Source organism: Mycena indigotica (genome assembly GCF_014461135.1).
Source record: "Mycena indigotica strain 171206Taipei chromosome Unknown Mind.scaff0007, whole genome shotgun sequence".
Taxonomy (NCBI): Eukaryota; Fungi; Basidiomycota; class Agaricomycetes; order Agaricales; family Mycenaceae; genus Mycena; species Mycena indigotica.
The window spans coordinates 3,188,194-3,323,159 of record NW_023503006.1 but is presented as its reverse complement, the minus strand read 5'-3'; the positions used below and the strand labels follow the sequence as shown (position 1 = coordinate 3,323,159).

The following is a 134,966-nucleotide window of genomic DNA, read 5'->3' as shown; positions in this document are numbered from 1 at the left end:
ACGACGACGACGATGACGACGACGACGACGAGAATTTGAACAAGAAAACATCGAAGAAAAAGAAGGCGAAGAAGCCTAAACCAGAATTGAGATTGCATGTATGTGATTTATTTCAAACCTTGTCAGTGAACTCAACATTTCCTCTTCAGGTGCTCCTGCGAATCCTGATTGCAGAGCTTTTCGGTGTCAAGTCAATCAAGGCCTACACTTTTTACACATCAGCGACAGACTCGGACTACGAAGAGTGCGAGGCGGAACTTTCCGAACCTCCTCCCCAGCAATACCAGTGGTACTTTGGAAAGGGCTGGGCGTCCTCTCAATGGAATGATATCATGGTGGATAGAGTGGTGGCTAAGGCGCTCACCAATCAAGAAATCCACGGTATCGTCCGTCAACTTGGTCGCTCGCGCGAGGACATGAAAACTATCGTGTGGGACAAATTGAAGTCATACCATAACGCGTGGGTCAAAGGGCAACCAAAATATACCGCACATGGCAAGGAAACGAAAGAGGAAGCCATCAATCGTGCGATAGCTATGGATAAGAAGACAATGGCGCGAAGTCAGAGTAACAGCTCGAAGTCAAGGGTGAGTCTTCGTTGTTGGCTAGCTCTGTCCTTGTCCTTACAATCCGACAGAAATTCTACACTCGCCTGTATACAATCGACATAGTTGTTGAGACTCTCGACCAGGAAGGGAAGCGCGTCATCGCGAAGCTATGGAGGAAGCTAGCGTGTTTCATCAAGCTACTTGGCGTGGAGGGAATGTCATCTGAGGAAGAAGAACCTGCGACGAGCACGACAGTGGCCAGATACAAGGTCAGAATCTGCTTTTGGCGAGCGCCGATATTTGTGGAGTATTTCAAGCGGGTGGACAAACAAACGGAAGGTTTGAAAGAGGAGGTAAAAGTAACCGGCGAACGGCGCGGGGCGGATGCTCTACCGCGAGTACGGGGCTTGGCTACTCATCCTGCAATTGCGCCCGGCACGGAAGGGCCTTCCTCGCGCCTTCTACAACCAAACTTGGCTTGCGGGACAAGGTCCTGCTGTAGTTCGCCAGCTCAAGATTTCCAAGGAGGCTTTCGAGTTGTTTGCCCTGGCTGGTCTTGATTGAATGGAACGAAAACATCATGATCACTGTATTACTGTACTTTTACTATTGTCCAATCCATGTTGTCTTCATTTTCTGAGGCGCAGGGCTATTGCTCGTCGGACCACTTGTTCGGGTGAGCATATAATGAAATTAGTTCTGCAAGATTGCGAGATTTTGAGTTTCCACATGCGATTGGTTGCGCAACGTAGGGTGCATTTGGCGGCCTTGTTGGCAGACGGGCAGAACGGGTGAATTGCCTAGACCCGAATATGCAAGTAGATTTCGAAAGTGTTGCGAATTGAGGTTCAAGACGCGTCGCCAATGGGTCCGATATTTACTCGTCCTGTGATCGGCGACCATCGGCGACCATCGCCGAGCACGTGTGATCCCATCAATTTCTTCTTCTTCTTCCCCCACCATCTCCGTCAAGCGTCCCTACGCTGCGGAGGCCCTCCGGCCTTGCCACCGCTGTGAAGTGTAGTACACTGCTCAGCTCTCACCATCACCCTCCTCAAGCACCATCTCCTGTATGTCCTCGGCAGCCTTGTCGTTGGCGTCGTCGACACCGTCGTTTAGGGCTTCAAGCGCCCCAGGACCCAGAAACTCCCCACTCTCCTCCCTCATGAGTCCATAACTCAAGCTTGCCACCCCAGTGTGAGTGTTTTTTGGACCAAATCCCAATAGCTGACAGCATTTGAAGCCTATCAATTTGTCGTCGTCGACCCCGTCAGACCCAGAAATTCACCCAGTCCTCCTCATAAGTCTACAACTCAAGCTTGTCTCCCACTGTAAGTCATGTCCATGTTTTTTTTGGAGCAAATCCCAATAGCTGACAGCATTTCAAGCCTATTTATTTGTCGTCGCCGACCCCCGTCAGACCCGGAAATCGACCCAGTCCTCCTCATAAGTCTATAACTCAAGCTTACCAACCTACTGTAAGTCATGTCCATGTTTTTTTGGAGAAAATCTCAATAGCTGACAGCATTTCAAGCCTGCCAATTTGTCGTCATCGACCCAGTCGGACCCAAAAATCCCCCCATCTCCTGCCTCATAAGTCCATAACTCAAGCGTAGCCCACTGTGTAAGTCATGCCCTGTTTTCTTGTAGCAAAGTCCAATAGCTGACAGCAATTACAGACAGCACTTCAAGCCTATCAATTTGCTGCTAGCGCATGCACACAAGAGCAGCGCGAGCCAGGCAGACGAAGGGGATCTCAAGTGGGTCTAACATTCTGGCCAGGTCTGTTTTTTGCTTCATTAATTCCAATCGAAGACTCAAAATCTACAGATTACAATAAAATGAATAATTTACACCTCTCTGGTGGCGAAAGTAAAGCTATCCGGGGGTATTGCCAGCCACGGGCTGCCCAGGTTCGTGTTTTGCTTCGTTACTTTCCACAAAATGCTTAAAATCTGCAGATATCACAAAAAAAAATTGCGATATGAGGGTTTCTGGGGGCAAATTGCGGCTTGACCAGCCATTACCGATGCCAGGGCGCCGGCATTTGCGGCAACGGGCGTCCGTTTCACGCTCGTCGCGCGCCGGTCATGTGCCGTCACGTCACGGCCGATCGGGCGCCGACGGCCGATCACCGTCGTCAGGGTGACGGCTTTCCTTGCCGCCAGCACCCACCTCCACCACCCTCTGCCCCTCCTCTGCTTGCCAAGCCGCTGCCCGACCGCTGCCCACCCTTTCCCGACGTCCGACGCCCGTCCGACGCTCGGCCGACGCCCGTCCGACGCCCGTCCGACGCCCGACCGACGCCCGACGCCCGCCCACCCCTTTCTCGCCACCCCTTGCCCCTCCCGCCCTCTCCCACTGCCCAGACCCGGCCCGGGCCCCGCGGTACGCGGTACACCCAGGACCCGCCGCGCTCGCCGCTGCCCGCCGTTTGCGGCCGACGTCGCCCATCTCCCCCACTTTCCCGCCCATTTCTCCTCCCCGCTCCTCCTGCCGCCTTCTCCCGCTGCCCAACCCCGGCCGACCCTGTCCCGCCCCCTCCTGCTGCCATCTCCCGCCCCTAGCCGGCCCCCGCCTTGCACTCGCGCTCGCTGACGCGCCCGACGCCCGACCCGACCCGTTCCGGCCCGTTCCGCCCGGCCCGTCTCGTTCCGCCCGGTCCCGTCTCCCGCCCGGCCCATCTCGTTCCGCCCGGTCCCGTCTCCCGCCCGTCCGGTCCCGTCTGCCACCCGTCCGGTCCCGTCTGCCGCCCGTCCGGTCCCGCCTCCCGCCCCGCCCATGCCCCTATCCACCCGTCGCCATGACGCGTGCGTCGTACACACGCCATGGACACCCGCACCCGCGCTTTGGCCCTTCAGCTCCCCACCCCCGCGCAATTTCGTGCCGGTCTCCACACTCTCGCCCTCTTGATCTCCGACCATCGCCGTTCTCCACCCAAAGATGGCCCTGGCGTAATTTACGCGTTGGACCTCGAACTTCGAAATGGGCAGCGTGCCTTCAAAATTGGGCATACCTCGCTGCCCAGGAGCCGTCTCCGGCAGATCAAAAAGTGCACCACTCGCCATTGGGCAGCGATGTGGTTTGTGGTGGATCGGAAGCGAATGGGTACGAGTCTGGCTCGCGCGTTGTCGTACTAACGCGGGGCGCAGAGAAGGTGTGCCACGACTGGTTCCGGCCCGCGTGGCTCGGCCCAGTGCCCTGTTCCGTCTGCGCTCACAACCACATTGAACTCCACGATCGCCAATTGTGTGGCGGGCGGCGCGGCATTGTTCGTGGTATCGAACAACTCATTGCCTCGAGCAAGTCGGAGTCTGAGGTGCTCCGCGTAACATTAATCTGACTTTCTTGTTTGTACTTAGCTTTCAATGCCACCCTCGTTCTTGGCCAAATTGGGTTTCTTTCTAGGCGAAAACTAATGGTTTTCTTTCTCCAAAAACTCATCCGAAAACCAGTCGTTTTTGGTTTGAGAAAACCCATTCAGAAACCAATAGTTTTTGAATAGCCTTTTGCATAGGTTTTCTCCGACCAAAAACCTATTCAAAAACTACTGGTTTCCTAATTGGTTTTCTGCTTTCGGAAACTAGTACTTTTGTCGAAGATTTTCTTATTTTGGAAACCTAAAGTATCCTTTATCGAGAAACTTGAGCGAAAACTTTTGGTTTCCCCTCTGCGAAAACCCTTTCCGAAAGTAGTAGTTTCCTCTTTCGGAAAGTTCTTGCGGAAACCTGTTGTTTTGTAGGTAACTTTCCCTTTGCGGAAACCATTTGTTTTCGGTAGAAAAAATTTTATACAAAAACTAGTACTTTTTTTATCAACTTTCGGGAGCCGAATTCACGGTAAACTCCGGAGTGTTTGGCTCTCAGATGGTTCCTCCATCATCGGAGCCTGGCCGTCTGTTCGTGCGTTTCACCTCTATGTCTCTCGTCGAGTTTCCTGCCTTCTGGCCCATCGCGCAAGGGCGAGACCCGTCGTACCGGGAGTCGTTCGAGCCCCTCCGCCCATTGGATGATTTGCCTCTGTCCCAAGCCGCCGAGCACTCTACTAGACTGCTCCCTCGTTTGGCCCCCCTAGTCTGCTCGCATCGAGCTCCCGCTCCCCCAGTCCCCCCTGCAGCGCCTCTGCTGCCGTCGTCCCTCCCGCCGGATGCTGTGGCAAGGCGAGTTCGACCGCCTGATGAAAGCCGGTCTGTGGCAGCCGCTTGTCTTCGGGCCCCACCACCTCTACTTCGGGCGTGTTATTTGATGCGTTCCCCTCCTCTTTCGTCTGGCGTCGCAAGGACGGCTCCCTCCAGGATGTTCGCCCCTTGTTTGGGCAACTGGGCCGTGGCCTTCTCGCGCACCTCCTCGCTGCCGACGCTTCTTCTCCCAGTGATTCGTTTTTCCCCCGCCTGTGACGTTGGGTGGTATGTTTTCTTCTCTGCTTGCTTCCGGCCGTGTGCTTACGGTCTCCGTTCAGCGCCTTATCCTTCACGCCTTGTCCTGCGCCGCCTCTGTCGGCCTCCCTTCTTTCGTCTCAGACCGGTTCCTCGTCTTAGCCCATGTGGCCGCCTTTCGTGTGTTCCCCCGAGAGAACGTAGCTCGTCCCGATACGCTGGCCCGACTGCTGGGCCCTCTCCCCCCTTCCCTTGTCCCGCCGTTCCTTCACGCCGACCGGTGGTCGTCATTCGTCCGGGTAGTTTCCTTGCCGGATCCCCAGGAGGAGTTCGCGTTCTCGGGTGGCCCTTCGTTGGATGAGGCGGAAGCGGGTGTTTCATTCAGTTTCCTCCCGTTGGCGGCCTGGTTGGATGATCAATTCCCGAGCCCCGAGAGTGATCCGGAGGGTTCCGAGTCGGCGGCCTCGATTGTGAAGCGCGTTTCTCCTACTCCAGTGGTTCGGCCGCGGTCTTCGCCGTCGATGGAGGTCGACGTGGAGCATGATGGTGCCCGCCTGTTTCGACTCTGTTTTTCCTACCCTCCGACTCGGGTTCAGATTCGGACGTGGAGGTGATCGCCGGCCCTCGTCCAGTACATATAGCTGTATCTATGCAAAAGATATGGGCACTGTCCCAAGGCTCTAATGCAAAAGATGTTAAGACAGATGTATTTCATGAATTTCTCAGTGGAATCAAGAGATATGACTAATACAAAAATATATATAGTAAGAGAAATCACCTTTTCTTCAGGCCGATGAGTCGCAATATAATATTTGGGACTTATAAGCCCAGGGACCAAACAATTAATAATTGATTAAGTAAGGTTGATGTAGCAAGATATAGTCATCAAAAGCTCTGATGGCAATCAAAAATCGTTCCACATTGATCAATATACTAATATGCCATTGATCCCATCACTGATACCTTGATACAGCAGGCAAAAACAGTTAAAGAATATTATTTCATTTTATTCTTGGGCAGTTGCCCTCATCTTTTGCATTACCCTCCTGGGACACTGCCCATATCTTTTGCATAGATACAGCTATATGAGCTGCCTCGTCGTTTGTCGGCTACGGATGACCTTGACCCCCCTTTCTCTCTAGTCGCGTCGCCTGCCCCGTTGCAACGGGATTTTGGCACTCCCCTGGCCCCCCGTCTTGAGTCCACCGGTCAATTGGCGCCTCTCCGTGGAGAGCCTCCCCGTCGGCCCGGGACGGTCATCCGGTCTCTCTCCCCTCGTTGCGACTATTGCATCGCTCATGATCGTCTATGCACCGTGTGGGACATTCCGGAGGGTTCCCCTCAGAAGCTCCCCGGCCCTGTACGTCGGGCCTGCGACGCCTGTAGCCCCCTCCATCGTGCCTGCTTGCGCTGGCGGTCGTTTGCGGATGCATATAAAGCCCACTCCACGGACTTGCGCGATTTCTCCTTTGAGTTTTGGGAGCGTCAAGTCGAGGATGGCGAGTTTGCGTTGTTGCGCCCGGACCCACGCTTCGCTGACTTGGTCGGGTTATCTTCATCGATCCCTTACCGATCATTCTTGTTCTCCTACTGGCCTCGTTCTAACGAGGATTTGTTCAGGCGAAGCACTACCCCGGTGGTTGGCCCTTCTTCGGGCCGTCGTCGCTGCCCCATCGTTCCATCGTCAGGTTCTTCCCGGGACTCTTCCCCGTCTCCCGTGCGAAAACGAGTTCGCACTCGCTCGCCGTCTCCCCTGCCATCGTCAAGTCGGCCCCTGCCGAGACCTCGCCCCAACTTCCGCCGACCGATCTCTCCTGTAACCGATCACTCGTTAGGAGAGTCGACGTCCCGGCCGTACGTTTCGGCGGGTAAGACCCGTCCCCCTTCCCATCTCACTATGGGTTTCCAGGTGCCGTCGTTCCCCCGAGTCTCCCTGTGGTTCGGGAGGGAGTGGGATTTGGATCGGGCTATTGCCGAGTCTCGCCGGTTGCATGGAGATCTGTCCGTGCCCGCCGATCAACGCCTGTCACTGTTGGGCGTGTTATTGTTGCAACAGTCGGCCGTTCCTTCGGCCGACGGGGGGTTTCCCAGATGCTCGGACCCGCGCGCTTGCGGAGTTGTCGTCGATGCGCTCCCTGGACGCAGACCTCCGGCTGGTGAATTCGCTGGAGTCTTTGGTCACATCGCGGGAGGTGGCCGACGTGTGCCGCTACTTGGGCGCCATCCTCTTGGCCATTCATCGGTCTGAAGGCGAGAGATCTGGGTTCTGGGAGACGCCGGAGGGTTTAGAACGTCGGGCCGCCGAGCGAAAGCTGTATGCGGATGTGTGCCGTCGGGACGGCCTGAGCTTCGAGATGATGGACTTGGACTAAGCTCGGCGGGTCGTCGACCGCCTCCCGGACGAGGAAGCCAGCCGGAGTTACCCCGTGTACTCAGGTGTCGGCGTCTTCCTTGCCTTTGTCGTTCGTGGCGTCTTGTCGTGTCGGCCCCTCTTCCTCGGTTCCATAGGACTCCCTCGTTACGATTCGGACTCCCCCCCTCGTGTCTTTTCTCGTTTGTTTTCTTTTCTCTTGTTGTATTATTTTTTGCAATCAATCGGCAGTTCTGCGTTCGTTCGGCGTGTGCTCGGTGAGAAGAGATTTATTATTAGGGGAACCGAGGCCCCGCCAAAGGTTAAATAGAGCAGATTATGAGAGGAATAAGGATAGCCCCCAGGGCTTTCGTGCTGAACGAGGTGTACCCCATTTCTTCACGCGGAGTGTGCCGGTGGCGTGGGGCGATCCGAAACTATTCGAATCGGGGTCCGGCCGTACGCGGGGAGGGGCGGTGAGTTGTTGAGGCGTCGGCGCTTCGCAGCGGGCCCGGCACCATGGGCCGGGCAGGCGTGTTCCATATGCCGATGGTGTTCGTCCCATGGGAATCCGCCTAGGGGTGCCCCACTTCAGGGCGGGCTCCTTTCTTCTGTAGAGGACGCGGTCGAAGACCACGGGTTGGGCTTCGAGGGTACGTCCGTATAGGTAAGCGAGTGAGGCGATGATGATAGCCACTATCGTGGCCCACGCCGGGAGCGCAATGACGGTGGTAGTGTCCATTCTGTTCACCCTCTATAGCTCATTCTACACAAAAGATGTGGGCAAGTACCCAAGGGGCCAATGCAAAAGAGGTTGAGTGTAATGCAAAAGATGTTGAACTTGGTATAATTGTTGAATTTCTCATTGGATTTGAAGTATATGACTAAGCTAATTACATAATCAGTGATAGGAGTCACCTTTTCTTCAGGGCGAATATGCGGTATGTAATATTATGGTCCTAATAAGCCAAAAACAAGGAAATCAATAATCACTTACATAACATTGATCTAGCTATACACAGTGATCAAACTTACTGATGGCCATTAGAAATCGTTCCACATTAGTCAACTTAGCTAGATGTCATCAATCCCATCACTGATACCACTCTACAGGGCTTAAAATTAAAGAGATATCCTTACAGAAAATACTTATTGGGCCATTGCCCTCATCTTTTGCATTACCCCTCTGGGCACCACATCTTTTGCATAGATACAGCTATATGAGCTGTTCTGTTGCGGGCGTAAGGGGATCGCTTAGATTCTGTCAGACTGCGGGTCGGGCCGTGCAAGGACCTCTCCTAAGAACGCGCGCCTGGAACAGAACAGACGGATAGTCGGGCCCGCAGGTACGGCGGGCGGGGTAGATCGAAAACCGAAAGGGCCCATGAACTCGGTCCCTTGCCGTGGTCGGTGGTTGAAGGTTCGAATCGGGTCGTGTCGGGCCCGATGAGTCGATAACGTCTCCTTGCATGGAGTAAGGTAGTTCTTCAGACGATCTAAGCGATAGAGTACAGGGTACGCTATCGCGCCTTATATACGCAGGCCCGCAAAGGGGTGATCGGACACCCTGGCCTCTCCTCCTCCTCCTCGCTCCTGTTCCTGGCTGCAGAGGGGACGATCGTACATCCCTTGCGGGCCAGGCGCTACTCCTAACCTCCTAGCACTTCTCCCCAGTCCCCTTGTGTTGAGTTGGGCTCGGCGACGGCTCGACGCGTCGTTCTCGGTCACGTGCTTCCCACGTGTGCGTTCCTCCTACTGGGGCGCATGTTCCCCGTCGTCACGTGCTGCGTGCTACGGGCCCGCGATGGCCCGACACCAGCGCCGGAGCGGACGGGCCGGGTCTTATCCGTGACAGGGCGCGTGATTCGCTTTCATCAGATCAAATGTCATCATTCGTGAGATTGATGGGAGCCTTTAGCCGAACATCAGTTTTCGTGAGATCACGAAACGTCACGGTGGCCCGATCAACGTGACGGCATCCACTGCTTCTCTTTCCGAAACCACCACCATCTCCCTCTCGCTGTTTTCCTCAACACACAACCACGCTGAACGACAGCGACAACAGGGTGGGGTCAAGCGCCTGAGCAGGGCAGCCTGAGTGGGAAGCTCAGCAAAGCATGTGCGGCTTCTTTGCTTTATGATTGTTAATTGCTCATGGCATGGATCCAGCGCGCGCTCAGAGCTGAAGGCGACCGCGCTGAATGACGGCGACAACAGGGCAGGGCAAGGGCTTGCGCCGAGTGATGGAGGGGCGGCCCGGGAGCCTGGGAACCTCAACGGGCCGCATGTGGGGGGCTTGTCAGTGGTGAGGATATAGCAGGACTTTGGCATTCAGTGAGTCCATCTGCGTCAGCCTACGCCGAGCGCAATGCTTTACAAAGGCTGTAGACTCATGTGCCGTCGGAGACGGGATTATGGCGTCAAGCTGGGCCGGGCGGCCTGTCGCCACGTCGTGCGCAGAATCTCGGGCATCGTGAGTGGTGGCGCAGAGACAGCGAGGCGAGGAGGAGAGTCGAGACAGGCTGGGCATGGTCCAGGCCACCCGGCTTGCTATTGACAGGGGCGAACAGTTCGCCCAGGTGTTGGCCTGGTGCTCAGGCCCAGAACTTGCGTGGTGAATTACTGTTTTGTCATGTATCGGTCACTAACCGCGCTGCTCAACCTTCTAGCCACGCCACTGCTATCATGGCACACACAGGCGGGGGGGCCGCGGCGTCCGTTGTCTTGAAATTGCACTGCGACTTTGATGTGGTCGTGGGAACCCAGGCGGAGAGGCCAGGCAAGGTGGGCGAAGTGCTGAGAGCTTGTTGGTTTATTTACTTGTAAAATCATGTGTAGAATGTAAAACCTCAATATACACTCAGTTTCTACCCCTTATGCATTGAAAATTAGAATTTTGAGACTCAGCTGATGGGATCAAAGTCAGCAATAAATGTGCTGAAATCCCCTCCCCCACAAACCTGCTCCCAGTCGCTCTGGGCATCCAAAAGGTAACACGTGGCGCAATGATCACCAGTTGACAGCTCATGAAAGCCGACCGTGCGCCCGCTCACAAACATTACCAGGGCCCTTATATACACTACTAACTAGGAGCTAGGAACAGGAACTAAGTGAACTAAAGGAGTCCGGAAGGATGGCCTATCTGGATCAATGCTGACTAATCGATGCTGATGAGCCTCTAGGGCTCATCAACTACTGGTGGTCTCTGGAGCACAAAGAAGAGGGTGTTTAACCCAGAGAATAGACAATATTAGCCTATTGAATGCAGTCTGTAGGTATAGCTTTTATGTTAGGCTTTGGGTCTGTCTGGCCATGCAAGGTTTCTCCTAAGAAATATGTACCTGGAATAGAACTCCTGCTATAGGATATATGTTAACTGTTGAATAAGTAGCTGGTTGATCGACCCTCATCACCTATTGTCAATATCTCCTCTTTTCTCCAGGGAGTGCTTGCTTGACTGTGTCATGCCAAGTCAGATAAATCTATTTAACTTCAATATTTACTAGACCATTTCTACAATTTTTAAAACCCTGTGAAAAGTTAGATAAAAATTTGAAATTCTTGAATGAACTTTTTTCTAAGTGAAAGTTCTAACTTCTTTCACCAACTGTAAAGGCAACCCCGGAGGCCTGAGATCAAGGTCCTAGCAGGGGAGGATCCAAAGTGTGAACATTGGTAAGCAAATACAAATGAAGCTGACCTAGCAGGGGAGGATCCAAAGAGAAGAAACTCTAAGGGTCTGCCTGCTAGGGAGCTGACTATATACTGCTCATCCGTAGCTGCCGCTGTCAGGCACAGAAGGCCTGGGTGGCATTGCAGGCAAGGTCCCAGGGCGACCATTGGAAGGGCGTTGACGGATCGGTGATTGTGCATGTGAGATGGAGGGCCGGACCGGAGTCAAAACCGGAGTCGGACCGGAATTGGAATCGTCTCTGAGACTCCGAGGGGCCGAAAGGGAGGTTCCCCTGACACCAACCTTTACCTGAAAAATAATAGAGAAAAAAAAATTACTAATTTTTTCTTAGCAAAAACTACTTGCAAAAACTTGAAATTATTGTCCTAGTTATTTCTCTATATATGATCTGACATTTTTCTTGGTAATCACCAGGTAAAAAATCTCAAGTTCCTTTTCTGATATTTTTAGGCAAAAGTTGCCAAGTTTTTTCTCTTAGAAAAAAAAAAATTATTTAAAAATTTCAAATTTTTAGCTGACTTTTCATAGGGAAAAATTGTGGAAACAGCCCAGTGAATCTGAATGCGGCTACTATTTGGGCACTACTGAGCCATTATTCCCACGTGACAGACTCCTGTGACTGTTGACGTGACAAGTGTCGCCATGTTGCTCTTTGACCACAATGACCACTGATTCAAGTTGCGAGGACTCGGAGGTGCTCAGAGTGCGTCCCCGTTCGAATTTCGTGGATTTGTGTGCTCTAACCGAGGCTTTCAGGCATCTTCTGAGTTGTCGTTGCCTCTTGAAACCACCACCGCTCAAGAAGAGGCTTCGCAGGCATTCTTGGCCTCTTGGGACCCGGTGCTGGCTCATGCCGTGTCAACCCTTGCGGGACAACTAAGTATTGCTCGAGTTCGCGAAAAGATTGACACGCATCTAGGCCTTCTTGACCTCGAAGAGCTCAAGGCCAGAGCCTTCCACGTAAAATCTGTTCCTGTCACTGCCCTTCATCTCCTTGCCGTCGGCGGGAGCAACTTGGTGTGCTATTGGAGCTCGCGTGTACGCTTACTGACTGCCAAACTGTAGATTTTTCTGCTTGTGCTCTTGGACAACACTGACTTTCTCGCCCGCATTCGGAGACCTTCGTCGTGGATCCTTCCCGAACAAGTTACCGCAGAATTTCTGTCCGAAATTGCAACGATGCGATTTATCGCGGCCCATACAACTATCCCTGTGCCTGCGCTGCTGGGCTGGAACGAGTCTGCTGAACCAGTAGGCGCGCCGTACATGTTCATGGAGCGTGTTGCTGGAGTCCCCCTCGCGGTTGTCTCGCATCTTTTTTCACGTGAAGCGTGGCTCCAGGTGGCAGCACAGACAGCAGAGTTCGAAGAACAACTTGTCAACCATCCTCTCAAGGCTATCGGCTCGATCGTCGATGTCGACGGAACTGTCGGGCCGCCCCTTCCTCATCAACTCCGTGTTCCACCGTGCGAGGCAGCCTTGTCATCGTCGAGAGACTATCTCATGGCACGGTTGCGTGAAGCCCAATCACACATTCCTGATGACGTCGCCTGGCGCGAAGGGCGGGAGTACTACCCCGACCGCGAGGCGGATACACTCACAAGGGACGACCTGCATCGAGCCCTTTCTCGAATCCACGACCACTGCGCGACCCTGACCGCCACACCTGATGTCTTCCGGCTCACGCACGCTGATTGGCACTCTCTCAATGTCCTTGTCCGCTCTGCCGAAGACCCGACGATCGTTGCGGTCGTTGATTGGCAGGGCGCGCAGGTGCGGCCATATTGGGACGAGCGGTACCACCTTTTTGTCACGACCTTGTTCCAAGGCTTCAGCGAGGATGGCGTTGCGGTACCTGAAGATGAAGTTATCGAGCATTATATGGCGCGGATGGAGAACGAGCCCTGGCCCGAGTCGGACTTCTGGCTCGATGCGCGGGTTATCGTTGACAGCGACCCCACGGGAGTTACACGAGAGGAGGTGGAGCGCGTGCTAGAGTATTGTGTGGCGTCGTCGTGAACTTGCCTAATGAAGGTACTTAGGTAATTAAGCTCTTCAGAGTAACTGCTCTCAAGTAATAAGTACTTAGTAGACGTGTACTAACAGTTCCTTGTTTTTGAGGCCCAAGTATTCAATACGAAAGCAACTCCGAGAACATGCAAGCACGCGTATGGCTGCCAGAATGCACCCCTGCCTAAAAGGAATGTTAGCGCTGTCACACGTGACAACGCTTTTCATTCAGAACCATCATGCGCGAAACCCTGATGCTGCCCCAATCCCGGTTAGGAGCAACCACATCAAGCTGCTCGTGGGTAGGAACGGGACCAGGCCACCGTTTAAATCGCATCATATTCCCTCGACACGTATACCTCAATTGGGCTGGAAGCTGATGTCCCCGGCCCGGGAAGCTGTGTTGGCCAGTTGTCTTCACCTCTTGCTCGGGGAACTCGCAACGGAGATCGGGCGGCAATAGTGTGACGCGCCACACCACCTCTGTTTGTCGACTGCATGTCCCTTTTACGGGAGCAGAAGGGCCGCAGTCGCCAGGTCAGCTCCGGGTTCCCGTGTCGACTTCCCACCTCCCGATGCCCGGTCCGTTTCCCGCGGGCCAGGGCCCAGGACCGTTCATGCTGTCGTCGCCGTCTGGCGCTGTGCTTCTGTGCAGTCTGTTTCTCCGGCAGGCTGGGCACTGCTTGCTAAACTCCCCGAAGGAACACCGAGTCCCGCCCACAACTCACCTTCCTATCCAATCCAGTTATTAGGATGCCCCGGTCACCGCCCATCGCCGCAACCACCATCCGATATCGATTCGCTGCATTCCCATCACCACAGCACGAAGTTCACTTCTCAGGCTTGATCCGCATCGAGGTTGACCTCCGCGAGCCTTTCGCTGTCGCTGTCGGCTGTCTCCGCTGCGTCAGTCAGTGCGCAGACGACAGGACACAAGACAGCTGGCAGATCGTGTCGTGGGCGATCTTCAAGGAGGTGCAGACACGACAAGACATCGGCGTCTGTTGACGCACTTTTCGTCCAACTCTGCTCCCATGGCCACCCATTTACATCTTTCATCTTACGAGACGCCCGAACTTGAACACAACGGCGAAACCCCTCGGCCCATTCTTCCCTTCTTCCACACACACATATTGCGGGCGTATGACTCTGCGGCGCCACGCGTGTGATAATCTGGTTTCTGTTCCCATTCCGTCTGCTTCTCCCATTCCGCGCTTCTTCGAGGCTCGTGCGCCGGCTCAGCTGCGTCATGGGCCGGCTCGACTGCCAAATATATCTGGTTCATGGACTCGGAGAAGCAACAGAAGCGGGCTCGAATCTTGCTCGAATCACAGACTTAAATGAAGAGAATCAGCTGCAGTGCCAGAGACGTGGGCTCGCTTCAATTGCTCGAATTCTCGGCGTCTACTTGTGATATTGTAGGAGTGCATCCTCGCCGTTCTATGAATAGAGGGTGTCCGGATACAAGAGTAAGGGCCCAGTGCCCATTCTACCTCCGCGGCTCTGCGGAACGAGCGCCAAGGAGCGGCGGAATTCGCTGCCAACTTCTCGACGGCGATGCAATATTTCAACATGGACAAAATCAGCACGACGCACGCAGTACAGTATCAATTTCACGATCGCGCACCCTTTTCTATGCGGTGGCCAGATTCAACTTCCTTCTGCCAGTGGGCCTCCCATACTTAATACGATTACTTCGCGACAAGCATACTCCCGGTTCTACCTCTCACGGCCCACCGGCCCGCGTGTCCAAGCGGTGAGAACCAATTGAGAACACTATGCCAGTCGCAGCCAGTGACACGATACAAAAAAATATACAACTATAGTTATTTGATTTTGTGTGCCCTCTATAGCGTTAAATTCATCTTAGCCCGCTATATCGCTTTTCTTCGTTGCCATCCAGTTGAATCTTGAGACTTCATCCAAGCTTTTGCCGGAACGGCCCGAGTGCCGGGGTCACCTGTGACCTCTGTGACTGTACAACACAGCCACGAATCCAAACGAGCCCGCCACTATCCATTAGCTTCTTCGAATTCTCTTGGGCGGCAAGTGGGGAATTCAACGGACACCCCTGTCATACATTGGGGTTGCAGCAGCTTCACAGACGAGACTAATACTAGTATCTTGCCTTGCCTTCAAGTTTCTTTCGTGACTGCTCCGCCTGCATGACTCGAGAACGCCAGTCGCAATGGGCTTGGACGACACTGTATTACTCAAAGTCTCCATTGAAAGCTTCAACCAAGCAGCAAGTTCAAGACAACCCCCTGCGTCTCGTCGCTGCCTGCGGTGTCATGATACAGAATGCGACAGGCAGAAACTGGTCCACCGCCTCACCGTTGGTCTTTGCCTCCGAGGAGTCTTTCGGCCGTGCCACCCTCGGCTACCGCGTTATTGTCGAAGAAGACCTCATGGGGCTGCTCCGAAGGTCTACAGATGTCTGGCGGGACAGCAAAAGCCTCCGCCCGCCCTCACCAAGCACTATCGATGTCGACATGGATGAGGCCGGAATGACGTGTTGCTACTGGAATATTGACCTTTCCAACAGGGACGCCTTTTCTTCTTCTCTCATGGACGATTCACGAGTCAGAAGAAAAGATTGCGAGCGCTGCTTAATAGTTTGCGGACTCGGAAGGCAACATTACATTCGACAAGCTTCAAGTTCACATATTCTTCACATTTCCGGATCGAATAATTCACGTCCACGAACGAAGCCGTTGAAGCACTCTTGGACTCGGATGCCTGCTTCCTTCGCCTCTTGTTTTCTTCAACTCTGCCCCTTCCTTAGATTCATTGGCTGTAGAGTCTTGCTCATAGTTGAAGATAAGCTTATAACTGTCTATTCAGAGTCCATCTTCCGCAAGGTCTCCCAATTGGGCAACCCGAAATACGACGGAAGCTTCTCCCAACATTCGGTGCGGGCTCTATTGAATACTTCTTTCCCCTTTGCAAGACATGTTTCAGTCACACAATTCCGTGTCCTGGTCCTATTCCACTTGGCCAGAATCGGCACCATGTTATGCACACGGGTCAAGTGCCAGTCCCACAGAGCACTGTGCTCTCGCCGGCATGTCTGACCCTGCAGACAAGAACCAGGAGTACCGTATCGGGGTGAAATCCAACGCAACGGCGTGTCAAGGTAGGACTGCATGATCTTTGTGTATACTTCGTCCCTTGGTCCTGAATGTCATGCAGACCCGCAAGCTGGTCGTGCAGAATCTGGGGGATAGGTTAGCCGCATTTTTGTGTGGCTAAGCTTGAATGCTTACCCCTTCCTGGACTTCAGTGCAGATAAGATGGTAAAAGGCGACTGGAAGCATGGAATGAAGACCGACTCCTTCAGTCACTTCACGCGTGAAATTGATGATGTTGACACACAGCTGAGCGGTATAAGCATTATTGGAGAGCTCGACCTCTATGTCCAAGTCCGGCATGATCCATTGCCATGCTCCGTGGTTGAACTGCTCCAACCTTGTGGGAAATGCCGCCTTCAGTCAGTGCACACAACGCCTGCGGAATGGCTCAATGGCGTACTTCTTGCTCAGCCGCAGAACCGCAGAGAGTTCGCGGAATGACGGAGCATCGTCGACAAAACACCTGTTATTCGGATTCCTTTAGGTTGGTTACTTTTGTCTGAGTCTTCACGCACTCTTTGGGGAACATGGCATCCAGCAGATGCTTCCAGCCTTCGCTCGTGTCACCCGGGAGCACCACAACAGGGCAGTTTTCGACTAGCGGCTCGTCGGGCGGGAGGGGGGAGGGTGAACGTGTCTCGGAAGAGAGGAGAGTGCATTGCAAGCAGGCCTCTGTTGAGCCGGAATTGGGTGGACTGGACTTGTAGGATAATGTTTCCATCATCGAACCAATAGTCGTCAGAGCGTGCAGGTACCGGTGCTATGTCGGGGTCCTCCGCTGACTCAGAGTCAGTTTTTCTCCGCTTTGCTCGACGCCCTTCATGATCGTCCAAGACAAGTGAAGAGTGGCGGTGCCAAGCTAGGACAGCCTATTTTGTTCATCATACGTATCCCCGCCGCTTAGATTTTCTTGTGGGACAGGCGTTTTCAAAATTCAGCTTCGAGTCATGGGGAGGTCACTGGGCCGTCGTGATTGACCTGAGAAGACAACGACAGCGCATCACGGAATTAAGGTGGATCCGCGCCGCCATCTGTAGATTGTGATCAACCGTGAAGATCCTTCAAAAGCGGCTGCGGTTGTGAGCGGCATCCTTTCCTTTACTCCCTATTGGCATGCTCCCTCGTAGTGCCTCACATGCATCCCTGCCGTCCTCTGTCTCCTCTTCGCAGATGTATTCCATATCATCCTCAAGCACACAATGGGGGTTGGGAACACTCAGTGGAAAAGCCATTCTTATGCTGGGGAAAGCAACCCTCCGTGGGGTTGAGCAAATCCATATGTTCCGAAGAATCAAGATCATAAAAGAGCATCTACTTCAAGAAGATATTGATGATTACAGTGAAGTCCTCATAGATGAGCTTTTGGAGTTGACAAGGTAAGTAAAGGTTTATACTCATTTGACTAAGTTAACAAAGCAATAGGCCAGGGCTGTATCCAGGAAAAATACAGTGCTTAGCTTTAAAACTTGTTCTTACAGAAATTGCATATTCAAACATATCACATCTAGTAAAAGCCTTAGCAAAATGGCCAGCAGAAGATCTTCAGTTGCTTCTCAGAGAAATAATGTGTCTGGTATTATTTTGCAAGTCAGGGTTAGTTATCCAGATATCTAACTTCTTTATATCTAACTTGATATCTAGCTTTATGGAAAATCAACTCTGCCATGCATATCTCTCAGCCCTCTCTAATAGGAATGATTATGTTGGAAAACATATTCCTGTGATTATCTTTATACATCAGCTTATAAATACAGATCAAACAATCTGGGAAAGTGCTCTTGTTGCTGGCTTTCTGGACTTTATTGTGCTGGCATGCTCCACTTACAGGGGTGACATACCATATAAAGACTCTCAGGTCATTTCTGCTGCTTATACTTGTCTTTCCTATTTACAACAGGATCCAAAGCATACTTGGGAAGGTATTAACACAGGTTTATATAACAACAAACTCTTACCAGGGCTATCCCCTTTTGCATTACTTGAAAAAATTCAAAAAGAAGATCCAGAACAGTTATTCCAGATGCAGGCTTATTTTTTTCACCAGCAGCTATCATCAATTACAAAGCTTGCAATTTGGCCTCATACACAGGTTGAATATCCTTTAAATAGATCCAATGAAGTTTTTCTAAGCTATCTTCTGTGAGTTATTTACCATACTTATTATTGTAACCTAAATACATTTTAACACAAATTAACAGTAATATCCAGAAAAATGAAAGTGATGCCATAGCTCAATTCCATGGAATTGTTCCTCTTGCTATATGCATCTCAGCAGGATACAGTGTATTTGATTATATAACTGAGAAACTGAAGAACTCTCCCTTCCGAACTAAAGTATACTTCTTTAACAGGTTGATGTATCTCCTTCTGCCAAGCAAGTATGATATGTCAATAAATATTTTTCTCTATCTAACAAATCTTTAGGCACAATATCTATGGTCATCCTGTACTTCACCGAATTGATGATATGGGAGGACGTCCAAAAAAATATGCAAGAGAATTTGATTACATTTCTAACTTGGATAGGACAACATTCTCATGTGGGGCAGAGTGTACTTTTAGATGCTGCTCTGGTCTTATTATTGCCTGGCTTAGTTCCCACAGTGAATCCTGCTGCCATCCATGGAAACTTGTATCGGCGCAGGAACTTGATAGTTTCACGGAAAGCAGCTGCCCCTTATTCCAAGGAAAGCCTTGCCTTATTGAATGGGATCAAGAAACATCAATTAGGGAAATTAATTGCTACCAGCAACCTACAAGAGCAGATTGAGATTACCAAGATCTTCCAACCCTTGATTGATTTATGGAGTTCGGAATTACTCTAGTGTTTATGGAAGTTCCAACTACTTGAATACATATACTTACAAATTCTCCCTTCCACTTATTCTGTTGTGTTTTCAGTAGATTGTCTTTCTCGTTATACTGTCGATCAAAGAAATACGTAGATAATCGTTTTCAGGTCGCTCAGGCTCCAAGTATTCCAGTAGAACAGCGTGAAGGACAGTACATAACCCGGTAGTTGTGCTACTGCAAAGGACATAACGTAACCATCTTCCCGATTCTGACGCCAACCTCCGCGATATCGCACATGCTGCTGGTCGCGCTCAACCGAGCGGAGTATCGCTCGTTGAGCATTGGTAGGAGCGTCTCTGGAAAGGCACTGATTTTGCTTCCGGTTGGCGTTGTTTCTAGCGCCCATCCGATGGACGCATGGAAGCGCGGGGAAGCATAGTACTCTTTTTGGCGGATCGTTTGCAAGAGGGGCGTCAGTGCATTCGTGAAGGCGGATAGCTGTAGCCTATTTAGCCGTTGTGGAAAGGAAGAGATAGACCGAAGACTACCTCGGGATGTCCAGCTCCGATTTCGAGGACAAGGAATATCCTCGTGTTGTCGTCGTTGGTGAGAGACGAAATGCGTGCGAAGGAAGCGGCGAAACTGGGAAAGCTAGGCTTTAGAGGTGATGGCATGATAAAAGGCAACGCACCGAGATGTGCCCGCGGCGATCTTCCTGACCTCATTCCTGAACTCCTCCCTCTGCTCTGCGCGCAAGAATATGGGCCGAGAGAGTGAGACGTGCAGCTCTGGCTCTTGTTCACTGGGGCCGTCCTCACCCTGTCCAGGAGAGACCAGCGAGTGCAAACTAGGAACCACCGTTCTAGCCGCGTCGATAATATGCTGAACTAGCTTCACGAATGTTGAGTCAGGTAGGACATGGGCATAGATGTGTGTCGCCCATTGTCCATCCACGTGTGGCGTGGAGCGAGTTCGTCCTTGATGTTGACTCGGATCGTCTATATGCTTCGGACCAGACAGCGTATTCGAGAGGGTTGGGAGCTTCCTAAGTATTTAATGTCATGGAAAAAACAGCTATGAAGGAAGAAACATACCGCTTCTTAGCAGGTGGCGGAGGAGGCTCTGGCGATGGCTTTTCCACGTCCGACTCCGAATCAGAGTAAGCAACTAAGGACGCAGCCACTGCATCCCTTTTCATGCGTCGAGGTTGAGAGGAAACAAGTGTCACTCCCTCACGTGGCCGTGACTCATCTCCCTCCCACGCCGATCGACAGGATGACGGTCCAGTTCATCAACAACCTCTCGTCCTCTGGCCCTGCTGCGCATACGCACTCGCACGATGGCGATGCTCACCACTCTCACTCCCACTCACATGGCCCAGGCGACCACGGTCATACCCACGAACACCTGGAACATGCGGGCAAATTTGCAGAACGCGACCTGCCGGACTATTCGACTAGGAACTTTGAGGAGCGGGGATTCACCGTTGGGATTGGCGGGTGCGTCACTTTTGTGGGCCGTAAAAGGCACGCCTCAAGGCGGATAGCATAGACCGGTTGGGTCTGGCAAGACTGCTCTGACGCTGGCCCTATGTCAGGCTTTGCGGAAGGAATACAATATCGGTGCGTCGCTTTCCCTCTCATCCTATCGGAGGCTCATTGTTCGGAACGCTTTAGCGGTCGTAACGAACGATATCTTTACTCGTGAAGACCAAGAATTCCTTATCAAGAACCGCGCTCTGCCAGCATCACGCATCCAGGCAATCGAAACCGGCGGCTGCCCACACGCCGCTATCCGTGAAGATATCAGCGCTAATATGGGCGCACTGGAGACGCTTCAGGCCCAGTTTGGCTGTCAGCTGCTCGTCGTGGAGAGCGGTGGAGACAATTTGGCGGCAAATTACTCTAGAGAGTTGGCGGATTATATCATCTATGTTATTGACGTCTCGGTGGGTGCTCCTCTGCGTTTTTTTTTCTGCCCCAAGTCATTTTTTTTCTAGGGCGGCGATAAGATCCCGCGCAAAGGCGGGCCAGGAATCTCGCAATCCGATCTGCTTGTCATCAACAAGGTTTTTCTCGTTTTTTTCCTTGTCCATTTTGGCGCTCATCCGTCTTTAGATTGACATCGCGCCTCTCGTCGGTGCCTCCCTGGAGGTGATGGACCGCGACTCGAAACTAATGCGTGGAGACGGTCCCACAGTGTTCACCAGCGTCAAGCAGGGCACCGGCGTCGACGATGTTCTTGGTCTCATACTTGCGGCATGGAAGAGTGCTGGAAGTCCGGGGACTGTTGGCGCAGTGGGGGATGCATAAGCTCGAATCGAATGAGTTCAATTCATTGTAATGTATAAGATGTACAGCTTGTACTACCAACGGCCTCGGATTCTGTAACGGTGTTTGCATGCCGTTTCAAACCACCATTTGGCCTCATCATTCATCGCCATCGCTAAACTCGGGCTGTGCCCATTGTTCGCACTACCGCGATCTCAAACCGAGTTAGAGCCCACTCAGAGCTGTGGAAGGTCCCTATGCAAATCCTCATTAAATCTTTGGTGAAATTGAACTTTAAACACACGAACTCATTCATGTTGACTCAGATGCAGCTCAATTACAGATTGTTGTCAGTGCGCCTCTCATTCGTCCAGGCGAACCAGCAGCTCGAAACCCGAAAAAGAGGCTTGGACATAATAAATATCCATCGTCAAATACAGTCATGCTTATATTGAATGTCGATGCACTATGCAGCCGTGGACTTGCATGTAGCCAATGTAAGCCGTTGGCTCCTAATAATCTTATCAACATCTTGCAATCGATTATCTCGGGCATATCTTATCGCATCAGAGGTCGGCCATTACCCGACATTTTCACACACCCGCAGGTTGCGCAGCGGCGTCGGACGGGCACCGGGGGTCCGAACAGAAGACACCCGCTTGGAGGGAGGATTTCTCCGCGCAGACCGTCACGGTTGCACATGTGTGCCAACAAGTGGCAGCAAAAATCCGGAGTCGAGGGCGTCCCGAGCGGCGTCGTGATTGCTTTGTTGCCAAGTCCTACTATTCAGGTTTGCGCACGCGAGAATTGCGATTAGTTATGGGTAGTAAGTATATTGGGTATGCTTAATGCTAGGTGTCGGTACTTAGGCTGAGTCCGAGTCTTAGTAAGTACTAGTAGAGCAGCGTTAGTAATAGGTGTGCTGAGCTAGCCTGAGCCATGAATTCAAAGACAATCGAGAATGCCAGCGCCCGGCCGTGGACGGTGTCAACTTGAGGCTGCATCACATTAGCAGGTATCAGGATCCAAGTGGGTCAATACAGTCGTATTGCCAAGCACGGGCGACGGGCACTGGGATCGGCGAGTAATAATGGGGTTGATTTTGTTGCAGTATCCGTGACATGGGCAACGCGGGCATTGTCATATTGGGCAGCTGCAGGGCAATCTGGCCAAATGCATCGTGGTCAGGGTGGTGCGCTGGGGAGCTTGAGCTCCGTGTCGAAGCGTTGGAAGCCGGGGAGCTGCCGGGCCGACGAGGAGGAATAGCATATCCAGTGTGATTCAAAACGGCAAGCGAAATGGGGGTATAGCTCGACTGGTCGTGGGCGAAGTAGCTTTCGGTCATCGAAGTTGACGGTCGTATGCGGGAGGCGTTGTCCATGAGAACAGCGTGGGCGTCCACCTCATTACTATCGCCATACGCGCAGGTTTCGCCCCGGCGAGTACATCGTTCGCATTGCGTCTCCGCCAGCTTTAGTGGCATGCTTGTGCTAGGACTACCGGTTCTTCCGTGGCCAAGGCCGAAATGTCCAGTAATTCGTACACACTGGTGAAGACTATTATTGAGATGATCAAGTGTAGGCAAGATCTAGAGAACTCACCCGGACTTTTGACTTCCTGCATCCTAGACATGCACGATTCGTCCGCCGCGGTTTACTTCGCTTGCCCTTCGGCTTCAAGCCCGTCCTTGTACTCGAAAGGTCTTCAGAGGCAGAGCTCCACGGGGTAAGGTATCCAGAGTTCGTTATCGTTGCAGGAGGCGCTGAGTAGCGATGGGAGCGGGGAAAGTGTAGGTCCATAGTGGTCAAGAGTTGAGTGGGAAAACTAGAAGTGGTGCGTTTGTAAGTCCCTTATACGTATATCTATACCTCGTTATAAATAAACAAAGACAAAAGTGACACGGGCACACGAGAAAAGTTCCCGAGAAACCCGCATCACATTTGCCTTGGCATGTCGTCGTTTTTTCGCCTGTTTTCTGTATCTTAGGCGCTTGTCGCAGATGTCAACTCTACTGCAAGCGCTGCCCGCGGGCTTGTGGCCTGCGCAGTGCCAGCGAACACCATCGCGTATTTGGCGCTACTCCGTGTCGACCAGAATCAAGTAATTGCTGTGCCATGTAGAACTGGGTCCCCGCGCGCTGCGTCGTTGCCCTGCTCATACTTCCTGCAACCCGTGTCAGGATTCTTGGCATCGTTTTGCGCCGCCTCCGCTTTCGCCGACTGGAGAATTGATCATAGTTTCTGGATTTTTGGTCATGGTGGCGTTTGAGTCGGTATCCCGCTCGCTCACTCCACGCGAAGCCCAGGAGTTACACGGTGGCAGCAGGATTGCATTGTCATCTGAGTCGATTCCAATCTTGACAAATACGCGCGCGACTTGGAATCGGACTCGAAGCACAGAGTGTTGCGCGGGAAATTCGAAGGGCATAAGTGTTGGATTGTCACCCCGACCTTGAACTTATTGAGTAGCTGGAAATTGCCTGCGCCCCAGTAATCAAGTGTTGCAGTCAAGTATATGCGCAGGTCGTCTCATGTTGAGCAACAGAAGAAGCACGGACGAAAAGTCAGATTGTTGTCACACATATCGTCACATTGATCCAAGAAAACCATTTTCATCATGTCCACTGAAGAACGCCCTCCGAAACGGCCTCGAAACGACTATGGGAGCTCCGATGCAAGCGGTCCCCCTGCCCTACAGCGCTCAACCGACTACTGGTTTGACGACGGGAATATCATCCTACAGGTCGAGTCGACGCAATTCCGGCTTGCGAAGAGCGTATTAGCGATGCATTCATCCGTCTTCCGCGATATGTTCTCCCTACCGCTTCCCCAAGACGAACCACTAGTTGATGGGTGTCCTGTTGTGATCTTATGTGGCGACCGAAGCGAGGACTGGACACATCTTCTCGCTGCTGTGTTTCCGTTGCAGTAGGGCAACTTGAAGTATACGCTCGCCACGTTAAGACTCATGAATAACCTTCACAGACTCTTTCGGACGAGAAACCCCACATTGGACCAACTGTCCGCCATCCTGCGCCTCAGCAAGAAATATGACATACCTCTGCCTCGCAGCGACTGTGTCCGACGGCTTAAATGTGAATTCCCTACCACGTTGGCAGAGCACGACCAGCTGGATACGGGGTGGATGCATATCGAAATACCTGGTGACCTCTCGATCACGCAGGCCCTTGTCCACCTCGTTAATCTCGCCCGAGAAGTCGGATTATTTTCCATACTTCCACTTCTCCTCTATGACATCATCATTGCCGCGGAACCCGGCGAAAACGATCACGATAATCCTAATGTACGCTTTAATTCTCCTGCTTCATAACCCGAAAAACTATTCATCAGGTTCTCCACCATGCTCTACGGAAGCTGTCCACAGCCGACGAAATCGCATGTCTACGGTTTCATGTCAGGCTCATGCAACCGTACCATCAAACACCGTTGAAGTGGATTGAAAGTGTCCCTTGTGTCGAATGTACGGCAGCCCCCAAGTGCTCTGTGAAAATCGACCTCTTGCTCGGCCTAGCTCTGAACGCCCCCAACGCTTTGATTCACGAGTTCTTGACCCAGTGGGATAGTCATGACGACTGGAGTAGCAAAGTTTGTGAAAAATGTCTCATCGTGGCCAAGGCTGTCCACGAGACTGCTCGGCAGAAATTCTGGGATAGATTACCGTCGTTCTTCGAGCTTCCGGAGTGGGAGGAACTACGAAAGATGGATTTCGAGTGACAGGTGGCTGACGAGTGTGGAAAGTATGAATTTCTCGCTCTAACAGGTTCCACTCATTCCACTCGTCTAATAAATTTATGTAAACACTCCGTCAAGTCAGTTACTACTGCATGAGTGCAAGTCAGACCAACAGCTATGCATCCATTTCCCGCAGCTCCTTCCACTCTGGAAGGCCGAATACCCCTGGCAATCTGTCCCAGCAGGCTTGGCGCACATCCTTATGCCTATGCCTGGCCTCCCTCCAGAACCCTTCCACAGTGAATAAAGAGGTCTTTTACCTATTCTTCTTCTTCCCAGTCCCAGTCCAGACAGGCAGTCAAAATTAAAGCAACCCAATGGAGTGTCAGAATAGTTGCAAGTGATAGTAATGTAGCCTTTTGGCATGCTGTCTGCGCTCCAGTTGAGAGGTTTGAAAATGTCCATAATCAAGTTGGCCTGGAAGCAATGATTTTCAGCTTGTCAGCTTTTGAGCATCTGAATGAGCCTTTGGATATCATTGCTTCCAGGGCCAACTTGATTATGAACACTTTTCAAACCTCTTAACTGTAGAACAGATGGCATGTCAAAAAGGCTACATTACGACTATTCCGACACTCTGTTGGGTTGCTTTAATCTTGACTGCCTGTCTGGACTGTCATCGTGCACCGATCCAGGCGTTTTGCAGGGTGTTCCTCAGACAACGACGAAGACATGGTGACACAATGAAGAAAGAGCGAAAGAGCGACGATATGACGTGTTACGAGAACGTAACATGTAACACGCTTCTTTAGGCCGACTTTGCGGCAAATCTAGAATATTTGGGTGTTTTGTCACACACGTGACCGTGATTATTCTTGACAATGGACATCGACGTCGTTGCACCATCCTATACGATCCTCCGCATAAAACGGAAGCGGAATGAGGAGCCGCTTGATGCACTAGGTGAATCCTCCTCATGTCATGTTCATTCTAATGTTGACTGAACAGTGGTCGAGTCAAGACGAAAGAAGAAGTCTCGTGGAGGTGCTGCAGGGCTTGGGGTCGGCGCGGGAGTCTTCCAGTTTGCCCAGACGGTGGAAAATGACGCCTGGGATGATGAACGCAAGAAGCGCGATATCGAGGTGCGAGCTGGTGCCGTGTTTGTTTATTGGGTTGATGATTTCGGGCAGGACCAAGTCTCGCGTCTGGCGGCGGCCGAAGCCACAACACCTGCTGTAGCCGCCCAATCGAAAGCTCTACCCCGGGGTCCTCCATCGCCAACGGTGGCAAAAGAGGACACACAACGACGATATAAGGTCATCATGCAGGAACAACCAGAGAGACCGCTGAAACGACGGTTTCCTTCAAGCCCGTGCGTCTTGCTCTTCAACTCATATATTCTCGTGAACTGACACTCCATAAAGTCCTAAAGTTCTTTCTGCCAAAGACCTCGAAGCCGCCAAACCAAAAGACACCGGTTTTACGCTGTACGATGCAGTCCTTTCCGGAGACAAGTCTGCTTCGATGGGGAATGACGACGAGTTGGACAAATTCCTGCCGATGTTGAGCGATTATCTGAACAGTTGAGTGCTTTTCGAACCAGGGTTCCTCGTATTCACGACCGTTAGTCAATGACATCACCGTCCCCAGCGACCTCTCTTCCTCCACGTCATCCGACGACTATGTCTGGGATGTCTTTTACCATAGAGCGGCCACCTTGAGTGAATGGAATGCCGCTGCGAATGTCGGGACACTGTGAGTAATTGGAGATGGACAAGTTTTGTTTTCTTGACTTTGGTGCAGCACTGGTCTGCCTCCGTCGGTAACCGATCCTTATGATTCCGCCTCAGACTCGGAAGAAGAGGATGAAGCGGACGAGGATTCAAATGGTGGGTTTATTTGCCAGATTTGAAATGGAACTATTCTAATGTGCTGTAGCGGAGGAATATTACAAAAACGACTATCCCGACGAGGAGGATAGCTCAGAAGAAGAGCGATCTAGTGGTGAGTCATTTCGATGTTCACGCCCGCAATCTTCATAGCGTTCTAGACGACTTTTACGATGATTCAGATGATGGGATTTATGAAGCCAACGACTCTGATCATGAATGGAGGTAATACACGGTAACTTAGATCGAATATTTAGACGTTCTGTGGCCTATGCCTTTTCGTCGTGATCAGACTATATGAAGCACGTTAGCTTAATGCCGGCGTCGAATTCAAACTCGCCTTCGAGCTTGGGGTTCCTGCTCTTCTTGCTTTCCCTTTTCCTCGTCCGATCGTCAAGCATCCCAAGAATGTCAACACAGCAAACATGGCCAGCATGACCGCGACCGTCAACCCAGCGCCAAGGAAGCCAGCACCAACCGGGCTGATGGGTTGGTGGCGGTGGGCTGCAGGGGCCGATGCGAGGGCCGCGGCAGCAGCTTGCGCGAGCGCGCCACATCCACGGTCTTGCGTATTGTTGCAGGCCGTGCACCATTGAGTCGTGCTGTTGACCAACGCAGGCTGTTTTGAAACTCGTTAAACGTGCTATGGGGCACCAAAAAAAAAGGACCGACGTTAACGTGGTTTGCCAAAGCAGAGATGGTCACGTCGCCAGAGCCACCGAGCAAGGGGTAAGTGACGAAACTTGCGTCGGTGCCGTTTTTGAAGTTTAAGCGGATAACGGGCTCGCTGCCGTCGTTTGGCTGGCGGACCTCTATCGCCACAGACGCAGCGTAATTTACTATTCTTGAATCAATAATCATGGCTCAGCAAGAACAAAAATACTGACCCAGTCCAGCGAGTTCTGGATGGGCCTGTGCAACTCCCGTCATGTTGAACAACGAAAGGAAGGGTTTGTATGCAAGTGATTGGTACGCAAACTTGAGAGGGTCCGTGGCGTTGGCGATGCTGCGTAGGTTGGCGATAATACCAGGCAATATTGCGCGACCCGCAACTGAGAAATCAATCAGCCAACTCACAAGTCAAGGAGCGGAAAAGTGACGGACTGTTCCCGGCCCCGTCAAGGTTTGCGGAAGTAAAGACACCATATTCATGCCAGTTCGCAAGCGCGCGGACCTGGGGGAGGAAGGTGGGTGGGAGAGCTTTGGCGAAGTCGGCATTGTGGATTGATTGGACGTTCATGAAGTCGAAGATCTGCGAGACTGAATATTCTTCAACTCCATAGAGGAAGCAACCCATACATTATACATGTTTTCCAGTGTGACTGGTCGACCGTCGAGGTAGGGCGGCAGCATCGCCAAAAACGCGGAAGTTTCGTTCTTCTTCTGCGCAAATTCTGCGGACGCGTAAAAGGCGGTCGTGGCATCGTTAAAAGTCTAAAACAAGGTCAGACTGAGTACTTGGAAGCTGTGGTGACTTGCATTGCATAACGTGTATCCCTCAAGAGAGACGTCGTTCGTGGGCTCAACGGATTCAACTGTTATCAAGAGTTTAAAAGAAAATACTTGGGGGGTAATGCACTTACTGGGAACATACTAAGAACAAAGTTGAGGTAAAGCGCAATCTCTAATAGCTTAACTCACTTGATATCCTGCAAGCGCCCCTTGCACATCAGTCCCATTCGCCAAATCCTGAGTGTAATTCGCGTTGGCGGGGAATAAACCCTGGAGGAGGGCCACCGCTGAGTCGTAGATCACGCCAAGTTCCCCACCAGCGTCTGCACGGACATGCTATTTACGGCAGTGAGTTCGGTGTCAAGTCAAGGGTCAAAAGTCGAAGGGGAAGATGGACAGATTGCGAGTAAGGTGGGGGGAGAGCGTGGAAACACACAATTTGGTTCTGGTTGACGAGCGTGTCGTTCATTCCCTGGATGTTGAGAGGTGACGAGGCATTGAGATACATCGAACGAAGGAGCTGCCCCAATTGAAACTCTTGTTTCTGCGAGATTCTCAAACGACCTCAAAGAAATGCGCGTTGATACGTACAGTGCCAAGAGGTGTTATTGCGGTGCCCGAGGCGGTATACGTTTTGGGGTCCTGGTAGAACCCTACCCAAGCGTTAGATTCTTTCCTTCCTCTGAGGCCGACCGCGTACCTGCACGGTCACCATGTCTGCCGTTGGCATCGATAAGATTGCTGTGAAGTAGCACAATCGACGACGCACCGAGTGAGGATAAGTACACCGAGGAGCTTGTCGGCCATTCTTGATTCCGGGTTGTGGTGGGAGGAAGACGCTCAAGAGCCCACATGGCATCTTCGCGGTTTAAAACAGAACTGGACCGCCGCGCCGCGGCTTGCTTGACATGATTTTTCTCAGTAACATGTGATCATAACCACAAGGCTGGTTCCGTCCGATTCATCATCTAGACTGAGTATGAAGGTTTTAAGGACTCAGTGGTCTAAGTATCTAACATTATTTGTATACTAATGAGTGATGTTGCGTTGGCAGTCCTGCACACTTGAGTCGTTGCGCATGTTACTCACCTCGCTTTCCAAACGCATGTTTTGATTATAAAGGGACTATCGGAGGCTGCGGGGTGAATACGCAGAATCGAAAAACCCACAGACAGAAGTTTTTGCCTTCGAATAACTTTGTCGGCTTCATCCCCTGCTAAAAAACCGCCCAGCAGTTCCGCCCAAGGTTATTTGACGAAAGTCGCCCACTTCCAATCATCGAATGCCTTGCCTGGATTTCAACCACTCATTTCAGCTCCGCCGTGATCTTCTCGTCGTCATACTCGAATACCACGCGACGGAGACACTTGCTATCTTGCCGCAGAACCAGTGCTTGCGCAATCGCTACCCGAGTTTCCTTATGCTTTGGGTGGTCCGCGCAGTTCAGGTTGGGGAGCATTAGGTGAAGCTCTATCAGTTTCGACGGCGTAACGAGCCCAGAAATTATTTGCGGTAGATCTTCCAGACCGCCCGTCCATCCGTATCTAATGGTGAGCTCCCATTGTTGAATGTCCGGAAATGCCATATGACCAGCTTCCCAGATATCTGAAAACGCATCCAGAGGAATCAACGGTAGGAGCCGTAGTTTAAGAATTTGTCCAGTCGCCGCCGTCAGAGCAGAAACAATCTCGGGGTCATAGAGGTCAAAGGCGTTTGGAAGCAGCACAAGGCTCTCAATCGGGCGACCAGGAACGATGTCTTCTGCGAGGCTGTAAGGGCAAGAGAGGTGATGGAGCATTGGCAGGGTGTGACGGGGGAGAGATATGGAGCTATTGTAGCGAGGAGTGACTTGGCTAGGCTTTGGCATTGAGCCATAAGACCGAGAGGGGTCCAGTGCATATGATTTTATGCAGCGGAGAACAAGAGTATGGACATGGGGTGTGTGCGCCATAAACTCCGAAGCCAATCCTCCGGGAAGCTCATTGGACAAATCGAGTTCAAGGTGGGTTAGATGAGGGAATAGACCACCATGTAACCCTCGTATGATAGTGCTGGTGAAATGCTCTCCCCGAAGACACAATCTCTGGAGATGGACAGGGTCGGCAATGTCGAATAAATTTTGCGTATTAGCGACCAGAGACAAGTTATCGGTCGTTAGAACGTGTAAGGGAAGCCGTCGTCCCGAAGTAACTGTGCTGTTGCTGAGCTTCAAGTGACGCAGGCGTGGGAGTGTATCGATCGCGCCTCGAAGTTCGGGAGCAGAACCATGGAACCAGTAAATGGTGAGGGAAGTGACATTCTGGAAGAGCGCAAGGCTCTGGACAAAGGTTTTCGATACCTCAGAAGTCAATTTTATCCGCTTGCCCCAATGCTGGTTGTCCATCCCGAATTGGAGTGATTTTGCGAACCCCGGTCGACGTGAACTGGCCAAGAGAGCGTTGAAGTCGTCCATGAACTTTGGGAGCGCGTCATCATCATAATCAGCCACAACTGGGGGGACAACCCGGACGTCACGGTATAGGAGAGGCTGGCAAATGTCGTTGAACTGTTTGCAGGTAAGGCAGAGCGCCAGAAGCTCCAGTGTGGTGCAGAGGATCCATGTACGATGCCAAAGCTCACGCGGCATTTGCTGTCGGGATGACATGATGCACTACTCCAGTAGTAAACAGGTTGTTGTGTGGCGAGTCCTAGGGAAGTCCGAAGAGTTTTGGAAGAGTTGCTGAAGAGGATCAGAGCGCCCCATAAATGTCACGGTCATTGCCGTGTCAGTTGGAGGCCGATCAATTCTCACGGTCACGGTACCATAACAAGTGAAGGCTGCGTGGATTTGCACATGGAATGCATTACTTATAACCGATCATACTATATGGCTACAGCCGGAGCGGCAAGAATCGACTCTGAGTATACACACTAAGTCTGAGATTGAGGTTGTTTTTGTGCTGGATCGACCCCGATCGCGGTTCTGCAAATGCCTTCTTTCATCGCCACACAATATCCCAATCAGGAAAGGACTGGTCCCAGTCGGGACACACACTCTCAACCATACAGCCAAGAAAGAGAGAGCGCCTAAGCGGTGACCGTCTCACTGTTGGCGGCTGGACTTGGCCAAAAAGAAATCTGGCAGTCTTCTCCTCAGAGAGCAGTCTGTCATATGAAACAGAAGGCATGGCTCAGCTTTCTTGGGTCCTCCGACCTCCCCCTCTCCCGCCTTTTCCCCCAGCATCACTGTGCCTCGCTGTATGGAAGTGTATACAAAATCAGTGGGACTGGGACTGGCCCAATCCCACTGTTTGTGCCCAGTCTCACTGATTCACGTCCCATCAGTGGGATTCATGCCGTCAAACGTGACACATTCATGAGTCCCACTGATTAGCAGACCTGTCACAGACAAGCAGGTTGCAGTGCCGGCCACAGTTTTTCCACCCCAGACCCTGACCAGGGCCAGACACAGCAGGCACACTGTAAAACTGTATCTTTGAGTATAACTGAAAATGATACTTTTTGTTGTACTTTCAGGCAGCACTGGAATTGGCACTGAAAACAATACTATTAGTTTATCTGACATCTGTACCAAAAATAGTGGTTTCAGTAACAGTTTTAGCAGCTGCTGAAAACAGTCTTCAGTATATGCTTGAAGTGATGCTAAAAGCACTTCTTTCAGCTCAGTTTATATCTTATCTGAAATTTGTCCTATTGAGAACACTGATTTTCATGTCAAAATGAATGATTTCAACACAAATTTTAGTTTCAGCTGAAAACAAGGATTTTAGGATGTAACTGAAAATCGTATCAATAATTCCAATATCAGAACCCTGTGGGGGGACTTGATGTTCTGATGCATGGACTTTAACACAATGTTCAGTTATGTACCTGAAACCTTGTTTTCAGCTTGAACTGAAAATTATGCTGAAATCAGTGATTTCAGCATAAGAATTAGCATCACCAAAAGGACTAATTTCAGAAGACACAAAAAATGAACTGAAAATAGTGCATTCAGCATAACTTTCACTGTATACTGAAAGCTGTGTTTTAAGTAGCCAGTAAAACTGTTGCTGAAATCACTGCTTTTCATGCAAATTTTAGACAAACTGTCAATATTGTTTTTAGTTCCAATTTCAGAACTATCTGAAACCACAATAAAAAGCATCATTTTCAGTTACACTGAAAGATACCATTTTACAGTGTGAGGCGTCCGCGGCAACCGGCAGGGCTTGGCTTGATCTCCATTGTCACACGATGTCAAGTGCAAGGGCATCAATCCCACTGATCAGACTCACTTAGTGCCTGATCAGTGGGAGTGATGCAGACTGGACAAGTCCACTTCTACTGATTTCGTTATCCCTCGCTGCATGGTAAACCCCCTGTCAGCAGCATTACCTACTCCATCCTCACCGCTGTTCCCACTATGCCCCGCGCTGCCTGCCAGCCAACTTCCATCCGACAAGTCCGTCTTGATGCTTAGACAACACCCCTATCCAGCCCCTACGATACCCCACCCTCCCTCCATCCAACACCACTATTGACCTTGACAACACTGTCTTCCTCAACAGGCTTGCAAGCGAGCAGAGCTGGAGGTTCCATCCCCGAGCCCAGATGAGTGACGACAAGCACACCACCTTCCTTGAGAGAGCCAAGAATGCACCATCTGTCGCCCGTTCTTGGGCGCGAGGTACTATGCAGAACATCTTTGGTATAGATAAGAAATGGACAGTGTGTATCTTATATTTTCTCACTTAGCCGCCTATGCAGCGTAGTGTAAGGGCAACCCCGGAGGCCTAAGATCAAGGTCCTAGCAGGGGAGGATCCAAAGCATGAACATTGGTAAGCGAATACAAATGAAGCTGACCTAGCAGGGGAGGATCCAAAGAGAAGAAACTCTGAGGGTCCGCCTGCTAGGTAGCTGACTATATACTGCTTGTCCGTAGCTGCCGCTGTCGGGCACAGAAGGCTTGGGCGGCATCGCAGGCGAGGTCCCAGGGCGACCGTCGGGAGGGCGTTGACGGATCGGTGATTGTGCGGGCGAGATGGAGGGCCAGGCCGGAGTCGGAACCGGAATCGGACCGGAATCGGGCGCGTCTCCGGGCCGAAAGGGAGGTTCCCCTGACACGTAGATGGAAAAGGCTGAATGTGCTGTTTTCCAAACAGTCAGATATTGCGCCCAGTATGGCCTTGGCATATGATATCCAAGGGATCTAGTAGAGTACATAACCCATACCTACTGATTAATATAGACTGGGCATCCACTAACTTCTGTACCTAGGAAGTTAGTAGACACCTTCAGTGAAAATAATGATATGCCACATCTCATGCACTACTACTACATATAGTGCATGCATGATAGAGTTAGTTATGTACTCAAGAAAGCATACTTATAGTAGTAGCAGTAGCTATTTCTATGGTATTCCCTCTAGTTAGAGGGGGAAAGGCATTATAGAATCTGTAACCTCATTATACCTCTTTAAGTTTAGTATCTACTATCTAGATCATTTAGTAGGGCTACTACTATATGACATCTGTCTACCAACCTGTAGCCCGTGCCTAGGAAGGTTAGTAGATAACTGCTTAATGAAATCATTATAAAAGGGCTTCAATATGGCATATAGACAATCATGATAACCTATAGTATAGATATATGTCCAGAAACTTCCTATATACCTATCTATATACACATGTTGTCCACTAACTTCTATAGAGAGGAAGTTAGTGGACATATTACATACATCATGAGCCTATATTTCAGTAAAGAGAATAAATTTCAACTTGATTTCTTTACATTACTAGCTAGAATTGCTTTCTCTACAATTTTGATTCTATGATTGCAGATCATTAGATCAAAAGTCTTATATCTTCCTTAATATTTTAGATATTCAATTTTATTGATATATCTAGGGTTGTCTGAATGAAGTGCACAACTTTGATCTTTTAATACGCCATCAGATCGGGACAGTGGGCAGGGGGTCGGGTAGTGTCGGGATCACAGCTGGGAAGAGGTTTGATGGCTGAGAAAGATAGCCACAAGTGTGGTATCACCAACACTCATGATGAGTCCACTAACCTCTGAGGACTTGGGCCTCTGCTGAGTAGGATGTCTACTAACACTCACAAGGAAGTTTAAGAAAGCATAGGCAATAGTGTTAAACCCCTTTAGTTAAAGGGAGAACCCCCCCCCCTTTGCCCCTCTAACTAGAGGGGATAAGTGTTAGAAGTATCGACGTAGTATTGTACAGATGTAGTGGGACGACCACGTGAGGCAACCCGTCTTGCCTCACTCGTCGTCCCAGCTTTGAGAGCTTGAGCCTCCGCGCACATACCTATTTCAACAGGTTATGAGCCCCGTGTTTTGACTTGCCTCAGCAACGACATTCTTTTTCTTTTTCTCGTACTGCACCAGCAACCTCTGTGCCTTCCCCCCCCTCCACTCCACACTTGCACTTGCCCTCACTTCCCCAACTTCATATGCCATGGCCGACGCTCTCAGCTCTGGCCAGCGCCCGTTCTACAAAGTGTGAATGCCCTTCGACAAATTCCATGAAGACCTCAACACCTATCTGGCCACAAAAGGCCTTCTCCGCATCACCAATGGCGAGGAGCGCTACCCAACGCCCGTAGACCCAGACCAACTTACTCGGGACGAGCGGCTTGACCTCAAAAAGTACAACAACCATAAGTCGCAGGTGAGCGGCGAGATCTTGTTGGCAGTCGAGGAACCTATTCGGGAGACCCTTCGTGCAGCAAAAAAAGTCAAGGGTGACCCCGCCAAAATGCTGAAGCTGCTGGAGGAAAAATACAACCAAAAGGTGCTGGGTGCCCACTTCAAATCCTATAACGGGTTCTTTTCAATCACACTACCCACCGATGTCCCACCCGAACTTGTGCTTACCACACTCACTGACAACGTCAAGCTTGCGTTGACGCAAATCCGGTGTCAACGGCCGGGTGAATTCACGATTGAGGACCTTGAAGACGAGCTTGCAAGCATGGTCACGCTGCAGGCACTTCACTCATCAAGCCAAGAAAAGCATTGCACCCTTGCTCAAAGCTTCGAAATACGTGACTCATTGGCTTTCAGCGATATTGAAAAAGCAGCACGCCAAACACTACACACAAGCACAACTGTGGGGGTGAAACAAGAGGAAAATCCAATTGTCCTCTCGATGGCAGCCGCTGCTCTCGTGTGCTATCTTTGCGATGGGCCGCATTTTGTTCGGGACTGTCCAAGCCTCAACGCAGCAAAAGAGAACTTGAAGAATGGGAAAGCTCGTGGTGGGCGTATCCGAGAATGAGGACGTGGAACTGGAAATGCCAATGCAGCAGAAATGCCAATGACACCCCAACCTACAGCGACTGCTAGTCGAGCCACAGCTATTGAGACTGCAGGCGAGGCAAGTGCTATGACATCCCTTACCCCGCATTCAACATTCTCCTGATCCACATCTAACTGGCTCATTGATACAGGTGCTTCTTCACCTATGACACCACACCGCAAATGGTTCCGATCATACTCTCAGCATCGGATACCCATCCGTTTGGCGAACAACGCAATCGTATACTCAGCGGGAATTGGGTCGGTGGAGTTTAAACCTCGTGGGGCATTTGCGCCAGTGGTCTTCCATAGTGTACTGCATGTACCAGATCTGGGCTCAAATCTACTTTCTGTCTTTCAACTCACACGTTTGGGACTTGAAGTGAGAATTTCTGGAGACCATATCTTTTTCACACTGGGTCAGCAAACTCGATTCACCGCAACAGTTGATGAGACGAACTCGGCATACCTGGACGGGGAAGTGGTTATCCCTACAGATATGGAAAACGCACATGGGGCTACGACCATAAAGCCAACCATTGATGACTGGCATGAGTGTTGCGGTCACCAGAACCGAGCCTCCGTGGAGAGGGCGTACAAAGACAAGTTGGCTGTCAGAATGAGGATTGTGTAAACCTGCTCAGCATAGTTTACATCACCTAGTCACAGTAGTTACTCTCTCTCCCCCTGTACTTGATCCTTGCAGAATATAGCACAGTTCCATTGACTTGGCTGTTTGATTCCCTCAGTGTTTCCTGGGTGGCCTCCAGGTTTCCAGATTGTTCCCGCAACATCTCGACAAATATGCGAATACTGTGTTGCTGAAAAACTACATTGTCACAACATCCCTCAAGGGCCTGCGAAACGCTATTCACGACCGCTGCAACTTGTCCACACTGACCTCAAAGGCCCAATGAGCGTGGCAACCCCCTGAGGGATACCGATACTAGATGACCTTCATCGAGGATGCCACGAGGTGGCGGTCGGTGGCCTTTCTCAAGCAGAAGAGTGACACATTCATGGCCCTCAAGACCTTCAAGGCAGCAGCAGAAAACCAGCACAACCACAAATTTCAACTAGCAATGCTCAACTGCGATGGTGGTGGAGAGTATGTGTCAAATGAAATGAAGGCTTGGGCTGCTGAAGTGGGACTCCAACTCAAATCTAGTACTTAGGTAACTATGATATATGACACTATTATATGACATCTTACTATATTTGTTATATTATGTCATACTATTTATATTAATGGTACTCGTTTCAGCTCTATATGTGCTGTTACACAGTGTTATATCATATGTGCTGTGACAGGTGTGACATATCTCTTAAAAAGGAAATTTTCGCCATTTGACAGTACAATCATCAGATAATGTCACAAAGTGTCACAAAATTAAAGTTTGACTATATGAACAACTTTCATTAAGTGACCGATAGTGGCAGCTCAGTAATTATATTAGCATTGGCCAATTATTAGCTGATCTATGCCTTATACAGTGATACTTTACTATGTAGACAACCCACATAGGTTATTGAAGCACCACTAAGGGTACCTGAATATTAAGACCAGTACCCTTTAAAATATAATGTTATTAGTATACCTATACCATCTCATGATGATTCATCATATCTATTGATGCTGAAATTTGTCCACCAAATCTGTATGAATTCAAATGACTATTGTACTGGTAGGTAGCTATTTACTTAAGCTTTAGATGTTCTGATGTGATCATAGTCCTATATCTTAATACTCCAATATTATGCCACTTTTCCCCTGGTTTCCATGTTTTAAATTGGATCAGGCACAATGATCACTTGATATCTTGCTGAGAAATGCATGGATAATCATGATCCAAGTTGCATTCAGGTCTAATAGATGTCCATAGTAGCTGTGTGTACCCCCCATAATTTTATATATCACATGCACCTGTATACATGGCATAAATTCTATCACTCTAATCTCTTAATAACCTACTTGAAGGTGAGGGGTCCCCTGATGGGATTAAGGTGGGAAACATGTAGAGGGATCCCCCTATGAAATGGTATGCCTTACATCACATACTATGTCCAGAAAATCCTGTTATGCTCTATTAGACTGATGAATACTACTATATATTACTATGATTTGATTATCAAATATGTAGAACTCGGGCAAATATGGTGTATACACATACCCACATACTCTGATTGATCTCTCTATATTTCCAGAGGATGAATTGGGGTCAATATTCTGAGATGAGTTGAGTGCAGAACCGGTTTACATGAATGGTGGGGTCTATAGACTGAGCACCAGACATTAGGATGCATAGATGAGGATATTTGGATGTCTAGTAGGACTCCATACTATAATGCATTGTGGTTGTGGCATGTGTTGCTACAGTTAGCTGAACAGAGGGTAGGTATGCATAGAGCAAAAGAGAGTGCCTTTGCTATTACAACAGGTCAGAAATTAATTTCAAGTATGATGCAGGCATTGAGCCTAGAATTGTATAGGGCTCCAAATGAACCTGTCCAGCACTTGAATCAACCTTATATATGTTCTGGATCCCTCACAGTACTATTATCAGTGTTATCTACCACAACGATGATGGGTTCACCATGGCATCACCCATGAGGTTCGAGGAAATCTAAGGATATATACTGGTAGGGGTATGCTTTACCTCCCAGAAACTGGTGGCCCTGACCCTCTAGCATATCTCTATCCTGTGCTATATAGCACCTAAGGTCTTTGGGAATTGAATCACCCTAACACCTGCTGTGTGGTCATAAATGGGTGGAGGCATGGTGGACCATCCTATAGTCTCAGATCAACTTAGATCATGAGATTCCATGCATGTCGCCCTAAGATATCAGCAAAATACTGTTCAACTTGGTATTTTAACATGCTTGGCAGTGAATAGCTCAGGGTAATGATAAGAGACAAGAGCTGAAGGATAGATGGATGGTACACCTTTCAAATGAACTCTCTCCCAGCTTTATCCACCAAGGCTAGCTGGAGATCTGTGCTTATCTTGCAAGGGTGATAGGGATCAATACCACTGATGAGTGGATGTATTGCATTATCAGTGCCACATTCACTGGGAATTAAGAAGGGACACATCAGACCCTTAGGTCAGAGTAGGCAAACTAACAAGTCAGCTACCTTATATTTTAAAAGTACCAGATATTCTCTTTTTCAGGACCGAAGGGTCAATGTAGTAATTATACAATATGATAATCATCAACATATCTGATCAATCAATGGTACTTTTGAGACCCTTCCTGCTAGTACTTGATTCATGCTTTTAGCTCAAGTAGCTATAAAGATAGAGGCCCATCAGTTATACATAAGCTAGTGATGGGTTAGTGCTCACACATTTATTGAGCTGCCACCATGGGTTACTTAAAGAAAAGGTGGTTATATAGTCAAAATATACGACTTTGATTTTGTGACAATGTGTGACATTCTCTGATGATTTTCCTGTCAAATGGCGAAAATTTCCTTTTTAAGAGATATGTGACACTTGTGACCTCATATGACACTGTGTAACAAAACCAGTACCATCAATACATATAGTATCACATAATATCACAAATATAGTAAGATGTTATATAACAGTGTCATATCTTATAGTTACTTAGGCACTAGATCCTGCCGTATAGTAATACCAACTCTTTCCTTTTTTGGCAACTTTCAATGATGTAATCATAATATGTTACTGGAGATAGCAGATATTACAGTCTACACACATTATAGTGCCTTTGAACTAAAAATGCCTTTTTTGGCAAGCCTCAATGATCTGTTAGTTTAATATTTATAGTAGATATTGCAGCATAGGTTGCCGACTTAGCATTCAAGTCTTGTGCCCCAGAATTATTACATTTATTGCAACTTTAAACTCTATTTATTGCAGCATTGGACCATTTACAGAAACATTTGTAGTTAGAATGCACACCGCGCTGTAGCATACATTCTAACTACAAGGGATATGTGGGATTAACAGGTGGTCCAAGGTCAAGCTAGAGGCCCCTGCTCCTCATGTTCTGATGAGTGGGCCGTCTCCGGTGGTCTTCTCCATTTCCAAGGGAAGATCATCGTACCAAAGGACAAGGACCTTCGGAGACGCATCATCGAGCTCTGCCATGACACTCGAGTCGCCGGACATGCAGGTCGCTTCAAGACCTTGGAGTTGGTCTCCCAGAATTACTGGTGGCCCCAAATGTCTCGCCATATCGGCCGGTATGTTGCAACCTGTGACTTGTGCTGTCGCACCAAGGCACTCTGGAGACTGCCCCACGGAGAGCTGCACCCTACGGAAACGCCCCCGGAACGCTGGCATACCGTTTCCGTTGACTTCATCGTAGAGCTCCCCGAAGCCCATGGGTACGACGCGATCATGGTTGTCGTTGACACCCTTGGAAAGTGCACCCACTTCTCGGAGTGTCATACGACGGGTCGATGCCGTAGGGGCAGCCCGCCTCTACTACCAGAACGTCTGGCGGCACCATGGGACCCCGGAGAAGTACATCTCCGACCGCAGCTCACAGTTCATGGCGGACTTCACCCGAGAACTTTGGCGTCTAATCGGCATCAAGCCCACCACATCCACCGCGTACCACCCACAGACGGACGGGCAGACAGAACGTGTCAACCAGGAGCTGGAGCAATACCTGCGGATCTTCACCAACTATCAGCAGGACGACTGGGACCAGCTGATTCCGGCCAAGTCCCGTTCATGACAGACTCGGGCCGGCTCCCACGCATGGGCTTCGAACCCGGAGTCCGCTCCGCTATGGAGTCTGTGAACGAGTTCCGTGACCGGATCACCACCGGTGTTGCTAAAGCCAAGGCTGCGCTCACAAAGGCCAAAGAGGAGTACAAACGCTACTACGACCGGAGACGCACTCTGTCTCCGGAGTTTAAGGTCGGCGACCGTGTTTGGCTGGATGCCTCTGACATCAGGACGACTCGCCCCTCGGAAAAGTTCTCCCATCGCCGCCTCGGACCGTTCAAGATAGTCGCGGAGATCAGCAAAGGTGCCTACAAGCTCAACCTCCCTCCGCGCTACTCGAAGCTCCACCCGGTCTTCCCCGTCGTCAAGCTCGAGCTCACCCAGGACGACCCCTTCGATGGACGCCCCGGCTATGACCAGCCCCCTCCAGACCTCGAGGACGGAGTCCCGGAGTGGGAAGTAGAGGAAATCTTGGATGCAAGGGTGAGGTATAAACGGCTGAACTACTTCGTCAGATGGAAAGCCTACGACACGTCGCATGACCAGTGGGTTCGACCGCGTCTTCGCCCCGGAGAAAATTGCGGAGTTCTATCGTAAGTACCCTGGCAAGCCACGGCATATCGCCTCCGCGACCTTCGACTCGATTCCGTTCCAGTCTATGCTTCGGGACGCCACATTCAAAGGGGGGTGATGTCAGGGGAACCCCCCTTTCGGCCCCTCGGAGACGCGTCCGACTCCGGTCCGATTCCGGTTCTGACTCCAGTCCGGCCCTCCATCTCGCCCGCACAATCACCAATCCGTCAACACCCTCCCGACGGTCGCCCTGGGACACTGCCTGCGACACCGCCCAAGCCTTCTGTGCCTGACAGTGGCAGCTATGGACAAGCAGTATATAGTCAGCTACCTAGCAGGCGGACCCTTAGAGTTTCTTCTCTTTGGATCCTCCCCTGCTAGGTCAGCTTCATTTGTATTTGCTTACCAATGTTCACTTTGGATCCTCCCCTGCTAGGACCTTGTCTCAGGCCTCCGGGGTTGCCCTTACAACAGCATCAACTCTCTACATCGACAACCAGTCGGCGATCTCAGTCGCCAAAGACCCCGAACACCACGGCCGCATGAAGCATTTGGACCTCCGATTCTACTGGTTGCGTGACGAAGTCGCCAAAAAAACGGATAGCAGTTGTGCATGTGCAGACCAATGAGATGCCGGCGGACATACTAACGAAGGCTATAGGGAGTGTGAAGGTCAAAACTATGATCACCTTACTCGGACTCAAATCTTAGGCATGCTTCATCATGGGGGTGTGTTAGAAGTACCGACATAGCATTGTACAGATGTAGTAGTGGGACGACCACGTGAGGCAACCCGTCTTGCCTCACCCGTCGTCCCAGGTATGTCATAGTGAATAGGCAACCCGTCTTACCTCACCCGTCATCCCAGCTTTGAGAGCTTGAGCCTCCGCGCACATACCTATTTCAACAATAAGCGGGCACCATAGGTGAAATTCAGGCAAGAAGGAAGTCAAAATTGGCAGGGAGAAGGTGGGCCTTGTTGAACTTGGCCTCGATCTGCTTCTTGAGTCGGTAGTAGGGGGTGATGTAGGTCTTGTCAGTGGCGTTGGTTGGACCTCTGCCGCCCGTGAGGAGCCCAATAAGGCGACCACGCCTGTCGACAACTACGGATCTCTCCTCCGTCCGAGAAATGATCGTTCTTGCCCGTCTTGATGTCGTAGCCGAGGATGATCATCTCGGTCGCGTCAAACGTGAGGTCGTGACCCTCGTAATAACGGTTGATGGACTCGAGACCGTTGACGCGGCCAAAGGTGGTGCCGGTGGTACGTCCGTTCTTGACGGCGAGGAGGGTATCTCCGTCGTTGACGTCGCGGTTCCTGGGGCTGCGGAAGTCGTCCTCACAAACGTAATCCTCGATCTGGAGAAGAAGGTCCTCGGGGACGTGGAAGTCCTGACGGTCGTGAGGTTGAGGGAACATGTAGTTCTCCCAGTCGACCGCCGTCATGTTGCCACCTGTTGGGTACAAAGGGGTGTCAGTGATGGATCAAGAGACTGTGACGCACCAACGTAGAGCTTGTTACCTTGGAACAAGCCGGCCTCCAGCCTGTCCTTATGGACCTCGATCAGGGCCCAATCGTACATGTAACCGTCGTCTCCGACCTCGATCTTGGCGCAATGATAGAGATGTCCAAACTTGAAGATGCGGGAGTCGAGGAAGGTGTAATTCTTGGTGATAGCGTCGTGGAGCTTGTTGGCGGCCGTGATCCTCGTCTTGGCGGCATCGATGCGGCCGGCGAGCTCGGCGCGTCGGTTGGTCCGAGAAGCCGGCTCACCCTGAGCATACGCCGGGAGCCTGTCGAGGGACGACTGCCAGGCGGCAATCCCCTTGGTCTCGTCGCCGATGAGCTTCATGATGTTGCCGATCGCGTCGCTGCAGGACTCGGTGCCGTGGAGAACGAATTTTTCGAGAGGCTGGCTCGTGTTCTTGAGCGTATACGCCACGTTCTCAAACTGGACCGGAGGCCTAGCAATGTGGGCGCAAGTAAGAAGATAGACGCGCTTGTCATTATCATCGGTGCCAGTGCTGAGACGCAGGAAGACGCCGCCCGTGCCCTCGTAGTAAGGCGTAGCATGAGGGGCGATGGAGAGGCCGGGCGTAAAGGTAAAGGGCTTCCGGAGGATGGCAGTGCTCTCCAACTCGTTATTCGGGTCGAAGGGCATGAACTTGGCCTGGCGGTGATGGTCGGCCTCGACAACGGCTACCTGAGCGTTGGAGAACCCACGTTGCTAGAATGCGAACAACAATGATTATCCAACACCCACATGCACGGAATAGTACAAAACTCACCATGAGAACGGAAAGGACGGTGGGAGTAACGATCCCAGCAGCATCTCCCTGGGCAAGCGAGTTTGGTTTGACGCTGATGACGACCACGAAGTTGCAGATTAATTTCTCATCGCCGGTGTTTGCGTAGGCGAGGGGGTCAACGGCGGTCAACTGCATCTTTAGTTCGAGCGCGTCGAGACGCATAACGATGAGCTTCGCGGTTTCGAGCCAAGTCTCCGCCTTCTCCATATCATAGATGGGACGGGCGGCGCGGACAAGGTTCGACGCCTGACCCTGAGCAACGGGCCATGGTGGGCCACTTTTGAAAAGACACAGCGTCCCAGAACCGAAGAAGTCGGTGATGGCGGCTGGGTACGCGGCGAGGATCTGCTTGAGGCGCTCGTTGCTGGCCATGACAGGGTTGGGAACAGGGGTCTGAATAGACGGGGCTGCGGGCATTTGGCAGTGCCTTTCCATCAATCACGCTGCCTCGGCAAGGGAACCCGAACCTCCCTCACTCCAGAATACAGTGAGTAAGCACTGACTTATGTCCATTTGAAGACTGTTTTGGAGTCGAAGTCTTCTACCAGAGTGTGAACATTAAACTTCCGTGGTGTCGTGCTGAAGCTTCAAGCTTCAGGGTCATTCTGAGGCGGGCGGCGAATTGAACAGAGTCGCACTAGCAGTGTACCGATGATCTCAAATCTGAATGGAGTGCACAGAATAAGATTGACATGTCAGTGGTTACAGATTACAGAACGCCATCATCTTTGAATCGTTCAAGTTGAATTGAACGTGATATTACGGCTTGGACACATTCTGTTTAACTGGGTAAGAACAATGAACATGTCTTGATATTCAGGCAAGTAAGCACCTTATCAGTCCGATTTGAAGTTGGACTGCCAGGAGCCGGACCCGTCGACGGTGGCTGCGGTCGCAATGCCAGGCAAGTTGAGCGTCCCTTTGATGATGGGCCCGTTCGCAAGCGTAAGCTCGAACCGGACGTTGTCCTTGCCGATGTACCCCTTGAAAGAGTGCGTGGAGGTCAAGTGATCGGCATTGTCGTAGCTGAGCGTCGCCTCGCTGGACGTGAACGGCAGCAGCGCGGGCGAGACGGACGCGGTGTAGGTACGCAGAATGCCGTCGACGACAAAAGACGCCTGGATACGGTTGGCCGAGAGCAAGGTGAGCGTTCCTTTGGCGGTAGACATTTTAGCGAGGCTACGGAGGACGGTGAGTACGACGTTGATGAGGGAGGGGGCGAGTACCTGGTTGGTGTTCTTCGATTTGCGAGTGTTGGCACGCGGTAGTAGAAAACAGCAGTGATGGGGAGTTTGATCTGGGGTCGAGACAAAATTGTGTCTCCCTTTATATGCTCTGTGCTGAAGTCAGAAGGGGCGCTGACCTCAAACGAAGCAGGTGAATGGCGTCAGACAATACGCAGACCTCGAGACCGGCGAAACGACAGTCCGGAGAGCGGAAGAAGAAACGCTGTTGGCCCCACTTCGTAGAAAATAGTGGTTCCTGTTTTCGTGATGGCGTTCGGGGGTATCGGGGTTCTGGTATACGTACACCTCAGTTGTTTGTGTGGCGCCGTGTCTGGGCACTCGCTGCGTCAAGCATGTTCTCTCGAAAAAAAAATTAACGAACAACAAATTTGAAGGTGAGAGGGTGAAGTCCACATTCCCTATATAACTCAAGCAATTCCACATGAGCTCCACGTCTATGCCTGTTGAGGGTGACCAGTAGTTCCCTAGTTTCCCATTCCAGATTGTAGAGGCACAAGATGGTTCGAAAAAATGTCGTTCGCCGTCAAAGCCGGTTGATGATCGCGATTTGACATCATCGCAAGTTTAATGGGCAACTCTTCTTGGACCTCGGCCGTATTGGGGCCTCTGTTATGCTCCGCCCGCTCGGTCGGTCGTTAACACCGGAGAAGATCCAGCTTCGAAATATCTTCGAGTCCAATGTTGCGGTGGAGTAAAATCGTTGGATGCACGCCACATGCAAGTCAAGTGGGGCTAAACTTGGTACTACCGGTCGTAAGACAAGCTCAAATCGAATAGAATCACCCCACGAAGTTCGTGTTCATGCCTGCTACATCTAGAGAGCTTGTGCTATCCGCTCAGCGTGCCTCCAACGGATTCCATTGTCTGATCGGAAAAGAAGATGGTCAGCCCGGTCGTCATTACGGATACACACTCACAAATGGGGAGGCCGTCGGGCCATCGAGAATGGCCAATTCCTCAGGGGTGAATGATAACCGGGGCACGAGCAAGACGCGTAAAGGAACGAGGAGCATGATGATGACCGGGAAGCCAATTGCAGCTAACCAAACTCAATGATTTCAAAAAATGCATTGTTACTCAGCACACCTTTGGTCTGAGTGATCGCAAAGGTTGCACCGAACCCCACGAGCTGCACGCCAACGAAGACTAAGATGTGCGATTTACGGACCCTTCGAAGGGGCTCCGTCGCTGGTGTAAGTCTTTTGTCGCGCAAAAAGTAGAGTAGCTTGAGGGTGATCCCATTCCCGCGGAGGGCATCCGCACCCATGTACCAACTAAACCGATCAGATTTCACGACAAAGAGAACAGAAAGCGCCGCTTACAATAAGCCAGCAAGGACACCCCTGGGAATCAGGTGCAGAACATGGAGGAACGGGCCAGTTAGGAGTACGAGACATAATGCGCCTTGAGCGAGATTTGACAGACGCTGCTCCACTACCGCAATGGGACGCTCGGTATAATCGTACACGCCGTGGTCTTGCTTTTCTTTGTCGGCGTCCTCCGAAGGGAGATTCTTCATTATAAGTAAGGAATTCGTATGTATGGGCGCTTGAGGAATCAGTCCATTTGGTGCGGGAACACCGATGAGGCCCGCGATGAACTGTTAATTGACTGAGAAAGGACATGCCAACGCAGCCAATGCATACAGTGGTAATTCCAAGTAGGAAGAAATCGTAGTGGAACCCGGGGGGCTTTCGCAGTGGGAACTCGGCCCCTTGTGCCATTAACGACTAGAAAAATTGTCAGCCCACGAAAAATGGAGGATATTAGCACTTGCTGAAACGTTATGGTCAAAGAAGAACAACACCCATAAGATCAATCCAAATGGGAAAGCGATCCCAACCCATTTCCCATCGAGCTCCCAGAACTTGACAAGCCAGTCGCGTCCTCCCGCAGCCCCAAATGCTCTTCCCACGGGTAGCGTTGCCACGTTGGCGGCATTAAACCTCCCCCAATATGCCATCGCGGAGGACGCAATAAGCGATAGTGGCATTCCATAGTCGGCGAGAAAACGCCTTGTGTGTCGATTAAAATACGGCTTATTCGAGAGGTGTTGGAAGAGGAAAGACACAACCAGCATTGAAAGTGCGAGAATGATCGAGACAAGTGGGCCTGGTGCGTTTTGCACGTTGTCGTCCAGCTGGCGGGTGAGAACTTGGACCCCGTATTGAAGATACACCCAAGCAACATAGAAGCCGAAGGTATCGCAGGGGAAAAGCGTCACATATTTAAGCAGGTTGCAGACTGTTATAGGTTGTTAGCAGGAAGAGGGTCAGGGCAAATCGTGTGGCGTACAGTTTAGAAGAGCCGTTATCCAGTGTAATATGGCTGCCCAGAGATACACCCAACCCACGAAATGCAAGTAGACTGGCGCATCAGCTCGGTTTTGGGTGATATTATATATTGTCTTGTTGAAAACAGTGATGGGCCCTTTGCACTATGAGACTTGCCGAAGCATGAAAAGATGGTGAAAACGCACCGGTCACACCAGCAATGGTCAGCGGTTGTGCTCCAAAGCACGAAAAGACGAAGGCCGCCATGAAAGATGATATCAGGACCTCCGCAACCCCATATTGGTTGGTAGTTTCAATGAGGTCGAGAGAAAACGCAATACCGGGGAGTACACTGCAAAAGTTAGAGTGCAAACAACGAACAAGTATTTCAACCCACTTGGCAAAAAAGATGAGTGCTGTCGCAGGGACGACGCGGTAGTTCCAAGCATCTCTCCAGTCAGAGAGATAGAAGGGAGCCCGGGCTTTGATGTCCGAGACCACTCCAGTCCCAGCGGAGGAAAGCCATTTTGTAGAACCTCCCGATTTGCGCTGGGGATGGATAGTTGACGGTGGAGAAGAAGAGTCGTTATTTGGGGGTGCTTTGGTTCTATGGGAGGACATTGAGTGTCGTCTATCGTAGCAGCTCTGTCATGGGGGGTTCAGGTCGGTGTGACCTTGAGGGTGGAGCGGAAGAGAAACACATTTTGCCGAAAATGATCGGTTCCGGCTTGTCGGGACGCTCACCGCTCTTTGATTTTGACCTCCACTATGGGTTTCTTCCAAGCCGCGCGCAAGGTGTTTGCTGGTCTTGGAATCCTTTATGGCATTGCAATCGTCGCACTCACCGTCCCTTATCTCCAAACCCAGTTAAGCAAAACCCCCATCGTCAATGACACGTTACTGACTTCGTGTAAAGCACTTTAGTGAGCTCAACGCACGCGTTTTCTGGGGCATATATTGACAAACAACACTTTACCAGTTCATGCATGCAGTGAGGATACCATGGGGTAGTCGTTATGATGCTCCTGAGCTATATGGACTGGCGCCGAACAAGACGGCCAACGTGAAAATTGGCACAGCGGACAACGAGACTATTGGCGCGTGGTTTGTTCTCTCTGAACCATTCTACCAATCACTCCCCCAAATTCCCACTTCTCATCCAATCGATCTCATCCCCGCTGCTCTCAAAGCCCATCCGACCATCCTTTTCTTACATGGCAACGCGGGTACCCGTGCCTACAGAGCTCGCATTCACCATTACACCGCATTTTCCTCGAGACTTCGTGCAAATGTTCTGGCTATCGACTACCGCGGATACGGAGACAGCACTGGGTCCCCGACGGAGGCTGGAGTACTTCGTGACGCTCGAGCTGCATGGGATTGGCTTATCGAACGTGGCGCAACCGCGAGTCAAATCGTCATCGTTGGACACAGCCTCGGGACCGGCATATCCGCGTTATTGAGTGCGGAGCTTTCAGACGAAGGCATATCTCCTAGGGGTGTTGCTCTTTTGTCACCATTCTCGAGCATCAGCAAGGTGTTGGAAACATACCGCATCGCTGGCCTCTTTCCCCCTCATCAAGCCTTTGGCAATGATCCCCTTCGCAACTGGTTAGTCTCTTCTTTAGGCATGATTGTCGTCTGATACTTGTCAGACTTGGTCCAGAAGACCTTGGTCCATAGATTTGATACCGATAGATTGGTCCCTGTAGGCTGATTTTCAGTCTCTTACTCGGAACTTACGCGTCTGCAGAGAATGAAAGGCCCGATTCTGATCGCTCATGCCGGTTTGTCTCCTCTAAACTCTCCAACTAAATTGCTGAAAATGCGATAGAAAATGACTGGGACATCCCATACACTCATTCCGTTGCCCTCTTCGATACGTTCCTCGACCCTTTCCTCCCCATATCGCCGTCTCTTCCTCAGAACGCTGCCGCCCTCTCACATGAAGACTGGTCCGCGTTCAACACCCAGTTGAGTCTTCGCAACTCCGTCCGGGCGGAGCTCATAAGCACTTCTGTGCTGCATAATTTTGGCACCCTGCAACAGTTCAACGACACTGCACACGGGCGGAAGATTCTCTATGTCCAGTCGCTAGCTGGTGGCCATGACTATCTTGGCGTACAAGAGGGCGTACAGGACGCAATCGGAGAGATGTTCCACTTGACAGATCAGGCTTAGATGTAATACCTGCATGGACTTGCTGTTGTAAGCTTAAATTGGGCCATTATTTATTTCCCAGGGGATTTGTGCTTCTAGTAAGGTCTGCAGGCATGCGCGACGACCAGCGTGGGACCTCACGTGTTCTCACGTGGCCGTGCCATACCCACGTCTTCTCAAACGCTCATGTCGACGCGACCACGTCGGCCAGCAAAGCGCCAGAAACTCGAGCAAAACTCCAGCCCGAGCAAGGTCTGCAGGCATGCGCGACGACCAGCGTGGGACCTCACGTGTTCTCACGTGGCCGTGCCATACCCACGTCTTCTCAAACGCTCATGTCGACGCGACCACGTCGGCCAGCAAAGCGCCAGAAACTCGAGCAAAACTCCAGCCCGAGCGACCTTCTAGAGCAGTCGGACGCCGACCGCGACTTCTGGTTCCTGGATGGCAATGTAATTCTCGAAATCGCCAGCCACAAACAGTTTCAAGTCTACAAGGGCGTCCTTCAAAACCTCTCTGCTTTCTTCCGCCGCAAATTCGTCGACAACATGCACTCAAGACTTCACTACGGAGTTGTTCGCCTCCAAGGAGACACCGTGGCCGACTGGACGCACCTTCTGAGTGCGATTTTTCCTGCGGAGTATGTGAAATGATACCACTCATGGCGCCGTACATATGACGCCCGCCAGAGGCCTCAAAGACGAAAATCCGCCGCTGGAGCAGATCCTCGCCGTCATACGTCTCGGGAGAAAATACGAGTTTACGCAGGCCTTCCTGGGCCCCAGTTACCGCCGTCTAAAAGGTGACTTTCCCTCCACCCTACAGGACTACGACGACGTAAGAACGACGTGGAACTATATTCTCGTTCCGGAAACGGAGCCTGCGGATTGGAATGTCCGCAATGTTGATGGCCACGCTATCTTCCACGTCGTTAGCCAAGTGCTCAATCACGCCGAAGATATCGGCCTGCATTCGATTCTGCCAATGGCATACTATTCCCTCCTCGATTGTGATCCAGACCTCGTAATGGTTAGTTCAGTAACCGCTTTTGACATGCTGCTCACTCCAGCTCAGAACGATGACAATTTGAAGCAGGCAAAACGGCGAACATTCTTCCGCGGATACGACAATATACAAAAGGACCCAGACGTTCCACTCAAATGCCTCGAACACGGAAACTTCATCCCTTTAACACGAAAGTGCTCCCAGAGAACGACTGCCAAGTGCGAAAGTACCGCACTCGCTCTATGGCTCAAGCTCTTGCCGTTCAACAAATCGGACTCATCTCACACTCAAACGGTCTCTGTTCTGGATCCCTGGGACTCAGACTGGGACAACGGATTCTGTGAAAACTGTTTGGCGGCCTTGATGAACGAGTACGAGGAACGCAGGGAAAGGTGTTTCGAGAAATTGCCTGGCTGGTTCGGACTAAAGACGTGGGAAACGCTGCACGAGAAGGACTGTATGCTTGGATAACCATGACGACGTTTCAATATGGGTGCGGGTGGGAGAGGAAAGATTCAAATGAGCCCCAGTTCGTTGCTCATCTTCCTATTCGAGTACTCATTCTGACCCTGAGGCAAGAAAAAGGTGTATCCCCAAACGATGATGCAAGTACGTGAACAACGTTGCAGTTCAACCAATTTACTCCAAATCCTAATGCATACAAGTGAGTCGAGATTCTGCAAAAAAAAAATCAAAATACAGACTTCGACATCGTCAACCGGGTCCTCGATGGCCGAGTCGTCCTCAAACTCTGCATCGTCTTCTGAAGGCTCGCGGGCGGAAACTTTGTTGGGAGTGTGATGTGGGCCGCCCTACAGAAAAGACGGTTAGCTGCGAGTTCATCGAACAGGAAATGGGCGCCGCACGAAGAGATAGTTAAACCCGAGGCAGTTGACGTCAACCCCGAACGCATCGCCGTCGCGCGCGAATACCGGACGGGCGCTGACGGAGACCGAAAGGGCAGCAAAGATAGCGACAAAGATGGTGGAAGCGTGCATGGCGCAAGTTGGGGAATGGGATTTGTTGAAGAAAGAGTAAGGTGGAGCAAAGGATGGGCGAATGAAGTGGGGCGGCGAGCGCGTCAAGCGAAAAAAATCAAGCGGGGGACGTGGGGGGAAGGAAGAAAAACAGAGATGATGACTCTATTTTTGGCGCGAGGCTTTTATGCGTCAGAGTGAAAGATCCCGCGTTGATGATCAGGGTTCGGTTCTGGAGATACTCAATAGTCTCGGTACAGCCTGCCGCGAGTCGGCTCCAGCTCGTTGAGGGATGATTGTTGGAACTTTCAGTGTTTCAAACAACTCCATGAATGAATACTACGATCCCAACGAGTCGGAACGACCTTTCGCTGGCGGGTCTTTCCGAGTCAATTAAAGGTAGTACTTGAGAGAGGTCCTAAGAGGATTCAGAGCCTCTCTGTGGCTCCGCAATACGTGGTTCTCCCAGGGACATAATAATAACTTAAGTACTGTCCAAGTCCTCCTAGTATTGCGGCCAGCCATGAAACGATTCTGAGTCAAAGGCCTACATGAACAGCTTACTAAATGCAAGTGGGCGTTCAGGTTGACTCACCACACCTCGTGTGTATAAATAAGTACACAATGAGAAAATCTCACTGATTCTCCTTGTCCGTGAACTCCCACCAACCGCCAGTGGTCCGCCACATCCCAACTAAAGCTCCGAGTCTGATGCAACGTGGTTTAGTATCATAAAGAACACGTTGCTGTTTATCCTAGTCGTGGTCATGTCAGGACCCGAGAACTTGAATCACATTCAAGTTGCGAGTGCCATGGACTTCAAGTTGGACTCGGACACAGGCACAATTCAGAAGAACAATACTAGTAAAGTATGGTTCGCCGATGGAGACATAACGCTCCAAGTCGACAACTGCCAGTTTCGAGTATACCAAGGCGTACTTTGCAGAATCTCTGTCAACTTTCGGCGTGAGTTTAATCGGATGAGATTATGGGACTCGAGCGGCACAGAGATTGTAATGAAGCTGGGACGAGCTTCAAGTTCGTAACCAGGACTGCTTTCCACCAGCGGTCGCGGAATCAAGAGGAACATTTACTGTATGATATTCACGGAGAACTTTCTAGTCCACAAATGTAGACAAGCTCCAGCAGTGTCCGAGCTGTTTTGAAGAAAGAGAGACCCGTAACACCACAGCTAGTGTTTGACTGAGTGCCCATTTTCACGTGAGAATGTCGCGCAGCACATCCCGCAGTTGTTCGATTTCCTCTCTCAAGTCTGGTCGCTCAGGGATACAGTTATCGCAGTCGGGTACTAGTCCTTCTTGTCCATTCAACATGAACCCTGCCTGGAAGAACTTCGAAACGGCGGCATTCGGCAGCCCGTGCTTGCCGTCACAGACGAGTACCGGAGGAGAACCCCTGTCCCAAATAACGGAGTGGCCGATCCCAACAGTTGCGATGGTATTGTTACAAGCAAAAAGTGCAGCAACATCGGTGAGCGTGCGAGGGTCTGTGGTCGCAAGTTGATTCGTTTCAGTTCCTGGACGAGGGAACAGAATGTGGACATCCCTAAGCAAGGGAAAACGTGCAATACTGTCAAGAAGTTGAGTGGAGATTGTCTGGGAGGCGGAATGAGAAACATTATTGTCGGGGCAAAAGAAATTATACCTCATTTTGCCCATAGGCTTGCCATTTCCACTCGAAGCCGAACTGCGTTAGCTTGGTCGCATCACATCGTTCAAGGATAGTCTGGACATCAACGGCGTCCACACGACCAAACCCCACCCGTAGACTTGTCAGGCGAGACAGAACTATTTGAAACGCTTCCGCGTGCTTGATTATCTTTGTGGTTTGTGGATTGGCGAGTAACTGCTGCACTGAAATCCCTGCCGGTAACAACACACGCTCATCGACCCATAAAGTTGTCAGATGCGGCAGGTTGCTTATGAACCGCGACACAAGACCATGGTATTGTCGGCCGTCGTGATCCCATCCGTTGGTATCTTGACTAGGAGACCAGTGGTGGCGAACCGAATTCTTGGTCCCGTCCTTGATCTCCAAAACGCGTAGGGAACTCATTTCCAATGGGGCCAAGGCACCGAAAAGACGGATGTCTGGGAAGGCTAGCCACCAGATACTATTGACGAGAATCAGAAAAGGGGGACCAAGAAACGAAGATAAAATGACCTGTATCGCACATCTAGGTAAAGCTCGGTTAACAGTGAGCAATTAACCATGTTCAGTGGTCCAGTTCGCAGAGCTGACAACGTCTTATCGCAAACAACAAGCTCCAGAGAGCGAACAGAAGGAAAACCGAGGAAGGGGAACTCGTAAGTTGGTGTCGCGCCCATCGCTGGTGAGCCACCTCCACCCCAGTCCCATACACCCTCTGTTATGTCCAGCGCAAGCCTGCGCAGCTTCGTGTATGTTTTGAACTCGTCCACTTTAGTCTTCATGATACCAAACATGGTTTGGTTTATGTGTCTGAGCTCCAACGAGAAAAGCGATGGACCGATGGTCGTGTCCATGCTTGAGACTCCGTTCAAGGTTCAAATCTCAATGAGAGAAAACGCACTCACTCCCAATTTTCGGCGTCAAATTTTGCGCTCAGTTCTCCAGGCGCCGCATAGTCTCCCCCACTAGCAGGAACCCCTTGCTCGCTACTGCATCGTGCACAATCAGTGCTAAACTGTTCAAGCCATTCCAACTTTGCCAAAGGCGTTAGAATATCTGAGTCCAGTCGCAGACCCGGATAACCATGGTAGTCAAGCGAGCGGAGATTACGTGCCACCCCGAGCAGGTCCACAATTCTACCCCGCAGAGCTAAAATGCTGGCTGGCGGGTTGGGCTGATCACGGCTCTCCAGCGATTCGTGTTCAAGGCGAACAACAAGTTGGCGGAGGCGGTAGCCGTGGGGCTCCGTTTCTTCAGCGGGGGTCGTGAGGAGGTAGTCGAGGATATGATTTGACGCTGTGGTTACCCGTGGGTCGAAAGAGTCGAGGTTGACGGGAAGTTGCCACAAACGGTCAACGGTGGTCAGAAAAAGTGGGTGAGACTTCGGGAACACTCGAAAGAGCGTGTAGATGGTAGCAGGGTCATGAATGTAGGTTAGGATGGTCGCAAAGACATCCGTGTCCAGCTTGACCATGGGAAATTTCGGAAAAGTCGTTGGGACGAATTTGGAACGAATCATGATGAAGAACTTGAATCGGTTTCCCATGAGCTAGCTGTAGTCTGTAAGCGCTGTGCGGTAGAAACATTTTGGACTATTGTACAAGAGTGATCATGAGGTATTCGGTATTCGTGTGACAATCGAATTCAAGACTGCTATGGCTTTCTGTCGAATTCAGGAAATCTAAAAATTAGCTCTCTCCCAGTATCTATAGTTTCATCTAGCCCTTGGTGGCTCTCCCGTAGTTGTCTCCCACCCCTCAGGTATCGTCCAATTCCCATGACAGTCATACGCCCAATCCGCCTCCCCGATAATCTTCTTCTGAGCCTTGACAAACGTTTCGACCGAGCACATTCCGTCTTTGTGGGCCGGACAACCTTCAATTCCAGTCAGTGGCACCGGTGCATCATTCACAACGACGCGAATTTGTGGGCCGGGAACGGAGGTGCACTCCAAAACTATGCAAGTTGAGTGATAGTTGACGGATATGAGCATGACGCACGTTGGAAGTGAACATTGGTCGCAAATGGTGCCAGTTTAGACGACCTGAAAGTGCGGTTCTTGGGAATGTGGTCAGCAGGAAGCGGTCCCTGCGCTGCCAACGTCGAAAGATTGAGTGCCGTCAAGACTATAACGATTCAGCATCGGTTTTGAGCAATAGCAGAATATATGAGAACCTTGTAGCACAACAACCTCGTGTGTTGCATCCACGTAGAGGCTCTGACCAAGCGGGAAAGTTATCGGATTATCATTCAGAGTGGCGTTGGTCGAGAAGTTGTGGATCGGAATGGGGGTATGAGTAAGCCGCGCAACAAGCTCTTGTACATAGCCAATGCCGAGAGAGCGACCGAGGGCATAGCCAAAGGAAGAAGTGTACCAAAAGTAAAGATCCAAGCTTTCTTTCTGATTAGCAGGTCACTCGCGAAAGAGAAAACAACGAACGAGTAATCAAAACCTTCCCATTCATCCTCAGTGAACAATTCGCAGAACTTGGAGTAACCCAGCGCGACGGTTTCATATGCGCAAAGTTGCTGCATAATGTATACATCCTCAATTGACAGCTTGAAACCATCAAGTTGAGGTTGTAGTCGTTTCCGGGCCTTCTCGAGGTATATTGAAGCCCATTTCGCGACATAAGGACGACCACGATCGGATATTGAGGCGACGTAGGCATTTGGGCAACTATGAGGTTTTGAGGAGATAAGACGGCAGTGAAAGACGAATAACCACACGTTTTATATGGTGCAAGGGTGTTGTTGACCTAAACATTTATATTAGTCCACGTCAGTCAGGTTCGGGGAGATGGACGTACACCATTTGCCTCGATGGTAATGCTTTGTTGATATTGCCCCTCGAATGGATACCCAAAGAAGCCAATGGCAAAATTCAACGCAGATGCAAGCATTCGGTCTCTGAGAAATAGGTTAAGAAAGTCCTATCGCTGGAAGTGACGCGTACTGGGACTCGGTCCGGAAGACGGGAATGGTGTTTGACTCGGTGAAGTTCTGGCAAAGAATAAAATCACATATCGGTAGACTTTTCTTTGGTGACAGACCTTGAGAAGGAATCCATACTTCAGCCGAGTAGATATGCCAAGGTCGACTGCGCTGAATGAGAACTACCCACAGAAGTGAGATGAACATACAAAGTTGCTGACGTCCAAACGGCGTTAGAACTGGGGATTGCGTTAGTTCTAAAAGTAGACGCACGTTGAGCACTTACCCTCTTCGCCAAGCTTGTATGTCCTATATGGGTTGAAATTTGACATCTCAGGACAGACAGCACGCACCAGTCATTGAGAAATTTGAGGTCCCCGCTCGCTGTCCAGTTAGCAGCAACGTGATTCAGTCTGCTGGCCAGCTTTGCAGGGCCACCATACGTGGCTGATTGTGTGAGTCGATTTATTATGAATGACATAAAACGCACCATAGGCAGTAGGATACCTCGCTCCATGTCGGTGAAGGAGATGCAAGCCAGTTACTCGACACGTTTCTGGGATTTCGGGGCCAGAATCCAGTCCAAACGCTCCCCGCTCGACACTGTACCATGGCGATAAGTTCCCCCACTTTCTGAGGAGGTTGAAACTCTTGTTGCTCGACTCTGGAGTGACGAGAACGGCGGCAGCGGTGTGGAGGGGATAAGCGGGTGCAGTGACAATGACCGCTGCCTCCGCGCCAGTAGGAGTTCCTCCAGGATATCCGACATCCGTAGGAAATAACGATGGAAAAGCGTTGGTTGGGGATGGGGGAGGGAAGTTGTGTCGTTCCGTCGAGCCGGCGTTGGGATTAGCCAAGGCAGCGACATTGGTTGAGGTGGATTTCGGATTATGACTATCTGCTTTATAGGTGAAGCAGGTGGAGCCACAGATCGCGTATTGTGTGATGAAGCAAGCAAGCGTCCCTGCAACGAACGCAGTGAGGAGGTGGTTGAAGTTAAAGCGTGGCCTTGTGTAGGGAGAGTGTGGCGCGAGATACTTGTTGGTCTGCTCCCCCTTCGTAGACGTTGGCGATGGCAGCAGCGACTCTCGCTCAAATGATTCTCGCCCACCGTCCATGACGGATGAGGCAAGAGTTTAGTGTGGGAATATTCAATGCTCGCGGTACCGTGACCTTGCTAGTCTCGATTCCAGACGTTCAGCGAGCGGCGTGCGAGCGAAGCTCGCGGAACAGCAACTTGACGTTGCCGGGGCACAATTTGATGGGGGGTGTGATGAAATTGGCCGCTCTTGAACGGATTTCGCTGGCGTGATGGGTGATGGTACATCCCCGCATCACGTCCGGCATGTCTCCCGCTGCCCTTTAAAGATCTGGGACCGAGATTATGACCTTGCTCGACGACGTTTGCTTTTCGAACGCATTAAAACAGCCACGTGGTCATTATAAAGGTGTTAGCATTCACAGAACCTTCAGCACATTACTGGTGGTAGCAGAAAGCCAGACTCGAAGCCAGAGAAGCTTGATTTTTTGTTGGACTCGAATGACCGTGACGTTACTGCTCAAGCCCCCGGCGTATGCGCTAAGATGTTCGATCCGATTTGGTCAAATTTCGACACGGCTGTTTGGCTTTAGAACATCCGCATAAGGATCTGCTTGCCTGTTTATTCTGCGTCGACATCCGCACAAAGATCGGAGTTTCTCAGCAGCACCAGCATTATTTTGGTCATATTTGTCTGCACAATGGATCGAACATAGAAAACCGAGCTACTACCTTGATACTATGAGCTGATTGAAGCAGAGTTTTCGGGAAATATGAGTATGATTTGGCTCAAATTTGGATACTGTGAGAGAACACGAAGGATTACAAGAATCTAGGGACCGCATACTGCTTTTGAGGCCCTTGGACGTCCGCATTGCGATATGACTTGAGCACCAGCAGCACAATCCGACCTCGGACATACAAAGCAAAAGGACCCATTTTCGGCGCATAAATATCGTACATTAGAGCCTTTTTTGGACGACTTTCGTCCACATAACTATCGAACATCTTAGCGAATACGCCGGGGGCCTGCGACGATGGACCGCTTGTTGACTGCTTCATTGTCAATGACCTGTCTACATGGATGTGGACAAAGTACCTGTCTAGAATGAAAGTGGCTCAAATTTGGTTGTAAGTTTACTGTTTACGCCAATTAAACCCTCAGGCCACTTGACCGATTTCAAGTTTGCTGGAGCTACTAGAATGTGCAAGAGCTCTCAAAGTTAAACAAAAAGCAGGTGATGACAGCCTTCAGCTTGTCTAATCATAAGTTTAAAGTATTGATAGTTTGGTTAGGGTTAGGGTTAGGGGTTGAGGTTAATGTTGTTGGGAATGACTTCAAGGCTTGTTCGGATCTACAGTTGTTCATGGGGATCTTCAGCAGTCAGAGTCTGCTGAGAACATCACGTCTTCTCTTTATGCACATAGAAACCAGATAGTATAGGTACCATAAAATTTTGGAAAACACTGACAAATCCAAGTCAATTTTTACTTGCACTGATTCATTGTGTGTAGATGATATACACCGCCAACGTATTATTTCCTAATTTAATGCATCGTCTTTCATCTTCTTTAACAGCATCCAGCTTGGCAAATCGAATATCTTGGGCAACCGCTCCCAAAACGCGTCCTTCGCTGCACCAAAGTGCGCTTTCATCACCGAAAGACAGGTGTCGCAGACATCGAGACGCTCCCAGTCCTTGTCGTCCCATATGTCCAGTGGGAGATTCGGGAGCAGGTCCAGCGTGGTCAGCGTGCCCCAGCCGAGCGTGACCTTGCGAAACGACAACCGCTCTAGGTCGCACGCATCGCCCACACACCCGTCAATTGACTCGGGCGTCCAGAAAAAGTCGAGCAACGCGTTGTTTTCCCTCCCTTCTAGCAGCCGATGCCCGTTGAGCCATCTCTGCTTGTCCTCGACAGACAGATCAGCAGTAAATATGAGGTCGTGAATGTGGCTTTGGCACAGTCGGTAGAACGCGAACGGGAGCAGCCAGTCCAGTGAAAGGCGGCGAGCAAGAGCAACAACGTCGGCGCCAGCGTCATATAAGCTGTCTATCAGGGTGTTGTCATCGGCGGTCGGGAGCGCTTTTAACTCTTCAAGGGTCATTGGATGTGCGAGCGACAAGTGGCCCAACGCTCTAGCACGAAGACCGTCTACTCCATACTTGTCACTCATCCGCAAGACACTGGAGACCACACGGAACGTTGTTGGGTGCGGGTGTGCTTGGAAGAAACTGATGTTGTTCAACGTCTAAGTCGTAACAAGGCAAGATGATAACAGACGCACTCATAAAAGAACAATGCTTTGAAGAAGTATGTCATATCTTCGGCGGTGTCTGGAATACGGACAAGCGGACAGCCCTCCAGCGTTTCCGCGTCCGAGGGAATTGGCAGCAGAAGCATGTCGCGGAAAACTGGAGACTGTCCAGCGAGAAAGTCGCGCGAGACGCGATAAACCGTGTTTTCAGCTTGTATTACAAGCCCACAGTCTTCCCACCATAGACCTTCTGCTCTCTGGATTCCAGCGAACGGCGAGACGGGATCCAAGTCCATGGTTTCAATCGCGACTTGGAGGTGATGTTGTGGTCATGAAGACAAAGTCATATTGTCACGTGATCTCATCAGCATTTCTTAGTAGCCACGGCGCTACAATCAAACTCAATATTGAATATTCCGGTTCCACTGCGCTACACGGTCGGACAGCAACTAAGCTTTCTTTGCTCAAGCGCAGACCAGCTTGGCAAATCAAATATCGCCGGCAGCCTGTCCCAGAATGAGGAGAGTGCGACGGAATGCTCTGCCATCATCGTCGCAAGACAATTATTGCAGACCGCCAGCCTTGCCCAATCGCCATGGTCCCACAGGTCCAACGGAAGTTGGCGCATCGCAGTCTTGGAGCCAATTATTCCCCAGGTCTCCGCCTCCTTCCGACAAGCCAGCCGCTCCTCTGAGCACTTTATCTTGGAGGTGCACCCGTCAATCGTCCGCGGCGTCCAGAGGAAGTTGATCATCTTGCTATTTTCCGTTCCTATAGGTATCTAGGTAAGCGGAGGCTGACTGGAATGGCGTGTGTACCTTCGAGCAGCCGCAAACCAGTCAGCCAGCGTTCCTTATCGGCGAGCGCCAGCTCCGACGTGAAAATGTGCGGATGGGGATTCAGTTCGCACAGCCGGTAGAAAGCAATTGGGAGCAGCCAGTCGAGCGATAGCTGGCGGGCGAGCACAACCATTTCGGCACTGGCTTGGTAGAGGCCGTCGATGAGTGGATTCTCGCCCTTTCCAGAAGGCAGAGCTCTGAAATCACCGAGCGTGGTGGGGTGGACCGCGGAGAGATGGGCCAAAGCTCGGGCCCGCAGACCGTCTACTCCGTATTTGTCGCTCATTCGCAGGACACTCGCCAGTATAGGAAAGGTCGTGGGCAATGGGTGGGGTGGGAAGAAGCTGGCATTAGATTAGTAGGGCACACAACGCCGCCATCAACTCACTCATAGCGCGCCAGAGCGTTGAAGAAATTTGTTGCATCTTCAGCCGTGTCCGTGAGACGAACAAGTGAGCAGCCCTCGAATGTCTCCGCATCCTCCGGTAGTGGGAGGAGCAGCATGTCGCGGAAAACTGGAGAATGCATTGCCAGAAAGTTGCGTGAGAGACGATAGACTGTGTTTCCGGCTTGCAGCACCATTCCACAGTCGTCCCACCATAGACCTTCTGCTTTTTGTGGACTACAAGCGGCCACGTCCATAGGTTGAGAAAGAAGGGTCCAAGACCAAGACAAGCATCGTTGAGTGTTCGTAAGCTTCGCAAAACCACGTGGTCGCACCGGAGTCAAAGATTCAGAAATTTCATCCTATCCAACTTGCAGCTTCCTTGTAAATAATGTGTACATAGACTACGTGACGGCAAATGCCGGTAATATACAAAGCAATTCGATAGCGATGTGCAGTATTAATCCTCGCCGAAGTCGATCGCGTGGTTTTTGGTGAAGAATAGGGTCGGAGATCGAGGTACGATGGATGAAGATGCGTGGCTTGCGGGAGAAATGCGACTGGAGGACGGTGTAATCGATGGTGAGGCAGAATCAGACTCATTCGTGAACCTCGCCTTCAGTTCAACAAGTCGTTGAAGGCCACCCGGCAGGTTGCCAGCAAAGAGTTCTTGGATAGCGTTCTCAAGTTCCCCGACAATATGACCTTTTGAAGGAGATCCTTGCTGCGAAAGGGGAGCTCGAGCCTCGAGAGCCGCCAAGCGCGCTTCCGTCGCGGTCAAACGACTGGCGTAGTCGTTGTTGAGTCGGAAAGGATCTGAAGTTGTTGCCGCTGGAGAAGATATCGACTCTCCAGCATGCGTTCGGTGGGAGCGGCGGAGGAGCTCAACGGGTATATCTATTTTTTCCGCTGGAGCTCGTTTTGGGCGGGTACTGCTGGCGCTAATTGAAGCACGAGCGGTAGTCGTTTTCGGACGCTTAGCGACGGGAGTCAATTTAGGCTCTGGCGCTAAACGTTTGGCGGGAGTGTGAGTGGGAGGTCGAATAGCGACCGGCTGCTCGTCTGGTTCCGGGAGTGAAACGGTAGGGCCGTCTCCGGGATTTGAAGTAATGAGTCGCCCAGGTTTCTTCTCTTGTTCAAGCTGGGTTTTCGGCTCACGTCTGAACTCCACATTGACAATATCTGAGGAAATTGTCTCCGTCTTCTGGATCCTTCCTGATATCATCCCCGCACCCAGCTTCAACAGCACTTCTGCGCGCTGCCACGAAAGACCGAATTTATTACGGATAGCCCAGGTATTGAATATCTCCGAGCGCGAGCATACGCGATGTTGAGTGTTGCAATATTGGCATCGAATGCGGTTGGCCGCGCTGCATTCCTGCTTTGTGGAAACACACAGTGTGCAGGCTTGCTGAGTTTATTAATGAGCATTGGCATATGGTGGAGAGTAACACACACCGAGTGGCGCGTCACGAAGAATTGGGGGCTCAAGGCTTGGACGAGGGGAGATGTGGGGCGCCGGAGTTGTTGGACAAGGCTGATAAGTTCGCTGGACAAGACTTCTTTGCCATCGTCTTCTTCGACATCCGAGTTCTCTTGCCCATCGACTATTGCAACCGCTGGCGCCGTCAATGGCACTGGGTTTTCGGAACCTGACATGGTGGTGGTCGCCAGAAGAATTAGGTTTGTGACAGTGCCAGTACGACCCCTGTGATGGATGGGATTCAAAGCTACTTTCCTCTTCTCCAATTCAAATCGCAAAACAAGGTTACAAATTATTTACAAGGCCCAAAATGCTGTTTTTTTTTCTTACTATGTATCTCAATCAATAATTTTTCTTAGTGAGACTGGGTATCGTCTCAGGCTCTTGACTGATTCGGAATATATGCAGGATCTGCATTATTGAGGATTTGAACTTGGAGTAAGCTATAGAGAAGAGTGGACTCACATCTAAACCATGCAAGTACCAAGTTTCAACTGAACCAGTATGTTCGCCACCTCCAATTCTATATTCGTCGACATTGGCAACTTGAACTGGTCAACATGACTGTTCTCCTGAGGCTCCAGAGTTAGGTCCGACTTGGAGTCCCAGTTTTCTAGCTGTGGTGATTGTAACAGGCTGATCTCCTTTTTATCCGAGTCTCTTGTGTTTTCAACTTTTTGAATACTATATTTCCACACAAACTGATAGTGTTGCTTCACCCAAGAGCAGCCTGTATGCATTCTGTGACAATAGTTGCATGCAATATGCTTTATATTGTTTGACATCTGACATGCCAGACCTTGCATCTCGCAGACTTCGCATTTCTTTATTAGAGTGAGTGAACACTGATCAGAAAGTTGAAGAATATGTACACACTTGATTGCCCACAGTCAACCCCTGCGAAACTTTTCGATACTGGCATCAAATGCCGCAGGATTCTGGCAGCGCCATTTCTTGACCATCACTTTGATTTTATCCATATCCATTGGCAGAATTAGACTATGGTTGCCTATAGTGTCTTGAGCTAGTGCCTGGTTACTGGTAGAGGCATCTGAGCAGATACCTTGGTGGCTGGTCTTCAATGAAAAGGGTGTTCTTTGTTTATTGGAATGTTGAGGTAGCAGATCTGCACTCAGCTGACCCTGAGTAGAACGGGCAGTGGCTAAGGCTGTATGCTTTCTGGAGGTTGTTGGTGAATCCTGGCCATGAGGCTTGGCTTTCATTGTGGTTATAGTGAAAACAGAGTGGAACAAAGAGTCACGGCCGGGCATCAACAAACAACTGAAGGGTAGGCCATAATTGATGATAATTCCAACTTCAAGGTTTCAAGAAAATTCTATTGTATTTCTGTTTGGCCATCCCAAACAACTACATGAAATATATTCCCCCACCATCTACAATCCATATTCCCACCCTGCAGCATACATGCTCCATCGTCACGACATATCTCACCATCCAACTCAACAGCCTCAACTAATTCTGCCGCTAAGGCGACAGGGAGCTCTTCCTCCTCTGCAATTTCTGCGGTCGTTCGAGGTCCAACGAGTGCCAGATAGCCAACTAATCGAGCTGCAAATGCGGCTGGTGCATACGACGGCGTGTGGAGAACGCACAATCCAGAGGGCAGTGACCTTGACCCAATGGGGGGCTCGGTTGCGGCGGCAAGAAAAGGAATAGCTTGTAAAAGGGTTGCGGGTGGTAAAAGCGCTGAGGGACGTTAAACACAAAAAGGGAAAGTAAGTCTGCTTACCAACACCTCGAGCACGATTCCAGCCACCCCAAGCCTCATCCAGCGCGATAACATTTCGATTTCGCATCAATCCCTTTCCTTTGCCCCCGCCACCTTGTAAAACTATCGCAAGCTCACGAGCCAGACTTTCCAACCATCTTCTTTCGTCCTGTACCATGTCCTGCGTAACCGGTGCATCTGTTATTTGAAGACCTAGTTGTGCGAGTGAGCTGCGAATGAAGGTGGCCTCTTCGGGCTCTGCTGAGGTCGATGCGAGCGGATTCGTGGTGTTGGTTATGATCGTTAATTTCTCGTTGAGATCGGCTGCTAGGCGAACCATGTCAGCGGCTTTGATCATCAGGGCTTCCAAGTCCTGGAAGGCTTCGTTCATGTTGGCTGAGCGTCCCTCCACTGTGGACTCTACTGTCCTGAGAATTCCATCTGCCACAGCATTCGGCGGAGGAGTATGAAATGGTGAATAAAGCACTGACTGATTCCTGAGGTATTGGATGGTTCGCCTGAAGCAGAAGACGAAACGATGCGAGCGACATTTTCCTCCATGAAGGTTCAATTAGTTGGCGAAGTCGAGTGAAGAACACATACTACGACCCATGCTTTACTCTTGAGGGAACGCCTCAACACAGCATAAAATGCCTTGTCGCCGCCCTTTCGAAAGCTCAGCTTGATTAAACGAGCGGTTTCGTCGTTGTCGTCATCTAGATCGGGAGACGCTGGCCTGGATGAAGGTGCCGACTGGGTTGCTGACATCGATGGGGGAGTTGGTAATCCTGTTCCGCAAATTTCGCAGGTACGTAGGGCTGGATGATTTAAGAATGTGCAAGCAGGACATGGCCGTTCCGAGGTGGATATGGCGGAGGGTAAGGAGGTGGAAAGAGTTGGGGCAGAAGACGAAGAGGGAATCGAGTCTCGTGGAACGCCACATAGACCACAGATTCGCGCAGCCGCTGGACTTCGGCCTGGCGGGTTTCTGTATCCACACACTTCACACTCCCAGCTCGCAAATGGCTCTTCTACCTCCGGTGATGACTGTATAGTTCCAAGCTGGATGGAAAGATAGAGTGTCACTTTCGCGGAGGATTTGAATAGTCCAGCATAGTAGTCCGTTTGATTAACGAGATCGAGGTCGAGTGCGAATGAGTTCACACGGGGTTTCGGGACGGATATGAAGAAAAGTCGGTGTGTTGTGACGTGGACGGTGCCCAGCTGGTGGTTAGGGCTCTTGTGCGCGCTGAATTGCTTCAGTAGCAAACGGAGAGCATACAAGTTGCTACCCTTCGTAGATCCCCAGACCGTCCTGACTTGCAAGTAGTTGCTCGTCATTGTACAGCAGAGCCTGTACCGGAATGGTGCCGTCGACAGACTTGGTGCAACGGCGAAGGGTCATGACAGAATGAGCGCGACGCGTCGATTGACAGAAACTCGGAGGTAACGTGTGACTCATGCCATCATCACTTGTCCTTCTTCTCTTGATCCCTCGACCAGACGCGTTGCCCACCATGGTGGCTTGAGTTGCCGCGAGCTCCGGCTACTCAAGCATATATGTACCATGGAATCCAGCGAAGACCTCCAAAATAATGAGCTCTTTGCCCTTCAAACGATCTACGAAAACGATTTCATTCAAGCACCCCCCAGAGCCTGGCAGGTGAGCCGCATACTGTCTGACCTGTAAAAAGAGAACTTTATGTACTTCTAGGGTGCAAACCATCTTAAAGAATGCACGATATGCATACGCCACCCCCACGATGCCCACAAAGATAAAATTCTATTCCATCTTCACGTCATGTACGCCTTCCGCGAGACATAGAAAATGGTCATCGTTGAACGTTACTTCCAGGTTCCCCAAGACATATCCGCTTAAAGCTTCGCCTATCCTAGATATCAAGAAACCCATTGTTGGTCTGTCGACACAGCAAGTAGCCTCGCTGAACCAAGTTATCCAAACTGAGGCAAGGAATTCGCAGGGAACTGAGTCAATCTTCCAGGTTATTCCCTCTTCTTCTGCCCGCGCTTCTTCTCATGAAAAACTGTAGATTGCTACTGCTAGTCAGGATTGGCTGGAACAAAACGTCGTTCCACCAATCGATGTCCCTGGCTCCCTCGCAAGCCAGATGATGTTGCGAACCTTGGAGGAGGAGAGGGTATGTATCGCTCGTTTCAGACTCCCAGTATTTCATTTCTCCCAGATTCGTAAACAACAAGCGGCTGATATGGCAGCTCAAGAACACGAGGCTCGCGCCAAGCAGACTCAACAACTCGAGGCTGAAGTTAGGGCAAATGCGCAACTCCAGCAGCTTGAGCGCGAACGACAGTATCAGGCTCGCAAACGTGCCAACTCTGAAGCCACCGAAGTTCCTTTAGCAGGCGAAACTCCAACCGAGTCATTCACAGACCCCATCACCATAGATGGCATCGAGTTCAATGTCGTCAGAATCTTCCACCCTCGTGCCGAACGCCTAGGCACAACTTACAGTGCTGACCCAGTGTGCGACGATGTGCATATATCTTTGCCGCTAAACGTCTACGTTGTCGCGTTCGCTTCCCACTACTACATAACCAGCCAGGGAAAGAAAAAGCTCAAGCAAGTTGAAGCCGATATTCAGAAGTTAATATCGATTTGCCACCCCAACCTCCTGCGCGTTTACGCCGTCAAATTGACCTTTCCCCACACGAGCGGATCGCCGCGACTGGTGGTCTTGCACGAGGCACCACCCGCACTGACCCTGCGTGATGTTTTAGATGATTGCGATTTTATCAAAGAAGAACGAGCACTGGTTCGTCCTGGTCGGCTTTCATAGTTGAAAGCATCCTCAAGCTGATTCAGGAATATCTGGTTCAAATATTATCTGGACTGAACGCTGTTCATGTTGCTGATATGTTCCATCGTGGTGAGCGCTTTTTTGTGCTACTTTATCTGCATCGTGGCCAATAAACTTTCCAGGCATCACTGCAGATGCTATTGGCATCATAAATCATACCAAGACCAAAGTAGTCAAGCTCATGAAAGTTGGCTTCTACACGCGCCTACTCGACCTTCATCGTTCCAACTCGTTCGGGAATATATCGGTCGACTCAGAGGACTTTCGCCTTCCGGATCAATGGTATGCTCCAGGATGCTGTTGTGTTCTTCTCTGATTAATCTTAGGCAGTTCAAAGACCTCAAGAATGAATCTTCCTTGGTCTACACGCGGCAGCGCGATATTCATGACGTCGGCGTCGTTCTAATGCAGATGCTTCTGGGTATCGACGTTACCGAGCGGTACCCAGACCCTTTTACGGCGATTCGTGAATGTGGGCTTATCTTATCTGATCACCTCAGCTGACTAATATTCCCAAACAGCAACCCTCTCGCCTAACCTTCAGAAGCACACGACTACTATGCTTCTACTCTCTACGATGCCCTCGTCCTTCAAGAAGAATGGGAATCACATATCTTGCCTATCACTTCTTGCTGACCTTGCTGCGGCTCCGCTTAGTGCTGTCGCAGTCAAGAGCCCCCTTTTGCCGTCATCTTTCGGTCAGATAGTCTATTTTAGTTGCTCGTCGTTTTGAATATCGAATCTAGATATAAAGACTCCTATGCCGTACGGCTCACCAGAATTAGAATACTTCCACGGACAGGCACCTATGCAAAATAGGCATGCAAGTCGATGGAAAGAAGACTGGGAAGAACTCGAGTTACTTGTTCGTTTTTCTTCACATAAATTTGCTACACTCACCCGTGATCTTAGGGTAAAGGCGCGTTTGGTTCTGTTGTCAAGGCTCGCAACAAGATCGATTCTCGTATCTATGCTGGTGAGCTGGAAACCCTGAACTGTTTTCTCGAAGTCTTGACACAGTATTTCAGTCAAGAAAGTCCGTCTCCGGACTGGCCACAACGACAACAAAATTTTCCGAGAAGTGAATGCTCTTAGTCGACTTTCGCACAGGTTTATTGTGCGATACTTTACAACCTGGGTGGAGCAAGCAGAAGTAACCTCAGCTTCCGCATCGGACACCGAAGAATCAAGTACGGAAGATGGGATGACTTCTGTACCTGGAACGAATTCGCAGCCTCGGATCCGTCGTGTATCGTCAAGTGGGGATCCATTCAACTTCGAATTAGAATTGGAGCAGGACTCGAGGGATAAAGCAATGGGTTCCAGCTCCCGTGGCGGGTTCCCCAGTATACATTTCTCCAATAGCGAGGACGGGGAAGAAAGCGGAGAGAGCGAAGAGAGCGATGAAAGTGACGACAATCCATTCGTCAATCCAAGCGCGGGGAATGGAATCAAGAGTAACGGAATTTTTGACATGACGCCCTTGAACAAGCCATGGCATCCGATAATATCGCGGACTATGTATATCCAGATGGTTCGTCAGGTTTAGACCACATTATCGTCGTGGGTTAACACGGTAGCCAGGAGTTTGTTGAACAACAGACCCTAAAAGAGGTAATTAATCAGTTCAGCCGGTTTAACAGGCTTACATATTGACAGAGGATTGACGAAGGAATCACCGAGCAAGAAGCTTGGAGGCTATTCCAACAGATACTGGAAGCCCTTGTCTATATGTCCTCCCTTGGGATTGTTCGCAGATTTGTTTGATGCTTCGATACGTACTAACTCGTCTGCCAGCTTCATCGGGATATCAAGCTAACCAACATCTTTATTGGTAACCTCTTTTCCCCCTTTCTTCCCAAACAGCTAACAGCTCGAAGATGCAAAGGGCGATGCCAAAGGTGAAGAAGACACATCGCCCCGAAATCAACGCTGAAGATGTTCAAGTGGGCGATTTCGGTCTGGCAACTTCCAACTTGTCTGCCGTAGAAACAACCCCTCATGGACTTCACCCACCTATTTTGGATGCCGAAATGACGCTAGGTTTGCCGTACCGATATTTTGCCATGACTCGATGCTGATGGTCAACAGAGGTCGGCACTAGACTTTACATCGCGCCGGAAGTCCAATCGCGCAAGCGAGGTCCAAGAAATCACGCGAAGGCAGATATGTATAGTCTTGGGGTTTGCTATCCGTCCCCGCTCATTTGTGAAGCTCATACAATTACTCAGATCGTTTTTTTCGAGATGAATCACAAGTTCAATACTGGGGCGGAGCGTATTGCAGTCATAGAAGGTCTGCGACAACCAATGGTGTTATTCCCTTCTTCCTGGGAACCTCGTTTGATTCGGCAGAAAGAAAGTGTGATAAGCTGTGCCGTAGTCTTGACCCTGCCTGATCTTCTTCAGTTATCACCCGTCTACTAGATCACGATCCGGACACTCGACCGACGGCATTAGAGCTTTCGCAGAGTCCACTGCTACCTGCCAGGCTCGAGGATGAGTACTTTAAGGGAGCGCTTGGGATGATGGGTACAACGGCCTGCGATTTCTCAAGATGCTATGCTAATGACCGTGTCCACAGTGAAACCTGACTCGCCACACTATCAAGCCGTGCTCGCTTCGCTGTTCTCACAGAATCAACCTATCTCTCGTCGATTCCTATATGACGTCGAAACGGACCCACCTGAGCATACATCATTGAATGATGTCGTTCAGGAACGACTCGCTTACATCTTCGGCTTACATGGAGCAGTCGATATGGAGCCCTCGCTTCTCATGCCTGTTGTAGGCCCATCTGAGGCCAAAAAGGAGGCCACTTTCGTGGACAGATACGGCGAAATTGTCGCTCTACCGTCCAACCTTCTGCTTCCCTTTGCGCGATTGGCCGCCAGAACCAATGTGGCAAGAATCAAACGCTATCATATCTCTAATGTCTATCGGGAGAGGTAATGTCTTTGTACAATACTTCTATTTTTTGATTGAATTGTGGACCTTACAGCGATGTCGCCGGTCATCCCAAGTCGCAAAAGGCGGCCCTATTCGACATTATCTCGTCCGATGTTCAATCAGGGCCCTTGGCCGCGTCTGCAGAGATCATCGCCATCTCAAACAATGTTCTAGAGAGTTTCCCCAGCTTGAGCGAAAACTACGAAATTCATATATCACACTCTTCCAGTACGCTCATTTATCTGCATTGCTTTGGGCTTAGTTCATCTGCACAGTCGTCAAGATTATCCTGGAAAGAATTCCAGCAGAACTCCGGGGATCGGTTCAAGACATTTTGGGACATTCCAAATCGTCAACTTCTCAGAAACGCGCTTTGATGCTCAAGAAGGGTCTTCTGAGGAGTATAGCAGACGAGCTTGAAGTAGTCGCTGATACAGGCGAGTAACTTGCAATCCAGTCTTTAATCTAATCCAAGGCATCTTACAGACGAGGACATCGAAGCTCTCCTAGTGAAACTCGAAAAAGTATCCCCCACTTTGACGAATCTCATTCGTCCTGTCGTTGAGTCGGTCAAGGAAACTGTCCAATACGCCAACATTGCTGGTGTAACCCGACCCATCCTATTTCACCCGTTGATGCTTGGAACCTATCTGACACATTTCAATGATGGAGTTCTGGTAGAAGTTGTGCGAAAAAAACAAGCCTACAGATGTTTTGGCTGCTGGAGGACGGTATATCCTTTTCTGCGTATTTGCCATGCATTCGTCAAGCTCAATATTCTAGATATGATGCTTTAATTGTGGAACAAGCGACTCCTGGACAGAAACCGGATCCTCTATGTGCCGTAGCTCTCCAAATCGCCGTAGAAAAGATCACCATCGCTCTTGCTGCTTATCAGTCGACCACTGTGCGAGCCCTGGTGAAGCAGGAGCGGTCTTTTGGCTTTTGGAGTCCTCGTCGTTGTGATGTCTACGTGGTGTCCTATCAAGAAGGGTTCCTCCAAGATCGACTTGAAGTTGTCGCGTTTCTCTGGCAGCACAACATTAGCGCCGACTTGATGTACGAGGCAAGTACTTCAGAGGAGCTGGAGGAACAGTGTCGACGAGAGGGTATACTGTGAGCCACTGTCTTTCTTTTGTCTTTTGGTTTGGGTAACTGACATATGTTTCAAAATCCAGATTCTCAGTCTATCCCCGCCCGAGAACGGGTCGCCGCGACCAGGTAGCATTCAAGGTCAAAAGCATGCTCAAAGGCACCGAATATGATGGTATGCGGAATCTTCAGAACGATACATTGAATTCAACTACTTTCGGATAGTCTCAAGACCAGAACTCGTCGCATGGCTTCAGCAGCAGATATCAGAACAGAAGCGTATCGACGTAACGACGACTGGTGCTCCTCGATACTCTGATGTTGGCATAACGCATCCTGCTCCCAACAAGGAAGTTGCGACCGCATCTGGCGTCCAGTTAATCCTCCCTGTCGATATCAAGAAACAACGCAAACAAGTCAAACATATTTTCATGGAACGAGGTGAGTTTCTGCGTCTTATGATTGTAGTTACTGAAAGGCCAACAGCATTCGAGACCGGCCGTGAAGTCGAGGCAAGCGTTCAAGCAGGGATGCCCATCGTCGCTGTGGACGTCCCCCCTGCTGTATTCGACGTCATGATTAAGAGTGCAGCATGGCTCACAGACGATGAAGTTTGGAAGGTTCTTGCTGGGATGTTCCCCGTTCAGCAATGGGCATATGCTCAACAGATAAGGGATTCAGTGTTGAAACGCAAGGCCGAGGGACAAGCATATATTTTCCTCTTCGCTGTGCGCGAAGAGCGAATGCAGTTACTAAAGCTGGTGGGAAGCTAGAGAGCAATCGATTTGTTTGGCGTATTACTTACGGTGTTTTTCTGCTTGCTATTGAATATTAGAGCAAACGACCCATAAATTTCAACCTTTTATCAGCCAAGACCCGAGACTGGGTGGTTCACTGCACCTAAAGTTTGAGTTGGAAGACTGAAGAAATTCAAAATGACCTTTTGACCTGTGACATCGCTTCATCAATATTAGTCATCAGGATCATTGTGATGCATCACCGCCCTCTTTCACTCCTCACACCACACCTCTCCGGTGCCCTTCAGAACTCTCCGTCGTCAATCTTTGCTGAAGAAAAGCACTTTCAATGTCCGAGATTCGTCGCAAGCTGGTCATAGTTGGGGATGGAGCGTGCGGAAAGGTGAGGTGTTTGTCGCCTCTGGGAGCCAGCGCTAACGACCTTATCCAGACCTGTCTGTTGATCGTCTTCTCGAAAGGCACCTTCCCTGAGGTGTGTATTCGCATTCTAGTACATGCTCATACTGATAAGGGTCCAGGTTTATGTCCCCACTGTCTTCGAGAACTACGTTGCGGACGTCGAGGTTGATGGTAAACACGTCGAGCTTGCTCTTTGGGATACCGCTGGCCAGGAAGACTACGACCGTCTCCGTCCTCTCTCATACCCTGACTCGCATGTTATCCTCATCTGTTTCGCTGTGGACAGCCCCGACTCGCTTGACAACGTCCAGGAGAAGGTCGGCCCTAAACCCTTGGTATTCGTCACACTGCTGACACTGCCTTAACAGTGGATTTCCGAAGTTATGCATTTCTGCGCCGGCCTTCCTATCATCCTCGTTGGCTGCAAGAAGGACTTGCGCCGGGACCCCCGTGTGATTGACGAGCTGCGAAAGACGAATCAGCGACCCGTCACACCTGAGGAGGTATGTTTACTTCTTGGGTTCCTTGCCTCCCCTGCTCACACGACAACAGGGAATGGCTGTCGCCCAGAAGATTGGTGCCCGCAACTATCTCGAATGCTCTGCCAAGTCCGGTGAGGGTGTCAAGGAGGTTTTCCAGTATGCGACACGGGCCGCTCTTCTCAGCAACAAGCATAAGCCTCGCGGCAGCAAGTGCATCGTATTATAAACAGTTTCATACCCGCTATTTACTAGTCCAATGTCCTCCATAACCTCTCCATAACGATTCTACTTTTTCCCTTTTTCTGGAAACATGCGCGTGACATCCAAATTTGACTCATTTGTCCTATTTCTCCCTCGCACATCCATGTTCTTGCGACCCAGGGCCTCTTTACGGCCAACGCGCTTGCGCTCTATCCGAGCTATTTCGCGTTCCACAACTGTTGGGGCTTCACCAGCAACCGTCCGACCAGCAGCAGGCGCTACACCAGCCCCAGCTTTCCAACAGGTTCCACAAGGCTCCACAACCAACTATGGCCTGCCTCCAAATGAACCACTCGACCATTCCTTCATCGGACTCACCGGCGGTGAGATCTTCCACGAAATGATGCTACGACATGGCGTCAAGCAAATTTTTGGCTATCCCGGCGGCGCAATCCTCCCTGTTTTCGACGCCATCTACAATTCCCCCCACTTCGACTTCGTTCTTCCTCGTCATGAACAAGGAGCCGGGCATATGGCGGAAGGCTACGCACGCGTCTCCGGAAAGCCTGGCGTTGTGCTTGTGACATCTGGACCAGGCGCAACAAATGTTATTACTCCAATGCAGGACGCCTTGTCGGATGGAATTCCCCTCGTGGTATTCACTGGCCAGGTGGCCTCTGCCGCTATAGGCACAGACGCTTTCCAAGAGGCGGATGTCATTGGCATATCAAGGTCATGCACCAAGTGGAATGTCATGGTCAAAGACATCGCCGAATTACCGAGGAGAATAAACGAAGCTTTCAAGATCGCAACCTCAGGTCGACCCGGGCCCGTGCTTGTTGATTTGCCAAAGGACATTACTGCCAGTGTTCTCCGAACGGCTTTACCGTTCAAACAAACTACGGCTGGCCATTCAGCCCTCGCTCTCCCTACCAACCCCCTTGCCTTTCCCGAGCCACCCACCGAACCAGCCCTGATCAAGAAAGCCGCAGATCTCATTAACCAGTCCCAACGACCGATCGTCTACGCTGGAGCCGGTATTCTCTCATCTCCACATGGCCCGGCCCTACTCCGCGAATTGGCCGAGAAAGGCAACATTCCCGTTTGTACGACTCTCCAAGGTCTCGGTGCCTTCGACGAGACCCACCCCAAGAGTCTGCATATGCTGGGAATGCACGGTTCTGCCTACGCCAATCTTGCCATGCAGCAAGCTGACGTCATCATCGCGCTTGGCGCTCGTTTCGACGACCGGGTAACAGGGAAACTCGATGCTTTCGCGCCTGCGGCCCGAGCCGCCCAGACTCACGGACGGGGCGGGATCATACACTTTGAGATTCTGCCCAAGAATATCAACAAGGTTGTAGAGGCAACTATCCCCGTTCTAGGGGATGTTGTCGAAAACATGTCGAGCCTCGTACCACACATTCGGTCTAGTCCACGGGAAGCTTGGTTTGCGGACTTGGCGGGTTGGAAGAAGGAGTTTCCATTCACCTATGTCCCAAGTAAGGCGGGTGACAAAATGAAGCCACAAGAGGTTGTGGAGGAACTTGATGCACAATGTAAAGCCCGCAAGGCGGACGTCGTCATTGCTACTGGTGTTGGACAACATCAAATGTGGGCAGCCCAGCATTACCGATGGACACACCCGAATACCCTCGTCACTTCGGGTGGTCTAGGGGTGAGTTTTATCTCTTTTAAGTCGTGTTGTTTTTCTTAACTCTCATTAGACAATGGGCTTTGGTTTACCTGCAGCTATTGGGGCCAAAGTCGCCGCCCCATCAAAAACTGTGGTTGACATTGACGGCGATGCCTCATTTAGTATGACCGCGATGGAGCTCGCCACCGCTTCGCAATACAACATCGGTGTGAAGGTGCTCGTGCTCAACAACGAGTTCCAGGGCATGGTCCTCCAATGGCAGGACCTATTCTACGACGCGCGCTACTCGCACACGCAGATGACCAACCCCGATTTCGTGAAGCTTGCCCAGGCGATGGGCGTCCACGCATTGCGATGCGAGACAGCTGCAGACCTGCCCGCGAAGATGGCCGAGTTCCTCGCGTACGACAACTCCAAGCCCGTGTTGATGGAGTGTCTTGTCGAGCGAAACGAACACGTGTTCCCGATGGTCGCCGCCGGCAAGGCGCTACACGAATATATTCTCCATCCGTCGCTGCGGAAGTCTTCATGATTACGGACACGTTCGTTTACCCTTTCTGACCCCCCAAAAGCAACCAAGTTTGCACCATCTGTATCTGTACTCACTCGAGGTTTTATCGTATTCCGCATTTACTCTGCATTTGAATGACGGTTGGCTTTTGTATTATACCTACGCGTATCAACAACCATTGGAGCAGTTTCTGACCATATGTCAGTGTAAGCTCGAGTCAGTGTAGGCCCGAGCCAGTCCCTTTTTGACGGGTGAAGATGGGCAAGTCACGATCATCACTGCGCGACCGATTTTGTCACGTCCGCGATGCGACTGGTTCGAGTGAACATCTGGTTCTCTTCATAACCGATATTTTTTGAGGCAGCTTATCAACAAGTCCATATTCAGCGAAAATACTACATAAATGGTCCACCAGAAAAGAAAGAAAGTTCATTCACCTCCTCCAGAACTGTTGAGAAAGCACTCGGATCCAAGACTGAAAAAATAACTTAGAGCACAGACCAAGACTAAACTTTGATGGTACAGACTGTACAATGCTGATGAACTCAAAAAACCTGTCAATTCTCTTGGGAAAGCCATCGAGCCATGGCAAATTTCTCCTCGACTATTTCTTGAAGCTCCTTGGCATCTGCTGGATCCATCTGCGTTCCTTTGGGCAGCGCTGCCGGATTTGCGTCGTCGAAGTCGAAGAGTAGCGCTCTGGATTGTTCTGCAGGCAGTCCGAACGTCGTGTCGTCGGCAACGAGGTTGGTCGGGGTGATGTCGCCGTGCATGACACCCACCTGGAAAGCACGCATGTGGGCTAGGATTATTATTATCCTCCGACATCAACTCATGGATACGCAAAAGACACACCGAAAAGGGAGGTTTGCATGCCGTGCAACAGATGAGACGGGGTCGGAAATGCATACATCGGACAGCCAATGGTCCTGAGCAAACAGCGAGTGCGGCGACTGTGGCGAGACTGGGGCAAAGCAACAGAAGGTGTTGGCAAGGGCCGGAAGATGACACGATAGACAGGCGAGGGTGTGTATGGCTGCTTCAACAGGCACAGACGGTAGATGTCAGGAATAGGTACGAGTTCCAGACACTCCAGGCTTTGGGTGCAGCAAGGCGTCTTGTGTGCTGGCTGGATAACCAAAGTCGAGTCGTGGGCGCCGCGGAAGCTGGTGAACAGGCGTTTGTAAGCGGGGTCGCGAAGCATGGTCTGTGAAAGCTGCAGAATATCAAAGAGATTCTTCATGAGAACAATACGCGAAGAGCAGTAAGAGCGTGGCGGTTGTTCGACTCTATAAAGCCGATGAAAGAGGGCCGGCAGAGTCTGCGTGTCTTGACCCAGATCGAAAACTTCGCCAAGCACAAAATCGGTCCTGGAGAATTCGATTATTCGGGCAGTGGTGCCAGTGGTATGCAGATCAAGCGCGACAACAAAGGCGCGATTGGAGTGTCCGGCTAGGAGCAGTCGTTGGCCAGTTCTGAATACATCGTCTTCCTGGCGAGTTGGGCTCTTCTCCCTCCAGTTTTTGACAACAAGGTCGAAGCGTTCCAGTTCAGGGATAGCTTGCTTGAAGACTACATCGATCTGCTGCCAGTCCCACCGGCCTGGCGGCTCTGATAGCCCGGGTGCACTACCAATGACGTCTGGGGCGGACTTCGACACGCATTGTGTGTCGTGAGTGGCAGCGAATAAAGGACGGCTTGCACTGGGAAAGGTGGAAACAAGAGCAGACAGCAGGTTGATCTTGAGATAGACGTTAGCCAAGGACTGCGCTGAGGGGTCGTCGCGTACCAGATGCGATGTTTTTAGCTCTGGAGTACTTGTGCCATCGAAAGCCATCGACGCGTTCCTTTGCAAGTGACAAGATAGGACAAGATGTAAGTTATGTATGGGGGGCACTCGGATGTTCTACTGTTCAGAGGGGGGTCAAAGTTGATGTTACTATACACGGTTAGATTATATAGCGGTTTGCTTGAAGTGCTGGCCACTAGTACTGTTGAACGCTTGGTTGAACGTTCTTCGAGCGAGGACGCACAGTCACGTGCTGTGTGACGCAGTTGTTGCAAGTCAACAGAAGTCAACAGTCGTCCCTCACTCCCGAACTCTGCACCTGCCTCGTCTGCCACAATCATCATGCCCACTCCGGGTCCTTTAAATCCATACTATTAGTCGGATCCCGACCAAACCAACGACACCCGATCAAAGGCAACCTAAAATATCTTGCCTCCTTCCACCATGTCTCTGGAAAGCTTGCCGCCAGAGATTCTTCTCAAGATATCCGCTCAGGTCTACTCTATCGAGGAGCTTCTCGCACTTTCTTCCACCTCGCGCATCCTTTACCACATCTGCTCCTATCTTAGTCCAAAAGTCATTTCCCAACTCACGGCTGAGTCTGGCCGCGTATTCTTCCGGCCGCACCCACACACGCTCATTGCTGCCACAGCAAGGCAGCTGGCCGACTGGGCTGTGCAACACGACAGTCGCCGTTTCCGGCTTGAGGAGGCCATCCGTGGCGGCGTCGACAAATTGCTGGAACTCGCCATTGATGTCGTAGAGCTCACGCTGGATGACATTCGGCGGCTATGGCACTTTAAATACAACGTGCTGAATCCTCTCGATAAACAGCTGGATTTATCAGCAGGCCCTGGGTCGGACTACTCGTGGACTGTGTGCAACGACCCTGCCGCCACGCTTGTTTCCTGGGTGATATACGGGGAACTGTTCCACCATTCAATCGAGATTGGATACCTCCCTATCAACTCTTTTGAGCATAGGCCGCTCAGCAGTCTGACGCGTTACAAGTGGCTCGCATACTGCGTGCCCGACGTGAACTGCTTCAACTACCTCGGTTTCAGCGACGAGCCTCAATTCTTCAAGCAGTACGAAGCTCAGGAAGAAGACCGCTTTCAGCAGCTCAGCATGAAGATGGCATACGAGGAATTCCTCACTGATGCGCGTTGGGAAACAGCGTTGGAATCGAACGAGGCTTTTCACGCATTGGATAACTACGCGCGTGCGAAATTCGTGGTCTGTGTGAAGCACTGGGGCTTCAGAAGCTTGGAGCTCCTTGTGCCTGGTGGTGTCGAAAGGCTAAAGGACGATTTGGACGCTGCGGCAGCCAATTTGGTTGTCGAGTTAGAGGAGGAAGCAGTGTCAGATGACGATTCAGAGGAGGAGGAGGACTGGGACTACGACATCGACGATGATACTGTCCCGCTTGATCCGAAAGAGTTGGAACGACGGGCCTTATTCAGCGATCCATGGTGGCTGACAAGGTTTCCAACCCTCACCAAGGACCTGCATTTCACACTCTGGGGTGACTGGGACGGAGGAGAAGAAGGAGAGCCAGCTTTATTACAGGCTATACGCAGTCCCGCTACTTTACAATGACACATTATGTCATGCCTTCCACAAGAAGTTCACTTCGTCGGCTCCGGCCGTCGATACCAATTGTCATTGATGCAGTCAAAGTCAAGCAACAACCCCTGCGCCTCACCATTGGGATGGTCGATCGTGCGGTCGTCGTACACGAGATTCGCCGGGGTGATATCGCCATGCAGAACTCCGGCATCATATGCTCTTTTGTGACCTGGGAATGCTGTTGTTAAGCTGAAGCAAAGGGAGAGATTATGAGCATACCCGCGACGACCGAATACAGTCCATGCACAAGTGCTTTCGTCCGGGGAAATTTCCAGAGTGGTCGGCAGGGAGCACTAAGTAGGCAGCGGAGTGACTTGAACTGCAGGTTAGGTAATTCTGGGGCAGAACTACTCTCAGTTTGACCGGGCCCATTGAGTTCCATATCCTCTCCATCGTCAAGCTCGAGGTCCATCCCGCCACTTTCTTCGAAGCTCTGCTCACCATCATGCTGCTGCTCATGTTCAAGCGTTGAATGTCGGAAAACAACTCGATAGCAAGGATGTGGGCGCTGGACGAAGCGACGAACATCAAAACTCCAGTTTTCAGGGAAGATCGGGGTGAGGCCGAGACAGTGAAACTTGACGGGGCCGCCTGGAAGCCGCCGTGAGCTCCCAATGACGAGAGTCGTATCTGCCAAGCTCTCGGGACTGGTCAACATCGCGAGTTGCCCCACCTCCGGTGCAAAGCGGCCCAAATGTCGGTACCATTCCAAAAAGCTGTAAGTTTTGGTGGCGACAGAGGCGCTGATGGTATTGTGCTTTATGGGCCGTTGATTTGAGAGGTAGAATCGTTGCAAAAATCCAAGAAGAATGCTGTTGGCCTCTGCTAAGTTGAAGAGGTGTGTGGCGATAAACGTTGCGCGGTCGAAACGGAAGATGCGTGCAGAGCCGTCAGGGAGCGCGGTAACAACGAACGCATAACTATTTTCCGATGCAACCATTATGTTACGGGCCATCTTCGACAGTTTGCGAATCGTGTTGGAACTGTCTGGGTTTGACTCGGCGGTGGGGAGGAAGTCGGCGTCTGCAAGCTTTATCACAATGCCGACGTGTTGCCATTCACAACTGGTGGGCATATCTCGCAGTCCTAATCGGCTACCCAAGATTCGCGACGACTGGGCTTGCCACTTGAAAGTTGGTCTCGAGTTGTCGGGAAATGTGGATACCGCATGTTCAAGGAACGTCATCTGAGAGGAATAGCATTCAAAAGCCCGTCGAAGAACATGCTGAATACTCACTAAAGATTCACTACTGAGAGGTGGGTTGGGGCTCCTCAGTTGGACAGTGGCACCAGGCGTCTCGTCTTGCGACCTAGCCAGTCCAACGTAGGTGTCGATGAATTTGTTTGGGTCGACAAGTGCGCTAAAGCTTTGAATCTGGTGATGAGATTCAGCCTTTTGAGTCATGGTCGGCCAAGGAGTTGCGTTCAAGTCGTAAGTGGGGATGAGGAATGGAAGAAAGCGATGTACATGTGAACGTGACCGCGCTTTGAAAAACTTACATAATTATGCGTTAAGTGGATCAATCGGGCCGACACAAAAGAAAATTTGCATTAAACAAGGATAGCCCGCAACACATCCCGCAGTTGCTCAATCTCTTCACCCAGTTCCGGTCGCTCAGGCGTACAGTTATCCGACTCGGGCGCCACATCGTCCTCGATGCCGTTCAACATAAAGCCTGCTTGGAAAAACCTCGCCACGGCTGCATTCGGAAGCCCATGCTTGCCATCGCAGACAAGCACAGGGGGGGAACCGCGCTCCCAGACAACGGAATGGCCGATGCCGACCGTTACAATTGTTTTGTTGCAGGAAAAGAGCGCAGAAACATCTTTAAGCGTCCGAGGATCTGTTGTAGCGAGCTCATTTGTTTCGGTTCCCGGACGTGGAAAGAGAATGTGGACATCCGCGAGCAACGGGAAACGCGCAAGGCTCTCGAGAAGTTGCCTGGATATTATCTGTGAAGCAAAAAAATAAGAAACATTGCTGCAGAGGAGAAAGAATATCATACCTCGGCCTCTCCATACGATTGCCAATTCCACTCGAAGCCGAACTGTGTCAGCTTGGTCGCATCACATAGTTCAAGGATGGCTTCAACATCTGTAGCGTCGACACGACCAAACCCCACACGTAAACTTGTAAGGCGGGACAATATTCTTCGGAGGGCCTCTGCGTATGTCACGGCTTCCCTGCTCTCTGGACTGACAAGCAGTTCCTGCACGGACAAGTCTTCTAGCATTAACACACGTTCATTCACCCACAAGTGTGTCAAATTTGGTAGTCCCCCTAAGCTGACTGAAGCCAGAAACACAGACACAAGGCCAGGATACAGTCGGCCCTCTCGATCCCATTTACTGTAGCCTGCTAGTTTATCGCTGAAGTCATTGTCGTCTTCTTGGTCGGCGTCAGGAGCCTCTTCATTTTCATCTTGGTCATTTTCGTTGTCCTCTTCTGTCACATCCTCTTCGTCATCGGAGTCCCAGAAATTGCGCGCGTTGTTGTTCACATTGTCATTGATTTCCAGAAGACGCAATGCATTCATGTCTAAGGGAGGCAAAGCTTCGAAAAGGTGGATTTCCTCAAAGTCCATCCAACCAATACTATTGAGATATACGTTAATGAGCGAAAAGAAAGGCAAGAAATTGCGGACCTAGATCGCACATCCAGACGAAATTCGTCTAAGAGACGGTAATCGACCATGTTCAACGGTCCGGTTTGGGCAGCAAACACGGTCTTATCGCATACAACCAGCTCCAAGCGACGGACGGAAGGGAATCCGAGGAATGGAAATTCGAACTCGGAAGACGCTCCCATAGCCGGCGAGCCACCACCACCCCAGTTCCAGACACCCTCCGTAATGTCAAGCTTGAGGTCGCGCAATTTGTTGTAGGTCCTGAATTCGTCGATCTTGGTTTTCATCCCTCCAAACACGGTGTAGTTTATGTGTCTGAGCTCCAACGAGGAAAGCGATGGACCGACGCCTGTCGTGAATGCGTCAATGCTGGACACTTCAAATGAGATACAACCCGGAATAGAAGATGGGCACGCACTCCCAAATATCAGCGTCAAATGTCGCACTCAACTCCCCAGGCGCCGCGTAGTCCGCGCCGCTGGCCGGAACCCCTTGCGCGCTGCTGCATCGTGAACAGTCAACAGCCAATCGCTCCAGTCGATTCAGCTTTGCTAATGGCTCCAAAATGGTTGAATCCAACTGCAAGCCGGGATAGCCATGGTAGTCGAATGTGCGTAGGTTTGTAGACGACCCGAGGAGGTCCACAATTCTACTCCGAAGGGCGAGAACACTGGCAGGCGCCGGTTGCGGCTGATCACGGCTCGCCAACGATTCATCTTCGAGACGAACAACAAGCTGGCGGAGGCGGTGGGCGAGCGGCTCCGTTTCCCCAGTGGGGATAGTGAGCAGGTAGTCGAGGACATCATTTGACGCTGTTGTGGCCCTTAGGCTGAAAGAGTCGAGGTTGATGGGCAGCTGCCACAACCGGTCAAGGACTACCAAAACAAGTGGGTGCGAATGTGGGAACGCGAGGAGGAGGGTGTGGAGGGTTGGCGGGTGCTGGATATATGCTAGGATAGTCGCAAAGACGTCCTTGTCGAGCTCGACCATCTCGGGGACGAAAATGGGTGTTTTTGAGGTGGTAGTGCGTTTAGTTCAAAAAAAGGAGACCGAGAGGTTTTGACTTGGCGGGCTGCTCTTGGCAAGTTGCACCCAAGTGATCCGGCGGGTTACTGCACGAGGAACCACATAGTTTTATATTTTGTGCTGCTCGCCAGAACAATGGATGTGTTCTCGCGTTAGGGCGTGTGGGTGAGGGACTGCCGTATTTGCTCCAGTGCAACAGCTACTTTTGTGGACGACGATTCGAAGGGCAACGACTGGTCACACAGTCGCGTTCAGACTCGGATGACGGATCCTTGCTCGCTTGCGCTCCATATGCAGCGGCGCGTCATCCCGGGCTCATATAATGTATATATATATATAGATTTTTGTGTCTCAGGGCCATAATGAGCCTCCCGCCAAACCAGCACAGCAGCAATGCGACCACATCGCAAACTCCTGCTCCACCGCACCGCCACGAACAGTGCAACAACAGGGTTGGCGAATAAGGATAGTTTATTAGTGCAACCTGCAAGATACCCGCATCCAATGGACCCCGAGGAAAGCAAGCTATGCCAACACGACAGCTGCAGGTCAAGTTGAGACATTCCGTTTATTGAAAGAGCGGTATACACGCACCTAATGCTTGACACCCAGCGAGAGACATCTTCCGCACGCGTAAACGACAGCCAACGGGTCGGCCTTATTCTTTGGACATCTTGCGGGTTGTGCGGACGCCCAAACCGCAATCGAAACACAAGTGTGTCAATGGTAATGAGCAACGGCTACCCAGCACCAAGTCCATCAGCAAACCTGTTCACCCAAAGAGCTGTGGTACTCACCATTAGTTGAGACGTGCTACGTGTCGTGCAGACGGGTATCGGTAGTTGACTTGAGAGGAACAGTCTGGCAAGCCACACACGTCCGGGCTATTGTGGATGCTCGAGTCCAGCCATGTACGCAGGCCTTAAATTGCACTATATCTGGAGAAAAGTCAGCCTAATACCAGTCCCAAATGCAAAAACTCACAGTGGTCTTGCGAGTCAAAGTCGGAATTCGCGTTCCGTCACAAATGTCGTGACTTGATCTTTTTCTTTGACCGACAATTGACCGACAATCTTCAGGCAGCAACCCGCCGCGCGATGCATCTTCCCGCAAGACACTCCCGGGCCACAAACGGCAAGCGCCCGCTGAGAACGCCTGTCTAGTCCTTAGTAGCGACAACTCGGCCCTCAAATTGCTGGCGCCGCTTCACGACTGGGCTATGGCCGGCTTCTTGGGCCACCAAATTGACAAGTAAATGGCTACTACGACGCCTCGTCTTTGCCTGTCGCACCATCGGCCCGTTGACGAACTGTGCAACGGGACATGGCGGCCGACGTCGGGCGCTCATCGGGCTTGCCAGCACAACTTACTCAAACCCCGCTCTCGCGCCCGCCAAACTACCAGGCCTGCGCGTTCATCACATTCTCCAAGCGAGTCAGATGACGACAAGACCACCAGCTCCTAAACCCCCCACCTCCGCCTCCAACGCCTATCGGGACGTTTCGGACAGCATTACTGCGTAAACATGTCAACAAACCGGCGCTGCCAACTCCAGACAACTTCGTCAAGCCCGCAACCAACCCCCAGGTAAACTACGCCGGACCGGTCCGACGCGCGAGGGAAACGAGGGCGGGAGGGAGCAAACCAGATTGCTTGGAGGAAGGTGAGTGAGCGGATTCAACATTGTGAACGACCAAACTCACAAGCAAGCCGCTCTAGTCAACCCAACCCAACCCAATTCGACTCCGCCATTCCATTTCGTATCAAGTTCTGCAAATGGTCAAGTCAGAATATGTGCCCGCCAAGCTCAAGTCCCGCTAAAGCACACAAGACATATGGACTCAGCTCGCGCACTCACCGACAAGAACCACATCCCCCGACTTCAACGCCCAGCCCGAAATTAACAACACAACGCCAAACCTCAGTCTTGCGGGAAGTTTTTGCAAGCCCGAACATGACTAAAACGGGCTCAACAACATTATGCCTAGGACGAACTGGGGCAAAAGCGGCTATTACAAAGTCAGTACCGACCGCCAATGAGCGTCAAGAACCAAGCGCTGCCCTGGTCAGTTTTTCATATTCCCCACAAGACAATGCGCTCACAATGCTCCAACTCAAACCAGTTTATCATCAAGTCCTGCCGCGCAATGAAAATGAGCTCGCCGAAGCAAGTCTTTGAAATAAAGTCAGTTGTCTCTGTCAACGTCATTGACAGCAAGCTTACCATACTGAAAGCAGCGCGCCAATGAATTCCAAACCAGGCCTGTGGTGTCAATCTGGCTCAAGGGCAACGGGGGTTGCCTGTAAGCACGGTCAGTCTTCGTGATCAACAACCAAGGCAGCAGAGTTATCACCCGATCCGACGCAACTTGAAGCTCGTCAAGCCTCAAACCGAGCCGGCTCGAAGCAACACATGCGAGGGAGTTGAAGCTCGCCGTTCGAAGCAGTCTGCAGCATGGTTAGTTGTCGACTTCAACATTTCAGACGCTCGAACTGACCGATGTAGCCTTGGAGCCACAAACGGCGATTCATCAATTTTGAACTTATGCTCACCAGATGAACGAGCCATAAGACAAGCAAGGTGCCAATGACGCCAACGTTCGGCTGTTGTCTAAAACGAAAGCTGCGAGGTAATTCGAACTGGGTCGTTGGTCAAATTAGGACTTATACCCACAGGAGAACGAGGGCGAAAGCCCACCGAGGCCCAAATAACTCTTGGAATAGGTCAGTTGTCGATATTAAGAGGCAGATACAGCACTCACCGCTCCTCATTCCAACCCAAACCAGCTCACAAGTCAACTATGCCCAAATCAAAATTGGCGACATTGTTCTCCACAACTAAGGCCAGAACGGGAAGCTGCCAAGTAAGTCAAACTGGGTCGCTCGTCGATTTAGGACTTGTATATACCTTTGCACAGACTTGGAATTGTCCCGAGGATGAAGGCGAAGACGAGCGGGTCGATGACGGGGAGGCGGAACAGTGGGCGGGGGCTGTGAAGGAAGTCAAATCGGGTCATTTGCCAAGCGAGACGCTATACTCGCCTTGCAACTGTCAAGAACAAGCCAGTCCGCGATGAGCGCGAGCGCAACCGGCGCTCGTTGTGCTGTTCGTCGTTGGACAGAGTGTCATGGCGAGCGGGCGGGAGAGTGCAAGTCGGATAGTGTACAGACTGTGGTATATAATCAGAAGATAACTATGGCGATGCCGGGCAAGCTGAGCGTGTCGAGAGCAGGTTGAGTGGGAGAAGGGAGAAAGAAACGATGGGAGTCAGGAAGACAAACCCAGGTTTATATACTTGCTATAACGGCATGTTGGGCCGACTCCGAGGTGATGCGCTGCAGAAATGAGCGGAGTTGACTTTCGCTTAAGATGGCCGTTAGGTTGAGATTTCAATATTGAAGCCTGACGCCGTCGGGGACCGAATCGAAGGGCTAGAACTACACTTGGGTAGTATTTCTAGTGTGCAGGGCCCTTAACATGGCTCACCTTCCCTCAGTATGTGTCTGGATACACAGAATGGTAAAAACGAATGTTGAGCAACAGTGCTTCATCGCGGGCTTCCGAGCTCCGATGAAACACTTCCCACGTTGGGAAACGTCGGCTACAGAACGCTAGTGCGGAGATCTGGCCAGCTCCGCCACCCTGAAATGTTGGGAAGCGAAATGTTGCATTTGCGGATTTCCATCCTATGGTACGTTAGCGGGCGCCATGCGGACGGAAATGAGCATGGGAGGCGTTGGGGGTAATATGTCACATGTCACAGAAGAAATCTCAAGCCTATCGGCTGCTGCGATGTGCTACTGTTAAATGATCAGTGGAATTGATCTCATCCTGAATCGCATCCATTAGAGTATGGATAGAGCTGCAATGAAGCTCTGGATAACATCTAGTAGTACTGAACATTATTTCCCACGCCCTCATTGACCCAATCACCACTGTTTGAAAGACAATTTTCAGAATCCGCAGAGGATTTCCATATCGGTCAGGATGGATGTTCGCTGAATCAGCGGCGCGGCGCAGCGTGTGGACCAAGTAAGATGAGAGTGATGACCAGAAAAGATGGGGAGGCGGGTCAGTTGATGACTTGCGGACAGCATCCAAAACAAAATAACTATCCCCGGCACAAAAAGGTTGAACCGGCAAAATAGGCAAAGGAGACAACATGTAAACGTAACCACTCAGACCAAGAAGCGTTTGAAATGCTTCCCGCTCAACATCACATGTGTTCACCTCAAGCGAGGCTAGGCCTTGGCAGGGCCATCGCTACCCTTCTTTAACGGCATTCACTCTCCATTCTCCGCCCGTCCGCCGCTCGCCTAGCTCTCCCCCGACGCTCAACCAGATAGGTCCTCCGTCGGCCTTCATCCCCGAAACCCGGCGGAGTCGGACGCCGTCGCCGTAATCCCATCACTGTCGCGTCGAGTCCGTGTCGGCATATCCGAGTCACACGCCGTGACTCTTTTGCTCTTAACCGCCAACAACACAAGAGACTCTCCCTCGCGTCGCCCACCCAATTGCTGCGCCAACTCGTCCCAGTGTCTCTTAGACGCGTCACCCACCTTATTTCAAGGTCTGTTGCTCACTTTCTCCACGTTTCTCGCGGGCTAACCAACTTGAAGCATGCTTCAGTATCGCCTTCGGTCCTCTCAAGTCTATAGGTTTGTTTCCTTGCTTTTCCCCCTTCATTGTACTCATATTACTCAAAAGTCTATGGCGCAACAAGCACCAACTCCCGCGACCTAGAGCCGCTGACTGCCCTTGAAGTTTATGTATGTTCCACCCTCGTTGTGTTGCTTGCGCTGACTTGCGTCTCACAGTGGTTTCTGCAAAGTTTATGCTGGGGAAATGAAGCCACCAGCGCGGTCTCAACCACTCTCGTGGAGCCGCTGTCGCGTATGTGTCATCTTGTTCCTCAATTCTGCGCGGCTGACCAGTGATGCTTAGGTTTTGTCCCCTCGTGTTTCGCCCTCCCTCGGACGCGTCCACAGAAGGTCAGTTTTTCATTTTCCTTGTGTTTCTCGTGTGCTCACCGACCGACTTAGCGATGCACTCAGTCTAGCGCCTCGTTTTGCCCGCCTCGACTGTCTGCTGGGCTGCACATTACCTTCCGGTATGGTTCTTCTCCAGCCCTATGTTTGCGCACTCACTCTTGCTTTCAAGTGCAACGCTGAAACAACTGTGCGCGCCACAACACCAAGGTTCGACTTTTGTTCCCGCGACTCGCAACGCGGCTGCACGTTGCCCGCAGGTACATATGATCTTTCTTGCGCGCTATGTTTACTATATGCTCACTCGCTACTTGTAGAATTGACCTACCGTGCCAACAGTGGGTCTTTGACCTCTGTGAATGCTTTCAAGTTCTCGTCCCGGTGCGTGCCTTCCTGCCCTTCCATTTTTGTGCTTACATGTAGTGCCGCCTAATGAGCATTGCACTCGCGCCAACAGCCGATGTGGAAACTGGGTGGTCTAGCCCAGAAACACTGAGGAACACACAGAAACACAACAGAATCCTGCTATATTCTGGAACAACAATGGAGGACAGAGGTGAGTGACTAAAGAGGCAGTGCTAATGTGACGGAGGAATGTAGGTAAGGCTCCCAGGCTTACACCCTCCCCCACTTAGAACAAGACCCAATCCATGAGGAGAGACAGTACCAAAAAGAGAGAAGAACCAACAAGTTGCAAGACCGAGAAGTCCGCCCTGAGCAGACGACAGGATATAGGGCCGATACAGGGAACCCCCCTGTAAGAACCGTACACCGAGCGGCATAGTCCAGAACGCCCCAATGGGAACATGCGAGTAGACCCGAACGAAGAAGGCGATTAAAGTGGGTGTCAGGGGAACCTCCCTTTCGGCCCCTCGGAGACGCCTCCGATTCCGGTCCGACTCCGGTTCCGTCTCCGGTCCGGCCCTCCATCTCGCCCGCACAATCACCGATCCGTCAACGCCCTCCCGACGGTCGCCCTGGGACCTCGCCTGCGACGCCGCCCAAGCCTTCTGTGCCCGACAGCGGCAGCTACAGACAAGCAGTATATAGTCAGCTACCTAGCAGGCGGACCCTTAGAGTTTCTTCTCTTTGGATCCTCCCCTGCTAGGTCAGCTTCGTTTGTATTCGCTTACCAATGTTCACGCCTTTGGATCCTCCCCTGCTAGGACCTTGATCTCAGGCCTCCGGGGTTGCCCTTACAGCAGAAGAAACTCTCTACGGGATTAACCGGACAAGATTGCCAGGTTCGGCGCTGACTCAGGCTCGGAGTCCGAGTCCACTCCGCCCTCGCCACCGCCCCTGCCACTTGTCCCCTCCTCCTCTGCCACTCCTGTCGTCCCCGCACCTGTCATGCCTTCCGGAGCTACTCCTGACGCTGACACTCGGCTGGATGCACTCGAGGCGAAAATCGACCGCCTAACTGAGGCCCTTACTCTCCTCACCACCCAGGCTTCCGCTGCCGCTGCCGCCGCTAATACTGCTGGCGGACCCCAAACACCACCACCGGAGACGTCGATTCCGACTCCGACTCCGGTTCAGGGCGATTCCGAGGCCCTCTTTGGCGACATCAACCTCGCCTCAAAATTGGTTTTACGACCAAACCCCCCGTTCACCTTTAACGGCGATCGGAAACGCGGCCGCGTTCCTCTACGCGGTCCGCACCTATGCCCGCCTTGCCCCTGAGGCCTTCGTGGTCAATGGAGAGGCGAGCGAGGAAAAAGGCCGTCCGCTATGCCATGTCGTTTATGGCAGAAGGACCTGCTCAGCAATGGGCGGAGCGCCACGGAAGCAAAGCCCCGTTTCCGTTTCCGTCCTGGGGCTCGTTCGTTTCCGAGTTTCGACTCCGGTTCGTCGAGGAGAATGAGCAAGATCACGCTCTCTCCAAACTGGAGACTTCCGCCTATCACATGGGCACCAAGGATGTCTACCAGTACACCGACGACTTCGAGGACCTGATGGACCTCGCCGGATTCGAGGACGCGTTGGTCAAGGTGACCAAGTTCCGCCACGGACTTGATCCCCTGATCAACAACGGAATCACGTCCTCGAATGACCCCCGGACCTCCTGGGACTATCTTAGCTGGCGCACCCGGGCCTTCCGTCAATACGAGGCCCTGGTCCGGGCCAAGCTGATCAAGTCAGCCGCCCCCAAGACGCCTGGCGGTTTGATTCGGACTCCGTTTCCGGTCAACCGCGTCCCGGCTCCGGCTCCCTTCCGCCCGGTGGCTCCGGTCGTGCCACCCGCGGCCCGCGCCCCCGCTCCGGCGCCTCCAGCTCCCGTCCCCATGGAGTTGGATCGCACTAGGGCTCGGGGTGCCCCTCGCCGCGCCTGCTTCAGGTGCGGCGACCCAAACCATCTCGCCCGAGATTGCCCCTCCCCCGGGATGTCCGCTCAATGGACATCCTCGACGAGGTGATCCAACAACTCGGTGACGAGATGTTAGCGGAGTTGATCGCCCGCTACTCGGACACAGCTGCGCTGCCGGAAACAGCCGCGGAGTCGATGGCCGGAGAGGATTTTGTCCCCGCGACGAGTGACTGGTGTGCCCTCGTTCGCGTCCGTAAATCGTTTCGCTTGTTTGTATGACGAATCAATTCCTTTGCCCTACAACGAGCTTGAAACGAAAGACATACCCTCCCCCCCCCCCGTTTCGACTCCATCTCCGACTCCGCCCGACTCCGGTCATCGTCCTTCGCCGCCTCACTGCCTGGGAAAAGAAATTGCCCAAGCAGTACACTGTCGCTGCTTCCCCTGGAGTGAACTCCCTCCACCTCCCGTTGGAGCTAGAGTCCACTACCAGCGCTTAAGCTCTCGCTCTCTGGCCTGGTTGACTGTGGTGCCACCTCCGACTTTATCGACACGAACTATGTCGCTCGGAATGGCATTCCGGTCCGCACCCTGGCGCAACCGATTCCGGTCTTTAACGTTGATGGCACTCCGAGCGACGCCGGCTCCATCAACCAGATCGCGGACTTGGTCTTACGCTACAAAGGCCATTCCGAGCGTGTTCAACTCGCCGTCACTCATCTTGGTAAACAAGACCTTATTCTGGGGTACTCCTGGCTGCGGAAGCATAACCCGGAAATCAATTGGGAAACCAAGGAGGTCAAGATGACACGGTGCCCCCCGGTTGCTCCACTTGCCGCGAGGAAGAACGGTTGAACGGACTGAGCTACGGCGACTCCGGCTGCTCCAGAAGCGACTCCGCTCCGGCCCGTTCCCCTCGGTCTGCGCCATGGACCTTTCTGGGCCTGATGACGGAGACGATTCCGTCTCCGGTGACGACTCCGGCCTGCCTGATCTGACGCCGGACTCCGATGACGATGATGACGATGGTCAGCTTGAAGATGGTGACCGCATCTTCTACACCTCGTTCCGCCCCTCGGAGGAGATACGCGCTGGCAGTACTGTCTCACAGCGCCTGGCCGAAGCCTTCGCCAGGAACTCCGCCCCTCCGCCCTCCGAGATCCCGGACTGGGCTAAGGAGTTTCAGGACGTCTTCAACAAGGAGTCCTTCGACACGCTACCGGAGCGGAGAGCCTGGGACCACGCCATTGAACTCGTCCCCGACGCTAAGCCCACCAACTGCAAGGTGTACCCCATCTCGCCCCTCGAGCAACGCGAGCTCGACGCGCGTTCATCGAGGAAGGGCTTTCGACGGGCCGGATTCGCCCCTCCAAGTCTCCGATGGCATCTCCGGTCTTCTTCGTCAAGAAGAAGGACGGCGGACTCCGCTTCGTCCAGGACTACCGTGCTCTCAACGCGATGACTGTCAAAAACCGGTACCCCCTTCCGCTGATCAACGACCTCATCAACCGGCTCAAAGGTGCTCGTTACTTCACCAAACTCGACGTTCGTTGGGGCTTCAACAACGTCCGGATCAAGGAAGGTGACGAGTGGAAAGCGGCTTTCCGGACTAACCGAGGCCTGTTCGAGCCCTTGGTGATGTATTTCGGCCTGACAAACTCTCCCGCGACGTTCCAAACGATGATGAATGACATTTTCCAGGACCTCATCCTCTCCGGAGACGTCATGATCTACCTTGACGACATCCTGATCGCCCATTCCGACCTCCGGAAACACCGGCAGATCGTTCAGGAGGTCTTGCGGCGACTCCGAGAGCACAAGTTGTACCTCCGAGCGGAGAAGTGCGACTTTGAAAAATCGTCAATCGAGTACCTCGGAGTCATCATCTCCCACAACCACGTCGAAATGGACCCCGTCAAGGTCGCAGGCGTCTCCGCTTGGCCGACTCCGGAAAACAAGAAGGACATTCAGCAGTTCCTTGGGTTCGCTAATTTCTACCGCAGGTTCATTCGGGACTTCTCGACCCTTGCGCGCCCTCTTTTCGTGCTCACCAAGAAGGACCAGCAATGGACTTGGGGGCGACGCGGAGGCCTCCGCGTTCCAAGCGATCAAGGACGCGGTCACCTCGGACCGGTCCTGGCGATTCCGGACGACGCACGGCCTTTCCGACTCGAGGCGGACAGCTCTGATTATGCGACGGGGCGGTTCTTTCACAATCCGCCCCGGACGGGAAGTGGCACCCTGTAGCATTCTATTCCAAAAGCTTAAATGATGTCCAGCGCAACTACGAAATCCACGACAAGGAGATGCTCGCGATCATCCGCGCACTCGAGGAGTATAGACACTTCCTCGAGGGCGCCGCGCACCCTGTCGAGATTTGGACTGACCATAAGAATTTGGAGTACTTCAGGAAGACGCAGCACCTCAACCGGAGACAGGCCCGGTGGTCCCTCTACCTCTCCCGGTTCGACTTCACGCTGCACCACAAGCCCGGCCGCGACATGGGCCGACCTGACGCCCTCTCTCGGAGACCCGACCACGGAATCGATTCCGACAACTCCGACGTCGTCCTTCTGCGGCCCGAACTCTTCCATGTCCGCGCTCTCGAAGGTGTTTCCGTTTCCGGCCCCGGTTCTGAACTCCTCCGCGACATCCGCGATGCCCTCTCCGGTGAGCCTGACTTAGAGGAGCCCGTCGCACTAGCGGCCCGGCAACTCCTAAAGGTCCAAGGTCAAGCTCGAGGCCCCCGCTCCTCGCGCTCCGACGAGTGGGCTGTCTCCGGTGGTCTTCTTCACTTTCGTGGGAAGATTGTCGTACCTAAGGATAAGGACCTCCGGAGACGCATCATCGAGCTCTGCCACGACACTCGAGTTGCCGGACACGCTGGTCGCTTCAAGACCTTGGAGTTGGTCTCCCGGAACTACTGGTGGCCTCAGATGTCTCGCCATATTGGCCGGTACGTCGCGACCTGTGACTTGTGCTGTCGCACCCAAAGCACTCCGGAGACTGCCCCACGGAGAGCTGCACCCGACGGAAACGCCCCCAGAGCGTTGGCATACCGTCTCCGTCGACTTCATCGTCGAGCTTCCGGAGGCCCATGGGTACGACGCGATCATGGTCGTCGTCGACACCCTTGGGAAGCGTGCCCACTTCTCGGAGTGTCACACCACGGTCGACGCAGTAGGGGCGGCTCGCCTCTACTACCGGAATGTCTGGCGCCATCACGGGACTCCGGAGAAGTACGTCTCCGACCGCGGCTCGCAGTTCATCGCGGACTTCACCCGAGAACTCTGGCGTCTAATCGGCATCAAGCCTGCCACGTCCCACCGCGTACCACCCGCAGACAGACGGTCAAACAGAGCGCGTCAACCAGGAGCTGGAGCAGTACCTGCGGATCTTTACCAACTATCAGCAGGACGACTGGGATGAGCTGATTCCGGCCGCGGAGTTCGCCTACAACAACCACGTTCACTCCTCCACGCAGCAGGTCCCCTTCATGACGGACACGGGACGGCTCCCGCGCATGGGCTTCGAACCCGGAGTCCGTTCCGCCATGGAGTCAGTGAACGAGTTCCGCGACCGGATCGCCACTGGTGTTGCTGAAGCCAAGGCCGCTCACTAAGGCCAAAGAGGAGTACAAGCGCTACTACGACCGGAGACGGACTCCGTCTCCGGAGTTTAAGGTTGGCGACCGTGTTTGGCTGGATGCCTCTGACATCAGGACGACTCGCCCCTCGGAAAAGTTCTCCCATCGCCGCCTTGGACCGTTCAAGATAGTCGCGGAGATCAGCAAAGGTGCCTACAAGCTCGACCTCCCTCCGCGCTACTCGAAGCTCCACCCGGTCTTCCCCGTCGTCAAGCTCGAGCTCGCTCAGGACGACCCCTCGACGGACGCCCCGGCTACGACCAGCCTCCTCCGGACCTCGAGGACGGAGTCCCGGAGTGGGAAGTAGAGGAAATCCTGGACGCAAGGGTGAGGTACAAACGGCTGAACTACTTCGTCAGATGGAAAGGCTACGACGCATCGCACGACCAATGGGTCCGCTTCGACCGCGTCTTCGCCCGGAGAAAATTGCGGAGTTCTATCGTAAGTACCCTGGCAAGCCACGACACATCGCCTCCGCGACCTTCGACTTAATTCCGTTCCGGTCTATGCGTCGGGACGCCGCATTCAAAGGGGGGGGTGATGTCAGGGGAACCTCCCTTTCGGCCCCTCGGAGACGCCTCCGATTCCGGTCCGACTCCGGTTCCGTCTCCGGTCCGGCCCTCCATCTCGCCCGCACAATCACCGATCCGTCAACGCCCTCCCGACGGTCGCCCTGGGACCTCGCCTGCGACGCCGCCCAAGCCTTCTGTGCCCGACAGCGGCAGCTACAGACAAGCAGTATATAGTCAGCTACCTAGCAGGCGGACCCTTAGAGTTTCTTCTCTTTGGATCCTCCCCTGCTAGGTCAGCTTCGTTTGTATTCGCTTACCAATGTTCACGCCTTTGGATCCTCCCCTGCTAGGACCTTGATCTCAGGCCTCCGGGGTTGCCCTTACAGTGGGAATAAGATAAGGAAATCAGGCCGAAATCTTGCTAGTCATCACGAGTTGCGAGGTCGTCATCGGAATTCGAGTCATCATCGTCATCGGAGTCGAAAACATTGTCGATAGGGAAACGAGGCCTGATACCAGCCACACGACGAGATGCTCCCGGATAGATGCCCGGTGTTACCAAACAGCGCTCCCATTCACTATCAGAGTCCACATCCGAACCACTTCGTATCACAGCGGCCGCAACGGGGACACGGGCAATATAAGCAGGAATACCAAGTGCCGAGTTCCCCTTGCATTCACGTTTGCGATGCGGAACCCAATCCTTGTCGGTAGGCGTCAAGCGGCAGTTGAAGCACCCGCCCGCAGCGCTGATACGATCACGGTCGGCTTGGGTGAGCGGTGGGACGGATGACGAGAGAGCAGCAGGAGCAGGAGCAGAGAGAGCAGCGGAACGGGAAGGAACAGAAAAGGAAGGAGCTGCACGGAGTCGAATTGAGCCATTGAGGATGGCCGCGTCCCAGAGACCAGTCATGAGGCTGACGAGTGCGTTGTAGCGAATGGAATGGAGGTTGAAGCCAGGCGAAATCTTGGTATTCGTGCAAAGGACGGGGTGCGAGAAGGCGAGGACATGATATTTAATAACGGTATCGGAAAGCTTCCACTCGGGGCCAGCCGCATTCAGAACTCGGTTGGCACGCTCGAAACGTTCGATGAAGCCCTTGAACGTGTCATCACCCTGCTTGACATTATACACCTCGAGCATTGCATCCATGCGCCAAGTCGGTGCCACAAACTTGTCGCGGAGTGCATTGGTGAAGTCATCCCAGGACTTGAGACGCTGAAGCTCCTCACGGTTGGTGTCCCACCATTCCGCGAGCGATTCCTCCTCCAGCTGCTTGCCAGCCAGGGTGATGAGCGTGGCGGCTGTGAGCTTAAGGTCCGGATTCCATACAGTCCACGTCGCGTATTCGTCTTGGCAACGGCCAACCCAGCTGCGGACGGAGAGCGGCGTTGGTTTCTCGGTGAACGCAGGGAATGCGAAGTTTTGTCATCCGAGGCGCGCGTGTGGGTGGTTTAGACGGAGTGGGAACTGCAGGGACAGTGGGAGGGAAGAGATGGGGAGGGGGCTGGCGGCGGGAAACAGGTTCGGCAAGCGGCGAGTGCAAGGGAGACACGGTTGGCGAGCAAGAGCGTGCGCGAGACAGCGAGCGAGACGGCGACGGTGAGCGAGATAGCCTGGGCGAGCGAGGAGAGCGGGACGCGTCGGGCGGAGCGAGAACGGGCCGGAGATGGCGACCGAAAAGCGGCAAGCTCGTCAGGTGGCGAGATATCGGCTGCTGGCACTTCAGCCACGTCACTAAGTGGGCCGGAGCGGTGACGCTGTCGTTGTCCAGTGGGACGCGACGACGAGGCAGATGTTGACCCAGCGGTCGATCTTCGCGGGTTGGGCGCCAGTGAGGGCAAGCGGGGCGCGAACGGGGCTCGACGAGGCCGACGGTGAGGCGAGGGAGGCGAGAGCAAAGGCGGGAAGGCCGCTACGTGGCAAGAGGGAGGTGGGAACGTGTGTGACAGGACGTGGGAATCCGCCGCGAGCCTTCGCGCGCAATCGCCGCGACGACGACGTCGCTTAACTCGCCAAGCCCAGGATCGGCCGAAGAAGCTCGGCGAGGCCGTCGGGAGACCGGGAAAGCCGCCGGGTGCGTCAGGGGAGGTGCGGGAGGGCCGGAGAGGCGCCCGAATGGACCAAGGAAGCTCGTAAGGACGTAGTTTTTCGATTTAAAGCCAGGTAAACAGGTAGTGGGTTGTGAAAAAAGTGGAAACTGGGTGGTCTAGCCCAGAAACACTGAGGAACACACAGAAACACAACAGAATCCTGCTATATTCTGGAACAACAATGGAGGACAGAGGTGAGTGACTAAAGAGGCAGTGCTAATGTGACGGAGGAATGTAGGTAAGGCTCCCAGGCTTACACGATGTCAACAACCCATCGCATCCCCACCTCTGGCATCAACGGCCCTGGTACGTGCGTCTAGCGACGTGCACGTCCCGTGCGACAATAGAACACTTTGCGGCAGCTCTGGGGCTTCTTTGGGTGTAAATATCTGATTACGTAAGCAATTCTGGTCCTGTTTTTCGGAGTGCAAACAACTCACTTTTTTTCCCAGATTTTTGGCCGCCGGAGGCTCGTTTGCCGCCTGGACTCGACCACTCGGCTGCTGCTCATTGTGTGGCTGTAAGCATCTTGAACTTCAGTTTGATCTATGGCTGACTCTTCTTTGTAGATGCTCGTGCGACTGTCAAGGCCATCGATGACTAGGAATCAGCGGTAAGTCTATTGCTTCCTGTAGTAACTATGAAATCTGACACTTTCCTGCAGATTGATCTCTGCCGCGTTGCGGAACCGACTCGGGTCGCGCGGAGGGTCCTGGCCCGCCATGCCGGTGCTGCCGGCCGAGATCCGATCAATGATCCGGATTATCCGATATTTTCTGGGTCCACTTTTGCTGTCAAAAAACGAGTTAAATCGCCTCAAAATTCACGGGGGTTTGCCGCCGGAGGCGAAAACAACGCCTGGACTTCAAAGTTAGCAGAGGCAGCTGGTTGCTGCCCGTCCCCCATTTGGTTTGTATTTCCATCTCTCTCTCTGTGATGAGTTGACTGATATTCCGCTAGCGTTGCGGATCATGTGTTCCTATCTGTCTTCTCCGACTCCTCCTCAACGCTGCCGCAGGCAGCTGAGGTCCCCGGGCTAACTGCTCGCCTAACCGTGTCACTCATACTGGCTGCGTTCCCCCCGACATCTTTGAACTCACCATCGAAAGTCCCGTTATACGGCAGGACTTCAAAGTTAGCGGAGGCAGCTAGTTGCTGCCCGCCCAAGCCTCTTTGTTGAGGTCACTCAACATCCGGTGTGTATTTCCATCTCCCTCTGTGATGTGCTGACTGATATTCTACTAGCGCGGAATCGTTATTGGCCATGGGTTGTCCCTACCCACCTTCTCCGCTTCCTCCTCACACAGCTGCCGCTGGCAGCTGAGGTCCCCCGGGCCAGCGTGCTCGCCTTCTATCAATAGCAACGGTGTCATTTGTACTGGCCGCGCTCTCCATCATCAGCGCCGTCATCAGCGACACTGCCTCTGCTCTCAACCCATGTCCCCGACTGCCTTCCTTGCTGATGCGAACTTCCGTGCCTGCCTTCACGCCAGCGACAAGACAACGCGCTTAACTTGTCATCGAACCAACAACAGGCTGGGCTGCCGAAGCTGATAGAGTTGCGAGCAACAATGTGTTGGCCCTCAACTCTGCCAGTAGCGACTCGTCACCAACGACAGCATATTTGGCTCCTGATTTCCGCAACGGAACGAGCTGGCCTGCGACGTTGCTGGTGGCGGGTTAACTCGACCACTCACCACTGTGTTAAGCGCCAAGCGTAAACTTGGGACCAACAACGCGCAAGCAATCTAACCCCGAGTTTCGCGGGACCAACACACAAGCTATGGCTGTTTTTTTCTCAGTCTTGCTATATCGCGATCTGAGACTGAAGCGCCCGTTCAAAGTCGAGCTCATCGTGTCTCCTTAGGTGTGTCTTTTGTTAAATTGCATTTGTTCAATTTGCTTATTCTTTGCAGAGTTCTGTTGTCCGCTTCCTCTCTTCTCCGCCAACTCAACCCACTTGCTTTTCACTCCGACCTAACCCATCTCCCCAACAACTTGCAACAACCGGTTGTTTCTCTCAGTCTTGGGCCCATGCAATCTGAGACTTTGACTCGCTGCCGTCTTGTGGTATTGCGATTCGAGACTGAGGACGGTGCTCCACCTCCCATCAAAAGGCGTTCTCAGTCAATTCTCCACGGATTTTCTCCATTTTTGTTGGAGGTGGGAGGGACGGAGTAGTGGTATGCGGGGATGCCGAGCCGATGAGAAGCCGGTGGAAGCGGGAGGGGGACGCGCGGGAAGGAGGAGATGATCGGGGAGGTGGAGGCGACGCGTACTAGAATCATGTATGTAAATAGCGTCACCCTGCAAAAAAAGTATATAACTACGAGCCCTCGCGCGAGCCTTAGCGAGCTGCGAGCCTTTGCGATGGGTGAGTTGAGGGATGGGTTGGGGTTAGGCTCGCCTTTGCGATGGGTGAGCAAGCAGCGTTGAGGTGGACAGCGGAGGGTAAGGGCGATGGGAGCAACGGGGGAAGGACTATAGGTGAGTAAGATCCACGCTCTGTCTCATCATCGGAGTCTCAGAAATTTTGTGAAGACGCAAATGGGTAACGGGGCACAGGCTATAAACACGGTCTTATCGCATACAACCAGCTCCAAGGAAGGGAATCCGAGAAAGGGAAATTCGAACTCGGAAGACGCTCCCATAGCTGGCGAGCCACCACCACCACACCCTCCGTAATGTCAAGCTTGAGGTCGCGCAATTTGTTGTAGGTCCTGAATTCGTCGATCTTGGTTTTCATCCCTCCAAACACGGTGTAGTTTATGTGTCTGAGCTCCAACGAGGAAAGCGATGGACCGACGCCTGTCGTGAATGCGTCAATGCTGGACACTTCAAATGAGATACAACCCGGAATAGAAGATGGGCACGCACTCCCAAATATCAGCGTCAAATGTCGCACTCAACTCCCCAGGCGCCGCGTAGTCCGCGCCGCTGGCCGGAACCCCTTGCGCGCTGCTGCATCGTGAACAGTCAACAGCCAATCGCTCCAGTCGATTCAGCTTTGCTAATGGCTCCAAAATGGTTGAATCCAACCGTAAGCCGGGATAGCCATGGTAGTCGAATGTGCGCAGGTTTGTAGACGACCCGAGGAGATCCACAATTCTACTCCGAAGGGCGAGAACACTGGCAGGCGCCGGTTGTGGCTGATCACGGCTCGCCAACGATTCATCTTCGAGACGAACAACAAGCTGGCGGAGGCGGTGGGCGAGCGGCTCCGTTTCCCCAGCGGGGATAGTGAGCAGGTAGTCGAGGACATCATTTGACGCTGTTGTGGCCCTTGGGCTGAAAGAGTCGAGGTTGATGGGCAGCTGCCACAACCGGTCAAAGACTACCAAAACAAGTGGGTGCGAATGTGGGAACGCGAGGAGGAGGGTGTGGAGGGTTGGCGGGTGCTGGATATATGCTAGGATAGTCGCAAAGACGTCCTTGTCGAGCTCGACCATCTCGGGGACGAAAATGGGTGTTTTTGAGGTGGTAGTGCGTTTACATAGTTCAAAAAAAGGAGACCGAGAAGTTTTGACTTGGCGGGCTGCTCTTGGCAAGTTGCACCCAAGTGATCCGGCGGGTTACTGCACTCACAACGAGAGGAACCACATAGTTTTATATTTTGTGCTGCTCGCCAGAACAATGGATGTGTTCTCGCGTTATAGGGCGTGTGGGTGAGGGACTGCCATATTTGTTCCAGTGCAACAGCTACTTTCAAGTTTGTGGACGACGATTCGAAGGGCAACGACTGGTCACACAGTCACGTTCAGATGACGTTTCTTTTTTTTTTTTTTGTGGCACGTTAGGTAGTAGCAGATACAGTAATATACTTAATCACTTTCGTTCCCCAGTAAGTAGCTTGCCGTAGTTCTCTCGCGAGATTCCGTCAAGCATCCCGGGCCGACATCTGTCGGTCATCCACCACCCGTGAGTTGTGAGGCGGGGACTTGAAACCCCGACAGCCGGATCAAACCACTCGAGGAAATGCGCTCTCGCACTGGGCCCTTGGGCATCTGGTGTGGGGCTGCAGTTTCAATAGACTCAAGGCGTGCAGAAGGGGATTGGCCCTTCCGATCACCACCCATCCTCGCCTATCTCAACCGACACCCACTAAAACCCCGACCTCCCTTGACGTTGGCCAGTCATTCGGGAGTGATTTTTTGTCTTTCAAAGTCTTACTCCAAGTTTTGCGGACTAATGCCTTGGGGATGGCCTTTTTCTACAGATGACGGATACTCGACGACCTAAATCTCTACATAATTTTACCTGCTCTACCTACTGTGCGGCGTTTATTCCGCACTACTACAGAGCTACCGTTCGTATTAGCCTTGTTTGACCTTCCGCTCTTTCCCTTGGTGGCTTTGGCGTTCGAAGATTCAAGTTGCGATTTTCGTCTTCGAGGCTTTCTGCGAGTTGTTGGAGCAATAGGAATCTCAGGAGCCGAATCAAGTCCAGTGCCGTACATTTCTTGATATGGGATGTCGTAGGAATAGTGGGGGGTAGCAATATGAGCTGAGTAGTCCGAATATTCGTCCCATTGATCTCGCTGTAGAGATTCCAGTTCGTGCCTCAGTATCCTTGCTCGCTTGCGCTCCATATGCAGTGGCGCGTCATCCCATCTCGATTTGCGCTTCGTTCCAGCGATCAAGCCGCTGACGATAGCTGCAAAAAACACTTCTTGCATGACCTGGTCTTCCTTCCGTCTAAGCTTGATGAGACTGAGCTGCACGAGATCCCGAGAGCGTTTATCGATGCTTGTTCGAAGGTCTACCTCAACCGGGAAACTAGAGACAGCGCGCAAAACGCAAGGACGCTGTCGGACGCCAGGTAACGATCGTAACCCGTTTGTAGCACGCTTTGACAGGGTCGAGTCGACTTCTTCCTGGAAAAATTCAAATGGACACAAGACTTCAGTTTCGGAAGATAATCTACCTCGAGGAAAAGACTATCAATGTCCAGAAGCGAGATCGCAGGACGAAGGCGGTCATCCATTACTGGTTCATCTGTTGGGAAAAGACGAACAGCGACCCAGATGAATGATTTGTCGGCAAGTTGAAGGGCATACAACAAGTCCACATTCGGGGAAGAAGGTATGCAGAAAGCAGTGCCATATTTGTGGGCAATCCAGCGAGTGGTTTCTTCTAGTGTGTCTGTTGCTGTTGCGAGGGGTCTCGAAGACTCAAAAAAGTCGAGCAGCACTGCTTCATGCTGAATGTCACCCTTCTCATCTATGAATAATCGGACAAGCTGAGCTGTTTGACGAGCCCATCCAGGGACAGCATGAGGAAAGCTCATAATATCAGGCAATAGCCGAGGCTTGCCTAAGACCTGAGCGACATAAAAAGCAAGACAATGGGCCAAGCTCTGTCTCGTGCGAGGAGGGTTGATACGGAGACTACCGATGAAGGTCGAAGGGTGATGATGAGGACGGCCACGTTCTGGCGGCAATGGAAAAGGAAAAAGCTGGCGAGCGGCGCGGACTAGGACAAACGGTTCATCGAAGATGATTTGCGACAACTTAGCATCTGCGAAACGAGCATAGCTGTGATTGACTAGGTCAAGGTGTTCACCGGCGTCAAAATGACGTCCTTGATGGGTTGACATATAGCGGTAAAGGATTTCGACAACTAGGTCTTTGTGGTCTAATAATGTTCGAGTTCCCTACGACATACGTGAAGATGACACGAACCTGGAGAGAGTTCGGAAAAATCAAATTGCCTGATATTGAAGAATCCCCAAGCGAGATCAGATGGACATGCTTCTTCCACGCTCATTTCCACTGCGTCCAGCGGTTTCAGACCAGTACTGCTCCTAATAAGCTCGGAAAGACATGAATGGGGGTAGTCCAAGCCCTCTTCTAAGAGAATCGACAGAAACTTGTCGGTCAATCGATATCTGAAAATGATTCAGCAGTGCGATGAGAAACGAGCAACAACAAACCGTCCTCGACACCATCGCCAGAGCCGGGCAACGAGAAAGCGACCAGAAGGGGAATCCCGAAGGTTGGGAGGGAGAAACTGTTGCACGTACGTCTCATGAACGTCCGGATCGTCGAAAGAGCCCGTTTCGGAGATCGAATGGAACCCCAGATCCTCCCCGAGCGTGAATTCTGAAAGCGGGCTGCTCGGACAAACAAATGTACAACCTCCTCCTGTCAACGCTTTCCACGACCGGATAATTCGCTCAAGCAGTGAACTATCTTCGTCTTCGAACGTTAAGTAGGCCAGTTGTGCTTCATCCAAAACAATGAAAAGTGGAGCGTCGTGACCGATGACAGCTCGTATTTTTCGAAGGGCATCAGTAATATGATCCGCCAGATGGGACGCGTCGTTTTCGAGTAGAGCGGTGGCAATGGTAGAGTATAGGTCTTCTCCAGAGCCCGAGGCAAGTTGATTTTCAAGCCAGCGAACCTTGTGTTGGTCGGTAAGAGTATCGGATACTGAAGGTGTAACTATTCCAAGAAACTCTTGAAAGACCAGCAACCGGGCAAGCAACACAGCATCGAAATGGCGAAATCCAAGGTCTCTGTCACGTCCTTCCTGGATAATGCGGCAATAATCCCGGAACACGCGTGGTAGGTCATAGCTTCCCAGCAGATTCTCGCCGACGTCAAATGTGAAATAAAAGCCCCAGTTTGAACAAAGACCTTCGTAACACAACCGGGTTTTTCCCGTTCCTGCAGCGTTGACGAAAAGTCTGTCCGTCGAATTCTCATAAGTACAGGCGCTTAACGAACAAATGACTTTACTTGTCGTGTGGAGAAAAGAGACGCTCGACCCTTGCACTGAGGATGACATCTTGCTTGAACCTTCCTAGGTCGTGAAGGATTATGCGGAGAAATGTGTTATAAGTCCAAGTCTTGCGAAGATGAAGCGACGCTAGATGACGTTGGACATCAACATCACGATAAGCAGGATGAGCAAGGATGTTCGGTTTAGGCATCCATTGGGGAAGTACGTTAGCATTTTGGGCCCTGCTTTTGATGGCAGGTCGCCACTCTCTCAGAGTTTCCCTTGCTACCACGGATACCAGCGACGGGAACAGTGCTAAATAACGTCGCAAACGTAAGTGCCATTCAAGTGAGAGAGCAGTTAGACGCACGGGAGTTCAGGACTCGAGAAAAATCACCAGCCTCAGCATGCGCTGTTCGGAGTAGCGCGAGAAGAGGTGGTCTATCCATGAGCTCGTTCCTACAGACAGCTTCTGCCACCGTATCGTCATCCACAGGAAGGCCGTTGTTCTGAAATGCAAGAGCGAGGAATTTTGATAACACTGGGACCGCGTCTTCAATGGACTCAATTGGAGACCGCTTGAGGGCAGCGATAGTAGCTTCCCCACGGGAGACGGCGCTGGGCGAAGGCTGCATTGTGGGCGATTCGTGACGCATGGCGCGTTATTTTACAGCAGATTATGACAGGCATGTGGGTCCCGCCAAAAAGAACAAGAATATGTGTATGGGAAGGACCATAATGTGTGCTCCCGCCCTTGGGCGACGTTGAAATGGGTTTATGGGAGACATGGAGGTCATGGAGGTGTGAAACAACGAATGTTTGAGTTGTTGACAGCTGACTAACTCAAGTTAGATTTCTTGTCTCTCTCAAAAAATCGTCGTTCAAGGCACAATTAGTTGTGTGTGTAACAATCCATAATTCATGCAGGCATGTGGAGATGATCATCCCGTGTTCAAGTTCAAGTCAAGTAGGAGAAGAAGAGAGCAACCAACCAAATAACTTTAGCTAAAAACACACAAAACAACAACAACCAACGCGGTAAACGTGCACTATGCTGCCACCCAACCAGCTGAGCCAGCCAGCCCTGTCACAGACGGTGAAACAACACAAGACCAGGGCTAATAGGCAGAGGTGGGCGTTCTTGATGCCAGCAACGTTGTAACGCTCGCCGCGCCCACCCATATGTACTGTTATGCAGGAGGAGAGACCGCGAGGGAGGAAGAAAGTGGAGAAAACGTCTAAAGTAAGGACGCCAATGTAGGTAGTATAAAATAGGGTTCAAAAACAGACAACAGACAGACAGCACAGCAAGCGAGAGCACGGCTAGTAGTTTGTCGGATGTATGTGGTATATTTTGACGAGAATCGGCGTGAGTGGGAGATAGTTAAGATGTTTGTTGGGAGGGGGTTTAGAGATTTCACCAGTTCATGCTGCTTTGTTGCAGTATCGGTGCCGAAATCGCTGCAGGCATAACATTCCTCCGTTGCGTCATTCCAGCGCCACGACTGTCGTAAGCCATATCATCTTGACGATCACCTCCAAAGCCGCGCAAGGAATCTTCCGCGAAGTAGAAGCTGCGTCTCCGTTGACCACCAACGCTGTCTTGGTCGAAATCACGACCTGTAGGAGGAATTCCTGCGACATCTGGTGGGTCTGACAGTCGATGATGAGCAAGCTCCGCACGCCGTTTGAAGGCGCGGTAGGCGAGGAAGACGAGTACTAGTACTGCAATGGCACCCAAAGTCGAAACAACACCAATAATCGCATCTTGTCGTGTTTTGCTCTGAGACACCGCGCCATTTAGGTGATTAGCACTGGCTCCATTCTTCTTGGTAGTTGTATCAGGATCGGCCACGGAGTTGAGAGCAAAGGCAGAAACGATATGCTGAGCCAGTTGAGTGGCGACAGCATTTCCAGGAAGACCGGTGTAGAACAACGAGTTGCGCGACTTCAGCTGAAGAGCAAGATTGTCGAGGGAATCTGTCGGGATATATGCAAGGAAGATGGTTTGCAATTGGTCTGCATCCGCCGAGCCTTGGTACGATTCTGGAACCCGGACTTGCAACGCAAATGTGTGAACATCGGTAGCTGGAAAGAAAAAAAGTCAATAAAGACTCAACGAATCGGTGGCATGACCACGTACTAGGAATCCCAAGAGAGGTGGCCAAAATGACAGGCATCATTGCGAAAATTTGTGTGCTGGAGATGCTGTTGGTGCAAACAAACTCCCAACCCAAGAAGTTGTCGAAAAGCAAGCTGATGAACGAGTAGTTACCGACTCCTGGGTTCTGGGGCGGCCCATTTGGAGGGTAAATACGCGATGGGAGACCACTGGGAAGCGGGGCAGTTGTCAAGGCTGTCTGAGCCGATGCCGTAAAGGAGATTGTCGTGGTAGGAGCATCAGGGTTAGACAGCGAAAGACTCGTTGTAGTAGCCACAGACGCAAGCGCCAGCGAAGACTCGGTGAGGATGAAGGTCAGGTCAGACTGAACCGACACAGTGGTGGTGGTCGACACTGAGACACTGACGGTAGTACTCGTCGAGACGGATACAGAAACAGAGCTGCTTGGTCCGTTGGGGAATTCAACTGCGCTGGAGCTGCTTATAACAACACTCGAGCTAGGACCGCCGTTGTCAGGAATGGAGCTACTTGGTCCACCATTGTCGGGTACTGAACTGCTCGGTCCTCCAGGGATAGAGGAGCTGGGAGGGAAGTTGTCCGACTGGGAGACAGAGACGGGAGTAGAACTGACGCTGACGGGAGCAGAACTGACATCCGTGGTCGAAATGGAAAGAGGTATACTGCTTGGGATCGAAAGCGGTATACTCAGTCCAGGGTCCGACGCTGAAGCAGACCCTGAGGCACTTGGCGGAGGGTCTGTAATAGTCTGGCTGGCGCTAAAGATGGCCGTTGAGCTGAAGATGGCGCTCTCGGAGGGAGGAGGCGACAAGACACTCGACAAAAGACTAGACAGGGCGCTGAAGATGTCCGTGTTAGAGGCAGCGGGTTGACTGGATACCGGTTCGCTGGACACTGGCTCGCTGGATTGTTGTGGTGGCTGCGTGATTGAAGCAGACGCAGAATCGCTGACGGGTGTCGAGGAGACTGAGGCAGGCTCAGAAGCACTGCCGCTGGGTTCCAACTTGGTTGACGTTGCGCCCGGCAAGCTTATCGACACCGACGAGCCAGCGTCACTACCCGAAGGGCCCGCAGATTCAGAGGGCGTTGCGAACGGGTTGCCTGGGAGTGACGGCAGACTAAAACCCTCATCTCTGGCATGTGCATCTATAGTCGTCAACAAGGACGGCAATGACGACGGGAAAGCCACACACCAGCTCGTTGGCGGAACCTTGCTGCTTGAGCTTGACGGGAACGGCGGGCATGAGAGTCGTGAGCGGTGTGGGCTGAAGCAACGGCAACAAAAGTGACGGATAAGAGGGGGAGAACGAGCATTGGTGATTATTTGGGTTTTTAGCGGAAGGGGGAAGAGGCAACGAGCGTGATGGCTACTGCAACGCAGCAGGCGGGTGAGGTCCGATGGCCAGGGAAGAAGGCCGCAGTGAAGGGGAACAGAAGGGCGAGGGAAGTCGGTCACGGCCGTGACTCCCGACCCTCCCAACCAAAAAACTGTTTTACTTTTGTTTTACTTCCATATTTGCGACAAATCCGGTCTCCTCCGCCCGCAAACGGAGTCAACTATACCCAATTCCATCTGCATCAAGGCGTTGATGAACGCAGTGCGATGGCCACACGAAACTCAAGTCAAGATCAGCCACCAATGTGATTCTTGCCGTCAATTTCACACCTTCCCAAAAAAAATCTTACTAGTACTGTAACTGTACAAGTAACTGCTCGTGTTCAATGGACCCCGTTAGTTGTGCAACACTAGAGGGAACCTAGAACATTGTAAATCATAAAAAGTAAGTACCATCCTATCCACACTTCAGAGAAGCCTGATCAGGCAGCTGTCTACCAACGATTGGCTGTTATTCGTGTGTCGAGCAAGACAACTCACAAGCTACATGCAAGCTTCACGATCCAGGCACCTATCGGCGCTCAGACTAGCGTCAACCTACCGACGCTCGGAACCTCTACAGTAAGCAAGCGCGCTTCTCGACGTCAAAGTGAAGAGTGGACGGAGGCTTCGTGACTCGAGCGGTATTTTCTAATATGGAAAGTAAGTGACCCGCTTCTTTGCGATCTGTCCGTGTCATTTCAATACTGCTGCTACAACTTGGCAAGTAGATGGAGTAAGACACAGGTTTCATATGATCAAGGAACCAACGCTGGAAAAATTAGAGCGCCGAGTGCTACCGACATATTTTATATATGAATCGTGTCGTGGGTCCACGGAACGCCGCAACGAGGTATAGTGTACAACTCAACTAACCGCAAGTTCAGGATTTCATGCCAGAATCAATAGACACGCCCCGTTTGTGACAAGCTCTTGAGCAGAAAGTCATCCAAGTACTACGTAGCTTAGCGACAGACGATGAACAGAAGCATATTGCACACCTTGTCAGTCTCATCCCATGTCCTGAAGGTCTCCGCATACACAGCTCGAATCTTTGGGTGCAGGGTATCAAGATCGAGTCTTCGCCCAAAAAGCATGTCGTCGACAGGGTCTTCTTGCACTGGTGGTTGACGAGGAACGTTCTGGGATGCACGGAGTTGAATGACCGTGATCATATTCGCGACACCGAAGTCGTCAGAAGGAAGGAAAACCCGCTTCGGCGCCGTTGTTGTTGTTGTTGTTGCTGTTGGCAATCGTGCTGAATTTGGTGTGACAGAACGCGGACTGTCTTCTCCCGCTCGTTCATCGGACTGGACAACTTCAGCCATTGAGCCAACAGATCCAGAAATCAATGCTCTCTGGTTTTCGCGTGTGGCTTTACGCTGAGCAGCAATGATTTCCTGACGCGCGGCATCCATATCGACTTTGCCGTTAGCACTCATGTCGACAGAAGTCCTCCGTAATTTCGCGAGCGCAATCTCGTCTAATGCAGTGGAGATACTGTGACGAACGTTGGTCGGAGTTGGTGGTGCATTGTCTTCAACTGGAGCGTCAACTTTCCTGCTCAGATAGAATCTGACTGCCGAATCATCGGTAAAGTCGTTGGAGAGGACACTAGCCATGGAGCCCATACTGGCGATGCTCGCTCTCTGGGTCACACGATGGACTTTTTCCACCAGACCTTCAAAGATGACGAGCGGCGTCTCGTCAGGACGGAGCATCATATCAGCGCTTTCCACTGCACGCTTGATGGATAAGTTGTATGCGTCTGGGTCCAGGTCGTCCAAGCGGAAGCGTTGAGCAGCTTGCTTGATCAATTCTGATGATGTTGTCGACGAGTTTAACAACACGGTCTTGAACGTTGCTTCGGTAGGAAGATTTTGTCCAGCGAAGATACGAACAACGCTCAAACCTGGGACACCATCCCCAACAGAAGGTATGAGTGAGCCCGGTCGAGAACGTGTCGCAGGAGGACTGAGGGTTGCATTGTCCAAACCAGGAGATAATTCCGGTTTCGAAGTCTGGCTTGCAGAGCGGGCAAGATATTGTTGAGTGTACAAAGCATGTTGTTGTTGTTCTCGTTGACGCAACTGAGATGTCGCAGCCTGTAGTGCGGCTGCATCGTTGTTACGTGGCTCAGAAGTCTGTTGCTGTTGCTGCTGCTGATTTTGCGATGACATTCCGCCCTTGAGGGGAGGACTATTATTGCTCTTCTCTTTGGTATTCCTTCCCGAGAAAATGCTGAAAACCCCACGACTCTTCTTCTTTCCTTCATCGTTGTTGGATGGCTGCTCTTTTCGGAGCTTTCCTGAGGCGGCTGACGAAGACTTTTCACCTCGGACAGGAGCAGCAGCCGTCGATGCCAACGGTGTATGTGACTGGGGTTCAGAGTCTTGAGATTGTCTCGGGATTAGATCGCTATCTGAACTTTCGCGGGGCCGCCTCCGGTCACCGTCTGTGTCTATCGATTGACGCTCTGCGTTGAGGGAAGACGGCTGCGCCTGGGCTTCAATTGGCGATACAGTTCCCGTCACTTGAGGTGGTGAAGCAGGAGCATCATCCAATGGAATTTCCGTCTCCGTCTCCGGCTCAGCCTCTGCTGCTGGTTTCTCCGTAGTTGCGCCTTCCATGATAGACATAGTCTCTATGGCAAGTTCGCGGTCCTCTGCCTCGAAACTTCCGACTTCCCACTCGCCTTCCTCATGATCTTCATCTTCGAGATCCATGGGATCATACTCGTCATCGCTCTCAGTCATGTTGGCCATTCGGTGCGCCTCTCGTTCGGCGAACCACCGTTCTTCATCCCACACAGCTGGCGGATAGCGGTGAACATGGAGGGAGGCTGAGAATGCAAGTGATTGTCGCTGGTTCAATGGGTCACGGACAGTATTTCCAACCCGGGGCGCGTTGGACTGGGTATTGGCAGGACGGGATGAAGCGAGATCGGACTGAAGTTCAGCTTGTGTTGCGGATGCTAACTAGCGAATGCAACAAATATGAAAGCGCTCCAGTGGAAGAAAGGGAGCACGCACATCGACATTTTTGTGTTTGTTGAGCCGGGCGAGACGCTCTACTGGCGTTTCGATGTTCTCAGCAGGTATGTATCCAACTTCTTGCGTTTTGAGCACACGTATCAACCACCAATATGAGTTGGAGTCGTCTAACTTTGAAAAGAGTGAGAATTGAGGGCTTCCGGACAAAACAGAAGCAGTCATACTAGGAACAGGCTATCTCCCTTGACCACATTCGCCTGGCCTTCCACTGTTGCCGAAAAACTGTCGATTCAGCCAATGTGAACAGTTTATTGTGGAACAGCATCACCTGTGTAAGCTGTAGACAAGACTGAAGTCTATGCTTTCGTCCGGCACGGAAAGAATAGATGTATCATCTTCGTCGTCCATGAACTCGTCTTCATCCTCATCTTCAAGCATGGAGTGCTCCCCCTCATCACTGTAGCTCGCTTCCTCGTCGTAACCGTGGTGCATTGGGCGCGTATGCCGTCAAAGGCGAATAAAATAAAACAAAAGCGAATGAGTAACGAGCGACGTCGACCAGAGTGGGGAGGAGACCAGTGACGGATTACGCGATCAATTTTTGATCTGTTGCTTTCCTCCAACAATATACTCGTCCTTCACAAAACCACCAGCGGCAAACTAGTCTCGAAATGGATCTCGTTCAAACTTCAACCATGGAAACCAATGCTTTATTGTCTTCTTATGGCTGCCCTTATAGTATTAATAACAGAAATCATGGCCAAAAAGGTTTTATTGTAATCCCTGTGGACCCACACCAACGCTGTGGCCACATATATACCGTGACTCCGTCATTCTTGTTCTCATTGCTACATTCCCTTCTCCCATGGCCGAACCCGAAGCATTAGCCACCTCTCCTTGCGCTCCCCCAGTGCTCTCACTAGAAACAGCTAAATATTTGGATGATATTCGCCCTAGCATCCAAGCTGCCCTCGAGAAAGGTCCCGGCAATCTGTTAAAGAAATGGGCACCAGCTGCAGAAGTCTACTCCGACCCCGACATCATCGCTCACCTAACTAGTCTAAACCTCTGGGAAGTTTCTGAAAGCCTCTGCATTGGTATTCATGAACTGGGCTGTTTTCAACAAGACCCGATCAATCGCGACCGCGTTGCGAGCCTGTACACCAAAACCGATAAGTAAAAGCGTCAGTCTCCCCGAGAGAAGTTTTTGTTCACTGAGAGCTTAGATTTCTCGTTAATGGGTCTGCCGCTGGCAAAACTCGCCTATCCTATGAGGGACTCTGCGTGAACTGGGGCTTCTTGTTCACGCTGGTGAGAGATCCACCTCTCGGCGCGCAAGACATTTCGCCCCACTTCATCTTCGGAGAATTCTCCACACTTTGGGGAGTGTCTGAAACACTCTCTGCACCACTTGTCGCCCGCCTACTGGTCTTCAAGGTCTTCCTGCAGGTTGCCTGTGCTATTTCGAACGCCACCCTAACCAACGATCATAAACGGTCTTGGCTGCTGATCCAACTAGTTCCAGAATTGATTCGGATGAATTGGGACGATGACGTTTTCCGCACACTGCGTCGTTTGATTGCGCAGCATGATCAAACCAATCTTCGCCATCTCGCGGCGGACGCTATGGCAGACATTTACAACTTGTTGCCCAGCGAAGACCGCCATCTCTTCATTGTTATGGACCAAGCTCAAGTAGCGGCTCGTCGTCGACAGCTTTTCGGGCCAGAACACTTCATCGAAGAAATTCTCAAAGCATGGATTCCGCTGATGAGACCACCCTCGTCTCCATTAGAATCAAACTTTATCTTCGTTGGAACGGAGATGCCCAAGGATATCGGCCCTTTTGGGACTGGATTTACCTGGGTCTCAGGTACTGGTGCTTTCGACGATCCTGTGCGTCAAGAAGTCTATGTCCGGAAATTCCTACCCCCAAAGATTTGCGACTCCAATTCCGGCCGGCATCTTCTCACCAGAATATGGCGTTGGCTACGGGGAAGGTCAGCTTAGTACCCACCAGTGCAGTCGACGTCAACGCTGATTCATGAAATACAGGCACCGTCTCACTGCGAGCTTTGTTCAAGCCCTAATCTCGGAAGGACTTGAATACCCTCACACGTACTTGAACGTTTTCTTCCAGCATAGCTCTGGTCTAGAACTACAAGACGCTAAAGACTTTATTGCAAAGGAAAAATGCTCCCAGGAAATACGATCTGGATGGAAACACTACCAGTTGAATTCTCCCATGCGTTTCCAAAAGCTGAAGCCTGGTGAGTCCTTACAAGTGATCGTCAACTGGAAAGGGGATCGTGATCATGTTGGCAGAGGCGCAGGAACTGTTTCAAACAATTTTGTATCGGATGATGACAACACAAACACCATCACTACAGCTGAGTGAGGCGTACACCTACCTCGTCAACAATGCTGTAGCCCACTTTGTGGACGCCAACCAATCAATAGTTAGCGTTGACGAGCCTATCGTTCTTGCGGCAGCAGCTTCACAGTCGCTAGAAAGTGGATGGTATCAGCGGCCCGTCAGCCTCGAGCAACATATCAATCTGGCACAGTTGCCTGCGACTGCAGCATTGCATTGTCTCCTATTCTACCTCGCCCGCACAACTCATCTTGCCGCCCACAACTTCTTTAAATTTGTACCTTCTAGTCGCTACCCAAGATGGGCGTTTCGCGATTGTCAACTGGTTTATCTCTTCAGAGGCCCGGGCACAGAGGACAAACTCGGATATCGCTCCATCATGATCACTGGGGATCCAATTCTGGACACAACATGGCCCCTGGCTACGCAAACCGACTCTTTTGAAGAACTGATTCGGTGGCTCGAAGGTCGATATGCGACCCCGTTCTGCGTATACTCGAGATCTATCGGAGACGTGGTGTTTTTCTCACTTCGAACGTCAACGGGCACTTTCGTCCGCGTTGCACTAAAGGTCGTGTTCTCTGCTGAAGAAGTCACGCTTGATGTCTGGGACGAGGCTTACAAGAGCCTCCAGGTAGAGAATATCATCCCCGACCCTGAACAGGTACTTAATTCCGTCCTCTTGTGCTTGCGCCTATTGAGTTCCACTAGCATCTTGCCCGCTTCAATGATGCTTTGAAATGTGTGCCTCACGGGAAACTCGCGCAGCACAAGGTGCAGCGTGTTGTGTCTTTCCTCCGCGGCAACGATCCGGGACCCGATCCGCGACCCACAATATTCCAGTCCAGCGAGAGTGATAGCGGTGACTCTGCAGTTCTTAATGCGCTGTATTTCAGGGAGCCCTTGAAGACTCCGTTACTCGATAGCATGCTGGCTGGAATAGGGGGAAGTTGCAGCCCCAAGTCAAGGCGGGATGTGGGTCAACCGTTGCGCAAGCAGTTGAAGCGGAAAAGATCTCGGTCAGATCTAAAGTATTAACTGGCCTTTATCTACTTCGCGATATCTTTTCAATTGGCACATGTACCAGGTAGTTAGCAGGATTCTACTTTATCAACGCTGCAAGTTAAGTATTAACTTTGGACACCAAGCCTTCAATCTCCTTCTGGGTTAAACCCCATCGCTCCAAAGTGCCGCTCGGATCTTTTGCATGCTCAAATGCTATCCATGGCTTCAACGCGACCTTCTGCGCCGCAGAAAATGTGCCATCGTGTGTTAACGCAAACGTTCGCAGTAAACTGGAATAAATCTGTTTCAGCGATGCACCGAAAACTACGAACCAAAAATACTGACCCGATACCCTTCTCCTCAAAGTCAGCATCTAGTCCGAGAACATCTCCATCTGGACCAGACGGTACTGGCTTTGTGAGTCCATGGACAACGGCATCGAGGATTCCATGGGTGTGTAATGCATCGAGAGTGGGCACAGCGGTGTCTACACGCGATGGGGTGCGCAGAGCGGCGGCATGCGAGTTTGGGTGGACAGGGTCGGCATCGCGGGGTCTGACACCCGACGATGTTCCGGAGGAATTTACGAGTGAATTTGGAATGAGGAGGGTGCTGATCAGGAAGAGAGCCTTGCGACGGACGCCAAGATCGGGGTCTGGAGGATGTTTTAGTCGGACATTAGTGGGGGGGAAGCGATAACCAACCTTGGAGTGCCTCTCGCAGCCTTTCCCAGCCCTGAACGTCGTTTCGCGAGAGCCCAACAACGGCAGGGGCATTATGCTTCAGGAGGCCAGACAGCGTGTATACTGCTTTGCTCCGTGTTTGCGCTGTCGACGCGGAAGAAGGGAGGAGAAACTGGGTGAGCGAGGGTAAGGGATCGAGCTCAAGATACTACTCAGTTTCAGCCACCACAAACACAGAAAGCAGAAACAAGACGCACAGCATCCTGAGCAGCAGGGTTGTTTTGTAAAGCAGTCCCAGCAACCCACAGAGCTTGCATTCTGAGCGCATTACTCGGCGCGGAGGTAATCAGCTGCTGTAGCGGTGTCCATAACTTGAGTTTCTCGAGATCTGTACAGGAAATTGGGTTTGAATGTGAAGAAGAATCACAGGACTCACTGTTAGCGTTGTCAATCTGCTCGATGAGCTACCTGTCGCGTAAAATGCGTCAGGAAAGAAACAGGCCAACACACCATTTCGAGATGATCTAAGGCCGCAATCCTCTCCTCCTCGTCTTTGGTCTCATCGACAGCAGCCGCCATGTCCTCCTTCATCAACACCGCATCCGATTTCCCGAGAATGTGGTCGATAATCCCCGGGTCGAGCGCTTGTGGCGGTTGTCGTGGAGGTTCAAGCGGGACATTGGGATCGCGCGGGGTAGAGTTTTCAATACTCCATCGTAGTAGAGATTCCATTTGAGTAGAGTCGTGCAGTGCGCGATCCCTTTCGAAGTTTTGAAGGTGGGTGAAATAGCGTGAAGGTGCGAGAACCTTCCATTGATTGACATTTCACAGCCACATGTCATTCTCAGTCGTTACGTCATCACTAGTGAATTGAAGTCTCACAAGATACTTCCTTGAAAACTGACTTGCGTGCTCGTCCTCATTGAAAGTATGATAACAGCTCACTACAAAGTACAAAATCCATGCTAGAACCTGAACAACCCCTTCTTTTTCTTCTTTTCCTCTGTCGACCCATATGATTCCGTCGCCGCCATTGGAGGTGGCTTTGCAAAAGACTGCGCTGGTGGAGTAGCCCCAGCGGGCCTCACATTCCTCCCGGGGGGCGCGATATTTCTCCCACCAGCACTCGCAGCCGTTGGTCTGGCAGGCGGCGGCGCATCCCTGGTGTAATACCTCTCATCGTAATACTCCTGGAACGCCTGTCCTGGCCGACCCTCCTTGACACCATTCGGCAGCGCTTTCGATCCTTGACCCCCAAACTCGAGCACTTGCAGGTCGCTAATGAAATCGCGCGGAGTCAGAGTGTGCGTCGAGCCGATGAAAACATCGCGGTTTAGTGTTGCCGATAATTGATAGGCTTCTCGAATTTCTGAGTACGTCATACCACCAGTCACAAACACAAGTAGTCGCCCGCGATTGGTTTCTCGCTCCGGTCCGGCACCACTGGCGCCAGGTCGAGGAGCTTTGTGCCATGAAGGTTTCTGGCTACGTAAAGAAGTTGTCTGCACGGGTGTTGCGCTTCGTAGGCTTGTTGACGCCGCGCTTAAGGAGCTTGAACCAGATGAAGGTTCCTCCTTCACGTAGGGGAACAAGGTTTTGTCCAATTTATCGACCACGTGTTCCTGAATATTATGGTCAACGTCAGTGCTGACAGCCCAAAGAGCCAACCTCTAGAACAGTTCTCAAGACCGGTTTGAACCGCGATAACTCGTACTCTTCCTCTTTGGATTTCTTGGGGACCAGCTTCTTCTTCAAATCGCGATCGCCTGGCCCTCGGCTGATCCGGACACCAAGATGCACTAATGCATTCACCGCTTCCTGCTCCGCAACACTCAATCGGGCGTGTTGGTAGAGTCGGCGGCGGTCCTCGTCTGGGACACCGTCCCGGAATTGTATATAAAGTGCGACAATGCGAACTTTATTGAGGTTGCTAGGTTGATCTGCATTGAGCGACGTGCTCTAGACCAGTTAAAAGGTTACGCACATCACTTCCCGACTATCCAGCAATGGCACCATATCTTGAACCAGGTTCTTTGGGGTTTTCCCCTCGATGGTTGCTCCCGTTGCGCAGTCTTGCTCAATGGAAGCGACGAGTGGCAACTTATCTTTTTCGAACAGACCCATGCATTCTTGCGCCATGCTCAAATGCAGTGAAAACTGTTTTGTGTCAATATTCGCACAACTAGAGAGGAACAAGGATACCTTTTCGCGTTGCTCTTGGTATTGAGGTAGGCTCGCCAACATGTCCTTCATATCATTTAAACTCGCGGCACCCTCGCTGAGCAATTTAGATGACCAGATATTTGCCTAAGTATTGAAGAACACACCCATTGAAAACTGCATTCTCCTCCAAGAATCGGTTGAAGTCCGCCATAAGCTTGTCGATTGCTTCTCGCATATGCATATGTCGAACTTCCGTCCATACAGTGTCGGAATCAGACAAAGTGGCGGTTTTGTCCTCGAATGCACCAACAGAAGACTGGAACTTATATCTGCAAGATCAGGTCAAAGAAGGCTAGAGTAGTCCAGGAAATACGCACGTATATTTCGTTCCACCCTCTATGGGTAATAGGTCGTTCGCCATGGCCTGATATGTAAATTCGTGAAGAAATGGTGCAATCATATCCATGGTCCGGTCTGTTATGAATAGTGTACCCCTCGGCCGACCAGTCGTATCTTTCGCAAAGTCTGGGTTGGCTTTCTTATATTCTTCCAACGCTCCCTGGACGAAAAATGCGAGTATTTTCGTGCCATGGTCACCCTCAGCCGCTTCAAACGCTCTTGCCTCGGCACCTCGAGCAAGATTGGTTCGCCATCGTGAGCTACCTTCGGGTGGTGGTGGGGCTCGAGTAGATGCGTTGGGCTTCAAAGCTCCTAACGGTTGGTGGTATGGTGGGACATAGTATCGGATGTAGGGAAATTCGTTGAGTGTAATGCAAACGTTGGCGATCTAAGACATGAGAGGACTAATGGAGAGGACCAGCAAGCTCACGCACGATTTTACTGGCAAAACGAATATCGTCTTCAACGCGCGCTCTTGCGGCTTTGAATTGGCTGTCGTTCCGAGGCGGACTGTACAAGCTGAAGAAGAGGTCAGGGGCCTGAAGTGAAAAGGTTTGGGCTTCAGCGGCTGTCAAAATGAATTCAGCTTTGCTCGAAAGATTATACGCGTTGACGCACGCCAGAAGTTAATGAACAATTCTCTGACACCACGTAGGTAGGGTTCAACGCTCGACACAAGTCGCTCGAACAATCGTTCCTCCAGGCCTGATTCTACGTGAGTCTAGGTTTGGAACACAGGGGAAGAGCCGACCATCGATGAAGAAGAGGTGGCCACCAGCATACTGGCGGTTTGACGAGTCTTTGATTATACGTTCGATATTCTGGCTCGTGGGCATGAGCAGATAGAGCGCCTCAAATTCGGGCTGTGGGTCGCGGTTGCTGGTGATTGATTCGATGACTTCGGTCGCCGTAAGTCGCGCAGATCTAGTTACCGACGGAAGACTCACGAGTAACATTCTCTTCGAGGATGTCGAACTGCTTGAGCACTGATCCGAGAAGTTTTTGTGAATGCTCGTCAACGACAAGGATTTTCCATTTCCCTGGCGGGTTGACTGAGCGGATAGCCTCGAGGAATTCTACAAGTTCCAATGAGCATTTGGTATATGAAGCTGGTTGTGGGGTGTGTTGGCATACTGGAGCGGACGGTGCTGATTAGAGAGGGCATTCACTGCGCTTCTCGTACGACGTCCGTATAGCAGTGGCCCAATGGGGAGCTAGAGCAAGCAGGATGAGGTTTCGGAGAGAAGGAGTTAAGTGATGTCACGCTCTTAACATCACTGGATTCACGGTTCAGATGGTCTGTAAGGATAACACGATATGTATAGTGAGACGCGCCAATTGTAGCGATGTACCATAAAGTAATAAGCTAGAAGATTCAAGACAGATACAAGCACCTTCAATTTTAACGATCCAATCAAAACGAGGCTGTTTGAGAGAGATTAGAAAGTAAGGTAAAACTGCAGAATCAACTGCAATACTTGTGCTCCGACAAAATGCAATGAGGTACTCGACCATGAAGAAGGCAGAAATGGCCAATTGAAAAAATAGAGTTGGAGGTTACTCGTCGCGTTCCGAAGTTCAGAGGGGTTGACACTGATGTCAAGTAAAGCCCGGAAATGTCATTGAAAAGACATTTGTTGTGAGTTTGTGATGAAAAGCTCGATCTATCTTTTCTTCGTGTTTCTCGATTCGAGCACGAAAATTTTGGCATCCACGCCTCCGCTTTGCCAATGTGAGGTGGGGTTTGACGGAGTAAGTACAACCGTGAAACGCCAGGGCTCGGCAAGCGCGGAACTAGATATACCGAGAGTGCTCAGGTCAAAATAACGCGCAACCTATGCTGTTATGTATTTTGTGAGAAGTTTAATTACTTGAAGGCGCGATGACGAGCACGGACCGTAAGACCAAAGGCAGGTTCAGATGGTGGTAGCAGATCGTAAGCGAACTTGGACTGAACGGGGCAGCGAGTATGATTTAGATGAGCAGTGGAAGAAAGAAACATCGGCTGATTGAAATATTAATCATTAGGGTCGCCACAACAATTGACACAAACATACCGAGCGTGAAGGTGGAGGGGCTACCTGGCAATTGCGCAAAGGGGATGGACCAGGCGGCTTTCGTCCTACTATCGAGCCGAATCGAGGAAATATATGTGTGTTCGTACCCGGCTTGACGTTGAGGCGGACTCGGACGGTATTGACGTCGAGGTCGCAGTTTCTAGCAGAATTCTCAGGAAATCTGGATTCTTGAATGACCTCGACAACTTTGCCGGTTTGGAAAGCGAGTCGGGCTCTCGCTTTGTACAGGACTTTGGTAGGAGATGGGATGGTCGTCGCTGGTTCACGGGTCTAAGTAATAATCAGAGGAACACATACGAAGTCGGGTAAAACCTACAGACGCGTCGCTCTCCTCTGGCCAACCCTTGAACTGAGCGGTAGCAAAGATATGAATCCTTTGATGAAGAGTCAAGCTTGAATCACTGTGTAGAGGCTTCCGTGGTTGAAAGCACTCACTTCGTTAGATAAAACATGGCACAGTTGTCGGATGGGAAGTATATAGCAGGTAGTACTTGCGGGCATCGTTATCGCTTATATTCTTATGGGGACATTTAGCCAAGCTCCAACTTGAATTAGTCGAGACAGTCTTAGTTTTAATTGGGGCCGGAACCTGACGGAAAAGTTTGAGCTCCACAGGCGGGACGGAAGCTAAAATGCACAAGCCAGCAGCTAACATTTAAGGACTTGAGAAGTCTAAGGAGAAGCAACGACAGAGAACTTACAAGTCAGAAAGATGCGGGTGAGTACTGAGATGGGTTGGTAATCTTGCGCAATTGCCAATGAAATCGAGTAATGATCTTCTAGCCTGGCTAATGGCGAACTCTTTCAATTTGGTAGTTGAGGAAGGTTGCATGAGGTTCATAACGGAAAGTCGTCGTTCGAGTTTGGAACGTAGCCCAAACGCAGTGTTGTAGTCGATGAGACTTTATGATGATCATGTTGGTCTACCTGTGATTACAGCGATTCCTTGGATTTCGAACGAAGTGCTTTATGCAATGAAGAAAAGCCGCAGCTTCATTACAGCCTGGGGTCGAAGGCAAAAAATTGATGCGCCATCAGGTGACTTGATCGGGGTCATCCACTTCCAAGTTCCCACAAACTATCGCCTGAACCAGATTCACAATGTGCTTGCAGGACTCTGTCACTAAATCTTATGGCGCAACGTCCCACACAACTCATGGAATTCATTCCTTTCTCCCACCCGAGCATCCACGGCGGCTTCCAGATTATCCAGGATGTCAAAACTTGGTCTGCAACAACCACGGTGGTTTCGGGAGCCAGGCTCTGAAAAGAGGGCGTGAAAACTAAGACAGCAATAAGCAACATTATTCCAAGCCGAGAACAAATGCGACCACACCCACAGGCCATATCACATCATAGTTCCTTGTTCGTTTTTGTGCTCACTCTTCTCTTTCTCCTCTCAACATTTCCAGGCTGACCGCACAGCTGCCCACGGTCCAAAACTGATGTTTCCTGCAAAGCACTCCGCAGAGATTTCGACTTCTGGAACATTTCCCTTCCTATCACTCCCGACCTGCGAAATTCTTCGAGATATACATGAACTACTCGACGCTGTCGACTGGCAGGCCTCGTTCCTACCCTACTGGGATCACGATGAGCCACATTTTGGTGCTGTTTACGACAGTCCAGAGATACGACACCATCTTAAAACTCTTCAACTCCGAAAGCCAGACGAGGATTTTGATGAATTCGAGATTATTCTCCATGATCTTGGGGGGTTTTCTCAACATCCCCTGCTTCGCGATCGTGTCGCGCGACTATTCAGTCCCACAAACAAGTAAAACACGGGTTCAAAAGCCGAGAAACAGCTCTGTGCTGACCAAATTAATAGGTTCCTTGTCAATGCTTCTGGTACTGGGAAGACTAGATTGTGTTACGAGGGCCTTTGCGTTAATTGGGGCCTCTATTTTACCATCGAAGTCGACACGGGATACCTTGGAAGCAACGACTTGGAGCGGAAACTCTCGCAGCTTATCGACGAAACAGAACTCGCTTCGGTGGACCATAGCGCCGCCGATGGACCAGAACGTGTTCAGCGCAACTCAGATGTCGCAAATCGATGGTTTGGAGCGATACTCCTGGCCCGACTTCTTCTTTTTCAGCAATTCCTCGAGATATCCTCAAGAGGTTCATTGTCTATCCCAAATCGTCAAATGCGCTGGCTTGAATTCCAGCTTTCACCCAGAGTCTTAGGTGATCGACTAGATTATCTTGGGGAGGATGTGTTTGTCACGCTAGCCAACACGCTCGCCACGAATGACTCGCCAAATTTGGCAGAAAACATTGATGATGTGATCCGCAAGCTCCAAACGAGTATCGGTACCGAACGCCCTATCTTCATTATCATTGATGAAGCCCAAGTTGCTGTCGACCACCTTCCTTCCGCATTCGGGGACGGGAAGCCATTCCTGTGGGAGCTCCTTCGCAGTTGGTCCGCTTTAACCAAAGGCGCATGCACCTTTATTTGTGCTGGTGTCCGAATACCTGCATCTCTGTTCACCGGAGAGGTTGGCAGAGACTTTGAGTGGACATCGGACACCGGCGCATTTGACGACCCAGATGAACATGAAAAGTATATTGCCAAGTTTCTCCCTCCTACATTCCGGGATTCACCTCCCGGTCGCTTTTTGATATCCCGTCTTTGGCGTTGGTGCCGTGGAAGGTTGTCTTCTTCAAGATATATCAACCTTGCTAACAAGTTATTAGACACCGTTTGACGGACAGGTTTTTGTCCTTCCTTCTGACTGAAGGGCTTGAGTACCCACACACATGCTTGACCAGATTCGTCAAAGATGGCACAGAGCTCAAAGCTCTTGACGCAGTGAGGGCCTGTCACGATGAGGCTGCTCCGCGAGACCTGGGCTGGGCTTTTAGATTTGGAACCCCTAATTTCACCGAGCTCGACCCAGGTACCAATATATCCACTCAGTCACATATAGTCCTGACATTCTGCAGACACCAAAAACATAGTCTTGGACATTCTTTATCAGTCCATGGCCGAACGCAAAACGAACACATTCGGCGCAGACCAAATATCTTTGGTTCAACGAGCATATGCTCGGTTCATTGATGTCAACCTATCTCAAGTCCGATTTGATGAACCATTCATTCTCGTCATTGCTGCTCGCCAGCTATTCCCAATACCGGTCGAGCCGCTTGGAGGTCGTCCTAACGATCGACCATCTACATTCATAACAAGTTTACAACTCAATCCCCCACCAACCCGGCAGGGCGTTGCCCATTGTCTCGCTTTCTATCTCTCGCAAGTGTTCGGACGCACGAGGATGTTGACGGACATTTTCAAATTCCCACATGCTGCTCCTGGGCTCGTCAAACGGCTCAACTCGTCCGTTTCCATTTGGGTGGTGATGGGGAACTTGAGAGCACGATAGTTGGTTTGGATGTATTCAGGTCTCTGGCTCCGTTAGTAACAGCGACCAGAACTCTGGAGGAGACTATCGAATGGATTGAACACGCTCATGGCACCGCATTTTGCATGCCTTCTTCACCCAACATAGACTTGCTGTGTGCGGTCCGGCTGGCGGAAGGCTCATTTATCTGGCTCGCTATCCGTACGATTGCAGCCAATGAACCTGTCAATGACGAAACTTTGCAACCCCTTGTGTCACTTCTGGATATCGACCATGCATTTTCCGAGGTATAGAACATGTTTGATTTTTGACCTCATGGAACTGAATTTATCTCAGACCGGCGCCGACTCTGCTTCCATTAAAAGGGCCACCGATGCTCTCCGCTCTTTGCCTGGAGTCAAACAGCGCCCTTGCTTCCTCCGCGCTGTCACTTCGTTTCCTGTTGAAGCCGACATCCGTCAGTGTGTGGATAAACGCTGTCGCGATGTCGCCAACCTTAGCTTCCGGGCCCTCCGGCGCAACGAAGACCAAGTCATGCAGGAGGACTTTTTCGAGGCCATGGTGAATGGAGCTATCGCTGGCACCAAAAGGAAGTCGCGTTGGGACGATGGGGCGCTGCAAGAGAACCGCAAACGCGCTAAAGAACTGCAGGAGGAGCTGAGGATTGAGTCTAACAGGGAATTCATCAGAACCATGAATGACGTGGACCCGCATTACTCATGGGACATGAAAGGGTTTGACTTTACCGCGGATTACGATCCGTTGGATGCTGTGCCCGCCGCTAGGCAGCCTCCCCCCCTGCTCGTAAAGAACGAAAACAGCCAAGGACACGCCGAACACCGAAGAGCCCGAGAGCACGTCAGAAGAACTTGAAGTAAGGCTTAGACTCAGTACGTTCATAGTCCATCTGTGAAAGCCTTGGAACCTTACTGAAGAAAAATGAAAGCAGATTTGTTGTAGTAATATATATGACATTCTATACCAGCGTAGCAGTGTATGCGATGCGAGGAAAGTGGCATCGGAATGTAGCTAGAGCACTCTGAGTCTCGAGGACAATTTCCTCACGGTTGAGAGCAACGAGCACTCCGATGGTGGGGATATTGCCCGGGCCATCATCACAAACAACAGAGATTGTGTCCCGCAGTTTGAAACCAAGACGGCCTGCCTCGACCTTGTTAAATCCAACCACAGTTTCAGGCTCGCGAGGTGCCGAAGCTATTTGGGCGGCAGCCTCTTCACCGCTTGTGTATGTTACCGGTTGAGCTTTCTCGAGAATGGCCAAGTGGTCCGACAGGCGAGCGAGCCAGGCTGTGGTTTGGGGAAATGTCTCCGCAGTGAATATAGACTCAGATTCAAGAAGTGTCCGGGCGAAGAGACAAGAAGCATGCGCTGCTGAGTCGGCGAATGAAGGACTTTCCGTGTCAAACAGCCATTCACGGCCGTCGGCAAGCTGTTCTTCGAGGAAGGTGATGTGTGAGGAAAGAACGGAGAGGTTGGCTGGTCGAGCAGCGCGCTGTTTCTCGATGTCAATTGGGCGACCGAAAAGAGACTCTCGGTCATGCACAAGCTGACTGGGGAGTAGATGCCAGCGCAACAAAGAGACGATGGAGGGGGAAAGGGTATCGTCTACCCAGCTCTTGGCGAAGAGCTTGATCAGAGCAGCATCCGAGCCTCCGTTATGTTTTCTTGGGGGGAAGATCGACCCGTATTGGCCAGGAGGGAACCGTCTTTCCAACGCGCTGGCCGCTAGACTGGTGTCGAAGTATAGATCACCACCTATGGCGAGAATCGGGATGCGTCTGTGACCCACTCCAAGCAGTTCAACATCTGGACGAGGAGGTATCATAGGAACGTTGACCCATGTTTGAGGAATGTTTTTCAGCAAGATTGTATGGTGCAGTTTCCTATGATTAGATCTGAATCAGCAAGTGGACAGCACATGGTCAGATTACCTCGAGTAGGGAGAAAGATCGTAACGGTAGACAATGACAGACATGAAAAACAGTGCTGGAGGGGCTTACAAGTAAACTGGCGCTTTTATATAAGAAAGGTAGTAGGCGCCTTTATGTGCCGCCACCAACTTGAACTATAACAAGAGCAATACAATACTATCTGGCATGGATAACGACTGTAGACGGCACAGATGGTTGACTAACTCAGATAAGTCGCAACTGATTCACATCCCGTCTTACAGCTGGTCAGAATGGGGAAACACCTCGGGAAACCCGAGACCACTCATATACGCATCTCTCACCCTGTTCGACATCGGGTCCACCAGACTCCTCAGAGTCGCTAACATCGCACTCGCCGTCATCTGCAGACTCCACAGACTGACAGTCTTGATGCGCCGATTCAGATTGGCCTGCATGACATGGAATGCCATAGCGTCGTAAACTTGCAGGGAGATTTCGTCCATCAGGCCGGCTGTAGTAGCTATGAGCGGTGGAGAAGCAGTAAGAAACACACTAACATTCCCACATCTGCGAGGCGTTTGTCAGTTCAAGAAAAGCTTAATGCTATTCACATACAGTCCAGGAACCGTCGAACTCGCTCAATTCCTTGACGACCCGACACCGAATCGGGATTAACGTCCGGTTGGCGCTGAAAAAAGGATGAGTGAGAGAGCGGAGATTGAGACCAAACCACATACTGCATGAAGCCGACGATAGGCCGTATCAGCGCATTATTCACGTACGATAAATCATTCGTGAACAGAGGCACAGCAGCCTTAAGGTCGCGAAACCGTAACTCGATGTCGATAACCACTCTAGGTCCTGATGACGGTGCTGTACTATCTTCGGTCCCAGTATCCTCCTTAGGAGCTTGTAATGGAGGCTTAGCGAGTCCTCGTTGAGCAGGAATGCGCTCGAGCGTGGTAGTGATGGCATCAGCGATCTCACCCAAAATTGCATTCAAGTCTGAGTCATCGTCCGGGTTTCGAGGAAACTTTATATCGAACACGGCGTCAACCTTGCCCGAGGTTATCCATGAGATGGGTCCCTCCGGCGTCGTGGTGGCGCGCTGTATGTGGTCTATCGGGACGCCATCAATCCGAACTCGGGACTAAACGACATGATTAACTCCTTAAGTAAGCACGAAATGGACACACCATTCGACCCCAATCACCTTCGCCCAGTTCCTTCTCCGTCGTCCGGCCAATACTCTGCGGTTTGTGTAGACTGAATAAGCAGTTATCAAACTGTCCCACAATGTTCTCTGCACAGAGCCAGTCGTAAAACATCCATTGCTTCCGGAAACATTTGATATCAGCTTGGAATATGGAAAAAGTGTGCGGGCGGAAGCCATCCGGTTGGTAGACCGTCACGAGAAGGTCTTCAACCTGTAATGACTCGAGCTCAAAGTCGCCTGGATAAGCAGGATGGCGGAAAGATGCCGGGTCGAGTGGATTGTCAGGGTCCCAATACACGGATCTGCGGTCTGATGTAGGTTAGCGCTAGGATATACTGTAAGAAAAAGATGACCGACCGAATACGCCTCTGACACCCTTGATGACCGCGTTCTGAACCAAGCCCTTGCCATCAAGCCATCTCCAGAGCGATAACGTGACATCAACCGAGTCGATATTGAGGTCGAACATGGAGTAATTTGTGTCCTCCTCTTCTTCAGGCATTCGAACATCTTCGTCTTCCGCTCCATGATAAGCAGGGTGTCCTGTAATATCATATCCACCCGCCGCGAAGCCTTCAATTTGTTGCCGGGAGTTGCTAACCGTTGTGCCACGGGGACGGCGGGAGATGAAAACATTTTTAAACGATATTCGCGAATCTTTCCACTTTGGGACGATGGCGGACTCAAATATTATGGTTACGCCCGTTTCAGAGGTGAGATAGTCACTGATTGCACGGGCGACGTAGTCTGCGAGCAGTGAATAGATAGCAGCTGGGTGTAAGTTGGCTTACGTTGCAACTGGAGACTATTTGCGGTCGCAAAGATGACCGAAAAAAAATGTCGTACTGGAAGGTAAAATTTAGCTGCGGCCAGACTGTCAATGACGACGCACGTTCCAACGAAGATCCATAATGTCTGGCTCATTAGGAACCAGGTGATAAACGCCGAAACATCATCTGCATTGAACCTTCGAAACGACTTGATTGCAAACCACTTGAATCGGATACGCGCGCGTGCCCAGAATCCAGTCGCGAGGCCAAGAAAGTCGTCGCGACTGGGAGGGCGTGGGAGGTGAGGCATTGACAGCGCTAGTCTCCGAAAAAATGGGGGGTAGTTGTCGAAATTCGGTGGTGGTGGTGGTGGTGGTGGTGGAGGGGGTAGGATTGGTGAAGATTTGACGTCGCTGGCCTTTACTTGTGGGGGGAGGAGGCCCGGGTTTCGACGTATGGGCCAGTTGTGTGAGTGGAGAGTCATGAAAAAGTCGTATCTGGGAGCAGGTGGAGTGATAAATGCGCGGTCGACAGGGTGGTACGCCGGTTCTGCGAGATTGGGAGTTGAAGAAGCTTCGGATAGTATCATAGCGGTCGAGTGCGGAACGTGAAAGAGTGTGAGGGTTCCGACCAACGAAATTGAGAGTAGATTGTGTTGTGGACTTGCTTCTGGTAGCTTTTGCGATGACAGAACGAAGGGGTAGAGCCATGGCAAGCCAGGTATAGCGTGCCCGCCGCTGAGGGGCAACGGTCGCGAACACAACTCAAGTCAAGCTCCAAAACTTGAAAGTGACGCGAGAGTGTCAGTAAGCAGTAATGTAATTTGTCAGCAAACCTCTCTTGGCAGGTCCTCTTCTCCTAGGCTCTTGTTCCCTTTTAATGTCTTGCAGAGAAACTTTCTGTGGCAAACATTTAACTGATGCCACCAGGTAGAATTGCCAGGCCATTGACAGATAAAGGCAAATATTACAAGATTATGGCCACACACGCAAGTGACGCAAGCCACACTTACACGCCCTCTTGTTTGTTTGCTGTACTTTTCTTTCTCTCTGCACTCATCGCCTACAGCACCAGTACATGGCTTGCGCATTTACCAGCGACTACAACGCTCAGATCTCAGACGCTAAACTTCGTTTGAAGGAGCTCTCTGGAACCACTGTCGAAGAGAGGGCTTCTGCTCTGTCCCTTTTGCTCTGTGTACAGTTTTGGAGGGCCAATAGGCAACCGGACAGTGATATGGTCGCGACTGCATCGTGCAAACGGCTATTGGAGAGCAAGCCCACATTAGATTCGTTGCTCGTTCTCGCTCAATATCAAGATGAGTCTGACTATAGCTCTCTGATAACCGACTCGCGTTTGTTGCTTCTATAAGGCTACTGCATCCATTAACTAGTCTCCAGCTTCATTCCCACCCTTCGTGTCCTCCGAGTCTCGACGGATATTGGAAGAGCTTGGTGAGAGGATAGAAGAAGCGGCCAACGACGAATATTTGTTTCCGTGGGTGCCATCGGCACCGTCAGACGGTCCAATATACGAAGACCAGGATGTCCTCGCTCACCTTAAATCCCTCAGGCTCCGGACACGTGCGGAACTCATCCCAGAGCCCAGCTTTATTCTGCACGATCTAGGCGGGTTTGGTCGCGACCAAATTCTTGCTGCTCGTGTAGCGCGACTGTTTACGCCGAAAAACAAGTGAAAAAGCTGTTCAATGAGGTCTATGATGACCTGATTTGTTATTAGATTCCTTGTGAATGCTTCAGGTACCGGCAAGACGAGACTGTGCTACGAAGGGCTCTGCACCAACTGGGGCCTTTACTTCACCCTCGAAGTCGATTCGGGCCGACTTGGGAGCACCGATGTGCAGTACACACTTGAGAAGCTGTTAAATATCCCTGAATTTAGGGAGGACATCGACTACAGTGACTCGGATGCACCACGCCTTGTCGAAACAAACACGGTTTTGGCCGCTCGCTGGCTTGGAACCATTCTTCTCTCTCGGCTTCTCGTCTTCCAACTCTTCTTGGAGACTCTTTCCCGCGACGATCTCGGCGACAGAGCGAAAAGGCGATGGCTGGAGCTGCAACTCACCCCATTGAACTTTGGCTTCGCAGGCGACGAGCCATTGGCCACGTTGGCGGAAACACTAGGGGGAAATGATACCGATGTCACCTATTTACAAGCCAACATCGACGATGCCTTGCGAAAAATCCGACATGTTCTTGGCAACGACTCGTCCATTTTCATTGTCATTGATGAGGCTCAAGTTGGTATCGATCCAGAACTTGGATGCCCCTTTGGTGAAGGGCAGCCTTTCCTCTGGGAGATTCTCCGGGAGTGGCAAACACTGACGAAAAGTGCTTGCACTTACATCTGTGCTGGTGTTGAGATCCCTTTTTCCATGTTCAGCGGTCAGGTTGGTGGCGAGTTCGAATGGACCTCGGATACCGGCGCTTTCGACGATCCAGAAGCTCATGAACAATACATCACAAAATTCCTACCTCCCACCCTTCGCGACTCTCCTTCTGGTCAATTACTTGTCGCCCGCCTCTGGCGGTGGTGTCGTGGAAGGTGCGTGAATATACGTAAAATTTACTAGAGCTCAAGTATAGAGTAGGCATCGAATCACAGACCACTTTATATTTCTTCTCCTTACGTCTGGCCTTCAATTTCCGCATACGACTTTGTCGCAGTATATTTCCGAAGCATCCGGTGTTGAAGCCTTCGATGCGATACATGCCTGCCACGATGAAGCACACCCAAGACCACGGTCTTGGTATTTCCGTTTTGGAAAGCCCACCTTCGAATGGCTTGCGCCTGGTATGTGTGCTTTATCTGCTAGCATTTTGCTAACATTATCCCAGACGACAAGGACTTGGTTATTGCTCTGCTTTACCGTACTGTGGCTACACACCATATGCACAATTTCGGACCTGAACACATACAGCTAGTATCAAGAGCACACGCTCGCTTTATTGATGCTAACTTGTCGCAAATCGTGTTCGATGAGCCGATGGTCCTGGCCCGCGCCGCTCGTCAGCTATTTCCTACTCCCATTCGAGCACATGAGGGAGAACCTCACGATCAGCCGGCTACCTTCATATCAACCTTACAAATCAATCCTCCCAGAACCCGGCAAGGTGTTGCCCATTGTCTCGCTTTCTACCTCTCTCAAGTACTTGGCCGCCCACGAACATTGACCGACATTTTCAAATTTCCACACACAGCTCCCGCTTGGGCTCTCCGAACAGCGCAACTCGTGCGTTTTCGTCTGGACAAGTCTGGAGCGCCTGAGCACGTGATGCTAGACTCAGATGCAGACAAATCATCGCTACCACTTGCCACAGTAACTGATACACTGCCGGAGACTATCAAATGGATTGAACATGCACACGGAACTACATTTTGCATACCATCTTCGCTCAACTTAGACTTGCTGTGCGCTGTCCGGTTGGAAGATGGTTCGTTTATTTGGCTCGCTGTCCGTGCGCTCGCAACGGACGCGCCTATGAATGGCGAAACTCTACAACCACTGGTCTCCCATATGGATATCGACGATGTTTTCCGTGAGGTATGTCTCGTCTTATTTGCTCCATTTGGGGCTTATTGCGTGCTAGGAAGGTGCCGATACTGTTTCCATTAAATCGGCTGTTGATGCTCTTCGTTCCTTACCTGGAGTAAAACAGCGACCTTGTCTCCTTCGCGCAGTCACAGGATTCCCCGTCGAGGTCGATGTCCGTCCCTGTGTGGATAAGCGTTGCCGCGATGTCGCCAACCTTAGTTTTAGAGCTCTTCGACGCAAGGAGGACCAAGTCATGCAGGACGACTTTTTCACTGCCATGGTCAACGGGGCCATCGCTGGCACTAAACGAAAGTCGCGTTGGGACGACGGGTCAATACAAGAAAATTATAAACGTGGCAAGATGCTGCAGGAGCTATTGATGAAGCAGTCTGATCCGAACTACGAAAGAGGCATGACAGAGGTAGAGCCGCATTATTCGTGGGACTTGCGAAGGGACTTGAGCGAGTGGTACGAAGAATACAATCCGCTGGATGCTGTTTATGGGACTAAACGACCTCGGCTTTCGCTATTTGATGATAAACCAAGAAAGCGACCGCGACAGCCCCGGCAATCGGTCAAACGCAGAAAAGATCACGGCGCGAGGAAGAAATTGGGTATATAGGATGCGAGTCGTAGCTTTGCTCTATATATTGTGTTGCGGGTAGCTGAAAATTCAAACCTCTTGCTTCAACCGTGACGTGCTGACAAATTCCGAGTCCGAGTCTGAACCATCATTTACTGACAAGTTTTTTCTCTTTCCTTCCAACTTCGAGCAACTCGGGCTTATTTGCGCACCGAGAATCTTGGAACTCACTCCTCTTCCACACATTCCAAAAGACCATCTGCGCGTGCCAAACAATCCATCGCGTCTGCGTAATTGCAGTTACAATGCGGTAACTAAGTGCGGACCCACATACCCGCCACAGCCCTTGTGCAATTAGATTGTAAGCTGCCTTGTCTTCATACCATGCAGACTCTCTCAACTATCTCCATGCCAGAACACACGATTGCAACCTCAAAGCCATCTCCTGTCGAGTCCATTGACGATGCGGCACCAATCCTATCCACCCTACTTTCTATGGCTTTCTCCAACGCCACGCGTCCCATAAACGAACAATTGGTGTCAGAATCTGCCTGCAAACAAATCCTTTCCACCCAAAGTCGCCTGTACCAACTGCTCAGAGCAAACAAGGTCACCTTTCCTCAAGTTTTTGACTCTCGTGCGTCGTAGTATGATTCGTCTCCTTCCAAATTTGAACTGCATTTCAGCTTTATTCCCCCCGCTCGTATCTACTGCAATTTTGGAATACCTAGACACATTACGTCCTCATCTTGAGCAGACTTCCGCTAGCGACGAGATTTTCGAGCGGTGGATGCCTCGAGCCAGGAGTTCTAGCCCGATATATAGTGACGCCGATGTCATTAGTCATTTCGAGGCTCTCAATCTCCAACGAGTATCCCGGACGGGTGGTTTGCGAATCATACTATACAATCTCGGAAGATTCAAGCAAAACCCTGCCTTGTGCCAGCGCCTCGAGCGTTTATTCTCTCCCACGGACAAGTAATTTACCTTCATTACGGCCGAACATCAAGTGACCCTGCTCACAGATTTTTCGTCAACTCAACCGGCACCGGAAAAACCCGCTTATGCTTCGAGGGATTATGTTCCAACTGGGGACTCTACTTCACATTTGCTGTCGGTCATCGTAACCTTGGTAGTCATGATCTTCAGCTGGCTATCAGGAAGCGGTGTGGCTGGGGCGAAGGCTTTAACGACGAAGAACTGGACCACGACCAGATGCGTGAACAGAACACCGCGTGCGCATTACGCTATTTTGGCGCTATTCTACTAGCAAGGCTCCTCGTTTTCCAGATGTTTTTGGAGATAGTCGTGTCTAGAGGGGGGCTGAAGGAGGAACACAAAGCTCGCTGGCTCCAAACTCAGCTTACCTCTCACCGATTCACGATGATGGCAAATGACGCCTTTGGGTCGCTTGCGGACCTGCTGGTCACTCACGAGACGCCCTTCCTCCAGTCCAATATCGATGATGTTCTACGGAAAATACACACAGTAATTGGCCGTGACGAACCTCTACTTATTGTTTTGGACGAGGCTCAGTTGGCTTGCGATATACTCCCAAACTCGTTTGGAGACGGGCAGCCCCTTCTGTGGGAGATAATTCGGGGATGGAAAGCTCTGACGCGAGGGACCTGCAAAATTATATGCGTTGGCAATCATATCACGCCGCCAATGTTCACCGACAGCTTTGAACAGATTTCAGAAACAAGCTGTTTTGATGATCCAGATACACATGAAACATATATCAACCAGTTTCTGCCTCCCAAGCTTCGTGATTCGCCCTCAGGCCGATTTCTAGTTGCCCGACTATGGCGCTGGTGTCGAGGAAGGTTTGTGTAGCCTGCTAATGCCGCATGTTACTAAGCGTTCATAAGATATTGGCTTACCGATGAATTCCTTGAAATGCTTCTTGCAGAAGGACTTCAGTTTCCGCACAATTGCCTCAGTGTGTTCATCGAGAGGACCACCGAGGCAAAGCCATTTGATGCTGTCAAGACGCAATTCGAGGAAGGCTTACCGAGAGGTTATTCCTGGGCGTCCAGGGTTTCCAAGGCTTCGGACTTCTCAAACCTCTTTCCAGGTTTGGTCTCATATTTTTTTTCTTGCAACACTTGGCCAATTCATTCACGACAGACCAGGAAGACCTCATACTAGATCTTCTCTACTGCTACATGACAACACACAACGGCCGCTCCTTTGGGCCTGGTGAAAACCTTGACCTCCTTAGGAAAGACTATGTCCTTTTTGCCAAGGCAGATATGTCGCGGGTCAGTTTCGATGAACCGCTGTTCCTCATTCGAGCAGCTCGTCGGCTGTTTCCCTTTCCTGTTAAGTGGATCTTACGTGACCGGCCACATCGTCATCCTGCGACCTTTATAAGCAGTCTCCGTCTCAACCCTCCCCGCACGAGAGAGAGTTTGGCGCATTGTTACGCTTTCTATGTTACCCAAGTCCTCGGCGAGCCCCGGTTGTTGCTCGACATCGTCAACTTCCCCCATGTCGTTCCTGCATGGGCCCATCAAACAGCGCAGCTCGTTCGATTTTTTGTGGACGAGCAAGGAGACTTCCAGCGGGAGTTGGGACTGATTGATGCCTACCAGTCGCTCAGACCACTTGCTACAACGACAGCTACATTGGAAGAGACCACACGATGGATCAACCACGAATATGGCACTATTTTCTGCATTCCATCTTCACCCAATGTAGACCTTCTCTACGCTCTTCAACTAGCCGATAAATCACGCATCTGGGTCGCTGTTCGTTTGTTTGCGACGGATGAACCTGTAATGCCTGATGAGCTCAGTCCTGCGATATCGCTCTTGGACATCGACAGTCTTTTTGTCGAGGTAAAGTAGAATGTTCTCTTTCTGATTCTATTTTTCTCATTGCACTCAGACACCCGCCGACTTCGTTGCATCAAGGCGTGCTGCAGACGGCTTGCGATCGTTGCCTAACGTTCGCCAAAGGCCCTGTGTCTTGCGGACTATCTCCAGCTTTCCCGTCGAAGTCGACCTTTGCTCAAGTGTATATCAACGCTCTCGAGATGTTGCACATCTCAGTTTTACTAAACTCCGATTCAAAGAAAGCCAGGTTATGCAAGAAGACTTTTTTGCTGCCATAGTCAACGGTGTCATCGCTGGAACTAAACGCAAGTCGAGATGGGATGATGGGTCGATGCATATGGAGCGTAAGAAGGCCAGAGTGCTCCTCCGTGAAATGGAATTCAAGCCCCCGACTATCTGGGGTGACGACGCTTCTGAGTATTCGGACCCGGAGGATATGCACGAGGAACCCGACTTCACATGGGATGTTCGATCAGATGACCTTTGGAGAGAGAGCTGGAAAGAGCCAGCCACCAAAGCTCCGCCGCCACCTCGAAAACCTCGAAAACGCAAGACAGGGCTTTCGAAGCCAAAGCCGGAGCCAGTGGCGAAGGCAAAGGGGAAAGCTGACAGACCACCTAAGAAACGATACTAACAAGATGAGCGAGTTTGGAGCCACCATGTCGCTGTACATATCAGCATGGTTACAAAGTCGAGAAATTCTAAATCTTGCGTCAGCGGAATTTGCTCTCTTAGATCTCGTTTTTCGTCGTGTCAAAATTACAAGAGTTGGTCCTTCTTGTGTCCGAATTTTGTCAAGAACTCAGAACTCAAATCGGCAAGCATCGCATAGCATTCCGCCAACTCGTCGTTGTTTTGCGATGCAAGAAGACACAAAAAGTCGAGAGCAATCTGGTTTCGACCATTCACTATTGCGGTGTAATGTGATTCAGCGTATATTGAGTTCTCAGATAACTAGGCCGCTGCTTTGGCTCCAGCACATTTTATTATCATCGAGAGAGAGAGAGAGAGAGAGAACGACGTTTCAGACTCCAGAGTGACGTTTGATGGACGACACAACTTCCAAGAAACCATGTCGGCGTCGATTATTCCGTCGCCCACAAAGACAACCCTGTGGTCTCCGTTCTGGAACTTGAGTCCAAATCGTCAACCAGCACTTCTGATTCAAGCCACGTCGTTATCGACTGTCGAGCCCGAAACTTTTTCGTGAGGGAATGAAGTAAACGCCCACTCAGCAGGTAGTGCAGTGACCGCGAGAACGGGACAATTCACTTAGGAGGAAGCGTCAAGGTAAGTAGCGCTCTGTACATACGACTCATGTTTTTTTTGAACCTTTTTTTGCAGTCCCATCTTGGTCCCATCTTTTCCTTTTCTCCGCGACTACTCCGATGCCACAGGGAGGCGAAGACGATTTTTTTGCTCAAGGCTTGCGAGATAGGCAACTATGTAAATGTTTTCACTTGTATTGCCAGAGGCACCAACCCAAACTTGACAGACGCTCTCACCGATAATGAACATCTTCCAAGTCCTCCCCAGGAAATACGCCACAAATTTCATCTCCGTCGCCTTCCGACGACTCTCTCCTGCATGTGCCGAGGAAGAAAAACCCAGTCGGAAGATAGTTTTTGCTCGCTCACGACATCGCTGATGAAGATGCCCCAACGGTCGCAGCATTTGAAACGATTTCAGATTGTGCTATGACCTGCGCGACGTCGTCTAACTCGAACTGGACCAGAATTCTTGAGTGGACCCACAAGCAACACAGCCATTGTGATCTTTCGCTCCCACACCAATGTCACTTACAACGCACAACGACTATAGCGCTCGAATCTCCGATGCTGAGCTCTCCCTAAAAGGGATACCTGTAATTACGGTCGACGGGGCGGCCGAGATTCTCTCACTTCTGCTCCGTATCCGGTTTTGGAAGGCGAATAGGCTACCGAACGATGACATCACAGCGGTTGCCTGTTGCAGAGAGCTGCTGCAGAGAAGACCCACCCTCCACTTGCTGCTAAGGACCGCTCACATGCAAGAGGCGCCAGATTACTCCCCAATATTAGATTCGCGTAACGTTTCTTCGCCAGAGCGCAACTTGCTTACTGACTAGCCTTCAGCTGCTTTTCCGGCATTAGTGTCCACAAAATCTCGAGAGATACTGCAACCTATTGGCGAAAAGATGGAAAAACATGCCGCGAACGAATCATTTCTGCCACTTTGGGCGCCAGAAAAGCAACTCGGTCCAACATACGAAGATACTGATACTCTCGCTCATCTAGCATCTCTTGGACTGCGAAAATCCGGCGTACTCTCCTTAGATCTCCAGATTATACTGCATGACCTGGGTGGTTTCGAGCGACATCCAGTGCTCGCTAACCGTGTCTCGAGACTGTTCACCCCAAAAAACAAGTGAAAACATTCCTTTTCGGACAATCCACTGTATCTAACTGTTTTCAGGTTCTTGGTGAATGCATCGGGTACGGGCAAGACGAGACTCTGCTACGAAGGTCTCTGCACTAACTGGGGTCTATACTTTACCTTCTATGTTGATTCAAGTCGACTTGGGAGCTTCGACATGGAATTCATCCTTGACAGTGTCAAGGCTGATGGTGACTTTGCCAGAGTTCTCGGCCTAAAGGACCCTGATCAAGCGCAACTCATCGCGAAAAACCGGAATCTAGTTTTTCGCTGGTTTGGCGCTGTTCTCCTCTCTCGACTTCTTGCCTTCCAGCTCTTTCTTGATGCTCGTACCCACCGCGATGACAGTACCTTGAACACGATTTACAAGATGCGCTGGCTCGAAATGCAGCTTGCACCGCGCACTTTCAGTCGGGGTGGATCGGACGACCGGTTTATGAAGTTGGCGATGACGCTTGGAGAGGAACAGAATGATGTTCTTAACCTGCAAGCCAATATCGACGACGCTCTTCGCAAGATTCGAAACGCTATTGGCCGTGATAGTCCTCTTTTCATCGTCATAGATGAGGCACAAGTTGGTGTCGAGCTGAAACGCACATCCTTTGGCGATGGAAATTCTCTTCTCCGAGAGATTATCGGAGCGTGGCAGACTTTGACGAGAGGCAGTTGCACATTTATTTGTGCTGGTATCAGGATCCCTTCTTCCATGTTTAGCGACAAACCTGGCGGAGATTTCGAGTGGACATCAGACACTGGAGAGTTTGATGATCCTGACGCTCACGAGCGATATGTCACAAAATTTCTGCCTCCCAAATTTCGTGACACTCCTTCGGGTCGATTCCTTCTTGCGCGTTTCTGGCGCTGGTGTCGTGGACGGTGCGTTGTGATCCGATACTGGTTCCCCTGCTGAGCTGCTGAACAGGCATCGATTCACCGACCAATTTATATCTATTCTGCTCACGTCAGGTCTTCTATTTCCGCATACGAGTTTGTCACAGTATATCCGTGAAGGAACCGGTGTCGAAGCCTTTGACGCGGTGCGCATCTGCTACGAGGAAGTCTACCCAACACCAGATTCGGTCTTTGGCTTTGGGAAGCCCAGCTTTGAAGAGCTTTCTCCACGTATGTACTTCCCCCATTTCTCCCCGGATGATACCAATATCACCTAGATGACCAGGACTTGGTCCTTAATGCATAATGTCCTATACAGTATGATGGCCACACATCAAGTAGACGATTTCGGACCTGAAGACATCCAGCTAGTATCGAGGGGCTACTCTCGCTTTGTTGATGCCGACCTATCGAAAATTGTGTTCAATGAACCGTTGGTCGTGTGCCGCGCTGTTCGTCAGCTATTTCCCGCGCCGAGCCGACCTCATGAAGGATACCCCAATGATCGACCATCGACTTTCATAACGACCTTGCAACTCAATCCTCCCAGAAGTCGGCAAGGTGTTGCCCATTGTCTCGCCTTCTATCTTTCCCAAGTGCTCGGACGCTCCAGGATGTTGACAGACATCTTCAAGTTTCCGCACGCGGCGCCCGGTTGGGCTTGCCAAACGGCCCAACTAGTTCGTTTCCATTTAGACGACGACAGCAAGCTTCAAAGCACGATGGTCGACGACTCGAATGTGTTCAGGTCCGTGGTTCCGTTGGCTACAGCGAGCCAGTCGCTGGAAGAGACTATCGAATGGATCGAACACGCCCATGGCACTACATTTTGCATACCTTCTTCCCCTAATGTGGATTTGCTAGGTGCAATC

At 51.3% G+C, this 134,966-nt stretch overlaps 37 protein-coding genes across 37 annotated transcripts; 13 read left to right on the top strand and 24 right to left on the bottom strand.

The window, feature by feature from the left end:
• Positions 1-11,628: 11,628 nt before the first annotated feature.
• On the top strand, positions 11,629-12,986 carry MIND_00880900 (Altered inheritance of mitochondria protein 9, mitochondrial; the record flags this gene model as incomplete). The annotated part of the gene is made up of 3 exons (XM_037365465.1): positions 11,629-11,670; positions 11,724-11,984; positions 12,033-12,986. The coding sequence occupies 3 exons, from the start codon at positions 11,629-11,631 to the stop codon at positions 12,984-12,986; spliced, it is 1,257 nt and encodes a 418-aa protein (XP_037218707.1).
• A 6,146-nt stretch (positions 12,987-19,132) lies between these two features.
• Positions 19,133-20,123, bottom strand: MIND_00880800 (uncharacterized protein; the record flags this gene model as incomplete). Its single annotated transcript, XM_037365464.1, has 4 exons — positions 19,996-20,123; positions 19,593-19,946; positions 19,450-19,543; positions 19,133-19,399 (listed from the first exon to the last, which is right to left on the bottom strand). Exons 1-4 carry the CDS (start codon positions 20,097-20,099, stop codon positions 19,133-19,135), a joined length of 819 nt encoding a protein of 272 aa, XP_037218706.1. The 5' UTR covers positions 20,100-20,123.
• Positions 20,124-20,149: 26 nt separating this feature from the next.
• MIND_00880700 (Urease accessory protein UreG) lies at positions 20,150-21,213 on the top strand (the record flags this gene model as incomplete). The annotated part of the gene is made up of 5 exons (XM_037365463.1): positions 20,150-20,400; positions 20,453-20,523; positions 20,578-20,849; positions 20,901-20,969; positions 21,019-21,213. Exons 1-5 carry the CDS (start codon positions 20,177-20,179, stop codon positions 21,211-21,213), a joined length of 831 nt encoding a protein of 276 aa, XP_037218705.1. The 5' UTR covers positions 20,150-20,176.
• A 976-nt stretch (positions 21,214-22,189) lies between these two features.
• MIND_00880600 (Zn(2)-C6 fungal-type domain-containing protein) lies at positions 22,190-23,018 on the bottom strand (the record flags this gene model as incomplete). Its single annotated transcript, XM_037365462.1, has 2 exons — positions 22,773-23,018; positions 22,190-22,717 (listed from the first exon to the last, which is right to left on the bottom strand). The coding sequence occupies exons 1-2, from the start codon at positions 22,968-22,970 to the stop codon at positions 22,190-22,192; spliced, it is 726 nt and encodes a 241-aa protein (XP_037218704.1). The 5' UTR covers positions 22,971-23,018.
• Positions 23,019-23,778: 760 nt separating this feature from the next.
• On the top strand, positions 23,779-24,905 carry MIND_00880500 (BTB domain-containing protein; the record flags this gene model as incomplete). Its single annotated transcript, XM_037365461.1, has 3 exons — positions 23,779-24,098; positions 24,156-24,474; positions 24,522-24,905. Exons 1-3 carry the CDS (start codon positions 23,788-23,790, stop codon positions 24,903-24,905), a joined length of 1,014 nt encoding a protein of 337 aa, XP_037218703.1. The 5' UTR covers positions 23,779-23,787.
• An 839-nt stretch (positions 24,906-25,744) lies between these two features.
• Positions 25,745-26,981, top strand: MIND_00880400 (uncharacterized protein; the record flags this gene model as incomplete). Its single annotated transcript, XM_037365460.1, has 8 exons — positions 25,745-25,826; positions 25,872-26,005; positions 26,054-26,235; positions 26,288-26,445; positions 26,492-26,618; positions 26,667-26,752; positions 26,802-26,867; positions 26,914-26,981. The coding sequence occupies 8 exons, from the start codon at positions 25,745-25,747 to the stop codon at positions 26,979-26,981; spliced, it is 903 nt and encodes a 300-aa protein (XP_037218702.1).
• Positions 26,982-27,021: 40 nt separating this feature from the next.
• MIND_00880300 (uncharacterized protein) lies at positions 27,022-29,038 on the bottom strand (the record flags this gene model as incomplete). The annotated part of the gene is made up of 13 exons (XM_037365459.1): positions 28,974-29,038; positions 28,905-28,921; positions 28,796-28,857; positions 28,641-28,748; positions 28,394-28,540; positions 28,336-28,345; positions 28,232-28,287; positions 28,052-28,186; positions 27,857-28,004; positions 27,640-27,804; positions 27,425-27,591; positions 27,093-27,371; positions 27,022-27,045 (listed from the first exon to the last, which is right to left on the bottom strand). The coding sequence occupies exons 1-13, from the start codon at positions 29,009-29,011 to the stop codon at positions 27,022-27,024; spliced, it is 1,356 nt and encodes a 451-aa protein (XP_037218701.1). The 5' UTR covers positions 29,012-29,038.
• A 12,787-nt stretch (positions 29,039-41,825) lies between these two features.
• On the bottom strand, positions 41,826-43,532 carry MIND_00880200 (uncharacterized protein; the record flags this gene model as incomplete). Its single annotated transcript, XM_037365458.1, has 3 exons — positions 41,826-42,241; positions 42,292-43,015; positions 43,077-43,532. 3 exons carry the CDS (start codon positions 43,530-43,532, stop codon positions 41,826-41,828), a joined length of 1,596 nt encoding a protein of 531 aa, XP_037218700.1.
• A 1,640-nt stretch (positions 43,533-45,172) lies between these two features.
• MIND_00880100 (uncharacterized protein) lies at positions 45,173-47,238 on the bottom strand (the record flags this gene model as incomplete). Its single annotated transcript, XM_037365457.1, has 9 exons — positions 45,173-45,208; positions 45,262-45,383; positions 45,431-45,618; positions 45,667-45,944; positions 45,991-46,074; positions 46,122-46,588; positions 46,640-46,774; positions 46,824-46,969; positions 47,015-47,238. The coding sequence occupies 9 exons, from the start codon at positions 47,236-47,238 to the stop codon at positions 45,173-45,175; spliced, it is 1,680 nt and encodes a 559-aa protein (XP_037218699.1).
• Positions 47,239-47,385: 147 nt separating this feature from the next.
• Positions 47,386-48,798, top strand: MIND_00880000 (AB hydrolase-1 domain-containing protein; the record flags this gene model as incomplete). Its single annotated transcript, XM_037365456.1, has 6 exons — positions 47,386-47,527; positions 47,610-48,154; positions 48,201-48,228; positions 48,273-48,325; positions 48,371-48,404; positions 48,452-48,798. 6 exons carry the CDS (start codon positions 47,386-47,388, stop codon positions 48,796-48,798), a joined length of 1,149 nt encoding a protein of 382 aa, XP_037218698.1.
• A 92-nt stretch (positions 48,799-48,890) lies between these two features.
• MIND_00879900 (BTB domain-containing protein) lies at positions 48,891-50,253 on the top strand (the record flags this gene model as incomplete). The annotated part of the gene is made up of 3 exons (XM_037365455.1): positions 48,891-49,417; positions 49,467-49,806; positions 49,852-50,253. 3 exons carry the CDS (start codon positions 48,891-48,893, stop codon positions 50,251-50,253), a joined length of 1,269 nt encoding a protein of 422 aa, XP_037218697.1.
• Positions 50,254-50,421: 168 nt separating this feature from the next.
• On the bottom strand, positions 50,422-50,903 carry MIND_00879800 (uncharacterized protein; the record flags this gene model as incomplete). Its single annotated transcript, XM_037365454.1, has 3 exons — positions 50,649-50,903; positions 50,487-50,594; positions 50,422-50,433 (listed from the first exon to the last, which is right to left on the bottom strand). Exons 1-3 carry the CDS (start codon positions 50,778-50,780, stop codon positions 50,422-50,424), a joined length of 252 nt encoding a protein of 83 aa, XP_037218696.1. The 5' UTR covers positions 50,781-50,903.
• A 1,073-nt stretch (positions 50,904-51,976) lies between these two features.
• Positions 51,977-53,976, bottom strand: MIND_00879700 (Glycosyltransferase family 32 protein; the record flags this gene model as incomplete). The annotated part of the gene is made up of 4 exons (XM_037365453.1): positions 51,977-52,375; positions 52,425-52,893; positions 52,944-53,285; positions 53,336-53,976. 4 exons carry the CDS (start codon positions 53,974-53,976, stop codon positions 51,977-51,979), a joined length of 1,851 nt encoding a protein of 616 aa, XP_037218695.1.
• Positions 53,977-54,144: 168 nt separating this feature from the next.
• On the bottom strand, positions 54,145-56,482 carry MIND_00879600 (AB hydrolase-1 domain-containing protein; the record flags this gene model as incomplete). Its single annotated transcript, XM_037365452.1, has 12 exons — positions 54,145-54,386; positions 54,431-54,556; positions 54,606-54,823; positions 54,871-55,110; positions 55,161-55,189; positions 55,241-55,340; positions 55,387-55,433; positions 55,484-55,530; positions 55,574-55,603; positions 55,651-55,673; positions 55,718-55,811; positions 55,855-56,482. 12 exons carry the CDS (start codon positions 56,480-56,482, stop codon positions 54,145-54,147), a joined length of 1,824 nt encoding a protein of 607 aa, XP_037218694.1.
• Positions 56,483-57,946: 1,464 nt separating this feature from the next.
• Positions 57,947-58,959, bottom strand: MIND_00879500 (BTB domain-containing protein; the record flags this gene model as incomplete). The annotated part of the gene is made up of 2 exons (XM_037365451.1): positions 57,947-58,640; positions 58,694-58,959. 2 exons carry the CDS (start codon positions 58,957-58,959, stop codon positions 57,947-57,949), a joined length of 960 nt encoding a protein of 319 aa, XP_037218693.1.
• Positions 58,960-59,093: 134 nt separating this feature from the next.
• Positions 59,094-60,144, bottom strand: MIND_00879400 (BTB domain-containing protein; the record flags this gene model as incomplete). Its single annotated transcript, XM_037365450.1, has 3 exons — positions 59,094-59,434; positions 59,482-59,846; positions 59,891-60,144. The coding sequence occupies 3 exons, from the start codon at positions 60,142-60,144 to the stop codon at positions 59,094-59,096; spliced, it is 960 nt and encodes a 319-aa protein (XP_037218692.1).
• A 203-nt stretch (positions 60,145-60,347) lies between these two features.
• On the bottom strand, positions 60,348-61,546 carry MIND_00879300 (uncharacterized protein; the record flags this gene model as incomplete). Its single annotated transcript, XM_037365449.1, has 2 exons — positions 60,348-61,298; positions 61,346-61,546. The coding sequence occupies 2 exons, from the start codon at positions 61,544-61,546 to the stop codon at positions 60,348-60,350; spliced, it is 1,152 nt and encodes a 383-aa protein (XP_037218691.1).
• A 1,160-nt stretch (positions 61,547-62,706) lies between these two features.
• Positions 62,707-64,504, bottom strand: MIND_00879200 (GLUE N-terminal domain-containing protein; the record flags this gene model as incomplete). Its single annotated transcript, XM_037365448.1, has 5 exons — positions 62,707-63,077; positions 63,121-63,540; positions 63,591-63,654; positions 63,703-64,348; positions 64,392-64,504. The coding sequence occupies 5 exons, from the start codon at positions 64,502-64,504 to the stop codon at positions 62,707-62,709; spliced, it is 1,614 nt and encodes a 537-aa protein (XP_037218690.1).
• A 162-nt stretch (positions 64,505-64,666) lies between these two features.
• MIND_00879100 (uncharacterized protein) lies at positions 64,667-74,118 on the top strand (the record flags this gene model as incomplete). Its single annotated transcript, XM_037365447.1, has 49 exons — positions 64,667-64,762; positions 64,814-64,902; positions 64,955-65,102; positions 65,151-65,258; positions 65,304-65,891; positions 65,942-66,005; positions 66,059-66,218; positions 66,263-66,357; positions 66,385-66,408; positions 66,458-66,634; positions 66,683-66,801; positions 66,849-66,912; positions 66,965-67,470; positions 67,521-67,550; positions 67,596-67,685; positions 67,734-67,770; positions 67,817-67,837; positions 67,884-67,979; positions 68,028-68,119; positions 68,168-68,297; positions 68,345-68,467; positions 68,520-68,883; positions 68,937-69,112; positions 69,160-69,325; positions 69,360-69,408; positions 69,594-69,615; positions 69,751-69,803; positions 69,889-69,907; positions 69,964-70,000; positions 70,063-70,117; positions 70,252-70,276; positions 70,378-70,417; positions 70,463-70,477; positions 70,650-70,724; positions 71,094-71,121; positions 71,253-71,291; positions 71,686-71,710; positions 71,752-71,763; positions 71,823-71,844; positions 72,110-72,120; positions 72,205-72,234; positions 72,635-72,648; positions 72,809-72,922; positions 72,970-72,994; positions 73,028-73,395; positions 73,439-73,483; positions 73,544-73,582; positions 73,652-73,983; positions 74,046-74,118. 49 exons carry the CDS (start codon positions 64,667-64,669, stop codon positions 74,116-74,118), a joined length of 5,130 nt encoding a protein of 1,709 aa, XP_037218689.1.
• Positions 74,119-74,541: 423 nt separating this feature from the next.
• Positions 74,542-75,821, bottom strand: MIND_00879000 (uncharacterized protein; the record flags this gene model as incomplete). The annotated part of the gene is made up of 3 exons (XM_037365446.1): positions 74,542-74,786; positions 74,840-75,725; positions 75,774-75,821. The coding sequence occupies 3 exons, from the start codon at positions 75,819-75,821 to the stop codon at positions 74,542-74,544; spliced, it is 1,179 nt and encodes a 392-aa protein (XP_037218688.1).
• A 396-nt stretch (positions 75,822-76,217) lies between these two features.
• MIND_00878900 (uncharacterized protein) lies at positions 76,218-77,372 on the top strand (the record flags this gene model as incomplete). The annotated part of the gene is made up of 1 exon (XM_037365445.1): positions 76,218-77,372. The coding sequence occupies one exon, from the start codon at positions 76,218-76,220 to the stop codon at positions 77,370-77,372; it is 1,155 nt and encodes a 384-aa protein (XP_037218687.1).
• Positions 77,373-77,401: 29 nt separating this feature from the next.
• Positions 77,402-78,870, bottom strand: MIND_00878800 (uncharacterized protein; the record flags this gene model as incomplete). Its single annotated transcript, XM_037365444.1, has 3 exons — positions 78,640-78,870; positions 77,622-78,588; positions 77,402-77,571 (listed from the first exon to the last, which is right to left on the bottom strand). The coding sequence occupies exons 1-3, from the start codon at positions 78,805-78,807 to the stop codon at positions 77,402-77,404; spliced, it is 1,305 nt and encodes a 434-aa protein (XP_037218686.1). The 5' UTR covers positions 78,808-78,870.
• An 83-nt stretch (positions 78,871-78,953) lies between these two features.
• Positions 78,954-81,019, bottom strand: MIND_00878600 (Glycosyltransferase family 32 protein; the record flags this gene model as incomplete). The annotated part of the gene is made up of 4 exons (XM_037365443.1): positions 78,954-79,355; positions 79,409-79,997; positions 80,048-80,398; positions 80,448-81,019. 4 exons carry the CDS (start codon positions 81,017-81,019, stop codon positions 78,954-78,956), a joined length of 1,914 nt encoding a protein of 637 aa, XP_037218685.1.
• A 16,151-nt stretch (positions 81,020-97,170) lies between these two features.
• Positions 97,171-98,053, bottom strand: MIND_00878500 (Glycosyltransferase family 32 protein; the record flags this gene model as incomplete). Its single annotated transcript, XM_037365442.1, has 2 exons — positions 97,171-97,432; positions 97,482-98,053. 2 exons carry the CDS (start codon positions 98,051-98,053, stop codon positions 97,171-97,173), a joined length of 834 nt encoding a protein of 277 aa, XP_037218684.1.
• Positions 98,054-98,847: 794 nt separating this feature from the next.
• Positions 98,848-101,982, bottom strand: MIND_00878400 (uncharacterized protein; the record flags this gene model as incomplete). Its single annotated transcript, XM_037365441.1, has 6 exons — positions 98,848-99,477; positions 99,528-100,237; positions 100,285-100,490; positions 100,536-101,291; positions 101,344-101,641; positions 101,697-101,982. 6 exons carry the CDS (start codon positions 101,980-101,982, stop codon positions 98,848-98,850), a joined length of 2,886 nt encoding a protein of 961 aa, XP_037218683.1.
• Positions 101,983-102,743: 761 nt separating this feature from the next.
• MIND_00878300 (uncharacterized protein) lies at positions 102,744-104,780 on the bottom strand (the record flags this gene model as incomplete). The annotated part of the gene is made up of 3 exons (XM_037365440.1): positions 102,744-103,414; positions 103,470-104,612; positions 104,660-104,780. 3 exons carry the CDS (start codon positions 104,778-104,780, stop codon positions 102,744-102,746), a joined length of 1,935 nt encoding a protein of 644 aa, XP_037218682.1.
• A 963-nt stretch (positions 104,781-105,743) lies between these two features.
• MIND_00878200 (uncharacterized protein) lies at positions 105,744-108,326 on the bottom strand (the record flags this gene model as incomplete). Its single annotated transcript, XM_037365439.1, has 5 exons — positions 105,744-105,797; positions 105,843-107,819; positions 107,874-108,005; positions 108,059-108,116; positions 108,163-108,326. 5 exons carry the CDS (start codon positions 108,324-108,326, stop codon positions 105,744-105,746), a joined length of 2,385 nt encoding a protein of 794 aa, XP_037218681.1.
• Positions 108,327-108,699: 373 nt separating this feature from the next.
• MIND_00878100 (uncharacterized protein) lies at positions 108,700-111,246 on the top strand (the record flags this gene model as incomplete). The annotated part of the gene is made up of 5 exons (XM_037365438.1): positions 108,700-109,010; positions 109,061-109,834; positions 109,890-110,104; positions 110,160-110,872; positions 110,920-111,246. The coding sequence occupies 5 exons, from the start codon at positions 108,700-108,702 to the stop codon at positions 111,244-111,246; spliced, it is 2,340 nt and encodes a 779-aa protein (XP_037218680.1).
• Positions 111,247-111,331: 85 nt separating this feature from the next.
• Positions 111,332-112,628, bottom strand: MIND_00878000 (Fes1 domain-containing protein; the record flags this gene model as incomplete). Its single annotated transcript, XM_037365437.1, has 6 exons — positions 111,332-111,503; positions 111,559-111,868; positions 111,918-112,104; positions 112,154-112,284; positions 112,333-112,360; positions 112,407-112,628. 6 exons carry the CDS (start codon positions 112,626-112,628, stop codon positions 111,332-111,334), a joined length of 1,050 nt encoding a protein of 349 aa, XP_037218679.1.
• Positions 112,629-112,861: 233 nt separating this feature from the next.
• Positions 112,862-115,623, bottom strand: MIND_00877900 (uncharacterized protein; the record flags this gene model as incomplete). The annotated part of the gene is made up of 11 exons (XM_037365436.1): positions 112,862-113,518; positions 113,565-113,826; positions 113,881-114,053; positions 114,099-114,174; positions 114,224-114,388; positions 114,437-114,846; positions 114,893-115,026; positions 115,077-115,163; positions 115,210-115,356; positions 115,406-115,534; positions 115,593-115,623. 11 exons carry the CDS (start codon positions 115,621-115,623, stop codon positions 112,862-112,864), a joined length of 2,271 nt encoding a protein of 756 aa, XP_037218678.1.
• A 702-nt stretch (positions 115,624-116,325) lies between these two features.
• Positions 116,326-116,988, bottom strand: MIND_00877800 (uncharacterized protein; the record flags this gene model as incomplete). The annotated part of the gene is made up of 4 exons (XM_037365435.1): positions 116,326-116,463; positions 116,516-116,806; positions 116,853-116,910; positions 116,972-116,988. 4 exons carry the CDS (start codon positions 116,986-116,988, stop codon positions 116,326-116,328), a joined length of 504 nt encoding a protein of 167 aa, XP_037218677.1.
• Positions 116,989-117,981: 993 nt separating this feature from the next.
• MIND_00877700 (uncharacterized protein) lies at positions 117,982-120,780 on the top strand (the record flags this gene model as incomplete). Its single annotated transcript, XM_037365434.1, has 6 exons — positions 117,982-118,313; positions 118,368-119,198; positions 119,243-119,445; positions 119,492-119,882; positions 119,948-120,194; positions 120,244-120,780. 6 exons carry the CDS (start codon positions 117,982-117,984, stop codon positions 120,778-120,780), a joined length of 2,541 nt encoding a protein of 846 aa, XP_037218676.1.
• A 103-nt stretch (positions 120,781-120,883) lies between these two features.
• MIND_00877600 (Glutathione S-transferase) lies at positions 120,884-121,903 on the bottom strand (the record flags this gene model as incomplete). The annotated part of the gene is made up of 2 exons (XM_037365433.1): positions 120,884-121,811; positions 121,860-121,903. The coding sequence occupies 2 exons, from the start codon at positions 121,901-121,903 to the stop codon at positions 120,884-120,886; spliced, it is 972 nt and encodes a 323-aa protein (XP_037218675.1).
• Positions 121,904-122,095: 192 nt separating this feature from the next.
• On the bottom strand, positions 122,096-124,395 carry MIND_00877500 (uncharacterized protein; the record flags this gene model as incomplete). The annotated part of the gene is made up of 7 exons (XM_037365432.1): positions 122,096-122,331; positions 122,378-122,387; positions 122,436-122,508; positions 122,558-122,970; positions 123,017-123,345; positions 123,394-123,783; positions 123,828-124,395. 7 exons carry the CDS (start codon positions 124,393-124,395, stop codon positions 122,096-122,098), a joined length of 2,019 nt encoding a protein of 672 aa, XP_037218674.1.
• A 488-nt stretch (positions 124,396-124,883) lies between these two features.
• On the top strand, positions 124,884-127,987 carry MIND_00877400 (uncharacterized protein; the record flags this gene model as incomplete). The annotated part of the gene is made up of 6 exons (XM_037365431.1): positions 124,884-125,160; positions 125,207-125,498; positions 125,547-126,374; positions 126,421-126,623; positions 126,668-127,374; positions 127,421-127,987. 6 exons carry the CDS (start codon positions 124,884-124,886, stop codon positions 127,985-127,987), a joined length of 2,874 nt encoding a protein of 957 aa, XP_037218673.1.
• Positions 127,988-128,332: 345 nt separating this feature from the next.
• On the top strand, positions 128,333-131,422 carry MIND_00877300 (uncharacterized protein; the record flags this gene model as incomplete). Its single annotated transcript, XM_037365430.1, has 6 exons — positions 128,333-128,585; positions 128,635-128,926; positions 128,974-129,774; positions 129,820-130,025; positions 130,079-130,791; positions 130,841-131,422. 6 exons carry the CDS (start codon positions 128,333-128,335, stop codon positions 131,420-131,422), a joined length of 2,847 nt encoding a protein of 948 aa, XP_037218672.1.
• Positions 131,423-132,580: 1,158 nt separating this feature from the next.
• On the top strand, positions 132,581-134,401 carry MIND_00877200 (uncharacterized protein; the record flags this gene model as incomplete). The annotated part of the gene is made up of 5 exons (XM_037365429.1): positions 132,581-132,854; positions 132,903-133,194; positions 133,243-134,079; positions 134,126-134,325; positions 134,373-134,401. The coding sequence occupies 5 exons, from the start codon at positions 132,581-132,583 to the stop codon at positions 134,399-134,401; spliced, it is 1,632 nt and encodes a 543-aa protein (XP_037218671.1).
• Between the last annotated feature and the right edge of the window lie 565 nt (positions 134,402-134,966).